Raw genomic sequence first — 143207 nt, 5'->3', positions numbered from 1 at the left:
GTACACATATAAGGGTCAGATCATCTTCTGGTGTAATCTGGTTTATTTCCATTGACTTCAATGGGCCTATACTGATTTACACCAACTGAGGGCTAAAGTATTACTGACAGCTGAAATTTTAGGTCAGTGCAGAAAAACTACATAAAAGGAATGAACAAATATGTAAATAAAACTACTGGGGACTGGATTTTTTTTGTTCATGTTGCTTTGGGAAAGCAAGCCACCCATTCCTAATAATGATACTTTGCCCTTCTGATCTCTGAGCACTCAGCAAACATGACCAAATTAAGCTTCCAAACACCCCTGGGAGCTGGGAATTCCTACACTCCTGATGCAAATGGAGAAACTGAGGCACAGTGGGCTGAAATTACTTACCCACAGTTGAAGTGTAGGATTAGGAACCAGACGTCCTGTGTCCAGATTTCTGACTAGGCCACATTGCCCCCCCAGTTCATGACTGATGAAAACGGCATTTCCCCTATTTATATTCTGACAGTCTCACAAACAATCTAACACAACAGAGAAATTCTCCCATTCCATAGTACCCCTATAGACACTGGGGTGAGGTGTCCTGTATGTAACCTTCACTGCTGGGCACCTAAGTCTCACCCAGCTCTGCCCTTTCTCCATTCCAGGAGAGACTTATTAATCCACGAGGAACCAGCTTTTGGCTGCTGTTTAACCCTTTGAAAGCTCAGTGGCTACTTTGCTAACATGTTGTTAGCATGGGACCAAACTTACTGCTCGATTAGACACATGGGTTAGGATGCCAATAGAACTGCAGAAATTAGAGACAGAGGCCTTAGGTCACCACAATGGGTCTGATTCCCACCCTCCAAAGCAAGTTACTGCTGCTGTACCTGTGTCTTCTCCTTACCTCATGGAGAGCTAAGGCAGCGGGGGTTTCAGAAGGCTGGGTGACTTTGGTGGGCCAAATTCCGCTCTCTGTTACACTGAGTGCAATCCCAGGAGTGCTGCAATACCCTGGGCACAACCAGGGAAAGACTTGGGTTGGCAGCTGTCCTGATTTTAATCCATGCTCTGGGGGTCATCTAGATTGTTGTTGGGGAAATCCTGTGTCCAGGGCCGTCCTTAGGATTTATGGTGCCCTAGGCAGGATTATTAAACTGGTGCCCTGTGCCTATCTTGCTCTTAGCAACACAAACATAAGCTTACGCTATTGGAAAACTTGCCACATGCATGTTATTAAAACTAGTTTAACTTAATGTTACAAAACATTGTAATGCTGATGGACTAGCACTAAAGAAGTAGCACTATAGAAAAAATTCTGATTTGACAGAATGATGCAACTAATACAATTTTTTTAATTTGTCAACATTTTATTGGAAACTTCTATGAAGAGGTATTGAAACAAGGATTTGTTTTTAATTAAAAGCAATATTTCTGGCTTTATTGGCTGCAAAAAACAGTCATAATGTCATTGATGACAAAGACAAAGTGATGTCTTGTTTTGATTGCAAGAACAGCAGACCAGTCAAGTTGTTCCTGGGACTCTTGTAGTAGCGGAGATAGTTTTTAATAGCTTTTTAGTTTGAGAAAACTCCGTTCTCCTTGATGCTACTGTTACAGGATTGTCAGGAGAATACGAGTGGCAATGTACACATTAGGATAGTATGTCAACAAGTTTTGCTGATATGAGCTAACTGTACCAATGTCCATCAATTTTGCATGTGGCAACACCGGTGACAGTGTACTCAATTCTTATACACAGTTTCATAGTTCATTTAATCAAAATGTCGCCATTGCTTCCGGAGGCTTTTCTAAGGTGAGGGATCCCAACATTGGTGCCCGCAGGTGCCCATGGGCGCCTGCAGGGACCTCTCAGTGCACCCGGTTACTGGGCTGGCGGACCAAGCATCCCCCAAAATGCTGCCAAAATTCGGTGGCATTTCGGCGGGCGGACACCTCTGGATGACACCACTCCACCAATAGCCGCGTCATCCAGAGGCTTTTGCTGCTGAATCTGCCGAATTTCGGCGGCATTTTGGCAGATGCTCATCCACTACCACAGTTCCTTATCTGGCACCCGCCAGACGCAAAGTTTGGACCACTGCTCATCGGTCTTGCACTTTGTCAATTAGTTGCCTTGTTTTCCTATTTCATTGAATTTATTCCTGCTCAGCCCGCTACCAGCTGAGTGAATGGCCGGCGACAGCAGGTTGAGTGGCTCAGCCGGGGTCTCAGCTGCCACTTCTCAGCCCGCTACCAGCCTGAGTCCTTGGGGGTCCCCAGTCAAAGCAGTGCTGGGGGGCTGGCACCCGGGACCCCATCATGGCAATGGGCAGCAGCCAGAACCCAGAGCATTGCAGCAGGCTGAGCCACTCAGCTCACCGCCACATGCCATCAAAAATTAGCTCGCATCCACCTTTGGCACATGTGCCGTAGGGTTGCACCCCCTTGCTCTATACACTAGTAAGGAGATAAGATATTTACAGTTGTTGGAGGGCTCTAGCAGCTAACAGGGCTATAGGGAGTCAGCCAACATTTTTTGTTTCTCTGATGAAAACTGGCACAACTCCCTTCCCATACCAAACTTGTTCACAATATAATTGTCAACAATTTCATTTTCTGTTTTTTCTGTTCTGTTTTTTTTTTTGTAAATATTGAAATTGAATTCAGGATTGTTAGCAAGCATTTTTTAGCCAACAAATTTGTTAAAATGCAATCTTAAATGGCAATGCAGTTACTGGCTTCCATGCTTGGCTTCACCCCGCCAGCCTGCTTGGTTCCAACAGCTGCAGAGAGGAGGAGATAGTGTGGGACAATTGCAGGACCCCAAAATCACCTCTTGGGGTGCAGGGTGGCAACAGCAGCAAGCAAACCTCAGTCCCGATCACACGCCAATTAGGCACCACCGCCAGCCCAACAGGACCATGGTGATAGTTAGCACAGTATCTGATCTCAGGACGGGCACCCATGGGAGCCACAGCAGCTCATTCTGCCCTGCTGCAGCTCCCCCGCGATGGATGGATCACTGCCAGCCCAGGGGAGAGACGCGCTTCCCCAGGCTAGGGGTGACCAGATCCAGATGTTCCTGTATTTTATGGGCCAGTCCCGATATTTTGGGCTTTGTCTTATATAGGTACCAATTACCCCCACCTAACGCGGCACCAGGAGACAGCAAATGTGAAAAATCGGGACGGGGGGTGGGGGGAATAAGAGCCTATATAAAACGAAAAAGAACCAAAAATCAGGACTGTCCCTATTAAAATCACCGGACATCTGGTCACCCTCTGGTGAGTTCCTTCCCCCACCCCTTCCAGAGACCCCCCGCAGCCAATCCCACCCCCTCAGACTGTGTTGCATTCATCTCTCTCTAGGATCCAGCAGCCCTGCTCTTACATGCTCCACTGCTTCCCATCTGTCCAGGCTCCCGGCAGAGCGGTGCCCAGACCTAGTGATGCCCTAGGCAGCTGCCTATTCTGCCTATGGCTAAGGACGGCCCTGCCTGTGTCCTCCATACCTTGGGTTCAATCAAACCCCCACTGACATCAGTTGGAGATGGACTGGCCAGGCCTCTAGCAGGCAGCACATGCACATCCCATTTCAAAGGTGGCTACTGGTTTTGGGGTGGGGATAGGCACAAGGCTGATCCTAGCCCCAAAATAACCTTTGCAGCTTGCAACACATCATCACAATTGTGCTGTGTCGGACGACAATCTGCAGAAACAACATCCCAGTGTGCATTTTGCAATGCAATGGCTGTTTCCACCTCTGAAAAGGGATGGATTTATATGTACCTCCAGGTGTTATATTAGTTTATGTCTGTGCTCCCTGAGTCATGCCTGAGGGCACAGTGCAGTAAATAAAGATCAATTGCACAGGTTTGTCTGTCATGGGGTTACCTTGCAGACATGTGGCCGGGAAATCCCCAACGTCCTGCCTTTGGTGGTAGCTTTTAAGATTATTTGTCTGGACTATTTTTAATGGCTGTGTATTAATATCAGGCACTGCTTGGCTGGCAACAACTGTTTAGCAGCAGCCAAAGAGGCTTAGCTACAAAACAGAAAACGGTTAATCAACACCAAAGATTTCATTCACCCAGCAAATGCAGAGAGAACAGGGAGGAGCCCCAGGCCCCATTTCTTCTTCCACTCTATTTCCCCTCGTTCAGTGAGCAGAATCCAGGGCGCCTTAGGTGTTTTGCAGTTGGATAATGAAGCAGAGGCGCCACCTGCCCCTTTAAGAGGCTTGGGGGGCGTGTTGCATACATGCTGCTGTCTCTCACGGCCTCCCTCTGCCTGTTAAAGGGGAATCGCTGTCTGTCCCAAGCTCTGCGCAGCGAAGTTAAAGTCAAAGGCATCTTGGAAGAGTTTTGCAACAGGCAGCTCTGGCTAGACCCGTCTTCTGTTAGCGGCCCGCTCCGGGAGCCGGGAAAACATTTCCCCACCGCAACAGTAAAGCTGGGCTCCCTCCAGCCCTGCCACACGATCAGCTGGAGCTGCGGGGCACATGATGTACACGATTACCAGGGGACCTAGCAAGCTAGCCACCCAGAGAAGGACAGGTAAGGGGGGAGCCAAATGGGAAGCTGCTTCTCTTTGGTGGGAGCAGGCTGGGCGGGGGGGGTGCACCCCTGTTTCTGTCCAGCGGGGCCAGGAGGATCTGCTTCCCCTCCCCCGGTGCTGCTCCTCTGAGCTCTCCCCCGCCCCGCTTGGCTGCGCGCCCTCCTCAAGCACCACGTTGCCTGTGGCAGGGAGTCCCCCGTGCCCCGTTGCCTGCCCCTCTGACCTGGGAGATGTGCCGCCGGGGGGCTGTGGGTCATGCCCAGGCGCGCCTGGGGTCGTGCCCGCCCTGACCCCGCTGTCTCCCCGCAGGTCCCACGCAGCAGGTGGAGAGCAAGGCGGCGGAGCTGAAAGGCCGGCAGCCACCGCAAAGCGCCTGGCCTCTGGCAAGGTGAGCTCCGGGCCGGGCTGCATTTGGCACGTGCCGCTCCCGGGTCCCAGCTCGCCCGCAGCCCGGCTCCAGCCTCCCGCGGAGGGTGCCCAGGTGCGGGACGCGGCAGCCCGGGGGGAGGGGTGACCTTGTGCAGAGGTTACCCGGCTTGTCCTTGCCACATGGCTCCGGAATAGGAGGGGCTGGCGGGTGAGGAGCAGGGGGTGGAGGCGAGCAGCGGACTCGGGAACTGGCCCCGGTCGCTGCTTCCCCAGGCCGGCAAAGGCCTGCGGAGGGCCGGGGAGAGGGATCCAGGCTGGGGCCGGGCCCGCTGCACGCGGGGGCTGGAGTTGAGGACTGGGGGTGAGTGGTGCAGGGGGCAGTGGTGTGGGGGGCATTGCGAGTGCAGAGGTTGGGGGGCGGGGCAGGGAACGTGGGGGGTGGGTGGAGGCGTGGAGCTGCGGGCCCCCGGGGGAGGGGGACAGAGCGTGGGGAGTGGAGGTGTAGCGCTGGTAGCCCAAGGGATGCCAGCCAAATCAGAAGCACTGGCAGCCCCCCCCCCTCTTGCTGCTGCCCAGAGTTAGCCTTTGCCCCAGTGTGCAGGCACACAGGCTCCCCGCAGGGTGAGGGGCAGGAGGAGGGTGTACCGAAGTACAGGCATGGGATGCCCTGAAGCTGAACTCCCAGGGCTTCTGCTAAATTAAGTGCCTATCTTTCTCCTGCTGCCCCCCATCCACGGGAAGGAGCCATGCTAGCCCATGGCCTGGAATTGCCAGCCCCCCGGGGCTCCAAAACTGCTGTAGGGATAGTGGGGCTGCAAGATTTGGGACCTAGTAGGATACACAGGGCCTAAAACTGTGCATTTCTCTTTCTCTCTCTCTGTGAGGCATGAAATCCTGGCCCCAGTTAAATCGATGACAAAACCAGTGCTTAAAGTGGTCTGAAAAAAGAGTATGTTTGGTGTCTATCATCATCTGGGAGCAGCAGTTCTGGCAAGACAAGACACTAAAGTGCACACCTCAGGGATCCCAGGGAATTTAAAAAAAAAAAAATTCTGTGTCTGTGACCTTGCAAACCTCATTCTCTCTTTAAGCACTGAGCATAACTCCCATTGACTTAATTGGGGCCAGGATGTCACCCAGGGGCTCAGTCCCAAGCAGGGGAGCCTCTTCAGAAACTTTTATGCTTGAGCAGGGGGGGAACCGCCAAATATGGAGGTCATTTTGGAAGTTCATGGCCTGGTGCAAATGAGCAATTACAGGATCAGGTGCAACCCATGGGTATTTTCCCGCCCTGCCCTTGCAGCCTGTCTGTTCCTTCATTGCTACCCCCAGCTCCCTGCTGCTTGACACAACTCAGCAAGGAGAGCTTTCACTGCGGATCCAAGCCCTTTACAGCCTGGCTCATAGAGGATCCTCCCATGTTGGAGAAGCAGAGACCCTCCCCAGTCTCTGATCTCCCCCCCCACCCTTTCCCAGATAGTGTAGCCCGAAGATAAGGAATTAAATTCTCTTTGTGGGTCTGAAGATAAGAAGGGGTCCAACCCTCAGGCACTCTGTGGCCTAGGCAAGGGTAATGAAGGTGTATTGGGACGGCCCATCCAGCCGCCTGCCTGCAGTAGGAAATATTTCCTAGTTTCCCAGCCCACGTGAGGGAACAGAAAGGTCAGAGCAGCATGTGACACTATGATGACATAGCCAGAAATCCAGGCTGGAGGTGGTGCAGGGGCCAGAAGCAGTTAGCCACTGCAATCCACTGTCTCAAGTCACAGTCACTGCCATGTCCAAGCCTCTCTGTTGTCCACACAAGGGAAAAATAGCCAAGTGCAGAGTGGTATTCCACCTTTGCTATATGCATGGCCCTCAATTGTGCTGTCAGATCCACCTGGCTGGACCTTGGCCCCCACATGGAGCCCCATGGATGTCAGCAGGGCTCTGTGAGGGCTGCTTTGGCATCCCCTGCTGGATCACGCACATGTACAGTTTGGGGTACATGAATGCAATGAACCCTTCCATCTGGAAAATTACCATCTGTGAAAGGTGCATAGAATTGGGATGAAAGTAAACTTACTTTACTCTAATCGTATTGCACCTAGAAGATCTTCCCAGCACCTGCTTGTTATGTGGCGTCCCTCTCACTCATCAGACCTGTCTGCCTGGCCCTTTTCTTCCCAATCTCTCTCCAGAATGAACTCCCTCACCAGATCATTCAAAATTCCACACAGCAAAAATGCAATAAGAAAACCTTAGGGTTGCACAGCTAAGCCCTCGAAAGTCAGGATACTGCAACATAGCCTTAACGCTGCCCTATTGCGAGTAAGCATTTACTGTACTGGTTTTTAATTACATGCTCACATGCTATTTGTCAAATTAATGAACAAATGAAATCAGACAGTATTCCCATTTACAAACAGCAGAACTAAATTCACGCAACCAACCATAGCATATACTGTAAAAGTTCTTCAGAAATAACCCCTTGTTGGAATGATTAAACACAGATTTCTGGTGATGACAGCCATCAGATCTGACTTTTATTCTGTAGCTGCCAATGAAACAGAACTAAGAGTGGGGGAAGAAGTTTCACTTAAAGGCCAAAGAAACTGCAGTTCTATTCAGATTGATCTGAGATGGGGGAGGTGTGTGTACACACCTCCAAACAGTAACAGGTGGATTAGTCTATAGATGATATCCTCAGTTCTTCCCTTATCAATTCTCTGGTGTGGGGACAATCTTCATTTTCATGATGGGATGTATACAGTGGGGCTCTGATTGTTCCCTGGCAGATAGCGTCTACTTTGGGAAGCTCTCAAAACTTTTCGTAGATCAGGCCATACCTTCTTAGAGAGATTGTCTAGTGAGTACTTTCCCTCCCATTCAGGATCACATAACACCACCATGGTAATTGCCTGCATAAAAAATGAACATGAGGAAAGGTGATTGTTCTGTTAGTGCAGCGTAGCCGCTGGAGACAGGGAAAAGATAGCACCATGGGATGAATTAACTTTCCACAAGCCACCAGTAAGTGCTCTGTAGACTACAGGTTGGTCTGTTTGTTTCTGTTCTTCCACCATTTGGGTAATAGATATAATTATATCTAGGGGATTATGCTTTAGGGGAAACATAATATATTTAATAAAAAAAGATCCAGCTTTGGAACACTTTAGACATTGCACTGCTACGATAACATCAGAAGACTATATAATATAGTTACTGTAAAAGCATTGCAACCAATGGAATTTCAATATGCAAAAGAGCCATGTGATGATTGGGCTGAAGTCAAACCCACTGATTACAATGAAAGGCCTCCTGCCATGCTCCTCTTTCCAGGTGGAGAGTGCCCCTGATTTCCCACTGAAATCAATGGGTTGATTTCACCTGAGCACCTTGCTGGACTGGCACTTTATCCCTATACTGTCTCTAATCCAAACCCCATTGGAATCAGTGGAATGGTCTGTAATACTCCTTTGCACTTCCCAGTCAAGGACCTCAGCTGCGTCTGGACCTGGTGAATTCAGCTCCCCAACACCTTCTTAAAATACATATTTTGGCAATGACAAATAAGCAGCCTGTATTATCACTGAATGGCAGTAGAGACAGATGCAAACCTTTGATCAGCTCTGTATGATGCGTCTTATCAAATATTTATTATTTCTACATTGTGGTAGATGAAACTGCATTGGGTTTTGCTCATCTGGCTTCAGTGGAGGTAGATTATTCTTGGTTTTCACCACTTAATATATTATTTCCCTTAAAGCCTATTGAACAAACCACAGTCTTCATTAACCATGAAAGGCTGTTTCTCATTTTGACCAGACTTCAGTTTAACTCATAGCCACAAGATTCTCCTATCAAGATGACCTGTGTTTGTGTCCATTTGGTTTGCTTCTTTATGGTATACAGTGGTGGTCTGGAAGGGTCTGATATTTGTTGTTGTCAGGAACATCAATCTTCCTGTTTTTGCTGGAGAACTCCTTGGATGACACAGTGCTACAGTTGGGAACTTTCTCTGCTCTTAACTGAAAGGGCTGGCGGTGCTGAATAGGAGTTAAAACAAGAAACAGAGGTTTATATAATCTTTCCCTCTCTATTAATCAGTTTTCATTTCTTTGCTATTTTCAGTGTCACAATCCTAGTAGAGCTCTAGTCATCTATAGAATCTCCCAGGGCAGACCTTGGTGTCTAATGTGAAAATTATGCAGATTGGGGGTAGGGAGAACCCTAAAAATCTCAAAACATATTTCTGGCTGTTTTTCTCCATCCTCAAGAACCAAACAAGAAAAGACGCATAAGCTCCATTTCTCCCCCCCCGCCCTTTGTCAATTGTCTTTCACACATTAAACAATATGATTGTTAAACATTTACTGTCTTGAAAATTGCAAGTCACTTATTTACCATCCTGGCTGTAACAGTCACACTGTGTTGAATGTTATGCAGAATGCAATTTTCCTTTGGCATTCTGAGCACCTTCCTCACTGGCTCATATGGCATCGCTTAGGTTGTGTTATGGCACTGCAGATTCATCAAGGCAGGGGACTGGCTCCCAGGGGCAGACAATGGAGCCAAGAATAGACTAGCAGTATTTTGTGAGACTTGTTCAGACAGGGTCTCAAGCACTTTTCAGGACTGACCGTCTCAAATGGTGATAGGGCAAGTCCTGGCCTTCAGGTCACTAACTGAGGCCTTGAGTATGGTGGAATTTCTAGACTCAGGGAACTATGAGAGCTGGTGAAATTGGAATTTCTGCCCGATCAGAAATTATGATATTTCAAAATTTGTTTTTGGCCCAAATCAGGAGGAAAAATTGAAATATGGAGATTTTTCCCAGAATGGCAAATTTTGACGTTTCACTTCAAAACCTTTAATTTAAACGTTTCTGTTTTCATATTTCCAAATTCAAATGGTTTTGTTTGTTTGAATGTCTTGTGATCTATTATCTTCTATGGGACTGGGATCCCCAGCTAGATTACATCTCCCATGATGCATTGCCATCAGGTAACTCACAAGGCCCTCCCACAATGGTTCAGTTACAGGGTCCACCACAGTGCATCATGGGAGATGTAGTCCAGTCAGAGATGCCATTCAATAAAGAAGAATGGTGGCATTAGGTATCCAAACTACAGTTCCCATGAGACACTATGGCAGCTCAAGCAGACAAGAGATTAATACTATACTGACCTGAAAAACTTTGATTCTATTCAACAAACTGAAATGTTTCAATCTGGGTTGACCTGGCCTGAAACACAGAATTTCATTTCTATTTTCCTGACAGAAAATTGAAAAGTTTTGCAAAATCAGGTTTTTTGTTGTTGTTGTTGTAAAACTGCATTTTCCATCAAATTCCCAGTCAATTCTAGTAGCTATGCTGTTTTAGACCCTTCTTGCACAGTTGGTGCATTTGTGAAAAGTGTGGTCTGATGCAGCTACTCCAGTTTCAAACACATTACCTCAATCTCTTTCCTTCATTGAGCCCTCCACCTTCTAGGATCTATGGGGAAAAATAGCATGTGATCATGTAACTCATGACTGTACCATAATGCATATGCAGAAGGGGCCAAATTAAGGTTGCGTGGGCAACCTTAGTTCTGGCATGTCTTATCTTCTGAATGCATGACTTAGCAACCTTTGTGTTCTTGTAAAATAACATGTTTGTGTGTAATTTCCTAGGTTTTAAAAAAAAATTAAACTGAACTGCCCCCAGAAATATCATCAAGTGGTATCATATTTAGTCCTACATGGTTTATCAGCAGGATTGGACCCTTTAGATGTACTGCACAAACCCCTGCCACTGAGCTAATGAGGTAACTGATAGCAGTTGGTAGGTTGTTATCCTCTACATGGGTCCAGCACTAAAAAGGTATGGGACACTTTGCCAATGGGTTTCATAGCATAGGAATTGAGAGACTCAGGAATTGTGGGTTCCATTCCATGCTTTGGAGGGGACTGTGCTTTAGGGGGCATAGGCTCTTCTGCCCATTGCCCCCAACCTGCTTCCTTTTCCAGGTCCCACTCCTCAGGCTTTTCCTCCCACTCTCCTTGCCCAGCATGTCCTAGTCTCCCCCTCTGGGCTCCCCAGTTCCAGTCTCCTTGTCCGACCAGTCTCACTTTCCCACCTCTCGGTTCCTCATCCAGTCTGTGTCTCACCCCAACCCCAGCTTCTGGTCTCCTGTCCCCATTGGATCCTAGTCCCAGTCTTCCTTCCTGGGCTTCTCATCCAATCTGTGATCTCCCCACAACCCTGGTTCCTTGTCCCAGTCTCTGCCTGGCCAGTCCCAGTTCTCCCCTTTCACTCCAGCCCCTTGTAAGATCTGCGTTCCCGCTCCCTCCACTCCTTCCCCCTACCCCACCCCATTGGTATGCAATCCCAGTCTCCCCCCCAGCCCACCTCTCAATTCGAGTTTCCCTTTCCCATCCATTCCCGCCATCTCTAGCCCCAGTCTCTCTCCACCAGCCCAGGCTCTTGATCCCAATCTACTCCCTAGCCACCCCTCCCTACCCTTTCTCACTTTTGCATTCAAATCAAGGAGTTTCCTTTATCTGCTTGGGCCTGGCAGGGGATCATGGCTCTGAAGGAGATAGGGGCCCTGCTAAATCTTTTCAAATAAAAGGTCACTAGTGTTTTTTTTTTTTTTTTTTTTAAACATTTTTCCCAAGCCTCATTACTGGAAACATTGGAGCCATTTTGGCTAAAATCTTCCCCCTCAAAATCAGCCTAAAGCAGACACTCAGTATGGGAAATTTCTGCTTAACAGCTTGAAATTTGGCAAAGTTATAAGTAACTAAAAGCAGGAGCTTACACTGGGAAGCATCAGGCAACCTTTACTCTAGGTGGTGCTCCCAGCTCCACCTATAGTAAAATATTCAGCTCCTTTGAGATAACATGTGGAGTGTTATTTGAAATTTGATTTATTTGAGTGCTTCACTGTGGCCGCTACCTACGCTGATGGCAGGGGTTCCCCTACCACTTCCTTGAGAGGCCGCAGCTAGGTCAACAGAAGAATTTTTCCATCAACCTAGCACTGCGCACCGGGAGCTAGGTTGGGTCTGGGGTGAGGATTGTTCATGCCCCTGAGCAATGCGGCTGGGTTTAACTTTTTAGTGCAGACCTGGCCTCAAGGTACAAAGCCCATATTCTCCTAGGGCGTGTTCGGCCTGTGACCATCTCTGCAGCTGTGGCACTAGAGACAAGCAGGCTGGGTCTCTGGGCTCACTTGAGCTTTTCTAATCCAACCAGTTAGGAGCAGTCTGTTTTAGTGGCACCTACAGACTTGACGTATTTTGCCCTCAGGCTCCTTCTACTGGCTTGAATGGGTAGTGACACACACCGTGCCCACACTTCATGCTGGTGCTTGGACAAGGTTAATGTCTAGGTCTATTAGATCAAGTAGGGGTTGGGGGTGAGCCACTGCACAGGGAAGCCGGAAGCTAGCAATCGCAGGATTTCACTTCCTGGCCAAGGAAGGCCAGGGAAAGATGAGACACCAGCTGAAATGCCTCTGGCTCGGTTTCTTTTGCCAACTCTGCTGCTCCTACCACGATGGCAACATTTTCCTTCCCAGTGAAAACTCATAGTGCAGTGACTCTGCCATAGTAGTGGTCCGCACACTGAGGTTCTGGAAAATGTACTGGCAGAAAAAGTGGCCCCGACTGTAAATGATTGAAGTCCCATGTGCTGAATTTGATTATTTATAGCAGTAGGCTTTTAGTTAAAGAAAGCAGACTGCAAATGTTAATCACGGTCTTATCACCTCACTGTGTTTATATTTCACTAATGCCTAGAGCTTCCACCTGAGCTCAAGGCACCACTGTGCTGGGTGCTGGACAGATAAAGGGACAGGTGCTGCCCCAGGGAGCTAATCTAGACAGAGCAGACAGCTAAAAGAAGGGGAAATTGAGAGATGAAGAAGCAAAGTGACTTGGCTCAGGCCGTAACAAATAGAACCCAGGAGTCCAGACTCCCAATCCCAGTCTCCGGCCACAGAAACCACTTCCTCTCATTACACCATGCCCCCTGCCCCCTATCCTACAGCTTGCTGGCTCTGGATGCAGAGAGATCTCTTTTCAGCCTCTGATTTTGTCTCTTTGCCTCAGTAGCCCAACTCCCAAACTCGTGTTCAACAGAGTGAATGGCAAGAGGCCCCTGGTGACGACACAGCCCTCGGCAGCCACGGAAGAGAGCTACACGTTGGCCCATGAGGAGAACGTCCGCTTTGTCTATGAAAGTAAGAGGCCCCCATAGCGGGGTCTGGCTAGTTCAGAGAGAGAAGGGAAGCCTCTCTAAACCCCAGTCTCACAGGGGTGTGTCAGTGCCAGAGGTATCCAGGAACTGTAATGTAGCAAAGGGAACTCAGAGGTGTCTCAGTGCTGGGGGTCCCCGGGGCTGTAACGTAACAGAGGGGACGCAGGGGTGTCTCGGTGCTGGGGGTTCCCAGTGGGTATAATGTAGCAGAGGGGATGCAGGGGTGTCTCAGTGCTGGGGCTTCCCGGGGACTGTGACAGAGCAGAGGAGACACAGGGGTGTCTCAGTGCTTGGGGTTCCCAGGGACTGTAACATAGCAGAGGGGATGCAGGAGTGTCCCATTGCTAGGGGTCACCATGGGCTCTAACAGACCAGAGGACACACAGGGGTGTCTCCGTGCTGGGGATTCTCGGGGACTGTAACAGACAGGTGGCTCGGAGCTGGGTGTTACCCCGGGGCTGTAACAGAGCCAAGGATTCCCAGGGGTGTCTCGGTGCCGAGGGTTCAGTAGAGCAGATGGGATTCAGGGTTGTCTTGGTGCTGAGGATTCTCAGGGGTCATAACATAGCAGAGGGGATGCAGGGTTGTCTTGGTGCTGGGGGTTCCTGGGGACTGTGACAGAGCAGAGGGGACACAAGGGTGTCTCAGTGCTTGGGGTTCCCAGGGACTGTAACATAGCAGAGGGGATGCAGGAGTATCCCGGTGCCAGGGGTCACTGTGGGCTCTAACAGACCAGAGGAGATGCAGGGGTGTCTCCGTGCTGGGGATTCTCGAGGGCTGTAATGTAGTAGAGAGGATGCAGGGGTGTCTCAGTGCCAGAGGGTCCCGGGGGCTTTAAGGTGGTAGAGGGGACACAGGGGTGTCTCAGTGCTGGGGGTTCCTTGTGCTTACCCATGGTAAGGATCCTGTTGTGTGACTTGGCCCTTCTCTTACTCTCCCAGCAAACTGCCACCTCCATGACATCCCTTGTCTCTGCTCACCTGAGGATGTTGATTGGAGGTTTCTTGTGATCCAAACATCCTGCAGCTGACTTCTCCTTTGCTTGCCCAGACTCTGGGTGGAGATTTGGGGGTCCTAGTAGATAATCAGCTGAACACGAGCTCCCAGTGTGATGCTGTGGCTCAAAGGCTAATGCCATTCTGAGAGGCATGAACTCTAGAGTAGGAGCAGAGACGATTTTACCTTTGTGTCAGTGGCGTAGCCAGGTGGAGTGAACCGGGGGGTGGACATAAAAAAAGGCATCACTCGCTGCGGTGCTTGTACTCATTGGGCGGCGTTCCGGGTCTTTGGCGGCACTGAAGGACATGGCGCCGAAGTGCCGCTGAAGACCCTGAGCGAGTGAAGGACCTGCCGCCGAAGACTCGGAGTGCTGCCCGGTGAGTACAAGCGCCACAGCGGGTGGTGTCTTTTTTTTTTTTTTTTTTTTAATGTCCATCCCCCTGTTCAGAGTAAAAATTAAAAAGGCGCCAAAAAATTAAAATGGTGCCACTTGTGATCAGTGGGTGAGCAGCCACTCCCCCTGCTTCCCCCCCTAGCTATGCTACTGCTTTGTGTCTGGCACTGGGGAGGCTACTGCTGGAATCCTGTGTCCAGTTCTGGTGCTGCAGCTGAAGCAGGATGTTGATAAATTGGAGAGGGGTCAGAGAAGAGCCATGGGACTGATCAGAGGTTTAGAAAACCTGCTTGATAGTGACAGATGGAGCTCCATGAGTCCAGTTAGTTTAACAAAGCGAAGGTCAAGGGGTGACTTGATCACAGTCTGTAAGTGCCTACATGGGGAACAAATACTTGATAATGGGCTCTTCAGTCTAGCAAAGATCCAGAAAGGGTCCACTGACTGGAAGCTGAAGCCAGACCAATTCAGACTGGAAATCAGGTGCAGATTATTACCAGTGAGGGAATTAACCATTGGAAGAAGTAACCAGGGCAGGCATGGGAGGGTTCTCCAGAACTGACAGTTGTTCAGCTCAGAGTGGGGGTGTTTCTGACAGATCTGCTCTAGGGCGTGTCTGGGTGCCATTCTCTGGCCTGCATTACACAGGAGTTCAGCCCCCATGATCCCAGTGGTTCCTTCTGGCCTCCGATGCTGGGAATGTGTGTGTGGGGTGGTGGCTGTTAGCGGTGGGGGAGGAGTCTGCCTGCCCTGTCACATATGGGCATTTGGCAATTCCCTTGTTAAGGCTGTCACCAGCTCCAGGGTGCATTTCCACAGTGTGGTGGCCAGAGCAGCCCAGTGATGTCTCCTCTCCTGGGTCTGAGTCTGGGGGCTCTACGGGCAGCAGCGCTCTCCAGGGCAGGCAGGGAAAGCTTAGCTCTGGGGCGCAGGGGGAGACACAGCTGTGGGAGGTGCCACCCTTCACTCAGCAGCAACCTGCCTGCCCCCAGCCAGGCACTGGGGCAGCATCTTGTAGCCCTGGGCAGAGGTGTGGGAGGAGGAGGGAGCTGGGGAAAACTGGGGGGTGGGGGAGCACAGAGGGATCCAACATATAGCAGAGCTGGCAGTGCTTGTACTGGACCAATCAGATCGCAGGCTCCCTTGTGTGATAGTGGCTCCTCCCAAGGACCTGTGGTTCACACCTTCGCTCTCCCTTCCAGCCTGGCAGCAGGTAGAACAGCAGCTGGACCGCAGCCAGCCAGGGGAGAGTGGGCGTGGACCGGTGCAGTACACAGAGAAAACTCCTAATCCTTTGTTGACAAGTAAGTGTCCAGGAGCCACCTGCAGGGGGCGGCACATACCGCGGCACAGGATGCATGCAGGAGAGGAAGCGCTATGTGCTGGCTGATGGACAAGGCTGGCTTCCTAGAGACCAGTGCAGCCCCAGCTCTTTACTAGGCGGCTCACCAACTGCATTTAGACTTTTGGGGGCAGGGGATGTGTCTACCATTATCCCCGCTCCTCCCTCCCTTCCTCTCCCCAGCTCCCCCCCACCTTCCTGCCCTCTGCTCTCACCTCAAATGCCTGCTGCCCCCTTTCCCCTTCGGGTGCTGACTGTCTGGTCGCTGGCTCCAGTTGCTTGCTCCCAGCCCGGGGTGGCAGGCATGTGCCAGCCAGACTCCAGCGAGCGTGCTGACAGTGGTAGAGTGAATATTGCAGTGTGGGCTGGAGCTCAGGCTCTGAAGCCCAGCCAGCCCCCCTCAGTGAGAGTCTGAGTGCCAGTCTCAGCCAGAACAGGCACTTGGTGAGCATGAGTGGGTCTGGCCAGGTGGCTCGCTCCCAGCTGCAGTGCAGACGTCCTCAGGAGGGCAGCATGTTGTTACCCAGGAGCCGAGGGCTCGTCCGCTGCTCTGGAGAAAAGGGCCTTGGGACCTTGAATCAGCCCAAGTCAGCAGGAGCTCCCTTCTCTGGTTCTTTTGTAAAATGGCCCCTCTTCCAGCAACCAGATTGGATCAGTGGCACCTGGGAGAAGGGATCCCTCACCAGTACAATGCCGGTGGATTGGATGAGATCTGGCTCAGGAGACGAGCACCCTCTTCTGAGTCACCAGCAATGTGTAACTCTGCTGTTGGCCAGATCACTCATGAGCACCATTCACTTGGTCACCGCTCAGTCACTAGGGAAGCCTTTTGCCAGGAAGCCCAGGGCTCTCCTGGGAGCAGCAGGCAAGGTTAGAGTCCCATTGGGAGCACGCTCATCTTCTCCAAAACTGACTGCACTAAGGTTTTCACGCCTGGCAGCCCAGTCACATGGCTCCAGGGAGCAAAGGCTGCTGCTTTCATGGCAGGTGCAAGGAGACCTTTGATCAAACGTGCTAAGAAGGGAACAGGCAGGGAGCTGCTTCATACTCCCAGCAGCCCAAAGAAAGAACTGGGGGAGCCATGATGCAGGCAGCTGCAGCAGCCAGCGGGGACAGCAGATCTGCTGTGGTTGAAAGAAGGGGAGGTGCTCCAGGGCATGGGAATTATTCCCTTCTCAGCTCAAAGGGGCAGTGGTGAGAGGCCAGAAGAAAAGATTTGCCTGCTGTCCAGTGTTTCCCCCCGGGTGGTAGCTGGGGGAATTGCCATACGCCAATATGAGTGCTGTTAAGCTGTGCTTCCTATCTTCATGCCTTCTGTTCTAGTCTCTTTCTCTCTTTCAGATTTTGTGCCGATTGACCTGGAGGAGTGGTGGGCGCAGCAGTTTCTAGCCAAAATTGAAAATGGATCATAAAAAAACCCAACCAAAAATACAGTGTAAAAATACTAAGTTAAAAGAAATACACTTGTTAAAATAATCCCAGCCCAAGTGACGCCACTGGAAATGGACCACGGCTCTGCCACACCACCCCCAGCCCTCTGCCCGGACAGGGGAGAAGAGCAGCCCACTGTCTCGGCTGGGATTCCTTAAGTGCCAGTGTTCAGACACTTGAAACTCCTGCAGACTCTGGGGCCTGGTGACACAGCTGCAGCGTGGGTGAGGGGAGAGAGGATTGTGCTTCCCCCTCATCATCTCTCTCCTTTCTGCCCCTTGAGCTTTTCCCCATGGGAAGACAATGGTTATGTGTAGCCAGGACCTTGATACAATAAAGAGCTGAAACTGCCAGTGGATGGAAGCTTTCTCCACCTGTGTGGCTTTGCTTGCAGGCTCCCTGCTGGCCAAGGAGGGGCAAGAGACAGCAAGGCCCTGTGCAGCTACCCACTGCCACTCCAGCTCTGGCAGGCTGGTGGCACCAGACAAGGTCCCGTGTGACTCTGCCAGTTCCTCCATAGAGGGTGGGGAGCATGCAAAGGAGCCAGTGTGTGAATGATGGGGAGGGGCTGCTGGGTCAGAAGAACAGTTGGGTGCCTTTGCAGCTGGGCTGGTCATGGGCAACAGGGAGTTTACCTGCAGCTGGTGCCCCTGACTGAGGAGGAGCAGAAGGTGTCTATGTCTAACTGGGGTAGCGTTTGGCACACACTGTACAGGGAAACGGCTGCCCCATTGTACACTCGCTGCAGGGCTGGTGTAGCCCCTTCAAAAAACTTGGTTCATCCAGGCCAGCATGCCATTTCGGGGTCTCCCAGGCCCCATCCTCACAGAGGCACCTCCTCCTTCCCTAAGCTAAGCACCCCAGTGACATGCCTCTCACTTCCCTTCCCACCCCATACACCACACAGGCATTGCCCCTCCTTTCCCCAAACCTGCACACTCACCCCACCCACTAACTGAGGGTTTAGACTCCTCCCATAGGCGCTGCTCCTCTTGCTAGTCACCTGGGCCTTGCCGTAGGCGCTGCTTCTCTTGCTAGCCACCTGGGCTGCCTGCCCTCCCCCATCGCTCTGCCAGCCAGGCCTGGCACCTGTGTGATGATGGGTAGTATCTGTCTCGGCCAAGTCCAGCTGGGCCTTGTGCCCACCCTGTAGCAGCTAGGGAAGCTGAGCACAGGAGGAGCTGAGCTAGATCCCCAACTAAAAGCCAGAGACTAGGCAGGATAGCACTGTGGGGGCATGGGCACCACTTTCCTTTAAATGGGTGGGACCCACAGGGATCCTGCTGCTGGTCTGAGCCTGCTGCCACAGCAGCAGCCCATCAGCGCCCCAGCCAGTGAGCAGCACTGACCCCACCATGCCTGCCAGCGCCCCAGGCAGAGAGCAGCAGCACCCACCAACTAGGGCTGAGTTCCAGGCAGCTGCTGGAGGCGTGCTCACAGCGAGTGCCTACAGCCCTGCATGAGGAGACCTCATTAGCAGCTGTCCCTTCTCCAGTGCCTTGTGCATTTGGCCATGCAATGCTCCATTCCCAACCTGGGCCTGAGCCTTGCTGTAGGCCTGAGAATAGGCTGGTGCCTGCACAACCCAAGGGTACATAGCCCGATGGCAGAACGTACCCCTTGGGAGGCTGCAGCCATCACACGTGTACATACCCTCTGTGCCCAGGGACAGTGCTGACTAGTGATTAGTGCAGGGGTGGGTGGGTAGGCAGTCAGGACCCTTCCCCATGGCTCAGGCTCCCCTGCTGGGCAGCGCACTCAGCAACCCTGGGCTGACTGGCCCCAGCCATGCAAAGCACTAGATGGGCTGGCTTGGCCTGGGGCGCTAGCTGAGTGACTGGAAAATGCCAGTGTCCCAAGAGCTGCCTGAGGTGCTGGCTCCCCCCAAGCTGCTCTGCAGCGGTGGCTGGCAGCCATGAGGCCCCTTTCTGGACTCTCCCAGAGCCACCAGCACGTTGGCGAGTGCTCTGAGCAGCACGAGTGAGGCTGTATACGATGGCACGCAATAAAGGACACCACAGGAAATCTCCAATGCCTCCCCCACCCGCCACACTGTGGGCAGGCGCACAAGGAGCTCCGAGATGGGGAGGAATCATGCCTCGAAGAGTCCCCTGCAGCCATGAGCCAGAGTGGTTTGTGGAGGCAAAGCCACGTAGCTGCGGTCCCTGGGGCAGGGGAACCCCATGGTTCAGCTTAGCTGATGTTTGGCTTTGGAAGAGACCTCACACCATCAGCTACAGCCTCAAGAGCTGGCCTCTAGACCCTGCTCTGCCCATGACCTGGTGTAAGGCCCTGGCCTGATGGCATCACTTCGCTGCACCTCCAGTTCCCCTCCCACTGTGTGGGGCTCGTCCACTGAGCCTGTTGGCTCTGGGGGAAGGGACTAGGTCTCTCTGTGCAGTTACAGGACAAGGAGACTGAGTACAGGCAGGGGCTCTGGCTACAGCTCTAACATAAATAATAGGCCAACAGGAGAGGCAAGTGGGTGTGTTTTGCTTCCTTATTTCCTCACACCCAAATCTGATCCAGTGGATGAAACCATTCCTTGATACAAATCCAGTGTCAGTCATCCCACTCCCTGCTAATTATCCTGTGCGGCCCCCATGGCCCAAGTCCTCTCCAGGGCACCTTGGGCTGGGGAGGGGATTGTACCTGGTGTCACAGAGTGCTCACTCTACCCCCATCAACACATACCGACACTGAGGACACATCTACGCTACAGACTTAAGTTGAGTTACAGTCACTGCAGCAAGTACTGTGGGTTTTCACATCCACACTGCCCTCCTTCTGGGGCTGGTGCATGTCCTCGCCAGGAACACTTCTATCAACTTGAAAGGGGCAGCATGGTGGGCTGCCAGCTTCTGGGCTCTCAGCTCTATGTGCAGGTCCTCGCCAGGAGCCTGGCAGCTGCTTGACTCTTGGCAGGGAGCTCTGTGCCTGGAGTCCGGGTAGCAGCCAGGCTCCCAGAGGGAGTCTGGGGGCAGCAGGGTTCTAGCTGGAGCCTCCTACCCACCCTGGGGTGAAAGCCTGAGTTGTTAGCCGGGTGGAGGTTAACAGGGAACTTACCAGCCTTTCTTGTCAATTTCACAACTCCAGCAGGCACCCAGGAAATTGACAAGAATGACAGATTGATCTTTCTTTGAGCAGGGTTGGACTAGATGACCTCCTGGGGTCCCTTCCAATGATGATATTCTATGATTCCATGATTCTATGACAGTGCCTATTAGTAAAAGCAGGATCTAGTGGCATTAGCGACACCGACGTAAGCCCTACACCTCTCGTGGAGTGATGTCAGTGTAGTAGGGCTCTTACATAATTAGGTTGACGTAAGCTGCCTTATGTCAATCTACCTGTGTAGGGTTGACCAGGTCTGAGTCACTAAAACTCTCCCCTTCCACACTTTCTGGAGGACAAAAAGCAACACTGCCCAGCTGTTCATCCTGGGAGTTGCTCTTTACAAGCAAATAATGGGAGGAGGCACTGGTAGGAAAATCCAGTTGATTTCTGAGATGGGACAAACTTAGTGCTGCAGCCTGGTGCGCACATGGACATGGCCATTCAAGAGCAACAAGCCCTAGCACATGACATGGTCTCACACCGCCGCCTCCTTCCCACCACTGCTGCTAGGCTGCTCTTTACAGTAGATTATTTTGATCTGGGCTTGTGTGAAACCAAACAAATGCAGAGAACCCCACGAGCTGGAAACAGACACATGGAAACTGCGGGTGATATCAAGACATATGGCAGAGAGAGGCGCCAGCGCCACCTCTGGGGCTAACTCAAACTGCCGTAGGCTTAGTTCCTGGCGTGGGATCCTGTTGTTATAAATAGGCTAAAAGGCTCCAGAGACCGATGCTGGGCTTAACCCTACGCATTGTGAGCAGATCCAGTGCCCTCTGTGGGGCTGCACACCTTGCCTTAAATTAAGCCCAGTCATAAGTGTCTGCAGAATCAGGGCGTGTTTAGTAAATAAACAGGAGAAAGCATGATGACATCAGAGGCTGATCATTCCAAGCACTGACTCGAAGGCAAAGTTCTGCTGAGAACAGATCCTCAGCACCCACATGCCTGAGGGTTGTTTTGTAATGAAAATAAGATCAATTTAAATATTGAGCTTAAAAAAAGGCTGAACCTTTATTTTAATTAACTCAAATTTTTTTTCCAGATCAGTTCCAGTTCAGCAGGTAGGACAAAATTAGGGTTTAGGTTCAGTTCCGGTTCCACTCCTGGGCTGGAGGGAGATGAGCTGACATGCTTGGGAAAATTCCCTTCCAGAAACACCACTAACATGCACGCTCCTGCACATAGGTAACAGCTACAGCCTGCAGGTCATGAAGCAGGTGCTCAGGCTCCAGGCCTGTGTTTTGCAAAAGGTGGGAGGAGGGGGTATTTAGTACAATGGGCAAACATCACTCAAAGGGTTTGAAAAAGGAAGACTCCATTTCCTTGAACTATGAAGGCCAGAATTGCTGGGTGGAGGTTTCTTGCTGCAGATAGGGAGGGGGTTAAAACTCAAAGCGCATCAGAAGCACTTCCAAGAGCAAGCAAGGCAGTTTTGATGCAAAGCACAAACCAATAGCAAATTGAAATGGAAAGGAGAACACGGGGGTACACAGACCCCAATCTGCTGAAGTCAGGCCTTGCACATACTTTTCTCTTTGGTTGAAATCTCACCCCATTGAAGTTTTGCCATCGATTGCAGTCGGGGCAGAATTCCACTCTCAGATCCAGCTGGTGCTTATGCTATGGAGACTTTGATAACGTAGGCGTTAGAATCTGATCATGTGGGGCTGCCTTGCCACAAAAAGCCAATGAATCCTGTATTAGCAACAAATGCAAGGGGTAGCCAGGACCCTGGCAATTACTTAGCCAACAGGTGCCGACAGGTCAGAGAAAATGCCCCTGCCATACATTATTCCACATTTAACTCCACCTCTAAAAGTGGCTCTTCCAAGCCAGGCCAGAGACTTCCCCTACACGGTTGTGGTGACAAGTTGCTGTCACTGTAGACAGCAGCCACTTCAGAGCCCTCCCTCAGCCACATCACAGCATTTGGGGCTTAGCGACAGTGACAAGGCAAAAAGCAAAATCTTCAGCCTGAAACCTGCAAAGCTATGCACCAATGCACGGAACGCTGCCTCTCACACACACACTGCAATGCCAGACACCACACTGTAATCACCTCTCTTTGCCCCCTGCTGTTCCACAGAATTTGGGACAGCTCCAGTGATTTTTGGGGGTGGGGTGGGAGAATAAAGCAAGCAGCTTACTCCAGCAGGGCAAAGGTTAATCACAAAAACACACATGGATTCTTCCCCCCAGCAGTAACCAGCCAGCCACTGGGAAAAACAAGGTTACTCACCTTTGTAACTGTTGTTCTTCGAGATGTGTTGCTCATATCCATTCCAGTTAGGTGTGCACGCCGTGTGCACAGCCATCGGAGAAACTTTTACCCTAGCAACACTCAGCGGGTCGGCTGGGCGCCCCCTGGAGTGGCGCCACCATGGTGCCGCATAAATACCCCAGCCGACCCGGCCACCCTTCAGTTCCTTCTTGCCGGCTACTCCAACAGTGGGGAAGGAGGGTGGGTGTGGAATGGATATGAGCAACACATCTCGAAGAACAACAGTTACAAAGGTGAGTAACCTTGTTTTCTTCTTCGAGTGATTGCTCATATCCATTCCAGTTAGGTGATTCCCAAGCCTTACCTAGGCGGAGGGGTCGGAGTGAGACGTGGCAGCCTGGGTACCGCCACTCCAAAGGCTGCGTCGTCTCGAGACTGTTGTACCAACGCATAGTGCGAGGCGAAAGTATGGACCGATGACCAGGTCGCAGCACGGCAAATCTCTTGGATGGCACGTGCGCCAGGAAGGCCGCTGAGGAAGCTTGAGCCTGGTGGAATGCGCTGTAAGGCGTCCGAGGGGAACATGAGCTAGCGCGTAGCACGTGCGAATACAGGCCGTGACCCAAGAGGAAATCCTCTGGGAGGAGACTGGCAGACCTTTCATCCGCTCCGCAACGGCCACAAAGCTGCGGAGACTTCCGGAAGGGCTTGGTCCTTTCACATAGAAAGCTAGCGCTCTGCGCACATCCAAGGTGTGAAGCTGCTGTTCCCGCCGAGAAGCATGAGGCTTCGGAAGAAAACGGGAGAAAGATGTCCTGGCTAGTATGGAAGGCAGACACCACCTTAGGGAGGAATGCCGGATGAGGTCGCAGTTGTACCTTGTCTTTATGGAAGACAGTGTACGGAGGGTCCACAGTGAGGGCTCTGATCTCCGAGACCCTGCGTGCTGAGGTGATCGCCACCAAGAACACCGTCTTCCACGAAAGGTAGAGAAGCGAACAAGTCGCAAGCGGCTCAAAGGGCGGTAAACATAAGTCTGTTTAGGACCAAGTTCAGGTCCCAGGAGGGGGCTGGGTGACGAGCGGGGGGATAAGTACGCTCCAGGCCCTTCATGAAGCGAGAGACTACTGGGTGAGAAAACACCGAGTAACCACCCTCTCCCGGATGGAAGGTGGATATCGCTGCCAGGTGCACCTTAATGGAGGAAGTCGCCAGGCCCTCCTGCTTAAGGTGCCAGAGGTAGTCGAGGATTGTCGGGATTGACGCCTGTAAGGAGAAGCATCGTGCGATGCGCACCAGGCCGTGAAGCGCGTCCATTTGGCCACATACGTCCGGCGGGTGGAAGGCTTCCTGCTACTAAGGAGGATGCGCTGCACCGAATTGGAACAGCGCAACTCGTCAGCGTTCAGCCATGCAGGAGCCACGCCGTGAGGTGGAGGGATCGCAGGTCTGGGTGACGAAGTCTCCCGTGGTCCTGTGTGATCAGGTCTGGGACACAGGGGGGGAATCGGAGCGGCTACCGACAGATCCAGGAGCGTGGTGTACCAGGGTTGCCTGGGCCACGCAGCGCGATCAAGATAAGATGCGCACTGTCCCTGCGGAGCTTGAGCAGGACCCTGTGCACCAAGGGAAACGGAGGGAAGGCATAAAGCAGGCGGTGGTTCCAGGGCAGGAGGAACGCGTCCGTCAGCGATCCGGGGAGAGGCCTGGAATGAGCAGAACTCCTGGCACTTCCTGTTCGAGTGGGAGGCGAAGAGGTCTACGAGGGGAAACCCCACCTCTGGAAGATGGAGTAAATGATGTCCGGCCGGATCGACCACTCGTGGCAGAGGAAGGACCTGCTCAGCCGATCCGCCAGGGTGTTCCGGACTCCTGGAGGAAGGATGCCACCAGGTCCACCTGGAGGGCTATGCAGAAGTCCCACAGTTGAATAGCCTCCAGACACAGGGGAGACGAGCGGGTCCCTCCCTGCTTGTTGATGTAGTACATGGCCGTTGTGTTGTCCGTAAAGACGGAGACACAACGGCCACGAAGGTGCTGTTGGAATGTCTGGCAGGCTAGACGAACGGCTCTCAGCTCTCGGACGTTGATATGGAGGTTGAGCTCGTCGGCTGACCAACGGCCCTGGGTCTGCAAGCGACCTAGATGGGCTCCCCAGCCGAGGGATGACGCGTCCGTCGTAAGGGTTAGTGACGGTTGCTGCGGATGAAATGGCATCCCCGCACAAACCAGAGACGGGTCCAACCACCAGTCGAGGGAGCGTAGGGGACCTGGAGGGATCGTGAGCAGCACGTCCATGGAGTCCCTGCGCGGCGGAAGACCGAGTGGAGCCACGTTGAAAGGGCCGCATGCGGAGCCTGGCGTACTTGGTGACATAAGTGCATGCAGCCATATGTCCCAGAAGAGCGAGGCAGGTGCGAGCTGAGGTTAGATGAGCGGCTTGCAAGCGCCGTATGAGTGAAGTGATCGCCAGGAAGCGGGCTTGCGGTAAGTAGGCTCTGGCGAGGGAGGAGTCCAGGGTCGCTCCTATGAAGTCCAGTCTCTGTGTTGGAATGAGAGTGGACTTTTCTGCATTGAGGAGGAGGCCCAAGCGGCCGAAGAGGTCCGTGATCACGGAAACGTGATGACTGACTTGGGCTTGCGAGGCGCCTTTGATGAGCCAGTCGTCCAGATACGGGTAGACATGTATCTGTTGCCTGCGAAGGTGGGCGGCGACGACTGCCATGCATTTTGTAAAGACCCTTGGGGCCGTAGACAGGCCAAAGGGGAGGACAGCGAATTGAAAGTGGTGTTGGTTGATTGTGAACCGAAGGTACTTCCTGTGCGGGGGGGAAGATCGCTATGTGGAAGTACGCGTCCTTCATGTCGAGGGCGGCGTACCAGTCTCCAGGATCCAAGGACGGGATAATAGTTCCCAGGGAGACCATGCGGAACTTCAACTTGCGTAGCCACTTGTTGAGTCCCCGCAAGTCGAGAATCGGTCGGAGGCCTCCTTGGACTTGGGGATGAGGAAATAGCGGGAGTAAAATCCCTTCCCCCTCTCGGGTAGCGGAACTTCCTCTATGGCTCCTGCGGTGAGGAGAGATTGCACCTCGTGCCAGAGGATTTGCTCGTGAGAGGGGTCCCTGAAGAGGGACCGGAAGGGGGGTGGGAAGGCGGGGATGAAGCAAACTGGAGGTGGTATCCTTGCTTCACCGTGCGTAGCACCCACTGGTCGGAAGTAAGATGTGACCACGCCGGAAGGAAGTAGGAGAGGCGGTTGGAAAAGGGGGAAAAGGATCCTGAACTGAGTCTGGTAGACCGTCCCCGGGCGTACCTTCAAAAATTGCCCTTGGGCCCGGGTGGGGCCTTAGAGGGACCTTGAGACTGCCCCGCATGGGGCCAGACTGGCGCCTTCGCCCACCCCGGCCTCGCCTTCTGTTGAAGTCCTGCCGTTTTCGAGGCGGAAAGTACGGGCGGCGGGGTTGGGGCCTAAAGGGCCTACGTTGGGTCACGGGGCGTGTGCATCCGAGGGACCTCATGATCACCCTGTGTTGTCTTTTTAGGCTTTGCAGCCGAGGGTCCGTTTTGTCGAGAACAAACCCCGGCCCTCAAAGGGTAAGTCCTTGTAGGGTGTACTGCAGTTCCGGTGGCAGGTTGGAGGCCTGGAGCCAGGAGATTCGCCTCATTGTGATACCTGAGGCTACAGTCCTGGCAGCCGAATCGGCCGCGTCAAGGGAAGCTTGAGGGAGGTCCTGCCAACCTTTTGCCTTCCTCCACAAAAGCTGCGAACTCCTGGCGCGAGTCCGGGGGTAGCAACTCAGTAAAAAGCGGCCAACCTCCGTCCAGGTGTTAAAGTTGTAGCGGCTCAACAGAGCCTGCTGGTTGGCCACTCGGAGCTGTAAGGCACCTGCCGAGTACACCTTACGGCCTAGCAGGTCCATCCGCCTAGCCTCTTTGGATTTCGGAGCAGGCGCCTGTTGGCCGTGGCGCTCCCTGTCATTGACAGATTGTACGACTAAAGAGGAGGGGGAGGGTGGACGTACAAGTGTTCGTACCCCGGGAGGTACCATGTACCTCCTCTCCACCCCTTTAGCCGTTGGCGGAATCGAGGCTGGAGTCTGCCACAGGGTATCAGTAGCAGCCTGGATGGTCCTGATAAATGGCAGGGCCACACGCGTCGGGGTGTCAGCGGCCAGGATGCTGACCACCGGGTCGTCCACCTCCGGCACTTCCTCTACCGGGAGGTTTATGTTGAGAGCTACCCGGCGAAGAAGGTCCTGGTGGGCTCTCAGATCTATTGGCGGCGGCCCCGAAGAAGAGGACCCTGCCACGGCCTCATCCGGGGAGAGGAGGAGGATATCCCGGGAACGAGTGGGTCCTGAATGGCACTGTGCTCCTGTGGCCGTTCCTGCTCGAGATGCTCCGGGGAGTCTGGAGGATGGATGACATGGTCCTCTGACTCTGCGGAGAGGGGGTGGACACGGTGGCTTCCGGCGCCCTGCGCTCCGAAGGAAGAGTAGGGCCGGGACCAGGGGAGCACCCTGGGCTGATGGTATGCCCAGGGTGTCCAAAAGGGCCATTGCTGCTGTCCTGCATCCGGGGGACGTGCATCTTGAAACAGTCCCGCGGCCATGTCAGTATCTCGGTCCCGGCTATAGTAGTAACTACCGGCCTGCGAGGAGGCCGACTCCTGACCGGCCGGCCACGGAGGAGCCGCAAACGTGGGCACCGAAGTGCCAATAGATCGAGCAGCTCTGGGTCTTGGGGACCGGTGCCGGTACGGGTATCGGTACCGCGAGCCCGACCCGGGACCTGCGACCAGCTCTGTGCCGGGAGGTCGACCGGACCTCGAGCCCCTTATGGCGAGATCGGCTCCGTGAACGACGGTCCCTGTAGCGGTGCCGGAGCTCGACCGGTGCCGCGAATAGATGGGACGTGGGAGCGAGAGATGGACCGGTGCCGGTGCGATGAAGGTGACGGTGAAGCGGTGCCGCGAGGTGAGCGTGCCGTGGTGGTGAGCGATCGTGCGAGGTGAGCCAGTGCCGCGAAGGCGAGCTGTGCCGGGAGCAGGAGCGACGCCGAGATGTGGAGCGGCGATGGGAGCGGGACCTTGAGCGGCGGTCATCCGGAGCGGTGACAGAGGGCGGCTGTGGTACGAGCGGCTTGCCTCTGGAGAGAGTCGCACGGACCGGCGGTGCCGAGGGCACGGGCAGTGCCGGGTCCGTCAGGGCAATGAGGTCTCTTGCCGCTGAAAAAGTCTCCGGCGTCGAAGGCAAGGTTTAGCTCGACCACGGCCGGTGCCGGGGAGCTTCCAGGCGCCGGACTCGACGGCCCTCGTGGGGCTGGAGTCAACGGGGCCGGTTTAGGCGGCGCCGCAACCGGGGCCGGTGCCGGGCGGTCTGCCTTGGTTACAGTCTCTGCCTGCGGTGCAGACGTAGAGGAGCCCGTCCGAGGCTTAGCCGACTTCGACCTCGGAGAGAGGGAGCGGCGTGGGGTTTCTTTCGGCGTCGCTGCGCCCGGTGCCGAGGAGCCTTCGCGTGCTGACGTGCGCTCGGTGCCGAGGGGGCGGCGTCACTCACTTGCTGGCTAGTACTCGGTGCCGGCGAGGGAGCTAATGCCGCTTCCATAAGGAGCTGCCGGAGTCTAGCGTCCCGCTCCTTCTTCGTGCGCGGCTTAAATGCCTTGCAAATGGGGCACTTAGAAGATAAGTGCGATTCCCCAAGGCACTTAAGACAGGAGTCGTGGGATCTCCTGTCGGCATTGGCCTATTGCAGGCCGAACACTGCTTAAAGCCCGGCGAGCCAGGCATGGCTACGGTACCGGGCGCGGGGTAGGGGAAGAGCCCCAGACCCCACGAAAACTATTACTAACAAATACACTAACAACTATAACTTTAACTGTCAATAAACTAATTAACTATGTAAAACAAGAACAAAAAACGAGCAATTAGCTAGGGAAAATGCGGAGGTCAGGTAAACTGCACTCCACTGTTCCAATGACCAACACGGGCGGTAAGAAGGAACTAAAGGGTGGCCGGGTCGGCTGGGGTATTTATGCGGCGCCATGGTGGCGCCACTCCAGGGGGCGCCCAGCCGACCCGCTGAATGTTGCTAGGGTAAAAGTTTCTCCCACGGCTGTGCACGCGGCGCGCACACCTAACTGGAATGGATATGAGCAATCACTCGAAGAAGAACATTCATTCCTGTGCTGATCCAGTTTCCACTCAAGTTTTCCCATGAACTTCAAGGAGAGCAGGACGGGGCGCTTCCTGCTTAGTGGTTGTACAACTGCAGGACAGCTGGATCACACAGCACCTGGCTGAGCAGGTGCCCACCCTTTGCTGCATCAACATATGGACTTTGGGGGATCCAGGTCTCCCAGCCCACGGATCCCTTAGCACCAGCTCCCATTGATACTGCCATTGCAGTCAGGTTCAAGCAGGAGCAGGACTGGCCTTTGGTAGTGAGAGCTGCCAACATCCACTGAATCTACTACGTGGTCAACACCTCCAGGGTTTGATGGGTCCAAAGCTTCCCCACTTTCCAGGCAGCCGAGCCCTGGTGCCCACGCTCGGCGAGTGAATAATAAAACTGACACATGCCACAGTGAAGAACCAGAGCCATTCTTAGTACAGTAACATGATGCACCATTATAGTAACATTTGGGGGAATGGAATGGAACAGAAAAGGGGCTGGTTACAGGAACAAAACACAAATTAAAAACCCCAATGACATGACCACTCAAACGGAATCTGTGCCCCGCCCATAAATATTAGTTCCTTATGTGCAATTGTGTGTGTAGCTACAGGGCAATATCTCAGCTCTGCCCTGATCACGAAGCAGTCAGATGGACGGAGCGAGTCATGAGCATGGGAATCAGACCTGGTTATAGGGAAACGAGAAGAACCGAGACACCCCTAATATACCACCAGCAGCTCCTGCAGCCTCTTCAGCTGGCCCTTCCGTACAGGGACGGCTCTGCAAGCCAGAGAGCTCAACCCTGCCCACAATCACTGATCACTTCCACTGCACGCTACAAGATTGGGCCCATGGCAGGGTGAGGGACATGCAAGCCCTGCAGAGAGCACACTGGTGCCCCCTGTGGGGGCAGTTTGGCCATTGCCAGGGAGGTACCCAGGCCAGGCTGAGCAGAGAGGTGTCCCAGGCATGACATATTTGGATCCAGAGGTTGCCCACCTCCTTAGAGTGCCTTCAGGAGAGAGCAGGGAGAGGGCCCCACAGCTATGCCTCCACTAGCAGCACGGGTGTCAGACCAAGCTGGGCTCCTGTTGGGCACCAATTGGAAGCCCCATAGCCTGGGTGTTCGGATCCACTATGCCAGGGCAGCCCATTGTAATTAAAACATTTAAGGAACTAACAAAGGGCTACGTCTTGCACAGCAACCCCCGAACCTCCTCCTCCCAGCCCACGGTTTGCCTCCGTCCCCTCTGCCATGTAGACTGTAAACTCTTCAGGGCAGGGATGTGGCTATTCCTTGACCACCCACCGCCGTGCCCTGTCTGGGCGCTATGTAGAGGCCAGACTCACACCAGTTACAATCTGCATCTGAATGAGCCAGAACCTGGACTGGGGACTTGGCTCCCAGTGCCTCAGCTCGGGGTTGAGAACCAGAACATGTGTCCCAAATTATTTGTGCCCAGGCTGCAGTTAGGGTTAGACTGACCCATCTCTCACAGCAGAGCAATGTAAGCAGTAACAGCTTCCCTCGGAGGGAGTGGGACAGAGATCAGCCCTGCCCCGTACCCCACAGGGTGTTCTGCATGGTTTCACTGAAGATCACACCGTGCTGCAGGTTGGGGACCACGGCAAGGGGCCTTCCACCAACAGGCAGCCTTGCAGGGGTGGAGGATCTTTTCCCTTTTCAGTGGCATGTCTCTGACCTCCCAGGGTGGTTTTTGGTGAGCTAGCTGGCAGCATATGCAGGGCTCAGTGCTGAGCTGATGCTTGTTGCAGCAGGTGCTGTGCAAGTCCGACAGCAAATGCCATGCCCGTTGGCACAGACAGGCCCATGCTGACCTCAAGGTGGGATCTGGGGTGGCCTGCAGTACCCCGACCTTATTGAATAGGATCAACAGGGTTCCCTTGTTCCACACTAAGTCCTTACTGGGATAGTCTACCCGCACCCCTAGAATTTACTCTGTGGGGCATGTGCACTGGGGGAGGGCACACAGACAGATGGGAATGTAATTTCACTGCCCTGGTCTGGACCATGCACCAGGGAAGGCTCTCCCCAACCACGCCCACAAGCATCTCACAGGGTCTATACTACAGATCCAGACCCTTCCCGGACAGCTCTGCAGCACGCCAACCATGGGTTGTCCCCATGGACTGTTCTCTAGGGCACCCCTTTAGAACACAAGCGCCTGCTCTATGTGGATTGCAGCCCCAGTGCTGGGCATGGTGGGCATTTACCCCTGGAAGCCCAGAACTGTTAAACGCTGGCTGTGAAGGATGTAAGTGCAGGCCATGCAGTGAACTCAGAGCACCTGTGAGTGCATGCCGGCACGGCTCCTTCACTTGTTAGCAGGCAGGATGGTCTCTGAAGAGGCCGACTGTTGTATCCGATAGCTGCTTCCTGGGTGGTGGGGTCTTGCATCCGCCCAACACAGAGCATGCCTCATGCTGATGGCTGTGTGCCAGGACGGCGTGCGATCGCTGCAGCCCAGCTCGGTACGGAACGCGGCTTTCCCCAGTGTCAATTCAGAACAGGACAGGCTGATAGGAGGCTTAAAGAGAGAAAGTGAACAGCTCTGTCCTTCTTAGCAGCTGCTACCCCTGGCCCCGTGGAATGAATGGAAGGTTCATTGGCAGGGCCTGTCGCATGAACAGTGGCTATTTGCTTCTTTCCATCTAAACACCAAAGGCTCCTGGAGGATAATCCCCAACAGATCCCAGTGACTCAAGTGAAGTGCTGGCTCTAAGCTATGTGACAGTGTCCCCTTAGATCCCAGCAAGCCCCAATGGAATACAATTCAACATGGGTGAGTCCCAAAGCCAGGTCCTTACGCCAGTGCATTTCTGGGAAGATGAGGCACGTGCAGGGATGTGGCATGTTAGCGAGGGGACCCTCTGGAACGGTGCTGGAAGAGTTCCTCCCATGCTCAGCTACAATGCAAACCTGTCTCACGCTGCTGCCAGCGCGGAACAAAGCAGCCCTCCCGAAGGACGTACGGGGCCCGATCCTGCTCCCTGCAAAGCCACAGAGACTCTGCCCGCAACTGCAAAGAGCAGGATCAGGTGCCCACCTCTGTGCTGGTGCCCCTTTCCCCTGCATTTTGATGCCGTGCCTACGGATGGGAGTGCATGTTGAAGAATGACGGTCTCTTGCACACTCAGGCATGTGCTGCCAGCGCCCCACACAGATGCGTGCAAGGATCGGTGATAAGGACACTGATCCAGAGGGGAGCTCTGTACCAACCCCCGCCCCCTCAAATCATTCAATACATGGATTCTCCCCTTCGAGCAGAGCAGCCATGGTGTAGAGATGAGCACTGGACTCCAGCGGCTCTGTAGTTCCATTGGCTGCTTCCCCGTCTTTGAGCACCGTCCTCTCCTCAGCTGGTTTGAAGATGGGAAGGGGGGAGTAAAATTCAGAGATTTCCCCAAAAGGCAGCAGTTGGTGAGCTTCTTCACCGTCTGTGCTTCGCACACCCCCATCCACATGCTCCTTGTGACCCTTGCACTGAGGAGCAGACAGGATGCCCCTCCACCCTAAACACACCCTGGTCAAAACTTTCTGACATTTATACATTATTTAAGACACACGCTGATAATATAAATTACTGTCTCTATATATACTATGTATAGGCAGTAGGTCTGTCCAGGAGGAGGGCAGGTGGGTCTCTGTTCATTTCCCTCGCTCCTCTGTGCAGTGCTGGAAGCGGGTGAAGCTCATGAAGACTTGCTCCAGGGAGATCTGGCTGACGGAATAATCCTCCACGTGGAACTTCTCTTTGGCTCTCTCCAGCTCCCCAAAAACCTGAGGGGAGAGCACAAGAGGCTGGGTGACTCCACGTGGTTGGGCTTGGGGGGGTAACTGGGTGGGACTCTCTGAACTGCGTTACACGTGGGAGGTCAGATCAGGCATCTCTATCTACACAAGCCTCGCCTAAGTAATGGTCCACAGGGCTTGGAGTTCACTTTGCAGGCTTGGTTCCTTACCTACGGGGATGCCCCAGAGCCCCAGTGAGGGTGGCATGTATCCTATGACACAGCTCTAGCTACAGGCCCCAGGCAACGCTGCACTCTGACAGAGGTCACAGGAAGAGAACCTTACTTGCGGTGCCACCTGCTGGTCAAACGGCAGATGTGGATGAGTTTCCACAGGAGCTGGGTCTGACCGTCCTGACCTGGCGCGGGGGTGCTGGGGCTCAGGTTGGAGGGTGTTTAGTGAAGGGTCTGCCCCTGTTTAAAGAATACGTCCCTGGGATGGAGGCAACTGGGTTGCACAGTTCACCAAAACCCAAGGCAAGCGGCTTAGGCCAGGACAATCTGCACGGCGCAGCTCATGCAAACTGCATCCCACAGTGCTTTCGAGCTCAGCAAGCGGCTCAGGCAGCCAGGAGTGAGTCAGAGCGATGGGGAAGGGGGAACAGGGGCTCTCAGACAAGATCTGATATAAGACAGAGAATGAGCATGTCTGAGAGACTGAGTCTGTTCCAGATGCAGAGAGCTGCAGAGGAGAAGGCTCTCACACCAGAAGCAGACACATGGCCTGAAGGGTTATGCTGGCAAGTCCAAGGCAAACAGGAGAAAAGGGAAGAGAAATGAAGGGGTGATGGGGTGGGCGCTATGGGTGTACATGACAGGATCATCTTCCAGGAGCCTTGGACATGCCTGATCTGACCTCCCATGTAATGCAACAGGCCAGGTGAGAAGAGATGAAGGGAGAGGCCGCCAGGGCTGCAGTGGAAATGGAGAGGAACAGATTTGCAGACATGGGAGAGGGGGATATAGAGCTCAGTGATGAGGGTTAGGGGAAGGGGAGACAAGCAGCAGGTGAGAGCTGAGAGAGGGATGGGGGAAGCACCTCTCACTCAAGATGGTCAGCTACACTGAAGCAGAAGTTTCCATGTGCAGGACCAGCAGGGGGTGTGGACAGCAGATGCCTTGGAGAGACTCGCCCTGAGGATGTCCCGCCCACAGCGCTGCTCCCTCTGAGCTGCACAGCAGAGCTTGGCAACTCCCAGCCCAGGCATGCTGGCTTGGCCATTTCTGGGGCAACTGTTTTTGTCCAAAGAAATTCAAAAGCCCCCAGAAAGGGAAGAATTTTGCCCAAGCCAAAGCCAGAGGCCAAAGGCTGTGATCACCCACAACCTCCCAGCACTGCTCAAGGGGGAGTGCTACAGTCCCTGCGGCACCCAGAGTCCAGCCACTAACGCACAGCCCAGTACTAGCAGAGCCTTTGGCCGCACCCACATACCCTGGTGTCATAAACAGATAGTAGAAGTTAATAGAACAGAAGTACTTCATGTCTCTTTTGACTGTAAAGGGTTAACAAGTTCAGTGAGCCTGGCTGTCACCTGACCAGAGAACCAATCAGGGGACAGGATACTTTCAAATCTTGAGGGAGGGAAGCTTCTGTGTGTGCTGTTAGTTTTTGGTTGTTGTTCTCTCCAGGTTCTGAGAGTGACCAGACGTGCAACCATGTTTCTCTCCAATCTCCTTGACGCAGGTTCTTATAGATTCCAAATAGTGAGTACTAGATAGATAAAGCGAGTTAGGCTTATGTTTGTTTTCTTTATTTGCAAATGTGCATTTGGCTGGAAGGAGTTCAAATTTGTATTTTGCTGAAAGGATTTTAATTTGTACTTGTATACTTAGGCTGGGAGGGTAATTCCAGGTGCCTATGTTAAAAAACCCTGTACCTAATCTATCTTAAATTTACGAAGATAATTTTTTACTGTTTTCTTCTTTATTAAAAGTTTCTTGTTAAGACCTGATTCGTTTTTTTATTCTGGTGTGAGACCCCAGGGGACGGGTCGGATGTTCACCATAGTGTGGGAAAAAAGGAGGGAAGGGGGAAGAGAGGTATATTCTCTCTCTGTTGTTAGCTGTCTCTCTCAGGAGAGTTGGTGAGAGGAGAGAGAGGAGGGGAAGGGGCATTTTCCTCTCTGTTTAAGATTCAAGGATTTGATCACAGTGTCTTCCAGGGCTAACCCAGGGAGCGGAAGCCTGGGAAGGCAACGTGGGGAAAGGGGTTTACTTTCCTTTGTGTTAAGATCAGAGGGGTCTGGTTTTGGGGGGTCCCCAGGCCAGGTTTTGGTGGGACCAGAGGTACCAGGCACTGGATTCCTGGTTGGTGCAGCGCTACAGTGTCTAAGCTGTAATAAGCTTAGAGAGATTCATTGCTGACCAATTCTTTTGGACGCTAAGGTTCAGAGTGGGGAATTATACCATGACACCTGGTATTTCTTTATTGTAGCAGCTTTGGGTACCACGTGCCAGTCACAGCACTGAGTTGAGTGGGGGACACCACTGACTCATTCCTAACTATTCTAGATAGATTTAAAGACCTCCTGAAATAGTGCCCCCTCCAATTACCCATCTGCTCTGGGACAAAAATCAGTTTAAAAAGCAACTTGCGAGAGGAAAAGGCAGAAATATTAGCATGGGGAGTTGGGGTGGGGAGAGGAGCTGAAGCTATTTTTAAATCCATTACTTCCGATGCCCTGTATTTCAAATGGACACCGTCCCTTTAAACAGACACCAGTAAATGGAACGTCAGTGGCCGGGGGATGTCCGTGTTGAAGCAAAGCCCAGCTGCAATGAATGGATAAGCCCAGCTGGAATGGCACGTAGGTCTCTCCATTCACTCCCTGCTTTGCTCCAGCACCTCCTGTGTCTGCTATGGAAAGGGAGAAGACCGGCTTGGCCTGGGTCAGAAGCTAGCAGCCTCTGGCCTGCCCTCACCTGTGCCCAGCTGAGGTTCTTGTTGGTCAAGTGATAATGGACCATGCCTTGATGCTCGTGCTTCAGGACTCTCCCTGTGGGAGACAAGCAGAGGTTAGCGCTGAGTTAGGAGACTGCAGGCGACATGTGCATGCCTGGGTGCAAACGGGGCCCGCTGCCCATGACATGAACGGGGGCCATGTCCCAGTGAGGGGCTGTACCTGGAAACATCTTCTCCACAAAGGCCTTGAACACCTGCATGTCGCCCTCCTCTTCGGCCCTGGTTTTTGCCAGCAGGGTGTATCCGCTGCCGAACTTGCTCTTCAGGTGCTGGGGGCTGCCCAGGCATTTGAACTGCCCATTCACCATGATGGCCAGCCTGGTGCACAAGGCCTCACACTCTTCCATGCTGCAGGGAGAAGAACAGAGCCATGGAAAGGAGGCAGCACCCAGAAGTGACCATGCTGGAACATCAGGGGGTGTTGCTGCCTGGGACTGAGGCCAGGCACAGGAACTTGCTCTTTACCCCTCCCTGTCCCTGCTTTGCAGGCCAGATGCCATGGACACAGCTGAGTGCGTTACACTGCAAAGGACTGTGCACTGCTACCATTGCAATAGTCATTCAGCAGGTGTCACAAACACTTGCCCGTGCAATACAGCTGGGTGCTCTGGGAGACAGGGAGCAAGGGCTAGTCCATTGCAGGGAACCTCCCAACCAGCCTACCCCACTCCTTCCTGTCCCCACTGGATCCCAGCAAGGAAAGGGGTGCCAGTCACCTGTGGGAGGTGATGATGATGGATTTTCCACATTCCCGTGTCCTGGTCACAGCATCCCAGAGCAGGCGCCGGGCTACAGGGTCCATGCCGGTGGAGGGCTCATCCATGAAGATCACAGGAGGCCCGCCGATCAGGGCAATACCGGCACTCAGCTTCCGCTTGTTGCCGCCGCTGCAAGGGAGGGGCCAAAAAGATAGGCAACCTTGAAACCAGCTCTGGGAGAGCATCGTGCATGGCTCTAGGGGACGCCGAGCTGTTTGGGCTACGGCGAGTGGTGGGGACAAGCCTGGGGCTTGGGGCATCTCGAACCATTCCCATGCACCTGGGCCGCACCCCCGCTCTCCCAGCTATAACAGGTAATAGTTTGTACAACCCTGTGTCTCAGTGCCCTGTGGTGCATTTACTTGCACAGCCCCTTCAGGGAGGGCAACTTTCTTCATTTGACAGATGGGGAAGCCTAGGCAGAGACAGGGAGGCTGGTTGAAACCTCTCAACAAGCCTGTGACAGAGTTGGGACTAGATCTTCAATCTTCTGAGTCTCAGCCCTTGAACTTTAATCACTAGGCCAGGCTCCCACAGGCACTCAGGTTTCCAATCCCGCCCACAGAGACGTGTCTGGGCAGAGAATGCCTCTGGGTCTCCATCTCACCTGTAGGACCTCACTAGCTTGTCCGCGTGGGGCTCCAAGAGCAGCCCTCGCAACATGTTCTCCACGCAGCTGCCGATGTAGCGCTCGGGAATCCCTCGAAGCCGGGCATACAGGCTCAGTGTCTCCCGCCCAGTCATGTGATCCAACAGGGCATCAAACTGAGGGCAGTAGCCGATTCGCTGCTGGACCTTGGAGCAAAGGAAGGCCAAGAAAATAAACCAAGAGCGAGGGGCTCATTTCACTGAGATCACCAGCAGGGGGAGCTTTGTTCTTGCCATAAGGACTCCCTCCGCTACTAATTGTTTTACATTAATTACATCAGTGGGTAGATTCAAACCACAACAGCCCTGAACATACTGGGTCTCCAGACAGACAGATACCCCCCTATGAAAGGGCCTTATGACTAAAGGGTCTTCTAACCAGCTGGTAGGATAAGCCATGAGAAGCCACAATGCTGCTAGCTATGTAGGGATGGCTAGCTAACCACGGCATGGATGGCTGCTGCTTGCCGATTCCTACACAAGCTTCCTGAGCTGCTAGCCTGACAACCCCATACTACCCTATTCAGATCCCCTTTGGGTTGCTCAATTCAGCTGTGGCTCAATGGCTGTGGCTACCAGGAAAGAAAGCTACACTCTACGTACTTCCTGGCAATAAGCAAGAGGAGAAATTGGTCACTCATAGAGCTCAAGTGGGCACCGCACAAAGTGTTCTCTGTACAGAACATCTGGTATCTTGCTCTCCAAATCCTCGCTAGCAAGAGTGATATTTGCGCCAGACTTCTATGGTCTGATCCCCTGCGTTAGTTTCTGGTGGGTAGCTTTCCAGGTCTTAACTCTGTGTTCCCTCTCCCAAATCAACACCCTCTGCAGACCGGAGCCCAGGGACATGAACACCTAGCTACAGCACCGCTTCAGCATGACAAGAACAAGATCACAAGTTCCTAGCCAGTTTTATTCTGCAGCCGGCCCTGCAGATTCAGTGTCTGTGCAGAGGGCGCTGCGCTTCCTTGTGTCTGTCGCTTCCCAAAGAGGGGCTGCCAGGGGTTAGAGAGACAGGGAGAAGAACAAACTAATGCGAGGAAAGGGACAGGCACAGAAAAACTCATTGGAACTTTGTCAGCATTCAAGGACAGCCTTCAAAACCGATCCTCGATGTCAAGGCGGATTGTCTCGGGGAAGGAATTGCTAACAGGCCTGGAGCAGCAGTACCATGTATTGGCATCCACCCACCGATGTGTCAGAACCTAAATGATCATGGCCCGTTCTCAGGATTCTCTGCACGGCTACCAGATGCTTAGTGAACAAGGGAAACGCTGCTGCTTTGGCTGATGACATTAGTTTCCTGAAAGCCAACCAAGATGGACAGACAAAGGCCAGCTCATCTCATGTAGGGACTACAGGTCCATTATCAGTCTCATAGTGGTCAGCACCCACTACTTCAGAGGAAGGTAAAGAAACATGATGGAACAGCCTATCCATAGGGGTATTTCTCACCAATTCCCCATCAGTTAGCAGCTACTTTATTCCATAAAGTATCAGGGCTTCAATCCCTTCTGAATAATTTTAACCCTCTCGGATCTAACTGCAGATGTTCTCATTAGCCATAAAAGGTCTAATCCTTGTTTGAATCCCATTGTGTGGCAATGAGTTTCACCAGCTAGTCATGCATTACGTGAAACATTTCCTATAACCAGGTTTATTAAATGTGTTGCCTTACAACTCCATTGAGTACCCACCATTCTTTTAATCAGAAATTGTGACAGATATGGCAATTTCCTGCAGCATCCTTGAAAAACCTCACTGAATTAAGTTTAAGTAACCTTGGCATTGACTGCACTAAATGCACAGTTTATTGATTACTGTGGGTTGGGATTGTCTGTACCCTTGAGTGGGAGATGAGATGTAAGGAGGATTGGAGGATATAAGGACTACACTTAACATGCCAGAGGAGAACAGACTTTTGATGTGGATTTCCTGGGAAATGTCTAGGGGGAGGGGAATGCAAACTCCTCACCTCTGGTTATGCCAGAACACAGCCTTTGGGAGCTCCGCCCTAAGGGCCTTTGCCTGCTGATCCCCTGTTCCCACAGACTGGACATCAAAGGCCAGAAATGTGTAAAGAAATAGATGACCTGACCAGGTGACTGTTCTGCGTCAGAGCTAAGGGCTGTTATGAACTTGTACCCCCAGAAAACCCTCTGGAGGGGTGCGAAAAGCTGACTCCTGCCAGAGCCCTTCTGGAGATGGGGTAATCCCTGGTGAGATCATTAGCAGGTGTGTAAGTTTTTATTGTTTGACTCTCACCTTAAGAATAAATGAGCTGTGTGAGAACTTGTAACTGCTGGCAATTCACACCATTACAGATCCCACATCAGATCTGTCATGGTGCAGGCCAACAGCACAGGCATTCCCACCATGGTCCACAAAGGGCACCTGCTCTAGGCTTCTGGCTTCTCAGCCATCACCTCTCTTGGGCAGTGACCTGCATCTCTCTCCTGCCGGACTGGGGTTTTCCTAGGCTGCACAGTTCCAACCTCTATAGAGCTATCCCCAGCAAGCAGGACTGCCTAGGCAGGCCAGCATCTGCCCTTTGCTCCTCTCCAAAGGCTGGGAACACCTGTGATTGCCAGCAAGGGTAAGCTATTGTAGTCAGAGTGCACCACAGAACTTTTGTCCATCTGGCCAGTTAGTGTGCTGTTGATTTACACCTTGGCTTGCCACGCACTGAGTCTCCATGACAAGCCCTAATTTGCATGCTTGCTTTTAGCAGCCCTTCTCATGCTGGGTAGCTTAACGCACTTTGAGTACTGTGCCTGGCATGCTTCAAAGAGTGATTGAAGTTATCCACATGTTAAACTTGTTTGATCTCTGCTGTTACAGCAGAGGGGGCGCCAGCATGCCAAGTAACCAGATTTCACTCAGTGGAGCAGGCTGGCTGGACATGAAAGCAGCACCTTGGGATCATTATTACATCAGCCTACAGTGCAGCACCCCCAAGTCCTGCTTTGGCCCTTCCATGTACCAGGCAGACAGCTGCTAAGCACATGCACACGCCAGAAGCAGCATCAAGCACTTTGAGAATCAAACACAGGGCGCTGAAGCAATACTTCTCTCCATCCTGCTCCTCCAGCAGCGCCCGCCACGGGTGGCAGCAGAACCCCAGCCTTGCCCCTTCACTCGCTGGGGTTTGGTACCTTTTTGATGTTGGCCAGAATGCTGTGGCCGTCCACATAGGCATCCCCCGAGGTGATGCTCTCGTCACCCGTCAGCATTTTGAAGGTGGTGGTTTTGCCAGCTCCATTGAAGCCCAGCAGGCCGAAGCACTCCCCTTTGTTGACCGCCAGGGAGATTCTGTCCACAGCTAGCAGGGACTCACTGCTGTTATACACCTGGGAGAATGCAGAGAGCAAGCACTCATCACAGTGAGGCTGGGCTGCCTCTGTCTGTCACAGATGCACTACCACTGCTTCCTGACTGGGCGCTGGACTCCACAGGGGATGCTCAGGGACAGGGCTCACAAGGGGACCCCAAAAGCCTTGAGACAAATGAAATCCAAGCCCTTGACCTGATGCAGGGCCGGGAACACAGAATTAGATCCCCACCTCCTACCCACGGCAGCAGGGGGTCCCTGCCCACCACGGCTGTGCCCAGTGTGAGGAGGGAAGCTGACCATAACGTGGGCATTTGGCATCTTGTGTGTGAGCGGCAATGGGGCTCAGACCCCTGTCTCATAACAGCCAGCGCGCAGGGCCCTAGTGTGCAGTGCTCAGTAGCATAGAATCATAGGACTGGAAGGGACCTCAAGAGGTTTTCTAATCCAGGCCCCTGCACTCGTGGCAGGACTACGTATTATTTAGACCATTCCTGACAACTGTTCATCCAAGCACCCAGGGAAATGGCAAGCATGAGCGCATCCCTTCACATTCATGGAAGCCCAGGGCTTTCCTTGGGCACTGTGCTGTCAATTCCTCCCCATGGACATGCCAACAGGATGCTCCAAGGACTAACAGCTCCACTCTTCACCCCAGTCAGCACAGCCACTCACCAGGGTGAAGACGGCCTTGTGGAACTTGGCATTTGTGCCAAGTTGCTGAGGGTGCTTGCAGAGGAAAGGGCAGATTTTGCTGCTGTGCAAACAAACGCACAGGCCAGAGACTGTGCAAATGTTCCCTTGCATGGCTTTCCTAGAGCACCTTGAAATCCAGACCCACAATTCCCCTACTAAGCTGAAGTGGCACAAACCATCCATGTCCAACCCCTTTAACCCAGAACCCTTGTAGGAATCAGATCTGTGAGGTGCCTGGGCTCCAGCTCACCTTAGTGAGCTCTTTGATGACCAGCGGGCTGCTCAGCGATGACAGCAGCTCTGGCGGGGACTCCAAAACTTTCTTCCTCTCATCTGCCACATCCCGATCTTCCGGCAGCACGGGCATCCTGTTCAGAAGCATTGCCTATGTCGGTAGAACCAGAGGGAGCTATAGGCAGGGGCAGGTGGGCGGACTGAGGGAAAGCCCCCAACATGGAGAAATGCAATGTTCCGATACATCCTGGATGTATCTTCCCACCGAGCCAACCTGAGGATTGATCCCTGGAGTCTCCTCCCCAACCCCGCCCCCAGTTGACCCTTCTGCCCAGTTGACTCTAGGAACAATTCTCTGCCCCCGCCTGACACAGCCCTGATTGAGGTGGGGCGGGATGGGGAGGAGAAACCCCCATGCTCAGTGGACAGATGGACCAGTGCTGTGAGCACTTTAGCGCCCGATTACTCCTGCTCTTAGTCAGCAAGAAGATGGGATTTAGAGCAAAGAGCAGGTATTTTGGGGCTCCAACATAATGACTACACTTCTCACAGGCCTCGTGCTCTGTTGAGATTTGGACTTGCTAACTCACGCTCTAGGGGGCTTTCCTTACACCAGCCTGATGCAAACGCCCCTGAACTGAACACACGTCCCCCAATCCCAATGGTCCCAAACGCTCGGGGACAATCGGGACCAGATCTGAACTGAGCGCTTTGGGCCCGTCTCCAGTTTGTATCATCACCCCAAGAGCCAATGAGCCCAATTCCCACTTACATCAGCGTCACCTCCCTGACATCAGCAGAGCCAATCCTGACCACACGGAGAGTCTCTACAGGACCCCATGCACACAGACACCCCCTGCAATGCTGGGCCTGGCAGACTTCCTGCTGCACATGCTTGTGCCCAGGGGCACATGCCAAACCTGGCAGAGGGGACCATGAACAGGGCAGTTGCTGGTACGAGCCAAGAAAAGGGCACAGACCATGGAGAAAGAAGATGGGGGTTAGAGGAGGCCTGGAACTACAATGCGCAGTCAGCAGCTCACCCATTTCCGCCTCCTACAGATGCCGCAGACTAAGGTCCTCAGTCTCCAGAGGAGGTTAGTTTCAATGAGGAAGAGAAGGAGGAGGAAAGCAGCGCCCTGGACACTCAGGGAGGTCAGATATTGCCCAATCCCTGGAGTCTCCCATGAGAAGTAATTCATCTGGTAACTGATATCTGGAAGGGGGATGGGGGGGAAGAGAGAGAGAAAAAAAAATCATTCGGCCCTTTGGTGGGATGGGAAGATTCACCCTTTTATGTTTTCAGAGGGAATGCAGCTACTTCCCTGCCCAGTAGCCCCCTCCTCCCAACCTGCTGCACCCCAGGGGGGATTCCCCCCCACAGTTGGGCCAGTGCCCCTCCTCTGTGTCACACCCTGTCAGAGAATGCAAACTGGCAAGGATCCGGTGATGCAGAAAGATGCCCATAAGGACCCACACAAAGACCACTGGATTCTTCATCCTTTGTCCAGACTTTAACCTAGTTCCTCTGAGGTAAAAGGCGAATGCCCCATCCCCACTGTGCCCCTCCCCCTCCCCATTAGCCTTTAACCGTCTCCTCGTTTCTTGCTTTCCAAACAGACTTCTCAGCTCCACCGTCCAAGGGCAGGAGTGGAACCCCAAGCTGCTGGAACCACTGTGTAGCGGGGCAGCTGCCCCACTGGTGGAGAACAGGAGTTAAAAGCAGCCAAGTTAGGCTGATTGGGGAAGCTGGCCCTGATAAGAGGGCTGGGGGCCAGTAGCTGGAGGAGTCTCACTCTAGCCCTGGAGTAGGAAGGGCCAGCTGCCTGGGAGCAAGGTAACTGAAGCAGAGCAGTGCTGGGGAAAAGGGCAAGAGGAGCTGGGGAGCTGCATCCTGGTAAACCCCCAGGCTGCAAGCTTTGGTGAAGGCCTACAGAGGTAGTGGGGCTGCAGAGGTGTAGCCCGGGGATAGGAAGAGGCAGCTGGTCCTACCTCATTGCCAATGATGAGTGGCCATTATAGACCGCAGTCTTCCCCAGTGAGCCGGGGCTAGATGATGACTGGCAGTAGCCACTGAGGCAAGGTGGGTGTAGTGGGTTGGGGGTTCCCCTGGTAGGGGAGGGCCAGAGAGTGGGGATACTGCTAGGGCAGAACCCCAGGGTAAGGGGCACTGGGAGGGACACAGGGGCCTGAGGCAGGTGAGCCACCGGCCAGCAGAGGGCGCTCCAAGCTGGAATCAAGCTAATTGCCAGGACAACCAGCAGGAAGTGCCGCACCAGCGAGTCTCGCTTTGCTACACACAGATTTCCCACGCTAAGGTGTCCTGAAGGAACACTAACTGTAGAAGCCAGGCCCAGAGAAACAAAGTTTCGCCCTTGCTGTGCATTCACACATCAGGGATCAAAGACACCAGTAAGCTTTCAAGTATTTTTCACCTCTCTCCAAGCTCCTCCCCTGAACTCTTCTGTCCCCCTTGAGCCTGGCCCATCAACACCATGGCTCTGGATGACTATGAAGGTTCTAATCTGCTCTCCAGCTCCCCAGGAGCCCAAATGCCAAGTCAATAAATATAATTCCACCACCCAATTTGCACTGGTTTCCCCAGGGGGAGCCGAGCCTCTCCAAATGATACAGAGGGATGAGCAGCATTTGTAACTCAAGTTCCCTTGAATGTCAGCAATGTTCCTTTCTCTCCCCTTAACTCCCAACACCTCTCAGAAAAGTCTCTTATGGACATCAGCTTGTGCCATCTTACTGCAGGGTGTGTAGGGATGCTGGACAGTTGTGGGCTGGCGAGCTGAGCAGGGAGTGACTGGGACACTCACTGAATGCTTTGCAGATGATGATGGCTTCGACGGAAGAGGTGCAAAACTGAATGAACTCATAGTTCTGGTAGAAGTCACTGATGCACTGACCCAAGCAGTAGTTGGGCAAAATCAAGAAGATTTTATCCAGGGTTCTGGACAGGTCCACGAGGCCCAGCTCTGAAAGAGAAACAAGATCAGCTGGGCAGACTTCAATGATGGAACCTGCTGTCTTGCCAAGAAAACACAGCGCCAAGACTTCAGAGTTTACAAAGCTAGGAGGGAAAATGAATTGGCACCGCAGTGCATGGCAGGAGGAACGAATCTGCAGAGATCTCATCTCCCTGCTAGCAATTAGTACTGTAGGATCCCCCAGCAAAGGAACTGAGGAAAACCTCTTTCCACTGGAGGACAAATCATGCCAGCATCCTTACGAGACACAGGGGGTGGGGGATGGGGATTCTGTCAGGAGGGCAGAGGGCAGCCCCTTTACCTGGAATGCTCATGATCGTGACTGCGAGGAAGGTGGCTGTGCCCGAGAAGATGTTGAAGATGGTGAGGCGCGTGTAGGCCGTAGATGCCACTGAAAAGAAGAAACTGAGCAGGTACATGAGGGGGATGATGGCCCAGCCGTAGAGCAGGAAAATCAGCATCACATCAACGAGGTGGCTGTCCTGGGTGAAAGCTTTCACGTCGAAGGCTTGGAATATCACCTTAGAGACGACATCGAGAGGAAAACCAACACGAGAAGTGAGCTGTTCTAGATCACGGCCCATAGAGCCTCCATCTGAACAGGCCAGACAGCAACATTGTTAAGCTGTTAGCTAACTCTTCACACACACTGCCAGCTCCCTCCAGGGCCTGGGCAGAGTCAGCTGTCTGATGGAGCCCCCAGCTCTGCACAACCTCACCAGCTCCCACCAGGGTACGACAACATTCTCCTTTTAGAAGAAGCCATAGATCAAGACATTGGGAGTAAAGCAACACTGTTTACACTTCACCACCACCACCACCAGTCTTTCCAGCAGGATTACTGTAGGCCAGAGATGCAGTTTTCCCTTTTGGTCTTGTAGAGTAATCGAGACAATAACGGATCCAGCTGGGACGGTCCCATTCTATCTATCTCCAGACTACAACACTGGGCACCATGTAGACATTTGAGCATCTCAAAATCATCAGTGAATTTATCCTCAACCCCTGGAGAGACAGGGAAATATTATCCCCATTTTACAGATGGGGAACTGAGTGACAGGGCAGATCAGTAACTTGCCCAAGGTCACAAAGGCAGGCTGAGGCACATCAGACCAGTAGATCCAGGTCTCATCACCAGTTCATGCAATCCACCAGTTCGCATCACTTATGAAGAGGCTCAAGGAGTTTATGGCAAATGAAGGGCTGCCCAGGCCATGCCACTGAGCTAAATGACATGGTACAGCCCAACTGGATTGGCCACATCAGCACCTCCTACAGCTTCTGGCCATTCGGGAGCCATCTTCAGCCCTGCTCTGCCTAGAGACAGTTACTAGAATAAGATGGGCCCTGATGATAGGAGATGGATGGAAGTTGACAAAGTTACTGGCCCAGTGGAAAGGAGCGGGGAAGGAGAAGCAGTAGACATGATATATCTTGATTTTAGTTAGGCTTTAGACACACTACCACATGACATTCTCATAAGCAAATTAGGGAAATGTGGCATACATTAAATTGATATAAGATAGGTGCCCAAGGAGTTGAAAGACTGTACTCAAAGGTATCAGAGGGGTAGCCGTGTTAGTCTGGATCTGTAAAAGCAGCAGAGAATCCTGTGGCACCTTATAGACTAACAGACGTTTTGGAGCCTGAGCTTTCGTGGGTGAATACCCACTTCGTCAGATGCAGGTAGTGGAAATTTCCAGGGGCAGGTATACATATGCTAGCAAGCAAGCTAGAGATAACGAGGTTAGTTCAATCAGGGAGGTTGAGGCCCTGTTCTAGCAGTAGAGGTGTGAAAACCAAGGGAGGAGAAACTGGTTCTGTAATTGGCAAGCCATTCACAGTCTCAGTCTCAAAGGAATAGTTATCAATGGTTCACTGTCAAACTGGGAGTGTGTTGCTGGTGGGATATCACAGGGATCAATCGAGGGTCTGGTACTATTCAATATTTTTATTAATGGTTTGGATAATGGAGTGGAGAGGATGCTAGCCCTTTGGAGGCCAGGATTAGAATTCAAAATGACTTTCACAGCTGCAGAATTAGTCTAAAATCAACAAGATGACATTCAATAAAGACAAGTGCAAAGTACTTCACTTATGAAGGAAAAATCAAACGCACAACTACAAAATTGGGAATAATTGGCTACACAGCAGCACTTCTGGAAAGAATGTGGGGGTCAGAGTGGATCACAAATTGAATGCAAGTCAACAACGTGATGTAGGGGTGAAAAAGGTTAATATTCTGGGGAGCCTTAACAGGAGTGTTGTATGTACGACACAGGAGGTAATGGTCCCGCTCTGTGTGGCGCTGGTGAGGCCTCAGCTGGAGTTCTGTGTCCAGTTCTGGGCACCAAACTTTAGAAAAGATGGGGACAACCTGGAGAGAGTCCAGAAGAGAGCAATGATAACAGGTTAACAAACCCTGACCTGTGAGGAAAAGTTAACCTGGGCACATTTAGTCTCAAGAGGAAAAAAAGACGGGGGGGGAGGAGCAGGGGACCTGATAACCATCTTCAAATCTATTAAGGAGTGTTATAAAGAGGAAGGTGATCAATTGTTCTCCACTCCTCTGAGGGTAGAAGAACCAGTGGTTTAATCTGCAGCCGGGAGATTTAGGTTAGCTATTAGGAAAAACTTTCTGACTACAGGGGGAGTTAAGCTCTGGAATAAGCTTCTAAGGGAGGTTGTGGGATTCCCATCATGGGAGGTTTTTAAGAGCAGCTGGACGAACACCTGCCAGGGCAGGTCTAGGTTTACTTGGGCCTGTCACAGTGCAGAGGGATGGACTAGATGATCTCTCAAGGTCCCTGCCAGCTCTACATTACTATGATTCTAATCCAAGGACATGTCAGTGGTGACTCACCAGCATCAACGCACAGGGAATGAGGAAGTTGATGAGGTCCCAAAGCAGGGCTGAGAGCCAAAAATTGGCCACGTAGACTCCGCTGACAAACTGCACATGCTTGGCCTTGATGGCTCTCTCGCTGACCAGCAGGAGTGCGAAGGTGCTGGACAAGGAAGCCATCCCATAGAGCAAGTTTATAGCAATGGCAAACCCAGTCTGGCCTCTGAGGGAACATTAAAACAACTGGTTAGCAGGGGGAAAATCCCACCAGAGCAATACTGAGCATTTTAACTTATGCTGCAGACTACGCCTAGGCTGCACACAGACCAACTTGAACTACTGCGGCTGTATGGCCTATTGCTATTCTCTCCCCCAGCATGGATTCTCCTAATGCCAGATGGGATCCTGACCATCTTCCAGACCCACCCCTAGGCTCCCTCCTAGTCACTCTAGGCAGCAATGAGCCCAATGCTCCAGCCTGGAGAGCAGATGGACAGTTCAGGGAGACGTTCTTGGTGCAACATCTGCTCTGCAATGTGTTCAGCATTTGCTGCACCAAAGGGCAAATCCTGAGCGGTGCTGCAACTCCCATAGACTTCAGTAAAAACTGCAGGCACTCTGCACTACTCAGGATTGGGCTGCAGCAGTTCACCCCTGGCTGGACCTTTACCCATCACATAATTCAGCACCAATGGCAGGCTGCTTTGCCTGTGGAGAGGAGCCATGGGCTGGAAGAGCATGGTGTGCCAAGGTGCCAGCAGAGCTTGAGCAGCCCCTATCCACCCCAGGCTCAGCTCAAGGGAGCCAAAACCACGCCCAAGATGTAAGTGAAATAAAAACGAATGAGCACTACAGTAGTAACCCAGTGCCTCCAGCCACAACTCTCAGAGCACCTGGCAACCATCAACTAACCCTAACACTCCCTTGTGACATCAGCAGCATGATCCCCTGGGAAGAGAGGGGAGTCAAGGCACAGACAAGCACGGTACAACATGGCTGAAAGTAGGCATCTCCACTGACAAGTACCTGCCTTTAGACACCTACAGCCTGACTTCCCGAGGTGCTCGTTAGCTCCATCGACCATAGCTGGAATCCTGGGCCCTCAGCGCCTCCGAAAACCAGGCTCTAGGTGTCTAGAGACAGACTCAGCCACTGAGACACCCACTTTTGACTATTTGGGTTTACATGACCTTGGGTGAGGTCACGCAGCAAGTCTGTAGCACAACTGGAAACAGTGCCCTGATCCCCTGACTCCCAGGCCTGTGCTCTTGCCTGAGATAATACTCCCAGTTTTGTCCAGTTTTGGGAAATTCTGCACGGGACCCTCAGCTGGTGCAAGTTAGCGTGGCTGGATGGAACTAGGCCTATTCACTCCAGCTGCCGATCTGGGCCCCTAACCCCTGGCATGAAAGCAAGTAGTAAGGAAGCTGGATGTACTCCATGAGCTGGTCCTTCGCTGTCTCTGTGATGTTCCGGGGCTGGGGATAGTTGGTGACAGTGATGGAAGCATTGGGTCCAGCCAGCAGCCGGAACAGGGCATTGTCTGCCAGCATCAGTGCAGTGGCGGAGGCATGATACGCCTGGTTGTTGAACAGCGCTGTGACCACCGTGCGGTTTTTGACCTCTTTGAAGGAAGCAGCTGCTATGTAACGTTCGTTGAAAGTTCCGCCCTCCTCCGCCGCTCGGGAGATCAGGTACTCCTCCAGGTCACCTGTGCCAAGCACACCCACTTCGCTATTACAAACAGACTCCAGCTCATACCCATGCAATGCACAAGAGCAACCACACTCCATCAGAAGTCCATGGGAGCAGGGGAGGCTCCACACCTCAGAGTCCTGCTCTAATACAGCCTGACAGGCTTGGCACGCTCCACACTGAAAGAAATCACATGCTACATAGGCGGGTGAGTCTTAGATTTGTGTTGGTGGTTTTTTAATTCAGGCAAAACTCAGAACATACCGCATGGCTCTGCAAATCTCCAGGGTTTGGATATGATACACATGACAGGCAACTGATAGATCTAATCAGTGACAGGCTGGCTTGCTTAATATAAAACTAAAATGCCCTTTGAAGGGAGCATAGATACCGCTAGTACTTCTATGCTGAGCTAAGTCAAAAGAGGATCACGCCATCCAGAGTTCTTGCTAAGGGATGAACCTACAGGTTGTTATTTAATGTAACAGAAGAAATAGAATAGCAAGTCTACCAACAGTGCAAGCATGTCAGAGAGATACGGACAGGCCCCCGGGGGCCAAACCTAACAAAGTTGGGGAAAGGTTATTCAAAGGGAGCTGTTTATGGGACAGCCTGTACAGCAATTCCAAGCCTCCCTATAAAGCTAGATTTCCTCGTTTAGAAGCGTGATGCACTTGTGTTTAACACAGCATTTGGAAAGCGAACACATTTTTAAATTAAGTAAACACGCACGCAGAGTCTGGGAAAGCTGAACTAAGTTTAACCCCCTGTTCTCATCTACACGAGGAAACATTTATGCATCTGCAAATGAACATCTACTTGCTTGACAGACTGCAGAGGCTAGCTAAGAGCCTACATAGCCTACCTTGAGAAATAATATGGAGAAAATAAGCAGACTATATGCAGACCTGAATACATTTAATGAGCATTAATATGCACATCTTATATTAAGAACATAAAACCAGTGAATACTGAGGCCAAAACTGAGTTCTGAGCTAATGGAGAAATCTTTTGTCACCCTCCAAAAAAAGAATTAGCTACCAGAAGTGCCCAGGTTGAAAGGCAGGTGGAAACTGGGAGGTTAAGGTAGAGCTCTGTCTTTAGCATGCCTGCTTAGTGAAATGGTCTAACACAGGGGTCGGCAACATTTCAGAAGCGATGTGCTGACTTTTCATTTATTCACTCTAATTTAAGGTTCCGCGTGCCAGTAATACATTTTAAGATGTTTAGAAGGTTTCTTTCTATAAGTCCATAATATATAACTAAACTATTGTTGTATGTAAAGTAAATAAGTTTTTTAACATGTTTAAGAAGCTTCATTTAAAATTAAATTAAAATGCGTAGCCCCCTGGACTGGTGGTCAGGACCTGGGCAGTGTGAGTGCCACTGAAAATCAGCTCGTGTGCCGCCTTCGGCACCCATGCCATAGCTTGCCTACCCCTGGTCTAACAGGACGAGATCAGAAATAACCTATGTACTGCATTACCCAGGCTGTTCAGGATACAGTGAGGCTGGAATCTGACTTCCCTGGTGTCTGTTGGCTGCATCACATTGATTCTGCTCAGTTGTTCTAGCTGCTCACAAACTTTGGAGCAGGCAACCAGCAGCTCTTATACATATGGCCTGACACTGTATGACCCCTCCACAGTAGCAGCCCCGTCCCTGGCCTGACCTACCTAGCACCTCCAGGGGCACTTGGCCCTGAGCATCCAGCAGCGCTGCATACTGTTCCGCCAGCCTTGGGGAGATCCTGGATGCCTCAGAGACAGAGAAAGGCACGACAGTCTTGCCATACGGGTCCAGCGTCAGCCTGAGGAGCGCGGAATCTCTCGGCCCGGGGAAGGTCTTGGCAACAACCAGAGCAAGGGTTGTGAAAATCAGAGGCACCAGGAACTGCGCTGCCACCATCTTCCAGTTGCGCCAGCTGTACACTGCCCTCTTCATGAACATAGCATAGAACTGCTGGCAGCACAGGTAGAACTGAGATGGGAGAGAGGGAAGGGGAGGTTTTAATTTGACACCAGCAGACAGCCCAGTAGGACAAGCATGCTAAAACCCATCCCTGCTGGGCCCTTCCTGACCCACACCATGCTAACTGGACTCACATCAGAGCTCCCATTAGCGATGCTGGCTTCCACCAAAGCCTGTAAGAAGATTATGGGGGGCTAACTACTTGACTTCTGATGGCAAGGTCAACAATCTGCAGCTAACGAACAGGACACTGTCAGCTTGAGATTCGATCCATTTTCAGAAGAGTAGCTCCAGACCCCTACCCCCAAGGCCCCAGCCAGTTTTTGTGGTTTCACAACCACCTTGTCTTATTTTTTTCTCTCCTCTCCTGTGGCTTAGTGAAATACACACAGAAAGAAATAAGAGAATGTGGACACACACAGGCTGCATACACGGTGCTGCTGCAGCTGCACAAAGCGAGAGAAAGATTGTGTCCACTAATCGCCTTCAGTGCTAGGCACAGGCGCGCTACTTGGAACAACAGCAGGGAAAACATTAGATAATTTGCATCTCTTTCAATTGAAAGTGACCCTTTAAACATAACACTTGCAGGGCTGTTGTAGCCGTGTTGGGGGGCCCGAGAGAGCTTGTCCCTTCTACCAAACACCAGCTGGTCCAACAACAGACATTGCCTCTCCTCTAGATCTAATGCACTTTTAAAAGGGCTGCAGTAGCTATTCCTTCATTTAATGCACAAAATCCACCTAGCAAAGGAAAGACACCAGAGAGAGGAAATCCGCCTTTAGAATGCTGGAAATATTCAGTGTTAAACATTGAGAAGAGTAAGAACAGGACATCTCAAAAGGAGACAGGAATTCTTGTACTTCCCAGTTAAAGGCAGATGCACACAAGCCAGTGATATCGCTATGGAGGAATTCTGCCTCTTCTCCTATACACCTCAACCCTGACACAGCAACTAGTGCCAGTCAAATCAGAGAGGTTTCAGAAGGAGAGCAACTGAGACACAGTTCAGATTGCAATTCTGTGCATTTGAAGTCAGAAGCAGTGGGAATCCAGAGTCAGAGGAGGGGACTAGAATCAGGACTTCTGGTTTTAATTCCTGACTCCATTACTGACACACTGTGTAACCTTAGGCAAGTCACTTCACCGCTCTGTGCCTCAGTTTTCCCACATGTAAAATAGGGATCTGACACTGATCTGCCTCACAGCTGCACAGGTGAAACCAGCCAGTCACTGTGTTCTCAAATGAACTCACACAGAAAAATGATAAAAGACAAAAACTCTCCACCACCCATGGGAGAACACTTCACAAAGCAATCGCTCCACATCTGGCCTCTCAGTCCTCATCCTCCAAGAAAACCTGCACCACACCTTTGACAGACATACTTGGGAGCCTAAATTCATAACTTTGGTAAATACTGAAAATCATGGACTCAGTAGAGACACTGGTTGTATGTCTCATTATAACAACCTGTTACCCATTAACCCTGCTTTGCCTTATGATTGCAGTGTTTGTAAAATGCCCACTTCATCTTGAATGGTCTCCTTACTACGCTTAACAATCTGTTCCCCCTTGCATTTAGCTGTGACACAGATTACCTTTCCCAGACCTGAGGAGCAGCCCGGTGTAGCTGGAAAGCACGCCTCTTTCACCAACAGAAGTTGGTCCAATAAAAGATATTACTTGCCCAACCTTGTGTCTTTGTCTCAATACGACAATTCCCTCCAGAACCCAACCACGCCAGTGGAGACACACACTAGCTTTCCCCATGCCCTGACATTCCTGACAGAGCACTCACCCCCGTGTTCAGTTTGATACTGGAGCAATCCTCCGTGATCAGAGCCCCACTATCATCAGTCATGTCAGTCATTCCACTCAGGCTGCTGGAGTCATCCATGGCCCAGTCGTTGGACCGCCTCTCATGCTGGTACTGCAAGGCAGGGAGTTGGATGGCTTGGATATCCATGCTGGAGTCCACCAGCTTGCCAACCCTGAAACACAATGAAAAGCAGCCAAGGGAAGTCACGCAGGGGACTGAATTTCATGCTGGTACATTAAAACAAAGGAGACTCATGGGTCAGTGCTAACAACTTGCACTACAGATTGGCCTGAGCCCACACAACCATGCAGGGTTCTAAATGGACAAGCTGAACTCCCATCCACATGCCCTTTCCCAGTCTAGGTTCATTCAGATTTTTGCCTGATCGACTCATCTCCCCACATATTCCTCTCTCAGCTATTCATCCTAGTTCAGCCATGAGGAAGAGGGTTCATGGAAAGGCTTTATACTGTGGAAATGTTGGTCCAGGAGCTTTCAGGGCTCCAAGGAGCTCTTGCGAATGCTGCTTGGATTTTTTTTTCTTTACATCTAAGAAAACTGAAGGCAGCTTTGGCCAATCATGTGCTGACTCAAGTGGCATTTCCAGAGAGCCTCCCAATCCAACTTCACAGTACCCTAAACAGCAGCTTGACTCGGGTCTACCACCACTGACACCTACAGCTGAAGTGGAAGAGGTCTGTGCTGTGGATCTGAGGGCTGTGGGGGTTCAAACACTGTTGATGACTCACACAGAGGTGAAAAATGTAAAAAATTGAGTGCCAGGATGCTGGAGTAATTGCCGGGATGACTGGCGATCAGCCGAGTCCCTTCTGGACTTCCGTGACTGACTGCGAATGACAGGAGTTAGGGCTACATTAAATCTCAGTGATTAGTCATGTAAGAGACGCATGAACTCCAGGAGGGTTCAGTTGTTTCCTTAGAGGTTCCTAGAGTGCCCCTGTTCTCAGTACAGGTTTTACATGTCCACCTCCCACAAGCTATTCTGATCTCAGAGCCTCGCTGTAAGGTTCAGATCTGGAAACTTTCCTGAGAGGACAATGAAGGGGATTGGGTTCACTCATCATGTCACTGCACTGAAACAGATATTGCTGACAGGGGCTCGTATTCAGAGACCCCACCCTTATGAGTGGGGTGCAAGCCTTCCCCGCTGGCTATCCGAACAGTTCATCGCATCATACTCACCTGAGGAAGACCTCCTCCATAGTGGTGACAGAGGCACCATAGCTAGCAATCCCCAGCTCCTCCCGTTTCTGCTCCAGCTCCGTGAACAGCGCCTCAAACCTGCCAGAACAGAGATGGAGTTAGAAGCTGCATTCTGGCCCTTGCTAGAAGCCGGCTCTCCAGTTTCCCTGTGCAGAGGCCAGGCAATAGCCAGCCACACTCGTGCATTAGGATGCCAGGCAGACAGCTCCCTCTGCGTGCCTTGACATCAAGCAAGATGGAGCAGAACAGCAGTTCACCAGAAGGTGTTGCCCTAGACACCCAGCGTCAGGATTTCAGGCAGACAGGGATGTACGAGAATCAAGTCAGCTGAGAGCAAAGAGACTGTTCAGACACTGTCCAAGAGCTGGCATGAGCCAAGGAGCCTGGGTTCCATCGTGCAGCTCCTGCATTCAGTTATGCTTTGGCTCTGGAGCAGCTTTTCAGCTCTTTACCCACTCGCCTTGCAATGGAAGGGGGGTTTGCCAAGCGCATGGTCATCTCACTGCAGCTTCACTAAGCCCCTGTGGAAATGCTAATCAGCAGTATTAACTATTAGTTTTAACTGTTTATATCCCTGTAGCGCCCATGGTGACTAGCCCTACTGTGCAACGACACGGTCCCTGCCCCGAGGAGCTTACAATCCAAGCAGCCCTCCAGCAACTGAGCCCTGCTGCCCGTTAGCAACAGCACGTCTGGGAACAGCAGGGATCTCCCCCCCCAGCAGTAGGAGCACTCTGGCTCTGCCCTGCCCTGCCTAAACGGAGGCCGAGGGCTCCTGCACTGAGCACAGAGCTACGCAGCAAAGCTGCTTCCTCAGTCTCTCTTCTGTGCACCTGAGGAGTGATCTGTATGCCCCACATCAGGCAGTCTGGTCTATCTTCTCTAGATACAATAGCTGAGGTGTACCAGAGACCCTCCATCCTAGGAACGCCATTGGACAATCCAGGGAGAAGCCCTGTTTGGCACTTGGGAATGCTGTAGCAGAGCAACTGAGGAACTTGTCCAGGGTCCCAAAGGGAGTCAGCATCAGCATTACCATTATAACCCAGGTCTCCTGGGTCATAATCCTGCACTTTAACCACCGGGCAACTCTGCTCCTCTAAGCAGCCCTTCGCTTGATAGTGTTGCTTTCGCTACTGACAGTTTGCCTAGTTAGTCTGGATTTCTGTCCATGTTAGGTACCTCTTTGGCGCCCATCACCATAGTGTGTGGGGAACTCACAGCCTTTAATGCATCTACCCTCAGCACCCCTGGGAGGCAGGGCAGAGCTACTGTCCCCATTGTACAGATAGGAACTGTGGCCCGGCCAGGCTAAGGGACTTGCCCAACGTCACACAAGAAGTCTGGGACAGAGCAAAGATTTGGACCCAGGCTCCCATGTTGTAGGCTAGTGCCCTAACCACTGGTCCATCTTTCCTTCTACACCTTGCTGGATAACCGAGCAGTGCAGCATAGTTTAGGTCTCTAACTGCTGGCAGGCCTTGTGTGTGGCAGTACTGCCAGAAACCTGGGCACTGCAGCTTGGCACCAGATTCGGCACATAGCCATGTAAACAGCAGTGAAGGCAGCTATGACAATTGCCTAGAGAAGCTGTTACCTGTGTGTGCTCTCTGTGGGCAGAATGAACGACAGCTCGGCTCCGGCGTTGCTCTCCAGGCTGGCATTGGGCACGTACTGACAAATGAGGCGGGAGATCTCTCCGAGGTTACAGTACGGCTCCTTCACCATCACCATGTGGTAGCCGGCACCTGGAGACCAGGTACAGAAGGGCACCAGTCACAAAGAAAATTTCTTCCATGGCATACCTAGCCTCTCACTGCTGGGGAGAAGACAGGGCCCAGCCTAATGCCACATTACATGGACCTCTACAACCTAATGCCAGGTGGCACCTCGACAGGACCTGAAGGAAGTCTCACCTGCCCTACTCAGCTGGGAGCTGGCGGACGTGACCCCAGGGACTAGCGGATAGTGTTGATCTAAAAGGGAACCCTCAGGAATCCCAGCACCACAAGGTGTGAAAAATCCTTCCAGCCTCACGGTGCCTGCAGTCTCTCCAAGAACATATGAGCATAAGAACAGCCAGACTGGGTCGGACCAATGGGCCATCTAGCTCAGATTCTTCCGACAGTGGTTGGTGCCCGGTGCTTCAGAGGGAATGAACAGAGCTGGGCAATTATCGAGTGATCCAGCCCATCATCCAGTCCCAGCACCTGGCACTCAGAGACATGTGGAGCATGAGTCGTGTCCCTGACCATCCTGACTAATGGACACTTATGGACCTATCCTGCATGAACTTACCTATGAGGAGGAATATGGGCAGATGACATCTCGAAGAGAGAGAATGGCAACAGGCAGGGAGAGTGAGTGAACAGGAATACAAAATGACCACGGGATTCCTCGTTAGTCCCACCATCCCTTCGCCCTTGGAGTCTCTCCTTCCCCAAGATGCCTGACAGCAGTGCTCCAAGGGTGGATGTAGCTCGTGAGCCCATGGGTGTGCTACACTAGACCGCCAAGGGGGCGCCTGTCACCTGCAGCAGCACCCCTGCCTCCAGCCCAGTGCTGCAACTCTAAGTCTGGCCTGAGGAGGACGGGAGAGAGAGCCCACCCTGCACTCACCCTGCTGGGGTGGGTCCTGTCCCCTGGCGCTGGGCCCAGCTTCTTCCCTCAGTCCCCCTCTGTCAAGACGATAGGGCAGCTGGGCCAAATCTGAGCGAGTAGTCACAGTGCCACTCAGGTTTGGGCCGGGATCCCGTCTGTCACAATGGAGGAGCAGGCAGCTGTGCCAAACCTGTCACGTGGAGGGGAAGCTGGGCCAAACCTGAGCTGGGGGCCCTGTGCAAGTGCACATTGGTTGATCCAGGCCTGTGTCCTGTGGATGCACGGGCATCCACGGACCCTGGCTAAAGCCAACCCCACAATGTTCCCCTTTCCAGCAGAAAGGCCCTGCAGCACCCCCATGAGGCCTGGAACTCCCTCCTCCTCTGGGAAGATGGAGTGAGGGAGAAGGTGGCCTCCTCATACCATATTTGTGCTTGAGGAAGAGCGAGGACCCGCAGCATTGCAGCTCGCCCTGGGCCATGATGGCAATGCGGTCTCCAAGCAGGTCTGCCTCGTCCATGAAGTGGGTGGTCAGCAGGATGGTACGGCTGCTCCTCTGGTGCTGGAGGAGGTCCCAGGTGGCCCTGCGGGAGGCTGGGTCCATTCCTGATGTCGGCTCGTCCAGCATCACCACCTGGGCACCAGAGAAGGTCGTCTGTTGGATGGGCCCAAGACAGACCTGGCACTGTGCAGGGGCCTGAACTGAACACAGCCCTGGCCTGGCAGGTCCGCAAAGACACGGGGAGGGGGGACACAGGTAGTTACAACAGGGTCACAGGAGCAACAAGTGGGAAATCAGGGGTGGAATCAGCTCAGCATCTTAAAATGTCTGTACACAACTGCAGGGCATATGGGGAGCAAACAGGAAGAACTGGCAATATTAGCATATGAGCTAAATTCTGACAACTGGCAGCAGAGACGTGATGGGATAAGTCTCATGACTGGACTATTGGTAAAGAGGGGCTGTAGCTCATTCAGAAAGGACAGGCAGGGTAAAAAAAGGGAAGAGGTTTGCATTATATACCTAGAACATGGACACTTGTTCTGAGGTCCAGGAGGAGGTGACAGGAAGATCATTTGAAAGTCTCTGGGTAAAGAAAACAAGGGTAAAAAGTAGGGGTGACATCATGGTAAGGGTCTACTATAGAGCATCAAATCAGGAAGAGGAAGTGGATGAGGCATTCCTAGGCAAATAACAGAACTATTCGAAGCCCAAGAGCTGGTAGTAATGTGGGACTGGAACTACCCGGACATCTGTTGGGAAAGTAATGTGGCAAAAGACAAACTTTTCAGTAAGTACTTGGAGGGTACTGGGGACAAGTTGTTTCTGAATGTGGAGGAAAGAGCCAGGCAGACAGCCAGTTTAGACTTGATTCTAAGCAACAGGGAGGAACCAGTATTGAATCTGAAGGTGGAAGACAATTTGGGTGAAAGTGATTAACAATTCTAAGGAAAGGAAAGAGTGAAACGGCAGAATAAGGACAATGGACTTCAAAAAGTTGACTTTAACAAACTCCTGGAACTGGTAGGTCAGGTCCCATGCGAAGAAAATCTAAGGGATAAAGGAGTTCAGGGCAGCTGGCAGTTTCTCACGGAGACAACTGCAAACTATCCTGATGCAAGGAGGGAAAATAGGAAGAGGCCAATATGGCTGCGTCAGGAGCTCTTTGATATTTAGATCGTTAAAAAGGAATCCTAAAGGAAGTGGAAAGATGACGACTTGCTAAGGAGGAGTACGAAAGAACAGCACAAGCACATAGGAACAAAATCAGAACAGTAAGCCACAAAATGAGTTACACCTAGCAAGGGACATAAAAGGCATTAAATACATTATTGGAAGGAAAAAGAGGAAGGAAAGTGTAGGACCTCTGCATAGTAGGGAAGGAAAGCTAATAACTGATGACATCAAGAAGGCCCAGGTATTTAATGCCTGCTTTGCTTAGTCTTCACTACAAAGGTTAATGATGACCAGGTATTCAACATAATTAATATTAACAACAAGGGGGGAGGAATACAGGCCAAAACAGAGAAAGAACAGGTTAAGAAATCTTTAGTTAAGTCAGATGTATTCATGTCAGCACAGCCTGATGAAATTCATCCTAGGGCACTTATGCAACTAGCTGAAGCAATCTCGGAGCCATTAGCAATTATCTTTGAGAATACATGGACAACAGGAGAAGTCCCAGAGGATGGGAGGAGAGCAAACATAGTACCTGTAGTTAAAACGGGGGACAAAGAAGAGGACCTGAGGAATACACACCAGTCAGCCGTACTTCAATCCCTGGAAAGATACTGGAACATATTACTCAACAATCAATTTGTAAGCCCCTAGGGGATAATGGAGTTATAAGGAATAGCCAACATGGAGTTGTTAAGAACAAATCATACCAAACCAACCTAATTGCCTTCTTAGACTGGCTAGTGGAAGGGGGAAGCAGTAGATGTGATATATCTTCACTTTTAGTTAGGTTTTTGACCCAGTCCCACAGCACAGTCTCATAAGCAAACTAGGGAAACATGGTCCAGATGAAATTGCTATAAGGTGGGTGCACAACTGGTTGAAAGACTGTACTCCAAGAGTCTTTATCAATGGTACATTGTCAAAATGGGAGGACATATCTAATGGAGTCATGTAGGAGTCAGTCCTGGGTTGAATACTATTCAATATTCTCATTAATGACTTGGATAATGAAGTGGAGAGGATGCTTACAACATTTGCAGATGACACCAAGCTAGGAGGGGTTGCAAGCCCTCTGGAGGACAGGATTGGAATTTGAGATGACCTTGACAAATTGGAGAATTGGTCTGAAATCAACAAGATGAAATTAAATAAAGACAAGTGCAAATTATTGCACTTAGAAAGGAAAAATCAAATGCCCAGCTCCAAAGTGGGGAATCGGCAGTAAGGGAAGGATCTGGGAGTTATAGAGGATCACAAGTTGAATATAAATCAACAGTGTGATGCAGGTGTGAACAAGGTTAATAGCAGTCTGGGATGTATTAACAGGAATGTTGCATGTAAGACATGGGAGGTAACTGTCCCGCTCTACTCAGCACTGGTGAGGCCTCAGCTGGCGTCCTGTGTCCTGTTCTGGGCTCCACACTTCAGGAAAGATTGGGACAAATTGGAGAATCCACAGGAGAACAACAGAATTAGAAAAGGTTTAGAAAACGTGTCCTAAGAGGAAAGGTTAAAACCTGGGCATGTTTAGTCTTGAAAAAAGACAACTGAGGGGGGACCTAAGAACAGTGTTACCAAGAGGACTGTAATCAATTGTTCTCCTGTCCATTCAAGACAGGACAAGAAGTAATGGGCTTAGTCTGCAGCGTGGGAGCTTTAGGTTAGACATTAGGGAAAAATTTCTAGCTACGAGGGCAGTTAGGCTCTGGAACAGGTTTCCACGGGAGGTTGTGGAATCCCCGTCATTGGAGACTTTAAGAACCAGTAGGACAAACACCTGCCAGGGATGGTCTATGAGATTTGTGTGGCCCTTCCTCAGTGCAAGGGGCTGGAATTCATGATTACTTAAGGTCCCATCCATCCCAACATTTCCATGATTCTGTGCCCAGCAGGGATCTGCAAGGCCTGGGCTGAACACATCCCCGAGCTAGCAGCTCTGAACAGACACAGCACAGCACAGCGGGATGTCCCGAGCCTGGGCTGAACACAGCTCTGCACAAATCTGTAATGGGCACAGTGGAGGGACCAACTGCCACATACTCGGCTACCCCACCAGTTTAGATGCTGTCGGTACCAACCTTGGCGCTAGTCTGGAAAAGGCAGCCTGGCCTCCTGCCTTCCATTCTGGGGGCATCGGACCTTCCTGCCCGCCACCAACACCTGCTGTTCCAACAAACCCTCCTGACTCACAAGGGAAGGGGCAGCCTTTGGCGAGCTCAGCGCCCATCCTGCTCCAGCAGGCTGGGGCCAGGCACAGGTGGCAGCAGCAGTTTGCCACAGCCCTGTCCCCAGAGAGCCCTCTGCTATAGCCACTGAATGACACAGCCTCCTTGTGCCCCTGAGATCACCAGTGCACCTCCTGGTGGCAGAGTGGGAGGGGCTCGAGACCAGCCACTCTGCCAGGGAGCTCTCTCACTAGCACTCCAGCTGCTGGGCTCCATGGGGCCACCTGAGCAAAGGGAGCCACTTGCCTTGGAGTCCCCGATGAGCGCGATGCCGATGGACAGCTTGCGTTTCATGCCCCCGGACAGTGACTTCGACAGAGAACAGCGCTTCTCCTCCAGGTTCAGCAGCCTCACAATGCGGTCAATCTCCTCCGGGCATTTCAGCGAGGGGTAGCCCTTCAGCTGGCAGACAAGGTGAAGTAAGGGTTAACAGTTAAGAAAGCAAACCCAGGAGGGAGGAACCTGACACAAGCAGGCAGGAAAGCCCCTATGCAAGGGGCCTTTTTCACTCAGCTCCTGGGTGTAAGGACATGCCTCATACTCCCTCTCTACCCAAGCTTCTGCACTAACCAGGAATGCAAAGTCAGGAGAAGGGGAAGAAGTTAACCGCTCATCTCCTGACACAGAGTGAATCCTTTCCCGCAGGACTCCCCGGATCAGACCCTTCCTGTCCTTTGGGAGGGGCCATGCTGCTCTGGCACAGCCAGTCCCAGTGGCTGCCCCAACGCAACAGCCTTAATGGGATTCCTAGGGGCTAAATCCCAGCTGGGTTTGCAGAGACCCAGCCAAGAGGGAAGCCCTGAGCTGAGCTACTGAAGGCTTTGTTTAGCTTGGCTGAACCAGAAGCTTACGACGAAGGCCAAAGACAGGAGAAAAAGGGGGCGGGGGGTGGTTCTGCTTGGACTGCGCTGCTTGCAACTCTCCTTCCAGCCACCCAATCTCCAGTCCAGTAACCCTCCACCCCCGGCAGGCTGGGAAATCAGACAGCAAGATGTCTCAGTGAGAGAGCATCCTTGGAGTCGCTCCGCCACTCAAGGGGCTCTGCTGCTCTCTCAAACCTTCTAGAGCTGCAGCACTACATGGGAAAAGGCCCCCAAATGCAAATGAGCATGTGGGGGAAGCCCCGCTCCCTTTAGAATTTAACAAGGACCATGGTCTGCCCTGGATGGTGAGTTCAGCTCATCCTGCCCCATTGCCACAGAGCTACAAGGAGAGAAGGGAATTTGGACTCAACAGAATAGCCGGCAGGCATCCAAGAGTAGTTAGATGCTACGCTCCCATCCACGGTCTCTCATATCGATGACCAAGGAAGCAAACTTCCCAATTGCTCTCTCATACACTCTACAACATTTCACAGGCCATAGGCTTGTCTACTTGCTGAGTTGCAGCAGCATAACTTGGTGTCATTATAATCTGGTGCGAGCCCCAATTTAAACCCAACTCTTTTGGATTAGCTGAAATGGATCAGCTACAGGTTTAAGATAAACTGGATGGAATAAGCAACTAAAACCAAAGACAGTGTTTTTGCAGGGTTTGCACCTTTTCAACCAAACCAGCTGCAAGCTGGCATGTAGATAGCCCCAGTATGGATAGAAAATTAAAGGATAAACATTATTTTCTATTATTTGTATGAAAAGTATAAACATCAGTGTTCAGTGCAGGGGGCACGCAGGAGTAACATGGCGCTACTTTACTGACTGTAACTGCTGTGCCCAGCCCAGAACTACAGGCCACCATTATGCTACTGAGACATCAGTGCTTCTGCCTCTTCCCTCCCAGGACGCCTCATGTCCTCTGCTCACCCCAGAGTAGAAGTACAGGTGCTCTGCCACTGTCATGTTGTCAAACAGAACGTCATGCTGGGGACACAGACCCAGACTCCTTCGGATCAGAACCATGTCCCGGGAGATCTCGTAGCCGCTGATGTAAGCCTGGCCACTCGTGGGAGGATACAGACCTAGGAGGTGACAATAACCACATGTAGGTAAGAGCAGTGAGGTGCCAGGGCCCTGTCTCCTCCCAGCCCGCACTGAAGCCCTCAGCTCCCAAGCCCTGTGGGTTTCCCACACCCCTCGCCCTAGACTGACTAACCTTCACTTTAGCCACTGTGCTTCAAAGAACTGAATGGGGCTCCCCTTAGAGTCACTTTGTACTTAATTAGCTTCTTCCCTCTATCCTGACGGAGCTGATTTCACAGAGCTCCCAGAATGGCCTGAGCAGGGAGAGAGACAGATGGGTGGGAATGTGAACCAGTGTCTGCCATGCAGCAGTGCACAGCACCTGCCACTACACCCCTGGCCCCCACCTCCTGAAATCCCCTTCAAAGGCAAAGGAAGTCTCAGCCCTGGCTTGGCTGCATAGCCTTGATCAGCCAGCAAAGGGCGCTGCTGCAGGGAGAGGGACAACTCACTGCAGGGGCCAGGAATTCACTCCTCCCTTTGCATAACTGGCAGGGGTTGTGCTATCTTCGGATACATCAGCTATTGCCTGCTACAGGAGGCAGGATACCAGACTGGCTGAACCAATGGTCTGACCTGGCCTGGCAAGTCCTGTGCCCCACACACTGCTGAGAGTCACATGAAGGGTGGGCCAACCTGGGGAATTCAGCCATCAAGCAAGAGAGCCTGGCTAAGATTCCCACATTTCATCTTCTGGTTCTTGCGCCAGCAAAGGCAGGCCCCATGAGGAGGAGAAAGGGGCCACATGTCACCCCACAGCTCCCTGAATTGTCAAGAGCCTCTCATTTCCAGATAGCCATTTGCTGGCATTCACCAAGGCGTCGCACAGGAAAACAAGGAGGTATGTGGAAGCAGGGTGTGCAAAGGAACAGGCCAGGGCAAAGTACAACAGCTCACCTATTTGTAATAGGACAGACACTGGACAAGTGCATAGAACAACTTTTAGACTTCAAACAGGCTTTTGATAGCACTTACCAGCAAGGGGCATGGTGGGTTAGGAGAACGTTTAGCACCCCAGAGAAACTGATCAAGCTGAGAGAAAAAAAACATCTACAGCAAGTTGCTGAGTGCGGTGAGAGCTGACAAGAAGCTGATGGAGTGGGTCAGGATGACCATAGGAATGAGAGAAGAGTGCACGCTAATTGGCAGGTTTGTTCCACTCGATACTGGAAGCAGTATAAGCTGTAGCCCTGAGAGAAGTCACGTTGTATGGGAGGACTGAGAATAACGCACAGACAATATTGCTCCCCTCCCCCACCAGCACTGACCAAGGAAGATTTACAAAGAATAGCTGACAAGGCCGACTTGGAAAGTAGAAAATTTGAATGTAAGATCAGCATAGAGAAGACAAAAAAAAAATATGGCAATTGAAAGACAGGAGGAAAAGCTAAAGATCAAAGTCAGAGACAAAGAACTAGAACATCTGGGAAATCTTGTATGCCTTGGAGACTACCAGTGGAGATTGGGAATTGTTACAATGACACAAAAAGACTTGGACTAACAGCTACTGCATTCAGAAAACTGCAAGATCTGGAAGGCTAAAGACATTTTGATGAACAGGGCTGGAATGCTGGAGTCTGAGGAAAGCTAACAAACAAGATTTTGACTGCAGAAATGAACTGGCTGAGGGGAATGCTGAGAGCTTTGAGGCGGCAGAAAATTAAAAATGCAGTGATAAGAAAATGTAGAGGACAAGAAATAATGCTGTTGCAGAGGGTTCAAGAAAGACAACTGCGATGGTTCAGATATGTCACAGATGGGCTTGGAATAGATACTGCGCAGGGTGATACATACCACAGCATAAAGGACTCGGAACAGAGGGAGACTGAGGATGCATTGGACAGACACAGTCAAGAAAGGTTTAAAGATGAATGAAGCTTTAGAATGAGGTAGAAAGCTGTGAAAATATTTCATTCGGCTGGCGTATGGGAACCAAAGAAGAAGAGTTGATTGTGCTGCTGCAGTCACAGGTGCTGCTTTGTGGATGAATCAGACATCAGGAGAGTATCCAGGCACTTCAGCAGATGCTTATGGCTTCAGACACTCCAAAGCAAGATACCATCCTGCACCAGGAAATGCGCTGTCACCTAGGCACTCTCAGCCATATCCCCCGTGCTGCAGTGCGCCTGCCCCTGGATGGCCTGGGGGCTGTACCTGTGAGCATGGACAGGGTGGTCGTCTTCCCAGCACCGTTGTGTCCCAGAAGGACAGTGATCTGCCCCTCATACATGTTCAGGGTCAAGTCCCTTACTGCCTCCTTGGTCTTGCTCCCCACTTTGAACACCTGCAGAAGCAGAGAAGCCGAGTATTAGAAGGAAACACACATTCATCTTGCCCATCCTTTGCACTCTTCATCCCCAGCACGTACAAGAGACCACCTCCTGATGAGGCCACCTCACGTCTTAGGAGACTACCCCTAAGTGTGTCTAAGCAGAGCAATTTCAAATCTACAACATTATGCAGCCAGTGTATGCAGATCCCTTGAGTGGGTATGTTAAAATATTGGGTTTCTCCATATGCACGGACAGATTGTTTTATCCCATTGCAAAAATCCTACCACCCATGATGTGAGCCTTGGCTACTGTTTAACAACTTCCAGCCATACTCTACTGAGGACGATGGCAGCCTACTGAAATGGGAGCTATGGTTAGGCAGTTTTTAAAAATGTAAGAGGGCAATTCAGTCCCCTGGGGAAGGACAGGTGTGCCCCAAATCCCCCAAGTCCGTGTCATGGCCACCAGCCTGTAGGCAGATGTCTTTTCAGCATCCATCAATACCATGCCATCAGCTACAGGGATCTGGTGTAGATCAACACTTCCTGTCCCTCCTCAGCATGTGTAGCCAGACAATCAGCAAGAGCCTGGGAAACCAACCTTGTCCGTTGTTTAGAAACCCAAAGCCCATGTAATGAGGGGGTTTACGCAGCAGCTTGCGCGTCACGCACGGAGCTGGACGATGGGTGATCCAGGCCAAACACACAGTACACACAGACAGTACAGAACGGGGTGCGGTCCCTATGGTGGGGGTGGTTTAACAGGAGGTGATTGCAGAAGGGAGGAAAGGAAGGAGCTAGCTCAATATTTGTTAATTGATGCATCAGGCATAGAGGCAGAAAGACGTCAGGAGAGGCCAAAAGGAAGGACTGCTCAGTGCAGCCGGGATGCATGCCCACTGGGAGCTCAGTGCCTATAGCTAGCTTGGCAGTAGCCCATCCCCATAGCAGCACAGGACCCACTGAATGCCAGGTGGAGTTTTTTGCATGCACTCTTTTTTTTGACAGAGGAGTTGTATGCAGCCCTGTGCTCTGGTGCCACTGCTCCAGGTAGGGGAAGGGAATGGGTCTGAAGCACGAGGAGCCCCACTGACATCTTCTAGGGACTCCGAAGTGAGGACTTTGCTCTCCAGAGCGTTGTAACAAAACCTTTTAGTCATTTCCTGCAATCCCCATGGTTCATGAAAGTGACAGACTCCAAACCGTTAGCCTTGATCTACACTTAAAATGTAGATGGAGCTAGGTATATCGCTCAGGGTGTGAATTAAGTGGTGTACTTAAACTGAACTAACTCCCAATCTAGCTGCAGCCAGGTTGGTGAAAGAATTCTTCCACCAACCAAGCTACCATTGCCTGAGGAGGTGGATTACAGACACTGATGGAAAACCCCTTCCATTGGTGCAGGAAGCGTCTACACTACAGTGCTACAGCAGCATAGCTACAGCACTTTCACCCGTAGTGTAGACATGCCCCCAGACGCTGTTGCAGGGGATGGGGGAGAAGGGAGAGAAAGAGCTGAGTAATCCCACCCTTAGCATTGCTACTAGCTATTCCTGTCTGAAATTGTATGACCTATGCCAGCACGGATCTATCTGGTGCCAGACTCTTTCTGCTGCGGGGGTGGATCTCTACTGCTTGCTCCAAAGACCTGCAATGTGTTGCTGTCAGATTGTCCCTGCTTGCTGGGCAGGGGCTGGTCTGGGGGATTTTACCTTGGAGAGGTGCTTTATTTTGATCCCTGACACCAGATCAGAAGGCTCTTCCTCAATGTACTGGCTTTTCAGGGCCTTCTCTGGGTCCTCTTCTTCCTCCTTCTCTTTCCCCAGGACGGTTCTGGGAGTCCCACACCAGTATGAGGGCTAAGAGGAAAGAGACAGAGAGAGCGAAAGTAATGCAGCTGCTGTGCACAGCAACCTTCCCTCCGCCCACCAGCATAACCCAGATGGGATTCGTTCTGCCACAGCTCACACCGATACGTCCTGTACATAGAGCCATACAGAGCACTGGCACAGAGAGAGACACGTCATACAGAGATGCCCATTAGACACATCTCAGACAGGCTTTAGAAATACTCCCCCTTTCAAATCAGCACTTCGCAGGATCCAGCTAGGAATGGAGTGTCTCCAACACAACAGAAGCCCTGGGCCACGAAACCTCCTCTCCCCCCACGCCAAAGGGGAGCCCCCTGATTTTCTCAAGACTCTCAGGGGAGGCTCTGACTCTACTGACAGCCGTTTCCAAAAGAAAAGGCATCAAAAGAATTAATTCACTTCTCCACTGATGCACTCTAGCTTCCAAGAAGGCAGTTTTAGTGCACCTGTAATCAAAGGTAGAGCACTGACAGGTAGATCAACTACTGGCTGAAAGCTCTTGGCCTTACGTGCTGGTCCTTCTGGTTCTAGAAATCCCTCATGTGCGCTAATATTAGCGCACATCATCATGAGGGTAGTCATTCTTATAGCGGTCATCATCATGTAGATGATAGCAGCACAAGGACCCCAGGCTCCACCCACCTAGCATGATATTGGCCAAGGAATGTACCAAGTGAAGCACCAGCTCCCCAAGCCAGGGGATTGGGCCAATGAGAGTGGTGGGGGGGGGCAATCAGGGCTGCTCAGAGGGTTGTCACCTATTCTTCAAATCTCCCACTGCCCATCATCCTCCCCACCCATGCAACAATTTCAAACACACTAAGTGAAAGGAGCCATGAACTTCCACTAGTCAGAGGCTGCAATCACTCTAGTCACTGGAGTAGCCATGCTCTCAGGACTGAGAGGGCCACTCAGGGTCTTAGCTGGAGGGAGAGGCCTGACTTCATTCCCGTATTTGGCTACAGCAATCCTCTGCCTGCCACATGAGTGGGCCTGACTCATTCCATGCTGCAGGGGAAAGTGTCAAAAGTCATCACACCAGGTTACTGTTTCCTGATCCAAAGGGTTCGGCACTCCCTGTGCTTTCCAGCAGTCCGCAGCACAACCTGCCAAGCAGATAGCTGGCTCCTGAGCCCCACACTGGTATCTTAGAGGAACGCGCTTGGCTCTGTGTGCTCCCACCTGCCCTACAGAGCCAGGCACTAAAACGAAAGCATGCTGGGATGTGGATTTGGGGGCAAAAGAAAACACCACCATGCCTGGTGGCCCTGTACCACCTGCTCTTGTATGGAGCCTGCCAGGTTTCAAACTCTAAGATCTAGTCACTCATGTGGCTGCTCTCTAAGCCTTAACAAAGGTGTTTAAGGTGTAGTGACATGTCTCGCAGCATCACATGTGCCAATAAACCCCAGCCTGAAGATCTAAAGCCAAGACCTGGAGAGCACATTTCACTCTCAGTGCAAGGCTCCTCAGATATAAGGCATCACAGGGCTTTAGCTGGCACAGATGCTGAGACTAAGCCCAGAAGAAACCATTGCAATCATTTGTCTGACCTCCTGCATAACAGGGCAGAGAATTCCTATTTAAGCCCCGTTATAATAAACACTCTGGGTGTGAGAGCAGAATCCCTGCATTTCATCTCAGACGTTGCCAGCGACGGAGCGCGCAGCAGCGGTGCTCACCGTCAAGAAGAAGTACCACGGCTGCGGCACACCATACTCCCCTGGGAAGACGGTCTCCACATACCAGGCCACCAGGCCATAGAGGACAGAGTCCAACAGCAGCATCCCCAGCACCTGTGCAAAGGTGAAGTTATCATCCACGCTGACTGGCTTCATGAGGTCCTGCCACTGAATGCCGGTCCCTGAAAGCACACAAGATGGTGTCTGCATCTGCCAATGTGCAGCCACAGTATGTAACACATCGGAACTCCTCACCCGCAGGCTGGGAAAATATATACAGTGGTACACGTTCTCTGGGACTGTGAAATAAGGGATCACAATACAAATTCGCTGCTAGCACACTGTGTGCACATGTGTGGGAGGGGGATAGAAAATACATCGGAAAGCAAGACACGATAAATATGTTTAGCACATGCCTGTAACTTATTGTGTGATTTAATTTACGAAGATCTGCAAAAATGTGTTGGCTAAATACCTAAGTTACTGCATGACCTTGTTCTCAGCAGCTTGTTCTATTTCCCCCCCTGCCCCCGCATCCCGAGTATGGCTTCAAAAACTCCACCTGTGCTAGGAATCAAATAATTGCTAAAAATGTTGTTCCAGTACAGGACACCCAAGCTGGCAAAGAAAATATTCAGTGCTGGTATAGATCAGTCCACCCAGCCTCAGTGCCGTGTCCATACTTAAGACATGTACCATTTGGCCCTCCTAACACACTTGTAAAACCCCCTGTATCCGCTTTGGAGTGCTTTGAATAGAGTCCCTACCACATACCGCTTATATTAGTGTAACCTTCACGTCAGTCTGCACCATTTCCCATCTGGGCTCCCACATGGCCTCCACCACTGTAGCGTCTGAGCATCTCTCATACGTTAGAAATTATAGCCCATGGCACCCTTGCCAGGTACGAATGTACAGTCAATCCCCATGTCACAGATGGGGAACCGAGGCACAGACAGGATAAGTGACAGGAGTGGAACTCGGATCTCCTGATTCCCAAATGGGGCCCTTGGTCACAAACCATCCACCCTCTTCTGCACTTTCTGACACTGTACCAAGGAGACAGATGTGTGTCTTCTCCCCTAAAAATACTACCCATGTCTCAATCTCCTGCTAAGTTTCATCAATTCGCAAAGACAACGTCCTTTTTGGAAAAAGAGACAGATGGCTCATTGATATGGAAATTAGCAGGGGAAAGATGATTTGGATTCAATTAACGTCAGAAATTACATCCTTCAGAGTAGTATTAACTTTGTAATTAACAAAAGCAAAACCACCGGAGAATCCTAGCTTTGCCAGCCAAATCCAATTTGGAGATGAGGTGCTCCCAACAAAGTGAGGGCAGCTCCTCCAGAGAGGTATAAGTTATCCAGAACCTCGAAGCTGGCAAGTGTGTGCATTGACAGATCCCCTCCTTTGGATTAGCTGTCCAAGGACTGACTCCTGCTCTCACTTATGCCAATGACAAGACTCCTTCTATGGTACAGGATCAGTATCAAGTCTCAAGGTTCAAAAAAAGAGGCCAGATTAGAGCTTGATTTTTCAGACTGGCATCAAAGCGCTTAACGTCCCCAATCCTGGAACTCTAGAGCTCAGTGTAAGTCTCCAGGCTGACTTCCCGTGCTTGGCTTCCCCAGCTGGGCCTGCATATTACAACAGCAGAGAGAGAGAGAGAAAAAAAAATCACTCACCTTTTCCTTCAAACATGCCTATCAGCTGTGCCCCCATGGCCATGGCAACATTGGAGAGGAGGCAGGATGACAGCTTCTGACCGTGGGACATCAGGTCGTAGCGAGGCGAGATAAAAAAGTAGGGGATGTAGGAGAAAAAGTAAAGGAAACCCCCAGCGGCAGCTGCCACATTTGCTGCAAGTGCAGAGAAGGGGAAAAAAAAAAAGGAAAAGAAATTTCCAACAGGGTGGTGACAAACACAAATGGATACAAGACACACTGCAAACTTCTCCAGAGTTTCCATGCAAGGAGATCTAAGTACTTGGCAAAGGCGGGTGTTATGTCCATGACGCCGATGGGGAAACAGGCACAGAGCGATTAACTGATTGGCCCAGGTGACACAGTAGGTCAGTGGCCGAGTTGGGACTAGAGGAGAGTCTCCCAACCTCCCTGCACTATTGGACTGCACCATGTCGTTTCAAGCCCCAGAATGCTCCAAGCAGCGCAGTGAAGAGTCCAGCGGGTTCAGTGAGGTCTTAAAGCAGACACTGGCCCGTTTTGGAAAGGTCCGGTATATAAGCTTCTCATGCACCGCAGCTTTTAATAATAATGCTGAATGGGGATGTGTATTGACAGCCCTTACTGGGCATCAAACCAGACAGCTCCCAAGTGACTGCACGCCCCACGCACAGCCTACCAGTAACGGGAACATGCTTTGGAGCCTTTCCCAGCATCCTACCATACAGAGTGCGGCAGCCAAGGACACCTGCGGCCTCCCAAACTGAAGCCACTGCTCAGTGCACATCTGCAGAGGAGAGCAGGCTTGGTTTTGTAAGTCACACCAGGATGACGGAAAAGACCAAACCCTTCCTCCACCAGATGAGTCCTGCCCTTACCAGGTGGGAAGGGCATCAGCAATTCAACATACAGACCTTTCCCATTAGAAAGAGGGATGTTTACAAGCCACGACGCTGACCCCATACGAAAGAGCTTCCCCTACTGGTGTGTTTCAGAACAAACTGCTCCCTGAGTCTCCTGTGGAAAACTGCTGGAGGGGCTGATGGAATATTTGGCTGCATTCCTCACCCAGCACAAAAATCCAGAGTTAACAGCTTCTCCAGCCTGGCTAGAGGTCACCCTCCCCCTTGGATTGTCCCCTGTACAACAGGAATAAGAGCCATTAGGAGACCAAACAATGGACAAGTGAGACCAGCAGGTATTTCCATTGCAGTTATTGACATGGAGGAATGTACCTGCTCTGCTGGGTTTGCGGCACCCTGCTCATCCTTCTGTCCCCAGCACACTCGCACTTAATGCCCAGTGCCAAATGAACAACTGGACAAAGGTCCCACAACAATCAAACCTTCAGGTGGCTCCGCTGGCAGAGCATCAAACTCTAGATCAGGGTTTCTCAAACAGGGGTCGCTGCTTGTGTAGGGAAAGCCCCTGGTGAGCCAGGCCGGTGTGTTTATCTGCCCCATCCACAGGTCCGGCCTGATTGCAGCTCCCACTGGCCGTGGTTTGCTGCTCAGGGCCAACGGGAGCTTCTGGAAGCGGCGCAGGCCGAGGGACTTACTGTCCGCCGCTTCCAGCAGCTCCTACACAAGCGGCGACCCCTGTTTGAGAAACTCTGCTCTAGATACGAGGGTCCAGGCATCACGACTCTCCTCTGGCTTCTTGTCTGCCTTCCCCGCTTGCCCTCTTTAAAGCACGGGCCACAACAATCCTACACAAATACAGCTTGCTGCCCTCTGAAGCTGGAGGCACTAGGTTGGAGGCGGGATTTCATTCCTTTGGTCACTAGTTCTATTTGGAAGGATACCAGGAAGAAGCCGGGAATTCTAGCCAAAATGCCTGGTCACTCACAAGCAACCAACAGCCCTTTGGTTGTCACCCCTTGTTTCCCCACAAAGCGCCCACATAGCGAGGGGCATTCAGAGGAGCTAGCCCAACGCTGTGATATTTAGCCCCAAAGAACAATCAGTGCTCATGAGTGCTGTCGAAACTACTCCAGCCCCTGCCCCTTCCACCACGTGGTGAAGAGAAATTGCGAAGATGGAGCTGTGGGGCTCTGTATTTATTGGCTCTCAGTGGCTCCTACAGCATATCTGCTCTGTTTGTAAGTAACAAGTTGGCTCTGCAAGGTCCAAGGGATCTGAGAGTCAAGCTGGGGTCTCTCCTTCTCACACATCCCCACTGGAAATAAAGGTTCTGCAGGACAAAATCCCTTAGTGAGACCTATGCAGCTCCCCGTGTCTTCCAAGGTTTAACTGATTGCTATTTGGTATATCATTCTGTTGATCACTCTCAAGGCAGATCAGACTCTAGGTGACTCTCCCAGGGTTGGGCTGGCTCTGCCAAGCTAATGGGAAGATCTTAGTAAAGTCAGCAGGTAGGAACCACACGGGAAGAGGATACGGTGCCATTTCTATATGGGTGTCCATGTTCCATAGCCAAAGCACCCTCTCTGACAAACAGCATGAAAGGTTAACAGGATGGGCTCACCTCTGGAGAAGAAGGTGCTGACCATGAAGCTGAAGGAGATGGAGGAAATGGAAAAGACGGCCAGGAAGGTGAATACCAGGGTTGGGTCACTGTTGGTGAGTACCGCCCCCTGCTGGCTAACCTACAAACAAAATCCAGGCCATGAGTACCGTTACCCACACGGACACAGCATCTAGCCTGGGAACTGAGATCTGCAATCCTCATGGTGCAGATGGTGGCACAGAACGGGCTCGGTGATCAAAAGAGATAAAGAAACTGTGTTAAAGATACCCAAGAGCTTTCTACCCTACAGTCTGTACCACTGCACTGAGCATCACAGGCGGTGATTATCCTAGAGTAGACCAGGATCTAACGAAGAGTGGCTTTTATGCCCCTGACACTCCAAGGACTCCTGTAGGCTCACCACCAGAATGGCTAGACTGGATCAGACCCGTGGTCCTGCCAGTCCAACACCCTGTTTCTGACTGGCCAGCACCAGCTGCTCCAGTGGAAGGCACAGGAAACCCTTCAGCATCAGTTCTGGGATAGCCTGCCCACAAGGGAAGTTTCCTCCCATTGGTTAAGGCTGCATGCAACCTGAAGCGGGAGGGTTTAAATCCCTTCGAAAACCCTGGGTGATTTTATCCTTTAATAACCAGATGTTCCTGTTAACCATATGAATGTTCCATCCCTTTCTGAATCCTGCTAAGCTCTTGGCCTCAATGATGCCTGTGGAACTTCTTGCCACAAGGCTGTGTGAAAAGCAAGCTATGGTGTCTGCAGAGGGGGATTCAAACACTTACAAAACTGAGTGCAGCAAAGGCCTAGCCTGAAATAGCAAAGTGAACTTTCACGCTGAGAAGGGGCAGGCACCGCCCTGACCCCCAATATTGACTTTGAAGTCTTACCCTCCAACTTCCACTTTCCCCCTGGTTTGGGACAGTGAAGAGAAAAGCTGTCTGGATTGAAGAAGTGGAAAGTGGTGGGGAAATATAATTCAGCAGCATTTTTGAGTCTAAGGGCCTAGGACATCCCCCTCCCCCTGCAATCTAAAGCCGCCTGCAGATGCCTGTCCACATGAGAAAGCCATCAGCTCCCCCACCGCCATCCCCAGGGTGGTTCTAACGTATACCTTGGGAGCCGGAGCCAGGACACTCACCTTGACACAGAAGAGCACCGTGACAAAGAAGATGGACACCAGGAGGAAGAGGAAGAACATGAGGAACCAGGCACTCCAGTGCAGCCAGTTACTGAGGCCCATCATGCGCATGTACTCCTGTGGGAGGTCAACACAAGTGCGTATTACCCTGTGCCGTGACAGCTGCCTGCCGAGAGCACCCTGATTGTATTTGCCATTGTGGGACAGAAAGAGGCAGCTGATGAGAACCGGGCACCATGTGCTAGAACCAGGCCCAATGTGGCAAAGCACGGAGCAGCTGTCACCCATGCGTTCTATTTTAAATCCTAGCCTGTTTCTGAACAACTGCCAGTGACTCTGGATGACGTGGGGGTCAGGCTAGGGTGGCAGGAAGAGCAAGGTTCCCCTGGAGCACTGGGTGGAAACCCAAATCCACTTTCATAGAGGATAAGGCCAGAAGGGACCATTACAATAATCTGGTCTGACCTTCTGCATAACCTAGGAAAAATTTAACCGACCAAAGAAGAACTGAACCTGGAACCATCAGATTAACAATCTGATGTTCTAGTGACCGAGTTACCTGAGCTCATGGTTGCCTAGACACCAGTCTCTTGATATAAAACAATGCATTGTGCCCCAACACCTAAAGAAAACCCCCCACCCCAACAAACCTCCCTGTGCACCTAAGCCACCAGAACCCACAACAGTTTCCGTCTTCCCCAGAGCCACCCTTTAGGCATCAGAATCAGACTCACGACAGCGACCCGCCTGCCACTGCCACCAGATCTAAGAGCATTGCCAAGCAGACAAAGCTGCATGGTAAGGCGGCAGAGCTGAATTCCTGCAGCAGGATCAGCTTCCTTCCTCCCTGGAATTCACTAACCCTCCACAAACCCCCTTTCCTGCCCTCTGCTTGCCTGGCAAGAGTGGGGTTTTGTTTACAACTCAGCAGCTTAAAAGCTTTAGAACGCATTTGGCATGGGTAAGCAAAGCAGTTAATGCAGAGTTATCTGTGCCTGTGTTTAGAGACTGAGCCCATACTGATCGCAGGCGTTTTACTCCTTCCAAGGAGATTGTGCTGCAGGAAGCTAAGCAAGGCTCTTGCCATTAGTTGTTTTTCTTCCAGGGCTATTTTTTCACATGCTCCTTTTGCACAGGGTTTTCCACCCACTCCCTCACTTCCCTATTGCTATCCTCTCCCTTGTTCCACCTGACTCCAGCCCACGTGGAGTGCTCAGGTTTCCCTCCGCAGCCCAGGACAGCATCATTTCTCCTTACATTCTTCTCACAGCTGGCTACCAGGGGCACAGACACCAGCAGCCTCCTTCAAGGTGCAGAGCCAGGCTGCTGGGGCAAGCTGGCCAGCAGAGCAGAGCAACATTGCCGGCTCACCTTCCCAATACACTCCCCTCCCACTGCATGGGAACAGCAGGTGACCACTCAAGTGCCATCCTGTCTTGGAAGCCATGGTCCTGATCTTCCCTAGATTAGAGCGCTCTGGCAATAGCACATGGTGTCACTGCCACAGCGGCAGCTCAGCCTGCAGGAAGCCACCGGTGCCCTGGCCATCTGCCTAGCATTTACCTTCAACTTTTTCTCCTTCTCGTGCACAACAGCACGGATGATGTTGAGCGAGGTGTAGGTGAAGCTCAGCATGAGCAGCAGGGGCAGCTGGTTCTGGATGGCCAGGAGGAAGAGGTCATTGACGTATGGTGGGTAGGGGAACCGCTGGACAACCACGGTGAACCCCTCCAGCAGGTGAGTGGCAGATGTGTTGGCATGGTATTGCATGATGGCTCTGTCAACGGCATGCTGCACGGCCAGGAACCCTTCCCGGATGTAACCTGTGAGAAAACACAGAGTGACAAGTGTGAGGCACTGCAGGAACGGGGCAGCCAGCTACCCTGAGAGGTGAATGCTTCCTGCTGGCAAATGGATGCCCACTGTATTATTTGTATTAGCATAACGACTGGGCGCCCAGACAGGGAACAGGACCTGATGGTGCTAGGCGCTGTACAAACACACACAGAACCTGCCCCAAGGAGCTTACACTCTAAACCAGGAGCGGGAAAACTATGGCCCACGGGCCGAACCCGGCCTGCCAACCATTTTAAGCTGGCCCTTGAGCTCCCGCTGGGGAGCAGGGCTTGCCTCGCTCCAGTACTCCAGCTGGGGAGCAGGGTCAGGGGCTGCTCCAATCGGGTTGTGGAAGCAGCTTCATGGCCCCTCTCCAGCGCTTCAGCCAGGAAGCAGGGTTGGGTGCAGCTCCCAGAAGGCACAGCATGGCCCTCCTGCAGCGCTTCAGCCAGGAAGCAGGGTCAGGGGCTGCGCCATATGGCTCCCAGAAGCCGCGGCATGGCCCCCCTCTGAGACCTATGCGCTCCAATGGCCCCGCTCTAATGGCCCCCTCTGGTGCTCCAATAGGAGCTGCAGGGGTGCTGCCTGTGGACGGGAAAGTGTGCAGAGCCACCTGGCCATGCTGGAGCCAGAGAAGGAACAAGCCGCTGCTTCTGGGACCTGCTTGAGGTAAGCGGCGCCTGGAGTCTGCACCCCTGAGCCTTCCCCCGCATCCCAACCCTTTGCCGCAGCTCTGATCCCCTCGGTCTCATCCCAGGTCACTCTCCTATACTCTAAATTCCTCATCCCCAGCCCCATCCCATAGCCCGCACCCCCAGCCAGACCCCTCACCCCTCCCGCACCCCAACTCCAATTTTCTGAGAATTCATGGCCCACCATAAATTTCTATTCCCAGATGTGGTCCTCAGGCCAAAAAGTTTGCCCACTCCTGCTCTAAACAGACGTACAGAATGTGGCAACTAGGGGTAATGGTGCATATGCTCGGAAAGGATGTGGCCTTCAGAGGCTGTTTGGTGGAGCAGGAGAAGCAGCAGCATAATTAGCCCTGGGACTGATCATCCTCATTGTTCTGTGTATAACACAATGCATACGGCACCATACAGTAGGGCCCGTGTTTTCTTTGGACTGTTCCTTGGATAGATTTCAGCTACTGCAGTGCACGGCGGCATCCCTGCCCCAAAGTTTTAACCGAGCGCCAGTGATGCCAGCACTCTCACCTGCACAGGCTGCCAGCAGGTGTACTCCACGGATTTACTACAAGAGGAAGGAGAATAGTTGGACTAAGGCACTGGGTTAGGAACCAGCAGACCCGAGAGCAACCACGGCTGGAATCCTGTGTCCAGTTCTGGGGCCCACAGTTCCAGAAGGATGTTAATAAATTGGAGAGGGGTCAGCGAAGAGCCATGAGAATGATTAAAGGATTAGAAAACCTGCCTTACAGTGATAGATGGAGCTCCTTGAGCCTAATTAGCTTAATAAAGAGAAGGTTAAGGGGTGACTTGATCACAGTCTCTAAGTGCCTACATGAGGAACAAATATTTGATGATAGTGCTTCAGTCCAGCAGAAAAAACTCTAGCATGATTCAATGGCTGGAAGTTGAAGCTAGACAAACTCAGAGAGGAAATAAGCTGTAAATTGTTAACAATGAGGGTAATTAAACCACTGGAGCAATTTACCAAGGTTTGTGGTGGATTCTCCAGCACTGACACTTTTTAAATGAACACAGGATGTTCTTCTAAAAGCTCAGCTCTGGGAATTGTTTTGGGGCAGGTCTCTGGCCTGTGCTGTGCAGTTCAGCCTAGATGATCACAACGGTCCCTTCTGGCTTTGGAATCTATGAACCCCAGAGACATCCTGCTCACCTGGCGTCCCTCCATCTGGGAACTTGGCTTCTCTGGGGCCCGGTAACTGGAAAAGTGGGAACAGGTAGCTGGTGTGCCAGTCACGGTCGAGGTTGGGGTTCAGGCCTGTCTGCTCGCTCCGAGGGGCATTCCTAGGGCTGTATTTGAAGCGCAGCTGATAATTAACCTACAAGGCAACAGAACAAGAGGGGCGTTGGAGTCAGAAAAAAATTAGGGGATTGTGGAGAAGGCAACGGAGAATCAGAGCCTGAGAGACAGCACCAGTCTGAGAGGAGAAAAGGGAGGTGCATCTTGGAGCACCCCAAGGGACCATTAGGAGGTCTTCCCTCAAAAGCTTCACAACAGGGCTGCTGTCTCTGGCCTGGACAGGTGAAGGGATACCAGTCCTCCCACCCTGTGTTTAGCATTGGGGATGCTGTGTCAGGGAAGTGCTGTCTCTCATATAGGTATCTGGATACTTTGATGGCCCCCATCACTATAGCAACCTCGGTACTCTCCTCTACCACCGTGGCACTAGGAAATGATCATGGCGTTCTCTGTTCTTATAGCTTCTGGAGCTAGCCCCACATTGAAGCGAGAGCCGCTTGGTTCACAGTAACATCGTAACCGGGATGTCCTCTCTCTCATGTCACGTTGGGGCAGCATGGGGGTCATCACACAGCTCCTCAGAGCGCTGGCCTTTGTGACGGGGGAGGACACCCACTTCTGAAAGGGACTGGCCTGCAGATTCACTTACCTGCAGCGGCAAGGGGTCCTTGCTCTGATTGAAGCAGTGTTTGAAAACAAGGGCGGCCAGCACATTACCCGAGCGGTTATCAAACTTCACGTAGTCCTCAAACTCCCTCTCCGAGGGGAACCCTTGAGCTGCAGAGGAGGGAAATCAATGCAGTGAGCCGCCTGTGATGGGGTGGACTTCACGGCCATGAAGGGGTGCACTGGGACGTTTCCAAGACAACAGTTTTTGGGTTTCAGTCCTGACAGGCTGCTGGGGAGCATGGCAGGTGGCGGGATGATTTCATCAGAGTTCTGCTTTGATCAGCGACATTGGCTCTGTCTCCCATTTGAAGGCAACTCCCAGTATAATGCCCCGTCCCCACCCATGCCAGGAGTGCCAGCTCCTGGTACCAAGGAGTTATGTTCTTCACCTTTCACAAGAGAGAAAGCTCACCCCGCCCCAAATCCTTAAAGGAAAAACAATGGGAGAGTTTGATTCATGCATGTGAAAGCCCAGCCAGACTCAGACTCTTCTTAGGCAAGGCCTGTACAAGCCCCCCACAAACAGTTCTCCCAACTCAGCCCCCGTTTTTGTGGCCAGCAATGTCAGGACCCTCCCCAGAGCCGGCTCACCAAACCCGTCACATGACAATGCAATTCTGGTCTGGGACAGCTCTTCTAGAGCTAGAAGGGCTCCCCTCCAACAAGGCTCAGTCAGGGTAGGGCGTGGGGAACCTTGCACTGCTGCTGCCAAGCTGTAGCTAATGTGCAGCTACCCAGAGAACTTCACTCGCCTAGGTGGAATCTGGCACCTTTTACTGGCATTAAACTAACTCAAAAACAGAACAAATCAAACATTGGCTAAGGTGGAAGGTCTGGTACCAATCCCACCGAGTTTATGCTGTTAAAGGGATCCTGCCAACTTGGAAGCCTAAGCAATATGAAAAGCGAGTTAAAAAGCAATTTTGGGGCTCCAGCCTCGAATCCCCCTGACAATTCCTATGGTTGCAAAACCCCATTTCCCTATTTGTAAACCTTTCTCTCTCCAGTGCTGGGTGAAAGACTCATGCAAACTACAGGGAGATACAGATCATTAGAGCTGATGGAAAAGGGAATTTCCATTCCATGGGAAATGCCAATGTTCGCTTATTTTTCAAACTGGAATGAAAAAAAAAATGTTCCACAAAATGAAACTTCCAAAATATTTCAGAAACATTCAAAATGACAACAAAAAAAATATTCCGATAAGGTCAGAACATTTCACAACAGAACACAGGAGTGAAAATGAAGCAGTTCCATAATTTCCCTTTCAAAATTTTGACAAAAGTGAAATGTTCCCGCAAAACATTTCCGTTTAGCTGAATCAGCATTTTCCAACAGAAATTTTTTTCACCTGGCTCTTCCTAACATAGAGGGAAACCAGCAAAACTGACTATACAAAGAGCTGTCAAATCACAAAACAAAAAAACAGCATAAAGGACACTGCTAGTTTTTCTAATCTCGTTCTGTTAGCCCAGGGGTGGGCAACATCAGGTTTCTGAAAATGTATGGAGGGACGTTTAGGGGAGGCTGTGCCTCCCCATCCAGCCAGATGTGGCCCGGCCCCCACTCCCATTTGACCCCCCCCCCCACGTCTCTTCCAAGGAGATTGTGCTGCAGTCTCTCCCCCGACGGCCCCCTTGGGACTCCTACCCAATCCAATCCCCCACTGTTCCCTGACAGCCCCCCTGGGATCCCTGCCCCATCCATCCCTCCCTCCCTGTCCCTGACTGCCCCTTGAACCCCGCACCTGACTGCTCCCCGCCGCCCCATCCAACCCCTCCTCTTATTCCTGACTGCCCACTCGGGACCCCTGCCTCCATTCAGTCTACTCCAGGTCCTGGCTCCCCCCCGTTTCCCACCCCGGCCAAGGCCTGACCCCTATCCACACCCCCGCCCCCTGACCACCATCCTGAAGTCCCCTGCCCTCTATCCAACCCCCCCCCGTCCCTGCCCCCTTACTGCGCTGCCTAGAGTGCCAGTGACTGGCGGCGCTACAGCCACGCCGCACAGAGCGCTAGGACAGGCAGCTGTGCCGTCTGGCTGGAGCCAGCCCTGCCACTGCACAGCACAGAGCACTGGGTCAGGCCCGGCAAGAGCTCGCAGCCCTGCCGGCAGCGCAGTGAGCTGAGGCTGCGGGGAGGGGGATCAGCAGGGGAGGGGCCAGGGGCTAGCCTCCCGGGCCAGGAGCTCAGAGACTGGGCAGGAGGGTCCCGCAGGCTGTAGTTTGCCCACCTCTGTGTTAGTCTCTCTCAGATACTACTTTGACAGGAGGTGAAAATTTCCAGACAGAAGTCTGATTTTTAAGTGACTACTTTAATTGCAATAGCAGAAGGCTCACCTCAAGATGAAGGCAGCCACATCACTGTCACCTGGTGCCTACATCAGATTTTGAACCCTGGTCCCTAGACATGATTAACTTAGAGAAATAACTAATCCCTTCTGAAGCTGAATCCAGGCCACTTAAAGCAGCCTCCCCACAGATCCCAATTTAGCAGGTGCTTAGCTTTAAAAGCACTTAACACAATCCCATCTCTCTTCAGCGAAGCAAAACGTGCTTAAGTGCTTTTCTGAATAAGGCCATATGAAACGCGTGCCCACATACATGTACACACTGGTTTTTACACTTAAAAGACCTCCCTCCCCTCCAGGAACCCCCAGCCCAGTCTAACCTTTGATATTGATGCGCAACGCCTTTTCCACCACCTCCGCAATGCTCTTCACAGCAGTGATGTTGGAGGGGACATAAACCAGCTCCCAGGGGTTAAGTTTCTGGTGATGGAAAAACCATGGCAGCTCATCTACTGACTTGCTGGGGTAGATGGTGGCATTGGGGTGACTGATCGAATGCACTCGGTGGCGGAGCACAATGAGGATTGCAGCAAATAGCAATGGCAAGCAGATTTCTATGACCGTTACCAAAATCTGTCGCTTCTGCAGGAGAAATAAGGGAGAACCAGTTAGACTAGCAGGCAGGGGATCCATTTAGCACTGGGAAGGAAATCACAGCTCACACACGCCAGTACCACACATAGTGAGTCAACTGCATTTCGCTGTAGTCATAGCCAAAGGCAAAAGTGATGACCATTATTTGCATTGCATTGGCAAAGGGACCCCAATCAAGCCAAGACCCAATTGTGCTAGATGTTGTACAGGCAAAGGGAAGAGATGCTCCCAGCCTCCTTGTCATCTGGGTTTTGTAACACGTAGCACAGGGTGAACAAGCCAAAAAGGCCTCAGGAGTTAATAGTGAATCAAGCCAGTTTGCAGCCTAGCCATTGTCAGCTAGCAAGGTTTTGATGTAAAGTCCTGATGGATGCAGGAGCACTCAACTCATGACATGTCATTCTCCACCCTCTTCACCTCTTGCTGTGCACAGAGAAGCTTCCTAGAGGCAAGGGCAATTGCATGCAAGAAACAGACAGGAAATATAGGGCTCTGCTGGGTATCTCTGGGCACTTCACAGACATCAAATTACACCACAGCATTCTTGCAAGGATGGAAAGGGATGCTTGGTGATTGATCACCACTGGGGTGAAGGAGGGCAGCTGATTAATAGCACATAGCAGCATTACCCAATACCTCAGGGCTGGGAGTGAAGAACTATCATGCATTCAAATGGAAAAGGAAAAGAATGGGGCAAGCGGAGCTGGAGTTAAGTCAGAGCATAGTACAGTTAATTTTCCTCCTCCAGTGAAACGAGGTCTTTATAAGCAAGTCAGCTCTGACTCCACGGGAAGGAGCACCTCCAAGGAAGTCACCAATACCACTTCTTGCAGCTCCTCAGCAATTCCGTGGAGGCCACCCATCAAAGCACCCAGTCTGATTAGCTGATGAGATCTGATAAGTTCACAGCACAAAGTTGAATAGCTGCAGATTAGAGCAGGGCATCAAGGATAGCGGGAATCTGACCAGCACTGAGCATGCCCAGCTGTGGGGCTATTCGGCAGCACTGGACTCTGACAGTACGTCTGCAAAGTCACCTCTTGTTTGGTTTTATATGTAAATACTGGACAGGTTATAGTATAACCCTACAGCAGCTTCAAGCATGACAGCCAATCCCACATCTACAACGGTTAAAGCTATTTAGCTGCCAACCACTCAAACCCTAGCTGCAACAACATTGTTACATAGAACTAGAAGTGCTGCATGCACCCCATACAGTAGGGAGAATGCGTCTGAGTCCAAAGCCTCTGCCTCAGAAGTTTGGTCTACACTGGAGTTTTAATATCAAGTTAACTGAGCTGACATTTAACATGAGTTAACACATGTGAATGTGCTAGTCTAGACACTCCATGTCCCTGGCCACAAAGGTTTGTGATATACCTAGGGCTCTGTCCTGGAACAGAAGCATGTAGAATGTTCAGACATAGTAACTAACAAGTGCATTGGCATTAAAACCTTAAGTGCAGTCATACCCAAAGAGTTTATAATCTGGAGGCACAAGGCAGTAAAGCACAACAAGCTAAGTAGGATGTGATTCCAGCCACAAAGTTTCCCTGAGTACAAGGAATGCCCCACTGACAAGTGTCAATACTTGTACTTACCGTGTGTATCGCTTTATGATTCCCAAGACCATACAAATATTACCCTCTACAGCCATCCCAGGAGGCAGCAAAGTATCATCATCCTCATTTTATAGACAGGGAAACTGAGGCACAGAACAATGAAGTGACTTGCCCAAGGTCACTCAGTGAATCAGTGACAGAGCTGGATTAAGTGAGAGTTTTTGGCCCATAGTTCCAGTTCCATGCTCAATCCACCAGACCACATCACCTCATTAAGGCCTTCATCCCAGGCCAATTGAAGTCAGTAAAAAGAACGAGGAGTACTTGTGGCACCTTAGAGACTAACAAATGTATTTGAGCATAAGCTTTCGTGGGCTAAAACCCACTTCATCAGATATATGCAGTGGAAAATACAGTAAGAAGATACACATACACAGAGAACATGAAAAAATGGGTGTTGCCATACCAACTGTAATGAGAGTAATCAATTAAGGTGGGCTATTAGCAGCAGACGAAAAAAAAACTTTTGTAGTGATAATCAGGATGCATTTCCAACAGTTGACAAGAAGGTGTGAGTAACAGTGGTGGTGGTGGTGGTGGTGGGGAACAAGCATGAGAAAATAGTTTTTACTTTGTGTAATGACCCATACACTCCCAGTTTGTATTCAAGCCTAATTTAATGGTGTCCAATTTGCAAATTAATTCCAATTCTGCAGTTTCTTGTTGGAGTCTGGTTTTGAAGTTTTTTTGTTGAAGTATTGCAACTTTGAGGTCTGTAATTGAGTGACCAGGGAGGTTGAAGTGTTCTCCGACTGGTTTCTGAATGTTATAATTCTTGATGTCTGATTTGTGTCCATTTATTCCTTTGCGTAGAGACTGTCCGGTTTGGCCAATGTACATGGCAGAGGGACATTTCTGGCACATGATGGCATATATCACATTGGTAGATGTTAAGGTGAACAAGCCTCTGATAGCGTGGCTGATGTGATTAGGTCCTATGATGGTGTCCTCTGAATAGATATGTGGACAGAGCTGGCAGAGTTTTCCACTGCATGCATCTGATGATGTGGGTTTTAGCCCACGAAAGCTCATGCTCAAATAAATGTGTTAGTCTCTAAGGTGCCCAAGTATTCCTCTTTCTTTTTGCGGATACAGACTAACACGGCTACCACTCTGAAGTCGGTAAGAATCATTTAATGGGCTTTAGATCAGGCCCCCAACAGAGATGCTGCTTTAAGCATGAGGAGCAGCGGGAAAGGAGAAGTGAAGTTGGGACTGGGTAAGGAACAGCAAGACTGAGGAGGAGGAAAGGAGAGTTGATGTATAGATAGGAACAAGAGGGAATAGTTGTGCTGAGCTTTGAACATGAAGGAGAATGGAAGCCAGTAAAAGTATCTGAGGCTACATTTACAGTTAAAACACTACCACCATTGTAGTGCTTCAGCAACAGGAGGGGCTCACCGGCTACTATAGTAAACCCATCTCACGGGGACTTAATTCGGCTTAACTGCAGTGCTCATGGATGTGGATTTTTCACATCCCAAGCGATGCAGCTGGGTCAATCTAATTTTCTAGTGTAGACAAGACCTGAGAAAGGGATGTAGGAATGAGATGACTGGGGGAGGGGGACAAGAATCTTGGAAGCAGCATTTAGAATATAGTGAAGGGGAGGGGGAGGAAGGACACAAAGTGGGTGACGATGCACAGTTTCATTACATGGTGTCATGTCTTACAGTGCTAAGACGACAGGGAATCAGGACTTTGAGGTTCTATTCCCTGCCGTGCCGCTATATTGCTATAAACGTCACGCAAGTGACCTTGCCTCCATCTTCACATTGATAAAATTAGCAGAACATCTCAGAGGAGTATGGCCTCAGGGATAGAGCACTGGGACTCAGGAGACCTGGGTTCTAGTCCCATATCTGTCACCTGGCTGCTGGGTGACCCTGAGCAAATTACTTCACTTCCCCGTGCCTCAGTTTCCCCCTTTATATAGCACTTTGAGATCTACTGATGAAAAGTGCTAAAGAAGAGCTCAGTATTATTTACGTACTTCAGTGGGGTAAGGGGAGGCTTAATAAAGGCTTGTGAAGTGCTTTGAGATCCAGTGATAAAGGGAAGGTGTTATTACTCAATTTGTTGTCCAGGCAACTGCCTGTTCAGGTGCCCCAGCCCCACCTCGAACACCATCTGGAGCAGCCTCCAAGCTGTTAAATCATCTCCAACGTGGTGCGCAGTTTATGTAGCTGCTTCCAACAATCAGTTAATTTGGCCCACAAGTGTATTGATTCACTTTAGGATGGATCGCAATTTAAACCCAAGGACAGAATAGGGTTTAGTTTTCCTGTCATAAGATTCATACTGATGCATTTCACTATCCCCGTTGAAAGGATCGATGGACCGGAGTTGAACCCTGATACTTTCTTCATGAGTGTGTGTTTGTACTCCCCTCCCTCCACTTTTCATAGATTGTTTTTCTTCCTACAATGGCTGATTCCTCCTGGGCCTATAAGAAGCAGGAGTGAATGCAACAAGGCAGCCCCCACAGGAGATTATCCCCCCTACCTCCCATCCCCTCACAAACATTAAAGGATTTTATCCTCACAGTGAGGAAGGATCAACCCATTCTTCAGATGGAGAGACAAGAGATTAAGTGACTTGTCCAAGGTCACACAGCCGATCTGTGGCAGAGCCAGGAATTGAGCCCAGGTGTCCCACTCCAGAGTCAAAAAAGACCATGCTTCCTTCCCACACTGTGATGCACACTCCTGAGGAGGGGAAGAAGGTTATTGGGAAGGAGGGAGGGAGTGGGGTGCAAGGACCTGACTGGCTATGAATTATTTGTTGTTTCTTCATAATACTGTTGATGAAGTAAGAATTCCTCTCCCTAGCCAAGTTCCCTATTCAGCTCCAGCCACTGCTGCCTGGCTGGAGGAGCATCGCTGCCCTGAGCAGGAGGGGTGGGGAGCCTATTCCAGCTTACCTGTCCCACCAGAGGCTGATGAGCTCCATGGGAGGTAGAACCTCCCTGCCCACGCAGGTTCTAGGACATGCATGCTGGGACAGCGCCAAGGCCAGAAGAGGCTGAGGCCTGTGAGCAATTTGAGGGCCTCCAGGGTGGCATAAATGAGGAGAGGGGCACAGCCTGGCTCTCTGGGATCTGCTGCCCGGAGCATATCCCAAGAGCAGTAGGACACCCCACCAGGATGGGCTTCCAGATCCCAGGTATCTATGGAAATACTGTATTTAGAAAGGAGGGGGGCTCACCTGGGACATGAATCCCTGAAAGGGGGTAGCATTTGGGGAACTGGCAGCTAATCCTGCCCCCCTCACTGCTGCCAATGCACCTGGCCCACGTTTGGATTCCCCACACACATCTGCCTGGGGCAGGATCAATCAGAGGGGTGGCTGCCTCACTTTGGCATTTTCCAGGCATCAGCCTGTTTTCTGTCCTCCTGGGGTTTGGGAATCAATGAAATAACTGACATGTCACAGGCCAAATTCAAACCTGAGGTAAATGTACTGCCGTTCCTGGAGTTACACCCAGTATGACCTGGCCCTGCATGATGGAGAAGTGTTTCAGAGGCCATGCTCAGAGTCAGCATTATGAATGTCGGATGGTTTTACATTCCCCTGGCAGACAGACTGCCTCCCAGGGCATCATCATTGCATTAACCGTCTAATTGCCTCCTGGACCTTGTCCAAAATCATCTGGCTCCATAAACGGAAGCCAACATACACTGCCCACTGCAGGACTGCACTATTACAGAGCTCGCTAGCTCAGGAGGCTACGGGGATGCAGCCATCTCTCAGTAGCAACAAGGGTCTCAGCTGCTGCTGTCTAGTTAAACCAGTCACGTGGACTGAGCTCCATACACAGAACTAACCCTCACACAACAGCCATTTTAACTGGCCTGCTAATTACTTGCAAGTTTCATTTCTTCAATCAGAGTGACTTTCCCTGAGTAGGAAACCAGGGAGAAACAAGCCCCTTTGGCTGATCCAGGCCTGCCAGTTTCCTATTAGAGGGAACTAAGTCCAGATAGATATATCCCGAGTCTCCCAAGACACACATACAAACCCAGGAACAGGAGTGACCCAGCCCCCAAGGATGCTTGCTTTGAGTACAGTGTCCCCCATTCTGCAGGAACCTCCGAAGTACAAAGCTATGTAAAGAGGCCTGTGCTCTACCCACTAGACAATGCTGCCTCCCAGCACTAAGAGCATCAGACAACAGACGAGGGAAGTGAAGCAAGTTCAAAATGAAGTCTCCTCGTTCAGGCCGCTGGCTCCAGCCCTCCATGATGTGGTAGCTGCATCCACATAGTGCAGTGGTGTCCAACTGTTTTATGCCCAAGATCACTTTTTGAATCTAATGGCAACCCAGGATTTACCCTGCCTCCTCCCCAAAGTCCCGCCCTGCTCACTCCATCCCCCTTCCCCATCGCTCGCTCTCCCTCACCCTCATCACTTTCACCGGGCTGAGGTCGAGCGGTTCGCAGTGTCGGAGGGGCTCTGGACTGAACCTGGGGCAGGGAGTGAGGGGTGCAGGAAGGGGTAAGGGTGCAAGCTCAAGGAGGGAGTTTAGGTACAGGAGGAGGCTCCGGGCTGTGGCAGAGTGTTGGAAGGTGCAGGAGGGGGCGCAGAGTGTTGCGTGCAGAAGGGGGTACAAGGTGTTGGCTCTGGAAGGGAGGTCAGGGCTGGGACAGGGGGTTGGGGTGCAGGAGTGGGTACAGGGTGCTAGCTCTGGAAGGAGGGTCAGGGCTGGGGCAGGGAGTTGGGGTACAGGAGGAGGTTCAGGATGCTAACTCTGAGAGGGGGCTCAAGGATGGGGATTGGAGTGTGGTTTCCTGCTGGACAGCGCTTACCTCTGGCAGCTCCCAGAAGGGGCCAACATGCCTCTGTGACCCCTGGGGTGGGGGGCCTCTTGGCTCCGTGCACTGCTCCTCTCTGCAAGCACCGTCCTCACAGCTCTCCCAACCAATGGAAGCTGCTGGGCCGGTGCCTGCGGGCAGGAGCAGCGTGCAGAGGAAGACCCCTGCCCCCGGGCTGCAGGAGTGGCATGGGGCCAGGGTAGGCAGGGAGTCTGCCTTAGCTGTAGCCACACTGCGCTGCTGGAGATTATGGCAGACTGGGAGATCCCCTAGGACTGATCAGTCAATTCCAATCGACTGGTTGGTGACCACTGCCATAGTGCCTAGGAGCCCGTGTCACGGATTAGGACCGCACTGTGGGTTTGTGATTATTTCAAACATGTAGTGTTGATCTGCAACTTTTTCATGGTTTTTAATTGTGAAAACAAACTACAGATTCCGCCCCCACGGCAAGGGCAGGCTCCGTGCCTCTGCATGTCTGGGTGGTGAGTCACGGGAGAACAGGAAAGCTGGCCCCAAATCAGCAAGAGGCCAAAGGAGCTAAGCACTGTTTGAGCTGCTGTCTGATGGATGGCCCATTAACCCTTCGCTCACCGGTCAGCCTGAAGGAGCTTACGCTTCTCATTGCTGCCCAGTTTGTAGAAACAGTTGGGCTGACGGGGTGCTCCATCAAGGAAGAGACAGGCTCTGTGCTGCTGAATCAGGCTGCCTGAGTGGAGCCAGATCTAACCCAACTTGCCTTCCCTTCCCGCTGGTCCAGTGCCTCACCGCAATCCTAAGAGGCAGACAGCTTTGGCAGTGAGGGGCAGAGCTGAACCGGCAGCGAGCCGTTTGTACTCAAGACGCAGGCAGTAGTCAAGCCCAGGTGGGTGGAAAGCCAGAGGTCCTCTCCCTCTTTCAACAGGCACCGCAGGGTCTATCTGGATAGTGGCGAGACGGAGCTGGGCCCCGCGTTCACTCCTCTCCCAACATGAGCTCAAACGGTTACAGTGCCAAGAACCAGTCTTGAGTTACCAGCATGGCTGGACGTAGACAGACTAATGCTCCCCCTCTATTGCCTTTCCATGGGCAAGTGGACCAGCTCTATCAGAACGTTCCGTTTGAAGAGGTGATGCAGGGGCAACGACAAGGAGACATTTAGTGAAATGAATCTTTCTACAGGATCATTGGATTACCCACTTCCCCCAGCCAGTGCCCTTTCAATCAGGATAGAGACACTGAAGGAAACATCCCTTCACCTAACCAATCTCAGTGTTCTCCACCTAGCACTGCTTCCACAATGCCCACACGCAGCAGGGTTGTGGGAGAGAATTGCAATGAGAGGGTGGAGAACAAGGATTGGGAGTGTGGGCCATGCACAAGGGGCAGCACCAAAATAAATAAAATAAATAAATACACATACACCTGTCAAAAGCATATAGCGAAGGGTAGCATAAAATCCCTCTTTACCCTGTAAAGGGCTAATTCCTCTTTTACCTCTAAAGAGTTAAGAAGCTCAGATAACCTGGGTGGCACCTGACCTAAAGGACCAATAAGAGGAGAAGATACTTTCAAATCTGTGGGGAAAGGTTTTTTGTCTGTGTCTCCCGGAGTCAACAATGAACCAGGGCAGGGAAAATACATCTCCCTAAGTCATATCTAAGCTAAGCATCTAATATTGCAGAAAAAAAGTAAGTAATAGCAAAGAAATGCGTTAGGTTATCTTTTGTTTTAGCTTGTGAATTTTCCCTGTGCTAAGAGGGAGGTTTACCCCTGTTTTTGAAACTTTAAAGTTTTGTCTAGAGAAGAAATCCTCTGTGTTTTTGAATCTTTTGTTATTCTGTTAAGTACTTACCATCTTGATTTTACAGAGGTGATTCTTTTACCTTTTCTTTAATTAAAATTCTTCTTTTAAGAACCCAATTGATTTTTCATTGTTCTTAAGATCCAAGGGTTTGGGTCTGTTTTCACCTGTGCTAACTGGTGAGGATATTATTCTCAAGCCTTCCCCAGGAAAGGGGGTGCAGGGCTTGGGGGAATAGGACACCAAGTGGTCTTTTCCCTGATTCTTTGTCTAAATCACTTGGTGGGGGCAGCATACTGTTCAAGGCAAGGTGGAATTTGTGCCTTGGGAAAGTTTTTAACCTAAGCTGGTAAAAATAAACTTAGGGGTCTTTCATGCAGGTCCCCACATCTGTACCCCAGAGTTCAGAGTGGGGAAGGAACCCTGACAACTCCCCTGGTGAGTTTGGTCAGCAGCTTCCAATCAGTGCTCTGCTCTGCCCGGAGCACGCGCAGCATTTGGGAGCAAAGCAGGATGGAACATGGATCAGATGCCCTGAGCAACATGCCAGCTGGGTGTGGGCTGTATGCCAGATGGATAGAGTCCCCACCCTAAAATAAAAGCAACTGAGAGATCAGGCTTTAAAACAGTGTTCCCTGATCAGTATTTCAGCATCTGGAAACTAACTAATGTCAAATCTGAAGTGTCTGAAAGAAACAAGCCAGTGTCCAGCTGCCCTAGTCTCACAGCTTAGACTTGCAGAGCTAACAAATTCAATGACTAGCTCACACCTAGACTGTGTACCCCAGACTGTATTCGAAGCAGATTGCAAAGAACCAAAACAATCAACAGGCTGCCTGATTTTACTGACAAGGATTGGTAAATGGGGAAGGGGAGGGGGCGGGGGGCAGGGAAGGGATGTGACAAAAAACTAAAACCACTCTGCCTTCCTCATGCATACACTCAGACAAATCCAGAAGAAAATGAACCCAGAGACGTTCTCCTCTTGATGATGACCTGCCCTAATGGCTAAGGTTCACTGGAGCTTGAAGACATACCAGGAGGGTCTTGAGAAGTGACTTAATTTGAAGCATTGTACATTAGACAGCTAAAGCGATGCTTCTCTTAGCCTCATCTCCACAATCATCTATTCTCCTCCTCACAGAAAGCCCAGCGTGAAAGTACCTGCAAAATGTAGTTCTTCCAGAGAAGCAACCCAAACTGCCTTAACACGACCATTCTTCAATCAGAAGAGGAGCGTCACCCCGTTCCTGGACTCTAGAAAAAAAGAGCAGTCAGCAGTGAGTGAAATGTACAAAAGAAACCCAGGATCATCTATCATGGGGATGGCCATTGGAAGAGCCCACGCACAGCTTTCTCTTGCTGATTCTGTTTGATCTGCCTGTATCTAGTTCTTAGGATGACCCCATCTTGCCCATTCTTCTGTCTGATGTAGAATCTGTACAGCACAAGTAGCAGCAGGGCAAGCTTCCCCGACTCTACCCTGTCATTGTGCTTCAAACCTGGCCCAAAGGAACTACCTCTTGGAAAGAGGGAGGGAGGTATTCATGCTTTATAGCCCATTTGGTTTTTGGCCAGTTGTGAGATTCCCAGTAAGGTGCTCAGTTATGGTGGGCTTCTCAGGCAAAAACAACTTATCTACAAGGAACTTACCTGGGGCCACCAGCTCTTGTCACATCACGTAGCTCCCTAAACAGCCAGCACATGGGAACAGCTTTGAGTCTAGCCCGGTTTCTTTTAACAATGGATCCAACCCTTTGGGGAGTGGGGAAGTCTTATTTTTACAGCCTGGGATTTTCAAATGTGTTTAAGTGAATTATCCACAGAAGTCCCATTTACTTTCAATGCAGGATCTTGGGTCCCTAAGTCACTTAGGTGACTTTGTAAACTCCCACTCATAGGTGCACGAAGACCTTTCCAGAGGCAAAGCTACATCAGATGAGTTGATAAATTACTAGGTCCTTGCCTCAAAGAGCTTACAGTCTCCAGCCACCACACCAGAGACAGCACTACCACCACTAGGAGCAGTCAAGAGACACATTCTGAGGTTAGCCTCACTAGACCTCCCAGAGCAGAAGGCCTGGAGAACTTGGACCGGGGGACAAGTCTGTTCCATGTGTAGTGGAGATATGTCTGAAGAGGGCAAAAGACCATTAGGAGAAGCCTGGATGCAGCCTAAGGTAAAATTATCAGTAACAATGCAGGAGCGTTCAATAAGGAGGGGGATGAGGTGTAAGAAGAAATGAGGCCAGGTGCAGAGCTGGGTGCTTTAAAGGTCAGTATTTGTGCAATGCTTTGAATGCTTAAAGCTCTAGGTAAGTTATATTACAACGGTCTCACCAGCAGCAACTGCCACATAGGAGGTTGGAATGAAAACTGTTACCTATTGTTTCCACATGTACAGGCAGCTTTCCAAAGCAGTCAGCTTTCGGGCTGACATTTTCCAGGCTCAGTCTCATACAAATTCACTTCAGGCAAAATCTGAGAAAAACCCCTTTGGCTGTGGAATAACAGGAGGACAAGTTCACACACTCCTCCCTCCCACCCCTCTACCCCACTGTAAAAAGCAGCCTCTCTTTCCCTCACCTTAGGGCTAAGTTCAAAAACAGCTGTTTTGTTCCAATCACTGCACCCACACAGAGCCCCAGTGAAGTCAACTGGGTTCTGCCTGTGCAAGATCAGGGTTCTCGTGTCTCAACAGGTCTTAATGAGCAGCACATGCTTAGCTAAGTTTGGGGAGGGAGACATGAAGGTGTGTCGTGTGCATGCGAATGTGTGGTGGGGAGAATGGTTTTGAACAGTCATGAATGTCTGAAAATGCAGCACTGAGCATACATATGCACAGCAAAAAGTTGTGCTAAGCTGTTAGCCGCCCACGGAGCCAGCTCACTTGCTAATGGAGACAATGGCAGTGCATTTGTTGATGACTTTAGTGAGAGCAGCATCAGGCTCACCCAGGCGGATACAATATATGGCCCTGACCCCACAGTCGGATCCAAATGGAAAGAGCCTCATGGAGCCCTAGTATCACCACTTAAATGGGGAAAATTGACTAGAAAAGAGAGGAGAAAGTGAAACTGACCTGACACAGAACTGTCCAATGCACAAACAACCAGAAAAAAGTAGAGAAATCCTCTTCCTCCCCTATTCTCTTTCACTTACAAAGACTAGAACAGTAGGAAAAACATGCAATGTTCACTCTGCCATACACCACAAACAAATATGTGTAGCATAACGTTAAGTAGAGCCCTGCAAATCTGCAGATATGTCCATGTTTACGGATCACAGATGGATGCAGATATAAAATTTGTATCTAGAGCCCTGCAAATCTGCAGGTAACTGCTTTATATCCATAGACCATGTTTTCGGTTTGCAGATCAGATGCAGATACACATTTTGTATCTGCGCAGGGCTCTAATGTTGAGTTTTGATAAGCCTGATTTTTAGCTTAGCCTTAACTGGACCTCCCTCTTGGGACACAATTTGCATAAGAAAATCATTAGAGAAAAGATACTTACTGGGATTTATAAAACTAACAAAGGCATCTGTTGTAAACTCTAGTGGCCTGTTTGTAGTGTTAAGCAACTCCTGCTCTGGCTGAAGTTACTAGAGCTACAGGTGCTCCACCCCTTTAAAACAAGAAATCTGGCCATTGTTGTTTATAATAACAAATAACAATAAAGGGTCCAAAGGGAAGAAGTCAAGCCATAGTACAATTTAGATCATTAAGACATTTCAGCACCCAATTAGCAGGTACTATCAGAGACTTAGACATCTGAGTGGCCTAAATTACACTTAATATAGTAATTGCATGCACAAAAAGGGAGGTCACCATTTAAAAGTCTGGCCCTATAACTCCAAAACAAGATATAATTGTGTATAATTATATAACACACTGAGTACACCCTGTACCACACTGCAAATCCTAGGAATGCTGAGCATGTCCTTATAGGCTAGGCATTGAAAAACAAACAATACTAGGGGAAAGATTACCTTTCGCAAGGCAGCGAAATATACCAGGTGACAGACTCTGTGAGAGAGACTGAATTAAAAATGTGAAAAAACTTTAAAGAGACAGCATCTTAAAAAACATACCTCTGTTCATGTGTTTTACCTACCATTGTTTCAGATAAACCCTATGATTCCTAGAACTGAAATAAATGAGGGGGGACGGGAAGAATCTTTATGTTGCGTATTTGGCAATTTGCGCCCAGTCAGTTTTACCACTTCCCTATTCCTAGGAGTCTTTCACATAGCAAAGCTATTTTTTATATAATGGGAATGAGAGATTGTACAACCTCAAAAATTGGAAGACACAAAGCTACTTTTTACCCATTATGTTAAAACTGATTAGATCTCAAGTTGGTAACTTCTGGAATTTCCAGGTTTTGCAACCTTAGCACTGGATCAACAATAAATCATCTTATTTCACTATTACAGGTGAGGACAAGAACAATGTGGGGAGCTCTGTAGAGACCCAAAGGGAGGTGTGTGGGAGAAAGATCAGCACTTGGATTGCACCTCAGACCTTCAACTAGCCTTGCAAGATTCTCTCTCTACTTTTCATTCCAACCACTTCCCCATTATTTTGGCCACTGCACTAAGAAATTTCCTTATGGGAAAAAAAGAAAATCTCCACCCCAGTGAGAGATAAGCTGTGATTTTACCCTTGTGGTGATTTTACCCTCCTGTATTGCCAATTGACATTGTTCCTCTCGGGTAAGAAAAACCTGCCTGTAAGGGGAAATTTTTCCACACTTCTTTTTGTACTTTGAGCTGAAACATCAGACTTTTCTAAACGCTTCAGGGCAAACAATGGACTTATCCATCTCCCGCTCCCAGTGCCCAAGCACCAGGTGCTGGCACACTGCACGCTAAGGGCTTGATTAGTGTTTACCCAAAAAAAAATGTCAAGGCCTCTTGCGCAAATATGGCTTAAGTATGTTACGAACAGTAGGAGTCCCAGGACTTTGATGTCTGGCTATTCAGCCTAACGCTAGGTCAGTAGCCCCTGCCACTGGGCTTAAGAACAAGGCTGCCTTTGTCCCTGGCTCCCTTAGAGGGGATGGGAGTACTGAGGGAAGGAAGGAGTCAAGTGGAAGCAGATCGTGGGTAAGATCTGGGCAGACACATCTGCCTCAATGTTCTGGGATGGAACTGGGACAACTGCTTCGCTCCCATCCACTCCTGTAATTCCTCTGAAGCCACAAGGGAGGTTCAATGTAACTATGGTCATGGCCCTCAGACGCCCAGGTTGCTAGTACATCATGGCTCCCAAGGCTTACTTCTGAACTATAACATGCCCTTGGATTGCTGAATAGGAATGCTTGATTTGCCACAACCCCCCCCCCCCCCAATGTTCTGTCCAAAGCAGCAGACAGTACCCTGATGCTTCAAAAGAAGGCAAGAAGCTACTGTGACACCCCCAGCTAAGCATGAAATGCAATACATAGATACTGGGGGAGAACACAGAGAGGCATGTCCTTTCTGACCCCTTCCGGCAGTCACTTCATGCCTGGAAACACAAGATTTAATCACCCTTTTCTTAGCAAGCCCAACCAGTGGTAATAAGTTTTACAGAGCTGAGACAGACTGTACCCCTGTATTCACCCCTCACATACCATTGTAATGATCTGTGTACAAAGTATGCCTTGGGAGGTATCACTTGAAAATTCATAATTTGCTGATTATTATTGTCCTGGTAAAACGTGTAGCAACATTACATGTCGAGTTCTAAGATTCCTCAGTCTGGAGTTACTAACACATATTCCAAGCCTGGGGAGTGGCCAAGCCAGTTCTTCCATGACAAAGGGCAAGCTGCTGCCTAAGCCAGAGGTACATAAGGTCAACGGACAATCACCTACTAAGTGGTCATTCTTTGGCAGGGAAGGGGATGTGGGTGACAAATCTACATTTTAGCAAAGAAACAGCCCGGGGTTCCTGCCCACATAGATCTTCTGTCTCCTGACTCCTGGCTGGAGATGCTGCCCAAAAGGCAGGTGAGAACTATAAAAAGAAAGGGGAAACACCCCAAAGCACCCCTCCTTCTTGCTCGCCATCGATTCACTGCACCAGAAGGAACAAACGAAGCAGTCATTACACAGAAGAAGGGGTCCTGGCCTACAAAGCTGGTCCAGTAATACTGCTGAGAACATGTGGCAAGAGAATCTTTGCTTAGAATCTAACCGTTTGTTAAGTGAGGCACTAGCTGCTTTTTATCTTTATTTTTCTTGTACTTCATTACTTATATTCACACAAAATCTCTCTCGTTGTAGTTAATAAACTCGTTTTATTCTTTTATCTAGACCAGTGTGTTTTGACTGAAGTACTTGGGAGAACTGGATTTGTGCGTATCATTTCTATTACTAAAATGATGGACTTATATGAGCTTATATTGCCCAGGAGAGGGCTGGGCAGTACAAGACATACAATTCTGGTGAAATATCTGGGGCTGGGAGTATGCTGGGGTCACCCTGAAGTATAATCCAAGCTCGTAAAAGTCTGGGTGTGACTGACAGGTTGCAAGTGCACACAGATATATAGCTGGGAGTGACTTACACACTAGCGGTGGATGGCAAGCAGTCCAGGAATGGAGGCGAACAACAACAAAGCAGTGTAAAGAGACCCCAGGTTAGAGGGCAGAGATGACCCAGCTAGTGTAGACTATACCCTAGGTATGTCACAGGGGCTCTTTTTAAAATCCTGCCACAGTGGTTGGGCCTCTGCCCTCCCGCAGCTGGTACTCTGCAGGCTGTCTGCACACTGGAATCAATCAAAGGAAGCAACTTTGTGCAGTAAGACTGCTCAGCTGCCGCAGACTGACACAAACATAACAATTACTTTCCTCATCTCACAAGACAGAATTTCCTCATCAAAGAGATGGATTTCCAGAGATGAAACCATCATAATACCACACCTAGCCTCAAGCCTCCATGGAGAGCTCAAGGCATCAAAGAGAAACACACAAATCCCGATGAGAAATTTCAGGTTAATAAATCACCTTGTCTGATCTACGTTGCAAGATAGGAACTGCCTTGTAGCATGCGCTATCACTACAGTATTTACTGCTGAAATAATTGCATTATAGCGATTATCCCAAGGTCTGGCAGAGAGTCAGGTCGATACAGATCCATAGAGTTCACAAGTATAGATACGCATCTGCGTACATCTCACACAGTGTCAAAATCCCAGGCGCAAACCGGCCTCTAATATGCATGACTGACCAACAACCCATAATCGGATGAAGTGTTGAACCCGTCTGTGAAGGATCTTGTTACCCAGAACCCAGCACAAGGCTGACCACCCTCTGGGCAAACAGAAGTGTTGGGTTTCCTGCCACTGAAGATGCAGATGTCACATTCACCAAACTACAGCAAGCACCAGTCCATGGTTTTGGCACCTTGATCCCACATGGTGGCCCAGCAATGAAGAATTGGCCCATTCTGGCAACGTACAAACTGAGACTCAGGAGTGCTTTCCCTGGGACAGAACAGGAGAGGCTGCGCCCTCCCCCACACTGGCTGCCTCTAAACTGACATTTAGACACCATTAAATGGGAAGCAAATGATAGCACACAGGCCTTTTGAACAAGGCTTATACGTTCACCAGCCACCTGCCTGTGTCACCCCTGGTGGAAATACCACTAACTTACAATACCGCTGTGGCAGAAACCCCACCCATATGCAGGCAATGAAGAATGCTCCGGGATCTGATGAAGATACAAATGAGTGGTCCAAGAGTAGAAACTCTCCAGTTCCAACAGGCTACTCGCTACCAGCGTGAAAATTGGGAACACGGTCACAGTGAGCACCCAGCAGCAACACCAGGCAGGCTACTCTTCATGATCAGATCTAGACTGCAAACCAGATGGACATCAGACATCTAGAATTGAACTTGAAGTCAGTTGCACAGCCTCAGCGTCTGATTTGTAGGGGCATTTTAAAGTGAAGACAAAGCTCAACACATCAGATTAAATGAGGTTTGGACATGCTAAACCAAGAGGATAAAAACTGAGCAATCTTGGCCCAATAGCCCAGAGCAGAACAAGAAGAGTGCAGAGAAAGACCCTTAGTTGCAGAAGCAATAATATTTCATTTCAATTTGCCTGAGGGACTGAGACCTTAGCATGCAGACTGGGCAGCCACATTTTTGCAACAGACATCAAATTTGAAATCTAAAGCTGCCCAGGCGAAGTGATCAGAAGATTTTGTTTCCCAGCCTCAACTGTGCAGACAATTTTAATTTAGAGTTTAAAACAAAAGAGCAACAGAGAGGACTGTAGGAAGAAAGAGACACTCCTGGCAGGAATTCCTCTCCCCGTCCTGACAGTTCTCCTGGCCCGTACTTTCTTCTCCAATCAGGGTGCTCAGACTGTTGATGATACTATGCCATTAGTTTTATAAGGAAACCAACAAGCAACTGTTGAGTAAAACCAAGATCACATAAAGCCAGAAGACTATATTTATGCCAGTCAAAACCCAGCAAGCCCTCAATAAATCAAAAAAGAGAAGTACAGAATTCCCACCCTATGGGAGATAAAGAAGTTTCACTTCAACACTGATGTCTGACTTGTCTGACCCACTGGAGACAGAATAAAGTGGAAATTAGGGGTTAAACTGAATAGTCAGCATATGGCTTAGACCATACGAGATTTTTCAGGGTCTGTAGCCCAGAGAGCACAACCCGTCAACACGGACATATGGCAGCAAAGGGAAACTCCTTTCAGAAGCTGTCTGAAACAGCCTGAGACAGTCTGAAGAGTGAATGCATTGGATCTAGCTTTGCAGCCCTGCATACATAAGTACATGTTGGGGTTCTATTGAGACCATGACACTTGATGCTTTAATTAACTGAAGAAGGTTTGATGAGCTGAACATCAGCTCCTGAAGGACTTCTCAATCAGCGTCTTCTTCCCCGACATCGATGCCAGGAGCAACTTTCTTGCAAAGCAACCACACGCAACCTACGCAATGTTCAGGCACAAGAGCAAGGAGGTTTCAGAGTAGCAGCCATGTTAGTCTGTATCCGCAAAAAGAAAAGGAGTACTTGTGGCACCTTAAAGACTAACAAATTTATTTCAGCATGAGCTTTCGTGAGCCACAGCTCACTTCTTCGGATGCCTAGAATGGAACACACAGACAGGAGATATTTATACATACAGAGAACATGAAAAGGGGAAAATATGCATAACAACAGGAAGAGTCTAATCAATTGAGATGAGCTATCATACAGTAGGAGAAAAAAAACAAAATACACTTTTGAAGCGATAATTAAATGACCCATAGAAGGTGGAGAAACTTTACACTAATTGAATCTATTTCCCTGTGTTATGACACAACTATTCCCAGTCTCGTGTTTAGACCTGAGTAATTGTATTAATTGCATATTAATTCAAGTTCAGCACTCTCTTTGGAGGTTTTGAAGGTTTTTTTGTTGCAAAATTGCACCTTCAAAGTCTGTCACTGAGTGGTGAGAGGATGAATGGTTCTCCTCCAGCTGGTTTGAATGTTATGTTAACTGATGCAGATTTGTGTCATTTATTCTTTTGCGTAGAGACTGTCCGGTTTGGCCAATGTACATGGCAGAGGGGCACTGCTGGCACATGATGGCATATATCACATTAATAGATGTGCAGGTGAACGAGCCTCTGATGGCGTGACCGATGTGATTAGGTCCTATGATGGTGTCACTTGAATAGATAAGTTGATAGAGCTGGCATCGGGCTTTGTTGCAAGGATAGGTTCCTGGGTTAGTGTTTATGTTGTATGGTGTGCGGTTGCTGGTGAGTATTTGCTTCAGGTTGGGAGGCTGTCTATAAGCGAGGACTGGCCTGTCTCCCAAGACCTGTGAGAGTGAGGGATCATCTTTAAGGATAGGTTGTAGATCTTTGATGATGCGCTGGAGAGGTTTTAGTTTTCCTACAGCCCCCAACTAAAACCTCTCCAGCCCCAGCTCACCTCCATTCCACCTCCTTGCCTGAGGAGACTTTTAGGCTCCCCCAACCACTAGGCGCCCTAGGCGGCCACCGAGTTTGCCTCAATAGTTGCACCGGCCCTGTGGCCAGGAACACTGTTCGCTCTGACTTCAGCACTAAGCTCTGCAAGATGAGACTGATTTCCTAACCGCTGTAAATAAAAAAGCCAGAGGAAGCTTCAGCAAGGACAGCTGGACAATAACATTGTATCACAGAGATAACCCTCAACCTACAGTGCTGATACCCTTGTCTTTTGGGTGAGAAAATCTAAGTCATGGGGCCAAATCCATCCTCAGCGTAACTCCACCAAGTTCAGGGGAATAGAGATGAAATTGAGAGACATTCTCCAACACACACTCCTGACAAGGCCAGCCCTAGCCATTTGGGTGCCCGATGCAGCTCCCGCCCCAGGGTTTGGGAGGCAGAAGTTGCTGCGGGGCACTGTTGGGGGCCCCACAGGCTCAGAGTGGCCTGGGGGATTAGCAGGTGGGCCGGGAGCAGCCTGCTCGGCTTCCCTCGCCCCGGCTGGGCCGTGTCACTCGGGGAAGGGATTCCCTCCCCTCCCCCCACTTACCATCCCTCCCCCCACTTACCGGCAGCGGCAGGAAGTGGAGCAGCCCGGCCCCAGCCCACTCTACTCTGCCAGCTCCCAGCCATGGTGCTCCGCTTCCTGCCTCAAGTGAGTGCGGGGAGGTTGGGGAAAGGATGCCCCCCACACTCACCAGTGGTGGGAAGTGGAGTGACACGGCCCCAGCCCATGCAGTGGGCTGGGGCCGCATCGTTACACTTCCCGCTGCCGGTAAGTTGTGGTGGTGGTGGGGGTTTCGAAACCTTTCCCTAACCCTCCCCCGACATGGCCGGGGCTGGGGTCACATTGCTCTGCTTCCCGCTGCCAGCAAGTGCGGGAGGCGTCCTTTCCCCAACCTCCTTGCACTCACCGGTGACGGGAAGCGGAGCACCACGGCCTCAGCCCACTCCGCTTCCCTTGCCTTGGCCCCAGCCATGTCACTCGGGGGGCATTAGGGAAAGGTCCCCCCCCGACCTCCCAACTCGCCAGCAGCAGGAAGTGGAGCACTGCAGCTGGTGGGGTAGAGCTGGTTGGGGCCTGGCTGCTCCGCTTTCCACCACCGCGGGTGAGTGCGAGGTCGCTGGGGGAAGAGGTGGAATGGGGACTGGCTGAGGGTGGAGCAAGGGGGAGGATAAGAGGTAGGGCAGAGGGAGCTGTCTGGGGTGCCACGCTCTCCTAGAGACGGCCCTGCCCTTTGCAGTGGGCACAGCTCGTGGGGGAGCCGGCCAGGGGATAGGGCTGGTTGCGGGGCTGGTGCTGCCGTGTATGCAGCACACCGCTCCCTAAGGCACCATGAAAACTGGGGCTATTTGATGCCCTGAATTTCATGGTGCCCTAGGCAGCTGCGTATATTGCGCATGCCTAAGGATGGCCCTGACTCCCGAACTACCAGAGCCGAGCCTCTGGTACCCGAAAGTGTGTAGATATTGCTTGAGGAACCCGTAATGTCAACACTCAAAACACTGAGATAGAAAGTCTATCACAGAAGCTGCAACTGCACTGCCCATTTTCTTCGCATTTCCCACCATTTCACTAGTGCAGGCAATGTTGGGAGAGGTAGCCTGGATTGATCCCAGTTTATTAGCGGCCGTGTTGTCTAATCTAGTTCAGAAGAGATCTAAATCAGTGGTTCTCAGGCCTCCTGGGGGGCCATGAGCAGATTTCAGGGGGTCCGCAAAGCATGGCTGGCATCAGACTCGCTAGGGCCCAGGGCAGAAAGCCAAAGCCCACTGCATGAGACTGCGATCTGGGGCCCTGAGCCCTACCACCAGGGGCGGAAGCTGAAGCCTGAGCAACTTAGCTTTGTGCTGCCCCCTGTGGCATGGGACCCTGGGCAATTGCCCTCCTTGCTACCTTCTAACACCGACACTGGTTTTTATATGCAGAAAAACAGTTGTGGCATGGCTCGGCGGAGCAGTTTTTACAGCATACTGGGGCACAGGGGCGGGAACGGGTGTGTGCTCAGAAAGAAAAAGGTTAAGAACCCCTGATTTAGACGACTCAGTGGTTAAAACACAGGCAGCTTGGATATACTAGTGCTCTTCTGCTGAAGCATCTTGTTATGGGGGCTGGCCACTTCCAGCTGCCATTGCAACAGAGGTGGGTGAGTGAGCTGAGAACAGACCATGTGCTCTGAGAACTGACAATTATTTTAAAGCACTTACTGCATTTCTGCTCTTTTGATGTCCTGTTTCCATAGAAACCAGAACTGGAAAAGGCAGTTTCCCTTATCAGCACTTCTCATTCCCACACTTGGATAAGCATTAGAATCCTGTAATGTAGGAACTAGCCCAACCTGCAGGACTACATCAGACAGCTGCACGCCAGAACCCGCCTTGTGCCCATATTGGCAGGGTGGGGCTGCAATAAGACATCACATGCTAGCCTTACTGGCAGCATACCCCGGCATAGAGACAAGGAGGGGCAGGGGTGGAAGGACACACTTGAATCAAACATTAATATTAACACCCCCGGTGCCCCCTCTTCCTCCCCTCCTCCCACCCAACACAGCCAGAAGGGGATGTCTTCTCTATTCATTCCCATACCGAGATATTCCAAGAAACATACCGATGGCGGCAAGCCCTTTGGCCAAGACTTTCAAAACTGACTAGTGAACTCATGGGCCCACACTGAGCCACCTGAAAGACGCTGGGCTTTCAGAGAGGTCTGGCCTCCTCCCTTCTGAATGTCAGGCCCCTTTAAGGTGGCTCACTTTGGGCATCCAGAGCTTGAAGCCCCCAGAATCACTAGCCACTTGCCAACACGCTGAATCACGACTAGACAACCCAGAACCACTAATCATTTGCCAAAATTTTCACCTTCACTTGTTTTGAAAGCACACTACCATTCTGATGGCTCTGTACTAACACAGTAATAAAACAGAACCAGCGTAGAATTCTTTGTTTGCATCGCTACCTCTGTACAGGAGGATTTAAGGCAATTAAATTATTAGAAGAATAAAACTTTCAATAGAGGCTGCAAGATGCAAAAAACAGAGGACAGCTGATCTTTGTACCCAACACGTGGTACATCAATAACATGTTAACATACCAAAGCAGGTTGCTAACAGTTTTACAACCTTTGCCGAATCTCAGATTTTATAGACACTCCAGGTGGATTTATTTTTATGCACAAAGACATAATCAGTTCTCAAAGGTTTAAATAAATACACATAGCGGATGTAGTAGTTTCTCGGTTTAGAATGCTTTGGCTTTACAGGATTCAGAACAGTACTATATACAATGCACTGCTTAATACAGTACCAGTAAACTGCAGGATCTCTTGTCAGATCTTAACAAGCACAAATAACTCACCTCTCCCACAGATGAAATGAGGCAACAGGGCAAGTCATAAGACAAAGGAGTTTGGTTTGGGATTTCTGTAGGTGCTGAGAGGATGAATGACTAAGAGGCAAGTTAAGAACAATCCATCAGGAAGATAACTTGGGTGCACAAGAAATGGGGAGAAACCAAGAAGGGGCCCTGTACTGTAGTCTCTATTTTAAAGTGGTGCTGTCATTTATAAACATCTCTGAACAACGTTCCTGGTTGTTACAAACAACATCTGGGATTCCATCCTGGAGCAATTACCAATATTTTCTGTTTTGTATATTGGATGGATCTGCGGTTAAGGCACCAGAATGGGACTCTGGAGGCTCGACCTAATTCCCTTAATCTCTCTGTCACAGCTGGAGAACTGAGACATGGATACAACAATCCGACCTTTGGCAGTCTTGTCTCTTTAGACTGTAAGCACTCCAGGGCCGGGTCTGCAGGTGTCTACAGCACCTAGTATAACAGCACCTCAATCTACAATCTAAGATACAAACATATTTGTCCCAATCCCTCAGACAGAGACAAACACCTACAGAATCTCTATCAAGCATTCTTAAAATTACAACACCCACCTGCTGAAGTGAAGAAACAGATTGACAGAACCAGAAGGGTACCGAGACGTCATCTACTACAAGACAGGCCCAACAAAGAAAGTAACAGAACGCCACTAGGTCGTCACTCTCCTTTGATCTCTCATTCCTTTTCCTCTCAGATATAGTGCCTTCAACAGTGCGTCACTTCAGGGCTGGCCTGTGTAGAACGGCCTGAAATGTTCAGAAAGTCTCAAATAGCAGCCTGGTGGTGCAGTCTCCATGGATTGTCTTGGAGTGAGATAAGGTTCTCTCTAGGTGTTGCTCCAAACACTCTCACTCTTGTCTACTCGGGACAGTGCCAGTCTTGCACTTAATGCACACTACCTTTTGGTTACATGCCAGCAAGAGAATATACTAGAGCTTCCTGAATTATTCCTGGACAATAAATTATTCAACAAATTTAGATCTTGTTCCCATACCATTCCAGATTACTACGAATGTACTAGTTATTCATAGGTATTTACCAAATAGCTTACCCAAACTGATTGCTGCCTGTGGACAGTTGAATTATTCATTTCAGCTCTTCAGCTGAACATTTTCAGCTTTGTTATTCTTATAACATTCAAAAACCAGTGGGAGAACACTTCATCCTCTCTAACCACTCAGTGACAGACTTGAAGGTGGCAATTTTGCAACAAAAAACCTTCAAAAACAGACTCCAACGTGAAGCTGCAGAACTGGAATTAATTTGCAAACTGGATACCATCAGATTAGACCTGAATAAAGACTGGGAGTGGTTGGGTCATTACAAAACCTTAACCTAATTTCCCCAATACTAATTTCTGCCTATTGTTACTCACACCTTCTCGTCAACTGTCTGTAATGGGTCACTCGTTACCATTTCAAAAGTTATCTTGCTGTTAATTGATTTATCTGATTAGACTGACCTCATACTTGGTAAGGCAACCCCCATCCTTTCATGTATTTATACCCGCTCCTGTATTTGCCATTTGATGACACAGGTTCTAGCCCATGAAAGATTATGCCCAAATAAATTTGTTAGTCTCTAAGGTGTCACAAGGACTCCGTGCTGTTTTCTCAATTTACACTGGAGCCACTAGAGATGACCATAATACAAGATTAAGTCCTCTCACGCTTTCCACTGTAGGGCCAATTACCCCATTTGTGACAGTCTCTCACACCAAAAGGGGAGAATGACTATTAAGAAAAATGGGAAAACGAGATTGCAAAGCCACAAAAATTGACAGTAGGACTCAGAACCTGGACCTAGTTGTTTAACAAGCTGCCCAAATCAACAGTGTGCTGTGAAGGAGCAGGCGGATGAGGAAGAGCTACTGACAAGCGGAGCGTTGGCTCATTGGGGACGCATCCAGGAATCTGTGTGTAGACTCTCCCGAACAGATTCTTCTGTTTCTCAGTCATGTTCCCACGTTAATTTCAGTGAAGTAACCCAGGAGTTATACCAGCATGAGCAAAACAAAACTTGGGTGCCTGATGGCAAATGAAGTGCTGGAGAGGAGATAGGCACAGAAGTTTAGAGTGGGGAACGAAAGGCACAGAAATGTCTGCAAGGTGCCACACATGACCAGTCCCTTTCCTAGGACAAAACCTTTCCCATGTCATGTAATGAAGCCCCGTGAACTCCAGAGATGCAGGTTTATTTCTTTTCAGTTTCACCTTAACTTTTCAAGAGCCCTTCTGACTCCTGCAGGAGTGACCCCTTCTCTTGGGGCGCACTTTGGCCAGGCTAACATATATCTCCCAGCCGGGCCATTGTCTTCTTGACCCTGAAGTGTCAGCTGGAGACCATTCTCTTTTCAGTCCCAGCCTTAACTGCAAAGTGATTAGCATGTTCCAGCTCTCAGTAAATTCAGTCTCTCTCAGATAGGACTGACTGATCCAACCCATCAATCTGAAGAGTGCTTTGAAGACATCACAGCTGATAACCAGTAACTCTTCAGTATTATTATGCGAGAAGATACATAAGAGCAATAATATTTAGTGATCCCGAGCTGAGAGTGTCCCTTGGGTCACCTCGGGGTATCTTATTATTCCAACAGCACCCAGTGACACTACCGTACTAACTCAGATCAGTGACACTACTCAAGCGTAAACTGGAGAAACTGAGGCTACATCTTCACTACCCACTGTATCGGCGGGTAGCAATCGATTGCTCAGGGATCGATATATCACGTCTAGATGAGACGTGATATATCGATCCCCGAACGCGTTTATATCGATTCCGGAACTCCATCAACACGAATGGAGTTGTGGAATCGACAGGGGGAGCCACGGACATCGATCCTGCGCCATGAGGACGGTGAGTAATTCGATCTTAGATACTTCGACTTCAGCTACGTTATTCACGTAGCTGAAGTTGCGTATCTAAGATCGATTTTCCCCCGTAGTGTAGACCAGCCCTAAGGCACAGAAGAGCTACAGCAAAAAAAATGGCCACTGATTTTAGGAGCCCAAATGGAGACATGCAGAGCCCTGATATTTAGAAACACTGAGCAACCCTCATTCCAACTGAAATCGAAGCGTTTGTGAGCTCAGCACCTCTGAAAATCAGGTCCTACGCATCTTAAGTTAGGTGCCCAAAACCAGCAGCCACTTTTGAAAAGACAGGCCTATTGCAAGAGACGAGCGTAAAGTCACACAAGTCTGCGGTAAAGCTGGGCCTAGAACCTGGGCCTCCCATCTCCCAGTTCTCTCCTTCTAACCACTAAACAACGCTGCCTATCATGCATGTTGCGTAAGAACACTGTCAACCAACCCTAGCGCAGACAGGAAGGAATTCTTCCCAGACAAGCTAAGTTACATACACTGCACCCTAGTCCTCCCATCACATGCCTTTCCTCACATACACTGATCTTTGGAACAGTTGGTGAAGGACAAATTCACTCTGCAGCTCAAGGACCTCTGCCAGAGCCTGGAGGATTTCACTAGGAGACAGGAATCCTTCGCCAGGCACCGAATAATGCTCTCTGTGGACACAACATCAGCCTAATGGCTGAAGGAGACTCCAGTGCCTATAGCACAAGGCGAAAGGAGGAGTCCACACAATGGTGCATCTTTCATCCTTACTCCCCATGCAGCAGACTGGGACCCCTGTATCATACCGTGGACATGCTTCTCCCTGCCCTCCTTTGCACTGTGAGACCACATGGGTTCCTGTGCAGGGGGATCCTACACAGACCAGAAGAAAGGGCACGTACACTGTACCATTGCCAGGTCACCCTCAAAAGTATCTGCAACCCCCTTTGCAGACACATCTTTCACCAGCTTCTAGCTCATGTCATCCCTGCCCTTACACTCTGCCTGGCCAGCACTGGTATTGCTGGGAAATCCTGCTGGGCCAGCACTGGCAGCACGGACTGGCTCCCAAACCAATGGCAGATATGCTAGCACCAGCATCTTTTACTCTCTTGAAAACGTTTCTTTCGTGTATGAAACTAACACGTTTATTGCAGTCAGAGGCAAAGACAGCCCTTGCAGCAGAAGGAAATCCCAAAGTGAAGTTACAAGCTCGTTGTGCCCTGTAGCAGTGCGACCGCTCACCAGGTCGGAACCTGCAGCAGCATGGTGAAGTGAGTCAAGGGTGGCACAACTGAGTCATGCCAAAAGGGTAGCAAGAGCAGCCCAAGCCGGGACACTGGGGACGGGAAGCACATCTGAGAACACTTTATCAGACATTACAAAATGAAATCCACGCAAAGGGATAAGACTGAGTGTAGATCCCGTCAGCCACTTGACATTTCAGAGAGGACTTGCAGTCCCCACAACCAGAGATGGCCCCAATCCAAGGCGGTCTCAACTCTCCTGAATTGCAGCAATAATAGGCCCAAGCCAAATTAACCCTGCCCTAATCAAACACTTTGGCTCCCATTCACTCTCTTCTCTCTGCTGTTAAGACAAAAAGCCCACTTCATTTCCTTTAGAGGCACTTCCCGCTAAAATGCACATTCTCTTGCTGTTAAAATATTGGTCATTTCATCAGGACACTCTTCAGGGGAGGCTCTAATGTTTGCTCTTTTAAGCAAGGAACTGAACCCTTTGATCTTACAGTGGTGAGGGAATTCATGCCCAAAGGGATGGGCCCTCTGAACTCACAGATATTTTGTATGGCTCCAGCTGTGCCCTCTGTTCTAAGCCTGGAGTTAGCGTGGATGCAGGTGAGTAACTGGATGTAGAATCTGGGCTTTGTCACTTACACAGCACTCTGTGTCTTCAGAGCAATCATCAACTAGTTACCATAAGCTTCCTGACAGGCAAGTATAATCCCCGTTTTGTACACAGGGAAAACAGAGGCACAAAGAAGCCAAATGACAGCCTAGCCTGAAATTCAGACAAAGGAGTCCCCTAATTCCCAGTCACATAGTCATTCACCCAGACCATGCTGTCTCATTGATCTGCTGCACGAGCCCATCTTAATGACTGCGTCTTGGAACAGTTAGTCCTAGAACCCACAAGAGAAGCCGCAATTCTTGATTTCAGCCCTAAGTGGTGCACAGAATATAGTCCAAGAGGTAAATATAGCTAAACTACTCAGTAATAGCAACCATAATGTAATTAAATTTAACATCTTTGGTGTGAGGGTGGAAAACACCAAAAAAGCTCACTGCAGGAGCATTTACCTTCAGAAAGGGGAACTACACAAAAATGAAGAAGCTAGTTAAACAGTGAAAGGAACAGTCACAAGAGTGAAATGCCTGCAAGCTGTATGGAAACTTTTTAAAAACACCATAATAGAGGCTCAAATTAAACATATACCCTAAATTAAAAATAATAGGAAGAGGACCAAAAAACCATCACCATGGTTATACAGACTAAGAGAGACAGTTAGAGGCAAAAAGGCATCCTTTAAAAATTGGAAGTCAAATCTTACTGAGGAAAATACAAAGGAGCATAAACTCTGGCAAGCCAAGTGTAAAAGTCTAATTAGGCAGGCCAAACAAGAAACTGAAACGCACCGAGCAAAAGACACAAAACTAAGAGCAAAAAGTTGTAAGTGCTCAGAAGCAGGAAGCCTGCCAAACAATCAGTGGGGCCACTGGATGATCGACATGCTAATGGAGAATTCAAGAAAGACAAGGCCACTGTGGAGAAGTTAAATAAATTCTTCACATCCATCTTCACTGCAGAGAATGTGAGAGAGATTCTCACACCTGAGCCATTCTTTCTCCGTGACAAATCTGAGGAACTGTCCCAAATTGAGATGTCAGCAGAGGAGGTTTTAGAACAAATTGATATTACTGTTCAACAGGGCTGTCAATTGCACTTAATGCCTGCAATTAACTGAAAACAAAATTAATGCATTAATTTAACACATTAATTGCATGAAGCCCCAGCCCTGAGCCCTGTGCTCCCAGCCTATACCTGAAAATATAGAAAACGTCAAAAATATTTGACTAAATCGTATTTTATTATTAACAGAGCAATTAAAACTGTGATTAATCACAACTGATTCTTTTAATCGCTTGACAGTCCTACTGTTTAATGTACATCAGCAGGACCAGATGATGATATTCACCCAAGCGTCCTGAAGGACCTCAGATGTGAAATTGCAAACTACTAACTGTGGTATGTAAAACCTATTGCTTAAATCAGTTTCTGTACCAGATGACTGGAGGATTGCTAATGTGACACCAATTTTTAAAAGAAGGCCCCACAGGCAATCCTGGCAATTACAGGCCTACCTTGAGTACCAGGCAAATTGGTTGAAACTATAGTGAAGAACAGAATTATCAGACACACAGAAGAACACGATTTGTTGGGGAAGAATCAGCACGGCTTTTGTAAAGCGAAATCATGTCTCACCAGTCTATTAGAAGTCTCTGAGTGGGTCAACAAACATGTTGACAAGGGTGATCTACTGGATATAGTGTACTTGGATTTTCAGAAAACCTTTGACAAGGTCCCTCACCAAAGCTCTTAAGCAAAGTAAGCAGTCATGGGATAAAAGGGACAGTCCTCTCATGGAACAGTAACTGGTTAAAAGACAGGAAACAAAGGGGAGGAATAAATGGTCTGTTTTCATAATAGAGGGAGGTAAATAGTAGAGTCCCCAAAGGATCAGTACTGGGACCTGTTCTGTTCAACATATTCATAAATGATCTAGAAAAATGGGTAAACAGTGAGGTGGCAAAGTTTGCAATTGATACAAAATTACTCAAGATAGTTAAGTCCAAAGCAGATTGCCAAGAGTTACAAAGGGATCTCACAAAAGTGGGTGACTGAGCAACGAAATGGCAGATGATATTCAATGACAATAAATGCAAAGTAATGCACATTGGAAAACATAATCCCAACTATACATACAACATGATGGTGTCTCAATTAGCTGTTCCCACTCAAAGATCTTGGAATCACTCTGGACAGTGCTTTGAAAATATCCACTCAATGTGCGGCGGCAGTCAAAAAAGCTAACAGAATGGAAGGAAACATTTGGGAAGGGATAGCTTATCAGCCAAAAAATCCATGTTACGCCCACGTCTTGAATACTGCATGCAATTCTGTTCACCCCTTCTCAAAAAAGATAAATTAGAAAAGGTGCAGAGAAGGGCAACAAAAATTATTAGGGGTATAGAACAGTTTCCATATGAGGAAAGATTAATAAGACTGGGGCTTTACAGTCTGGAAAAGAGACGACTAAGGGCAGATACGATAGAGATCTATAAAATCACAAGTGGTGTGGAGAAAGTAAATAAGTGTTATTTACCCCTTCACACAACACAAGAACCAGAGGTCACCCCATGAAATTAACAGGCAGTAAGTATACAACAAACACACAGTCAGCCTTTTGGAACTCATTGCCAAGCCAAAAGTAGGACTGGGTTCAAAAAAGAGCTAGGTAAGTTCATGGAGAACAGGTCCAGCAATGGCTATTAGTCAAGATGGTCAGGAGTGCAAAACCATGCTCTGGGTGTCCCTCGCCTCTGACTGTCAGAAGCCTGGAGTGGACAACAGGGGATGGATCATTTGCTAAGTGTTCCATTTTGTTCATTCCCTTTGTAGCATCTAGCATTGGCCACTATTCACAGACAGGATATTGGGCTAGATGGACCATTGGTCTGGCCCAATCTGGCCATTCTTATGACAGCATCATGAGAAGCAGGTACCCGAGAATGTTATTTCAGTCAACTCCCAACATTCCTGGAAATGCAGCTTCCAGGTCAAGCATTTCTTTGTACTGACTTAGTTCAGGTCAAGACAGCTGTTCCAGATATCAGCCATGTTTATTTCATATTTCTCTCCTTGCTACCCATCCATAATTATTATAAGAGACCTTTCCCAACTGTGAACAAGCAAAGAAACATAACCCCCAAAATTTCTCTACATATATTAGTCACCAAAGGAATATAATCACTAAGTAGTGCTGGAAAAGCTGCACATTGACTCTCGTTTGGAAATCACCTGTGTCATCATCACAACCTCCTTTACACACACATGCACAGGACAGGAGTTTCACCAGCACACTTAAGCCATCCATGCTGTAGGGCTACAATAAAACAAATCTTTCCCCAGCTTTTACAGCCCCAGTGTTCAGCAGCAGCAAGCTTCCCATGCTGGGAAACAAAGATATACACTGGAAATAGAGGCCAGGTGATTGCTAATAGGGTCCAGTCATTCTCCAAGGTGGAGCACAGAGACTGTCATGTGGTACCAGAAAGACGCTCTCCCCTCCTATAAAACACTAGGAAACCCCAACTCCAGCTCAGTCTTCTGCTGCCCCATCTATTATACTTTGCTCACTGCAACATGTTTTAAAGAGACTGAAAAGCAGCAGCAACCAAATCCCTTGGGTAATTTTCTGGCCTCTCATCACTTCCTGTTCCCAAGTAAGAACCCCAGGCAGGGCCCAAAGCTGAAAATTCATAGACGTGGGAAGACTCTCTATTAGAATTTACTACTAGGCAGCTATCCTGTCAGTCACAAAACCTTGTACCCACTCCGAACATTAACACTTGTGTGTGTAGAAGGACAACAATTATGAAGACTGGCAAAGGGTCAAGAAAGGTACAAAGAACGCATGCCATTTGGATTTAGAGCAGGGGTATGCAACCTGCGGCACGCGAGCTGATTTTCAGTGGCACTCACTCTGCTCGGGTCCTGGCCACTGGTCCTGGGGGCTTTGCATTTTAATATAAATTTTAAATGAAGTAAGTGTCTTAAACATTTTAAAAAATCTTATTTACTTTACATACAATAGTTTAGTTATATATTATAGATTTATAGAAAGAGACTTTCTAAAAACGTGAAAATGTATGACTGGCACACAAAACCTTACACTGGAGTGAATAAATGAAAACTCGGCACACCACTTCTGAAAGGTTGCTGACCCCTGACTTAGAGACATCCTCACTCACACACAGTCATACACTCAGATTATTCTCTCTGCCACCTGTGCCCTACCTAACATAGGCAGATAGATGGTGAACAACCATGAAGTTAGCTTCCTGCAGCAAGAGGGTAGATACAGGGCACAGAGGTTTTCTAATTCAACAGGAGATGATCCATGGTCAAATTACACACAATCAATGGCAGCTCTGGAGGCCAGTCTAAGGGTACCAGTCCGGATTCCAACATACAAGAGACCTCCAGAGAACAAAGGAATGGATGGGCCACAAAGAGAAGATTACCCTTTAGCTTCTAGAGGTGATCTCTACCAAACAAGCCTTAAGCACCGCAGCAGGATGACATCTGGGACTTGCTCTGCCACTACTGTGCCTGGTATGGAAAGAGAAGACTCAGCCTCCAGGACTGGAAAGCTAATATCTTCCACCTTCACTAAACCCACCTCAAAATTAAAAATATTAACTCCAGGAGACTCCCTTCAATGAGTGCCCCCTGGGGCCAAGTATTGCCCCTCTTCTGATCCCTCTCCAGGCACTACTTTCACATAAAACATTCAGAACGAAGATTCAAACCTTACAATGAGCACAGGTTTCTCTCCAAGCACCCATTCAGCTGCCAAGGGCTCAGGTCGCAGCTGCCACAGGGGCTTCTTACACCTCTGCACACGCCAGTAGCTAAGGAGGCCTCTGCTCCAGGTGGCTGCAGCCACCGAATGGGCTGCGCACTTGCCCAGAAAGCAGATACACCTGCAAGTGTGAGTCCCACCCATCTGCCCTCCTGCAGGGTCCTGACTGGATTCCATGCTACACGGCTGCTCTACAACAGTGGGCCCATCCTCTCCATCATGTGGTGCCAACCACAGTGAAGGATTAGAGCTGGAAAAGCCCTGCCATGCTTTGGATTCCCCACAGGGCAATGGGCCTGCTGCTGAGGGAGGAGTAGAAGAACAGGAACAGAAGAGGAAGACATGAGTGGAGAGTGAAGAGATTGGTGGGGGGGACCCTGAATATCCCCCCAGCTCTGCTGCCAGTTCAGAGTCAGAGCTGCTCCCCTAAGGAGCAGGGGTGGGGGATAGACATGTGGGACAATTAGACCTGGACTGGGGAATTGGGAGTAGCTTGTGGGGAACATGTGGGGGGGGGGTGAGACTCAGGGTCTAGGAGGAAGGGGGGGGTGAGGCTCCCAGGGAAAAGGTTAAGGGAGGGGAAGGAGTGTTAGGTTAGGGGGAAGGAAGAAGAGGGGTGAGGCCAGAGATCTTGGGGCCTGAGGAGCAGGCTCTTCCTGGGGTGAAACTGGGGCGGAGGGAGATGGAGGCCAGGGGTCCCTCTGCAGGACGCTGGGGGGGATAGATAGGGGGTCCCGGGGATGGGATTCCCACCGGAGAGAAGGGAGGGGCCAGGGATCCCCCGGGGGAAGCTGGGGGGGATGGAAGGGGGCGGGGATCCCCGGGGAGGCTGGGGGAGATGGAAGGGGGACCCCCAGGGGAGAAGAGGGGTCTCTTACCGGGCAGCGCTCCGGGCCAGGGTGTCAGTGCTGCCCCGCTCCAGCCGCTGGCCCCGCTGCCATCCCGGCTCGGCCCAGGCCCTGCGCCGCCTACGGGGAAGGCAGCTCGGCAGCCAGCTGATCCCGGCGCCGCCTCACGTGACCGGATCTCGTCACGTGACCCGGAGGTGGCACTGCCGCCGGGCTTGTCCGTGTGTCCGTCGGGAAGCGGGTGGGCAGTGGCCAACCCCCATCCCAGGCATCGCAGACCAGCCCCCCTGCTGGGCTGGCCCTGTCAGCTCCCCTCCCTGCCCAGGTTTCGGTTCCTGCCCAGCCGCCAGGGTTGGAAATTTCATATTTAAAAACAAAAACAGCGGAGAGTCTCCCCGGATCCCGCGACTCCAGGCGCCAGGGATTTCCTGAGCACAGCGTCACGAGGGTCTCAATGAGATCGCCGGAGTTAGTCACACTGCCGCGGCCTCTCTTGGACCGCTTCCTGTATCTGGGGAAACTCGCATGTGCCCCTCCCTTGGCGCCTCCGGTCCGGTGGGGTGGGGGGACTCAGCTTCCTTTATTTCCATCCCTGTGCGCCTTTGGCTTTCTGTTCTCACAGAGCTGCGCTTGGCTCAAGCTCTGCTCCTGATGGGAGCTCAGATCAGCTAGCAAACAAAACCCCCTCGGTGACTTCGAGCAGTTTTATCTACCTGCTTTAAGCGTTGTTCATGGAGAGAAATAAGGTAAATATGTTTTTCCTCTCCCCAGCCTACAGCGCTATCAGCTTCAGTCCCCTAACTGTCCCATTGTTGTGGGGTAGCGTTAGAATAGCTCAGCTGCTCTCTCTGTAGTCTAGGTGGCTCAGTGCTGTTTTATTCCTTAGATCCTCACTTTAGTCCCTTGTCTGCCCCCTTATTCCCTTTTTCCCTCCCACACACACCAGCACCTCTATATCTCCCCCTCTTTCAGGAATTTGCTTCAGTGCCTCTTCACATCCTCATTCAGACCCCTCTTCCCCAAGAGCATAACACTACTTTCTGCCTGCCCTTTCCTCCGTTCTCTTAGAGAGACGGACCTTTAGCCCTCCTTAGTTTTCTCCTGGAAGAGGTGTCATCCTCCTTGCTTAAGGACATCCCCATTCCCTCTCTTTTCATCCAAAGCCCAAATGGAGCAGCTGAGGCTCTCTGCACTCAAAGAGAACCTTATGCATTTTCTTTTCCCCAGGACAGTATTTGGAAAGTTGGGTTTTGGGAGGGTTGAATTGCAGAAGCTAAAATCTCCTCCTGGTCAATGTGAACTGCACACTGCATTGCATGCAGCCAGCACAGCCCTTAGCCCAGAGAGAGACAACTCCATAAAGCAGATACTTGGTGCTCTCTGCAGACCTTTGGCAAGCACTGCAGGCTGCATAGCTGCTCTCCAGTTGGTGCAGCAATCAGGTGCCTGCCATAAGAGCTATGGGGCCCTGACTTCATTTTCTGATCAGCTTTGCCTTTCTGTCCAGGTTGATTAGTGAGGGGGAATCTCACTCTTTACCTGCACAAGTCCAATTGTCTTGATGGATCTATCTTCTGACCTGCCTCATGCAGACATGCCACCCTCTGAACCAGTCAGCTCTGCCAGCAGCACTTGCTGGCCCTATGTTTGTACACCAGGACAGTGCCGGCCGAATCATGGCTGTTCCTGTGCACTAGTGTGTGGGGGCGTTCTCTACCTCCCCTCTCCAAATTTAGCATATCAGGGTAGGGACAGCCATAATTAGCTCTGAGACTCTGTCAGTGGTGGAGTTGTATCACTTACTCTTTAGTGAGCCCACAAGAGTGATGAGGAGTAAACAGGGCCAGCGCTTCCATTTAGGCGGCCTAGGCAATTGCCTCGGGTGCCAGGATTATTGGGGGGCGGCATTTTGCCGGGGGGGAGCAGCAGGCGGCTCCGGTGGACCTGCCGCAGGCGTGCCTGCGGAGGGTCCCCTGGTCCCGCGGCTCCAGTGGACCTGCCGCAGGCATTCCTGCGGACGGTCCGCTGCTCCCACCGCTCCGGACCCTCTGCAGGAATGCCTGCGGCAGGTCCACCGGAGCCACGGGACCAGCTCGCGGGGCGGCGAAATGGCCGTGTGCCTAGGGCGCTAAAAACACTAGCGCCGGTCCTGGGAGTAAAGCAATTTGTGGGTCAAGTGACATCTCCTTAAAGTAGATGAAAGGCCAAATTATGAGGATTCTATGTGCATCTAAAATCCAGGGTTCTCCAAGACAATTACTCCAGATCCCTCATGGAATGAATCATACTTGACTGTGCAGTGAGTAAGTGCTGCCCATTCCTCCATGCTGTCCATCCCATTTACACCTGGCATCCCGCCTCCACCGGCCAACATGGGGGAAGGAGATGAGTACAGGAGAGGAAAGGAACTACAGGAGAAAACGAAGATGAAAAGCAGGGCTGAAATCTCAATGAAGAAGAGTGTTTTAAAGATCAGGGGAAAACATATTACCTGGCTACTTTAAAAGACAATGAGACAGGGACGGAGAGACGGAGGTGCAGGGACACAAGAACTCAAGGGAGAGCGAGTAAGCTGTGTTTATTTGATAGAAGATGGGTGTTTTTACTGTACTTTGGAAATTGTTTTATATAGATGCAGCAATAAGGGCCAAGACTGAGTCCATGGGTTGCCCAGAGTGTAAATTAGGTCCCAATTTGTCCATGAGTCAAAAGATACAATAAACACTTGATAAACTACTGGGGACCCAGGGTCTGATTGACCACTGTGTTACACTTGATGGTGGTGTAATGCTGTTGGAGTCATTTATTGGAGTCATTCAGTTGCACAATCCAAGCAGCTACTGGCCAAAAGTGCTCACTCATGTAGCTGTGAGCAGCTTACATGCCAGAGGCTTTGCGTGAGCAGTCCAGGAGTGGGGGTTCTCACAGCAGAGCAAGGTAAGGCTGGCTCCCAAAGTCAAGGATTGGAGTGACCTAGCAGATCACTGGTCCGGATAACATCAGGGGAATGTCACAGAGGGAGCCTTCTAAATAACCGCAGCTGACAAGACTCAATTTGTTCTTGAATATGAATTGACTCATCATCTTGTCATCAGTCTAACCAATCCCACCTCCATCCCCATGATCTCTGTGCTAAATAAAAACCTAGGCCCTGATCCTGCACTTCAGTCTGTGCCATTAGACCCATGCGCCCATACTGAGCCCCTTCAACTTTATGGGCATGAGTCTTCCACCTAGATCTGCGTGTAGGTCTTGGCCCCACACTTCCCTCAGCCACCCAGTCATAGGATGGCTCACATAACTGAGATTTGCCTCTACTAGAAACGACAGCTTATTACTTGAACAGAGGACCTCAGAGCTTCTATTGGCTGCTTCACTTGGGTGACTAATACAATACATGTGGGCCACGATCTGCTTCACATACACTAACTGACTTCGGGGTGATCGATTTCGTGAGCATGGATCATTCCTATGAGTAAGGGTTACAAGAATATATCTACTTCTACTCTCTAATGTGTGAGATGGGAAGCATTGCTGCCCTTAGCCCAGCTTTCAGATTTATTTTAGAAAGATGTTTTGGTCGTCCCCGCGTTAGAAGTTTTTTCCATTAAGAGGTTTTAGTTTAAAATGCTTATTTACATCTTAAAATGAATCCACACTCAGCTGCCTGAACCCACAAATAAATTCCCACAGCATCTTTCCAAAAAGAAGAGAAAACATAATGGAGACAGGAGTGACGCTTTCTCAATAAAAGACTAAAGACGATGCTGAGATCCTGCTTGAAAACCACGGATGCAAAGAAAAGAGTTTTCCATTTTTCTCAGCATTGCTAACACACATGGCCTGTAATAGCCGTGCAATGGAAGATGCGCTCTTACACAGAGGTTGAAAGCCAGAGGGAGCATTGTATTGGTCCCAATCAAAGGAGTTGTTATCATTCAATAAAAAAAGAACCAGGGGCAGAGTTTTAGGATGTATTTTTTTATTTGACACAGGCAACGTTCAAAGAGTGTCCATTGTAACAGTTGTACTGACCCTATGTTAGGTGATTCTCTCTTCTGCTGTCTGAAGTTATAGCAACAACCTCTTAAGATAAGAAGTCTTTCTCTTTTTTGGTCACTACCTCCCGAATGGTGTTTTCTAGAAGGTAATTCTGTGTCTCCTGCAGTAACAATAATGTCAATAATTATTCCAATGTAACGTGAACCTTTTGGTTTTTATATGCTGTTGAGTACGGGAGATGAGTGGTGTAATATCTGTTTAGCACTAAAGAAAAGCTTTAAATGAAGATGGTAACAGTATAGTAAATGGAGAAGGGAGGGAAGAGGGAATAACAGCTCCTTTTTACTAAGAAAACTGTTCCCACTTTCCTTCTTGGATTCATTTTCCAGTTTATAAAAGCACCCTGTGCTCTAGGTACTGTACAAAATACACAGAACCCATCTTGTCCGCAATGCCCATTAAAGCATTTTAATCCTCTACAAAACTATAGCTTACAAAGGTCTCACAGCATTTCAGAGACCCTGAGACTCAGCCTTTCCTATTGAAAGTCAGTAGTCTATAAGGGCTTGACTACATGGGAAAGTTTTACCAGTATCAACCAGGGTGGATTTGATTTAAATCACTAGTCAGGAAGACTCGATTTAATCATGGCTTTCTACATAAAAGTGCATTCTTGTTGGTTGTTATAACCTTAATCCATAGTCTTCACAATTCAGAGATAGATGTAGGTTTCATTTTTAGAAGGTACACACTGAACATTTTTAAGTGATTTATTTTGAAAACTTTTCAGATTAGTTTTACAGCTATATCAGAAAATGAATGATTGTTTGGTTATTTCATTTACCAAAGGTAATTGAAGCAGATATTTATGAAGTCATTGGGAGAGAACTATCTCCAGTTCAACAGGTTAATCATTAATACCTGGAGGATTTTCTTGCCATGTTGTTAATGAGGAGAACATCACCAGGCAGACATTTAAATTGTTTTATTTAACTAAAACAACGTTATATATTCTGGATTTTTTTCTTCAACGGCAAACATATAATATTTTAACAAAACAAGCATATGAATTTTTGAATTTAGTTAAACATTCAAGTTTTTAAAATCAGGTTTATTTTGTTAAAATTGTTTTTAAAACTAAATAGTTAAATGAAATATTTAAAAAAAATGAAATTGACTATGTCAGCCAAGTCAACATGAGAAACTTAAAATATTGGTTTCTGCAGCTAAAAGTCATCTTCACCTTCATTTTCATGTTTCTTCATAATCTGGAAAAGAAAAACAAGCTTTCCTGCTTTTTCAGGTCCCAAACGATTTCTCAGTTTGCGAACGAATTAGTCCAAAGGAAGAAAATATTCTTTCTAAACCGACAGAAGAAGCTACTGCTATAAAAAGTGAGATTATCACTTCAACAGTCTCTGAATCCAAGTGCTTAAGTGACTTCCACCAGTTCACTGGTGTGACTTTCTTTAAAACAGCAGCAGCAAACATATATTTCTTCAATGGTTCACCCTTACTCTGAAGTTTATTATAGCTGGCATTATGGAGAGATGATTGCTGGGTGTCCATGTCATAGCCAACTCCTCTTCTTCAGCAGTTAAGGTTTGACCCTTGTATGGAGTATTGAAAATATTTGCAAGAAGATGAGCTGGAGATAGTGCTTGTCCCATTCATTTTTTTAATGCTTGTAATTTAACTCTGTCATTGGATATTTCTCTTTCTAAGATCTCAGTTCCTTCCAAATTTCAACAGCATCAGCAATAAAACAGCTATTTTCCTGCATTTTGTTCAAGGGTACGGAAATAGGCTTCAGGGTACTCAGCATGCGTTCAACATTTCTCTTAAACCCAATGTTGAGAACTTTGGCTGTGATGGTGGCATCTATTTGTTCACAATTTTGTTCACAAACTGTCATCAGAATAGGCCAGTTCTTGATACAGTGCTCAAAACAGTCCACCACTGAGTTCCAGTGCACGTCTTGTGGGAGAATTAGCTTGGTTCCTCCCACTTTTTTTCAGAGCAGCTGCTGCAAAGTGGTTGTTATGGAAGTATTTTGCAATTTCAACAACATTAGCCTTTATTTCTGGAACACTGAAGTCTTTGGCTAGGAGGTGAATCAAATGAGCACTGCAACCGTATGTTATTAGCTTGTGACTCTCTTCAAAATTTCTTCTCATCTTGGATACATTTGCAGCATTGTCTGTGACCAAGGTGCCTGCTAGACATTTGAATTTTTTTTCACAGTTTGTTATAGCTTTTACTGCTACTTCTTGTAAGTATTCTGCTGCGTGTGCATTTCCTGATGTATCAACTCAGAAGCTACGAAGTCATGCCCCAAAGGCCACTCTCTCAGGTTGTGATTCTGCTCCCATTGATGCCAATGTGATTGATCTCAGTGGCACACAAATGGGCTCGTATTGGCCACCATGGTAGCTCTGGCTGAGAAGGTGGGTTTGTGGAAGACAATAGGCAGTCACATGAAAACTGCTGTAGATCCAGGCACTTGCTGCACTCCCGCCTTATTCAGAGGCTTGTGAGAAGTGAGGTTTTTTTCCCAAGTAATTTGTACCCAGATTGTTTGGAGGGGTGGGGGTGGGGAAGGGGCTGGGCACAAATAGAGTTTCCCTCAGGTCATTCTCTTGTGGGGAGGGGCAGATTACTCCCCTCAAAGAACAAATCCCACATGGAGCTCAGCAGTAGCCTGGGGAGGCCAGGGTTGTAATGCAGAAGCATGTGTCTTTGTACGGCCTTCACGGCACTGGGGCTACTCCAGTGGAGCCATGCACCTCTCTTGGCTGTGATACTGGAAGGAATGGGGTGGGGGTACAGCCAGACCTTGATCATCCACAGAATCTGGCCCACAAAATTATTTCCCATAGAAACTCCTTTGAAATAATGCTCCTGTTTCTGGGAAGCCCCAGACCGAGTTCCTCTATGTTATGGTCAGGGGCTAGCTGCACCTTTGACCCCTCTCTAGTCTCTGAGTGCACCTTGCTCAGGTGAGAGGCCTTGTGTCTTCACCCATCGTGGGGTGGAATCCCACAATCCTCTCACTCCTAGACCATGTTTCTGGGGTCCTAGCTGTGAGTTCTCAACAGGGCTGGCTCAGTTTGGCACCTGCAAGTACCTCCCTTCATCAGGAGCTGTAGCACACAGCAATCAGCCAGCCTTCTGAAACCAAAGCACTCTTTAATTGGAGGAGCACATCATGTCTTCTTACCTAAAGCTTACCACCCTGCAGGGCCTGCCTGTGTCTCCCCTGAACAGCTTACTGACAGCTCACCCTCTCCACTCTAGAGTCACTTTGTAACTATTCTAGCTTCTGGGTCAGTCTGTTCCCAGCATAGGCAGACAAGTCAGCTACTTTGGCTGGAACCTGGACTTATCTTTACAACTACTAGATCAAGTCTTGTTTCTTAAACTCCTGACATTTGTAGCAGATGATGTTCTCTGAAGCGATTGTGTTGCCTGCCTGTTAGGCTTCTGTGCACGCACACCCCGTGGGGCTAAAGCCCAGAGCCCCGAATGCAGGGGTGGCCCTCCAGAAAACAATCTTTGAGAATTTAAACCTTGCATACAGTAAATATTTCCCATGATTTGTTCATATAGTTGCATGCCTGGACTCACCATAGTGCTGGGAAGCCTTTGCCTGTGGTTTCAGTGAGTAGGAAGGAAAAGGGACATTGTTTGAGAGCATCAGACATAGAAAATTTACAACACAACAAGGTAGCAGGTGACACTTGCCATGATCCACTGGAATATTCTGAACCTTTTTTGAGTAATTGGGGAGACTTTCTAGAAGCAAGCCAAAGGTCCTGGCCTTCTATTGCTAATAAACTCCCAATGGCAAAGGGTGAACTCTTGGCTGCTGGGAGCCATATGGTTAGTTTAGACCATCTTCAACAGATGGTCCTGGGAGCAACCTGCTCATATGCTGCCACTGAACAAGGTCAATGAGCTGAAAGGACCTTTATCTGTCAACTGTTAAGGCAACAATATCCATCTAGATTCTGGCTAGATGCTAGCTATCTGGGTCCTCTCTGCTGATCTAGGCGTGGGAAGTGAGACCTGGAGAGCAGCCAAGAACTGGGATTACTGCACCTCCTGGCCTGAATGCTCGTTCTTAGCTACTTAGAACAAGATTCTCCACGGCTCTCAAATATTCTTTCCAAAGAGTCTCCTGGTAACAAATCAGTGACACTCCTCCACCCCTTACATGCAGAGAGAGCAGGGCTGGCCTTACCATGAGGCGAACTGAGGCGGACACCTCAGGTGCCAAACTCGGGGGGGGGGGGGGGGGGGGGGGGGGGTGGGGGAGGGTGCGTGGGAGGCACCACTAATGACCCCCAGAGTGTAGAAAATGTGTCTGCTGCTGTGCATATGTAGGTTTTCTGCTCTAGATGCAGCCAGAGATGGGTGAGTGCTGGCTGGAAAGGAGGCTCAAAGAGACATAATAGGCGGCCAGAGAAAAGTGAGAGGGGATAAACAGAAAGGCAGCAGGAGCTGCACAGAGAGAAAGGAGGAGGAGGAGCCTCTAATATATCTCTCTCGCACCCACAGAAGCCGTGGACTGATAACACCAAGCTTCTCAGGGAGCTTAACTGTTTCCTGCTGCTCCACTGAACCCCACTTGAGGAGAACAGGCTGTCCAACTGAAGTAGTAGAGCCAGTTAGGCCTTAAGATGCTGATATCTTCGCCTCACTCGGCCCTACTACCCAGCTTGCTTATTTGTCCCCTTCAACTGAGTGTTGAGAGCGCACTATAGCGGCACAGAACAGGCCCATGAAGTGAAAGAAGAAAATGCCCTTTGGGGCAGCATTCAGAAAAAGTAAGAAAAGAAAAGGAGCTTTTCTATCTAGCCGGAAAGGAGCTTTCTGAGATACATAGACTGCCAAATACGAACGAGGAGTACTTGTGGCACCTAAGAGATTAACATTTATTTGAGATAAAGCTTTTGTGAGATTAAAACCCATTTCCATTCAGATGCAAATGCAGTGGGAAAAATAAGTAGGAAGATATACTTTACACAAAGGACATAATAAATGGGTGTTGCCATACTAACTATAAGAGTAATTAGTTAAGGTGGACTATTAATCAGCAGAGAAAAAACTTTTGTAGTGATATCAGGATGGCCCATTTCCAACAGCTGACAAGAAGGTTGTGAAGTAACAATAGGGGAAAAATTAGTATGGGGAAATAGGTTTACTTTGTGTGTAATGTCCCATCCACTCCCAGTCTTATTCAAGCCTAATTTAATGGTGTCCAGTTTGCAATTAAATTCCAAATTCTGCAGTTTCTCATTGGAGTCTGTTTTTGACTTTTTTTTGTGGAGTATGGACTTTGAGGTCTGTAAGTGATTTAGTGACCAAGGGAAGATGAACTGGTTTTTGAATGTTATAATTCTTGATGTCTGATTTGTGTCCATTTATTCTTTTGTGTAGAGACTGTCCGGTTTGGCCAATGTACATGGCAGAGGGCCATTGCTGGCACATGATGGCATATATCACATTGGTAGATATGCAGGTGAACGAGCCCCTGATGGTGTGGCTGATGTGATTAGGACCTATGGTGGTGTCCCCTGAATACATGTGTGGACAGAGTTGGCACCAGGGTTTGTAGCAGGGTTTGGTTCCTGGGTTAGTGTTTTTGTTGTATGGTGTGTGGTTGCTGCTGAGTATTTGCTTCAGGTTGGGAGGCTGTCTGTAAGCGAGGACTGGCCTGTTTCCCAAGATCTATGAGAGTGAGGGATCGTTCTTCAGGATAGGTTGTAGATCCTTGATGATGCTCTGGAGAGGTATTAGTTGGGGGCTGAAGGTGACAGCTAGTGGTGTTCTGATACTTTCTTTCTTGGGCTGTCCTGTAGTAGGTGACTTTTGGGTACTGTTCTGGCTCCGTCAATCTGTTTTTTCACTTCAGCAGGTGGGTATTGTAGTTGTAAGAACACTTGATAGAGATCTTGTAGGTGTTTGTCTCTGTCTAAGGGGTTGGAGCAAATGCGGTTGTATCTTAGAGCTTGGCTGTAGACCAGGGGTCGGCAACCTTTCAGAAGTGATGTGCCAAGTCTTCATTTATTCACTCTAATTTAAGGTTTCGCATGCCGGTAATACATTTTAACCTTTTTAGAAGGTCTCTTTCTATAAGTCTATAATACATAACTAAACTATTGTTGTATGTAAAGTAAACAAGGTTTGCAAAGTGTTTAAGAAGTGTCATTTAAAATTAAATTAAAATGCTGATCTTATGCCACCAGCCTGCTCAGCTCGCTGCCAGCCTGGGGTTCTGTTCACCTAGGCCGGCTGCGGGCTGAGCAGGGCCTGCGGCCGGGACCCCAGACCTGGCAGGGGGGTGGTTTCAGGGGTCAGGGCAGAGGGTTGGAGGAGGGGGTTCAGGGCAGAAGGCTAGGGTGGTGGTGGTTCAGGGATCAGGGCAGAGGGCTGGGGTGTGTGGGGGGTGTAGGGCAGAAGGCTGGGTGTGGGGGGGTCAAAGGTCAGGGTAGAGAGCTGGGTGTGTGGGGGGGTTCAGGGCAGAGGGATAGGGCTGTGGGAATGCAGGACAGAAGGCTGGGTGTATGTTGAGGTGGGGAGGGTTCAGGGCAGAGGGCCTGGGGGTGTAAGGGGTGAAGGGCAGAAGGCTGAGTGTGTGGGGGAGGGGTCAGGGCAGAGGGATGGGGCTTTGGGGGTGCAGGGCAGAACCAAGCTTCTGTCTCCTGCCCCTGCAGGGGAGAGCGGTGGGCGGGGGGGCTGAGTGGGGCTGGGGGCCGGGAGCGTGGCAGGCAGCTGCATGCCACTCAAAATCGGCTCGCGTGCCATAGGTTGCTGACCCCTGCTGTAGACAATGGATGTGTGGTGTGGTCTGGATGAAAGCTGGAGGCAAACCAGCCAGGTTTGACCAGCTGGAGAACTAAAGGGTATGGAGGAGGCCAGGGGGACAATGTTTGCCTGGGAACAAGGACTGAGGAGAGGCCTTGGAGTGGTTACCTGTGGGCTCCTGGAAGCAAGCTCTCGACTTCTGGATTGGGACTCAAGGGGGGGGTCAGAGGGAGCTCTGGGCTCTGAACTGACCCAGACGGACTTTGCTGTAACTTTTTTCTGTTCTTTGTGCTAACTTAAGGACTTTCTATACTGTGTTCCAGACATCTAATAAATTCTTCAGTTTTTATAATGCTGAATGAGAGTCACTGCAGATTAAGTTTGGAGGTGCATTGCTCCCTTTGGGGGTGTAAGACTTCCCCCCATGTCCAAGCCAAGTAGACTTGCTGAGGAGAGTTCACAGTGTGAAGCAGGGGTGCTGAAGGCTCCGAGGGTCAATGCCAGGAGACAGTGAAGCCAAAGGGCTTATGCAGTGAGAGACTGTGACCCTTTGGGGGCTGACATACTGAAGAAGTCCCCCCAGGGACTGTTCCAGAACTGTTCGAGAGCACTGATGCGGTGGAGCCATGACAACAACATCCCGTGACAAGGAGTTCCACAGGGTGACTGTGCTTTGTGTGAAGAAATACTTCCTGTTTGTTTCTAAACCCGCTGCCTTTTAATTTCATTGGATGACCCCTAGTTCCTGTGTTACATGAAGGAGTAAATAACACTTCCTTATTTACTTTCTCCACATCAGTCATGATTTTTTAGACCTCTATCATACTCCCCCCTTAGTCAGCTCTTTTCCAAGCTGAAAAGTCCCACTCTTTTTAATCTCTCCTCACATAGAAGCTGTTTCATACCCTGCACCATTTTGTTGTCCTTCTCTGTACCTTTTCCAATTAATGTATCTTTTCTGAGATGGGGTGACCAGAACTGCACACAGTATTCAAGGTGTGGGCATACTATGGGTTTATATAGTGGCATTATGATACTTTCTGTCTTATTATCTATCCCTTTTCTAATTGTTCCTAACATTCTGGTCCCTTTTTTGACTGCCACTGCATATTGAGTGGATGTTTTCAGAAAACTATCCACAGTGACTCCAAGATCTTTCTTGAGTAGTAATAGCTAATTTAAACCCCATCATTTTGTATGTTGAGTTGGGATTATGTTTTCCAATGTGCATTACTTTGCATTTATCAACACTGAATTTCATCTGGCATTTTGTTGCCCAGTCACTCACTTTTGAGATTCTCTTTGTAACTTTTCGCAGTCTGCTTTGAGTAATTTTATACCAATCTGCAAATTTTGCCACCTCACTGTTTAACCCTTTTTCCAGATCATTATGAATATGTTGAACAGTACAGATCCCTAGGGAATTTACCTTTCTCCAGTCTGAAAGTTGGCCATTTATTCCTACCCTTTGTCTTTTAACTGGCTACTGATCCGTGAAAGGACTTTCTCTCTTATCCCATGACAGTTTACTTTGCTTAAGAGCCTATGGTGAGGGCTCTTGTCAAAGGCTGTCTGAATGTCCAAGTACACTATATCCACTGGATCACCCTGGTCCACATGCCTGTTGACCCCCTCAAAGAATTCTAGTAAATTGCTGAAGCATGATTTCCCTTTACAAAAGCTGTGTTGACTCTTCCCCCAACAAATTGTGTTCATCTCTGTCTGACAATTCTGTTCTTTACTAAGGAGGAGGAGTGGGGAAGATGATCCTGATAGGAAGTTTCGTGAGCAGAGAGCTCACTAAAGCTGCAGACTTGGGGATCAGAGCAAAGAAACTACCTGCTGTTCTCTGTTCCTACTGTGTTCAGGGAAACAGGACTTTGGGGACAGTTCCTATAAACAAGGTTACACCAAAGAATAGACCTGACTTATTTCATCCATTTCTCCTGCTAATGGAAACAGCCCTGCAAAGCCTCAAACATTGGCTAGCTGAAGGGGCAACACTATTAACAAACTTAACGTTGTCTGAAGTTTTCCATTTGGAACTACATTGGGCCAGATTCTGCTCAGTTATATATCAGAGTAACTCCATTGCTTTAGATTTACACTAGTGAAAATGAAAGCGGAGTAAGGCGCCTCCCAAAGAATGACATTGAACTCAATGGAGAGACTCCCACTGACTTCAGTGGAGTTTGGATCATTTACTGTGGGGCAGGGAAAGGGGTTGGAAATGACGGCGTCCCCTCTTATTGGGATCTCCTTACACTGAGATTTCATAGTAAGGTACATAACTAGGAGCTTCACTGATATAGCTATCCAGTGTGGAGATCCATCCATCAAACTCCCAAAGTCCAGTCCCTGACACCCAGCATGCACCAAGCTCCATGTAAAACCTAGGAAGGCTTAGAAGGATGGGAGAGGGAACTTTTCTTTGGTTGTTCCAGAGTCCTGGTCAGGAATCTGGAAGAGGAATCTGGCATTAGAAGTATAACACCTGATTTCATAAGCAAAGATACTTTAAAGATTCTAGAGCATGTCAGTTAATAGGAAATAATCTTACTCATCAAAGTCAGGGAGCTCCTCCCCTCTGACTCATTTCCCTTCCTGATTAGCATCTGAAATGGAGAGAAGATCAAATGGAGGAGTTAGGTTATACTCTCATCACAGGAGATGGGGGTGGTGGGATGGGAGTATTTCGAAGTAGGTTTTACATCTGGACTTCTCGTACTGATTCCCCTGCTTTCATACTAACACTCCCCCTTCCTCCCTCCCAATGCTGCAGTGCATCACTGGGAATTGCTTTGTTAGAGGAGGATGCTACTGTGAGGTCAGGCACCCCTCTTTCATTATGACCATCATTTTAATAAGCTTCCATCCACCTTTTTTCTTAAGAGCACAGACATACAAACACACACACAACATACTAGCTATTCTACACTTCTCTTCCCTCCTACAACACCCACTGCTGCCTCTCTTTCTGAAAGAGGAATAGAGGAAACAAGACATTACTTGGGACTGAGGGATTAGCACAAAGCCATTTAGCTGTGTGACTTCCCAGGGAACAAGGGATTCAGAGATATACAAACCCGGTGAGGATCAGCACAGGGCATTGCTTTTTGAGAGTCACCACCCAGAAACTAGGGATCAGAGATATACAGAGCCAGCTGGGGATTTGCAAGGGACAGCCCCATTCCCCTTGGAGTGTCACCACCCAAGAACAAAGTGATCAGATTGAACAAAGCCAGCAAGGAATCTGCAGGACACGTTCTAAGTTTTGTACTATCTTCTATCAACTGGTGCTGGTGTACTGCTATAGCACTTATAATAATTGGAGATATACCAATCTCCTAGAACTGGAAGGGACCTTGAAAGGTCATTGAATCCAGCCCCCTGCCTTCACTAGCAGGACTAGGTACTGATTTTTGCCCCAGATCCATGGGTGGCCCCCTCAACGATTGAACTCACAACCCTGGGTTTAGCAGGCCAATGCTCAAACCACTGAACTATTCCTCCCCCCGTCTTAGTGAAGATGCTCCTGTCGCCATAGGTACTCTACTTCCCCGGGAGGCGGTAGCTATATCAATGGGAGAAGCCCCAGGGGTTAGGTCAGTATAACTACGTTGCACGGAGGTGTGGATTTATGTAGTTATACCGACATAAGTTGGTAGTTCCACCCAAGCCTTGGACCTGCTCTATACTACAGAGTTAGGTCAATGCAAGGCAGCGCATATCGGCCTTTGTAATTGTCTACACAAAAATTTCACTCCCCGCTGCTGTAACTGCCTTGCTACACCAACTTAATAACTCCACCTCCATGAGAGTCAATGTTGATGTAGTTAGGTTGATGCAGTGTCAGTGTAGACACTGCGTGGTTTATGTCAACTGTTACTGGCTTTCAGAAGATGTCCCACAATACCACACACTGACAGTACAATCTGTACAAGCGTTCCTGGCAAGGATGTGCACTGCTGACACAAGGAGCAAAGTGTAGACATGCACAAGCTATATAATTACTGCAGCGACTGTATGCTAACATAAGTTAGGTTGACTTAATTTTGTAGTGTAGATATGCCCTTAGTTAGATAGGAGCATTATCTCCCAGGACACAAGATCCAGAGATACACAGAGTCAGCAGAGATCTGCAAAGGACATTTCTGTTGCCTTAGAACATGGGTGCAAGTAAAAAGTAGTAGGGAGTAACTATCTCTTTGGATTCACCTTAAGGAGGATGGGTCTCCAATTTCCATCTCTGCTCTGGAACCACTTCTGGAAACTATTATAAAGTCATGGCTTCTACCTCACAACAACCTCTCTACTAATTACTAGACAAATGCTGGTATTACTTGCTTCTAGTTTAAAAAAGGGAAAATGGCATCTGTGTGTGCCTTAAAATGGGAAAGAAGTTATACTGTTGGAGATGTGTGATTGCAAGAGTGTCATACTCACAAGTGACTGCCAGCTGAATTGCTGAGTCTTAGGAGAAAGCAGCACATATTAGAATATGCCACCTGTGCTTTGAGTATTACAGACATGACTTCACACTCTGAGGTGCAAGTGAAGGAGGGAATATTTTTCATGCACCTTTTGGCTTGTGGATGGAGGAATTAGCTTTTTTTAAGGTAGGAGTGCAGGAGAGACTCTAGCTTACTCATATCTCTGTACAGCCTGCTCTCACGTGCACTGTCTCCTGCAAAGTGGCATATCTTCTGACCTTCCTGCTTTCAGCAGGATTGTCCTGCATGAGGAAACCTCTCGCCTACTCTTTTTAATTCCCATATGGCTGATCCTTCAGCACCTGTCCCCATGCACTTGCTGTTCTCTCTTCCTCAGTCTATAGCAGAGCACTAACCATAGGGATGGGCTAGGTAATGTGACAGATCAGTTCCACCTTCAGCTTCTATGATTCCATGACTACAGAATGAAATGTATTTGACTTTTGTAAGTTTCACCCTGCAGCTGTGTGCAGCATAGCCCGCAGCCCTTGAGAAGATGCAAACCCCAGAGGAGGGCTCTCCAGAGCACCCATAATGAACCTGCTCCAGGAGCAGATGATGGTTAGCAGAGCACTCACTATGTGTGTGAAAGTGATATCCTCTCTGGGCAGTGAACATGGTAAGCAGCTTCTCTTCTTAGTGGGAGGGGGTGAGGTCTGTTCCTCTCTCATATTGGGAAGTTTCTAGGGCTTGGGCACTCCAAGGACCTGGGAAACCCCTAATACTGCCCTGCAGTGCCCACGCTGCATGTGAGCCCAGCTCCTGGGGTGGACGTTTCCAGCCCAGAATTAAACATGCTAACAAGTCAGCTACACAACAGTGCAACATTTAAAGGGATCACTAATATACGGGGCAAACTAATATAGTTCAGTCACCCCTGGCTGCAGGCAAAGGGGCTTGCTTTGCACAGCTCTGAGCTCTGACCTCTACCTTAGCGGAGTGGAGCCTGCTGTCCAGTGAATGCTTGCTGCAAGTGTGGAAAAGGGATTGGGTGATCCCATTTGATTTCATCCTAAGGAGAGAAGCGCCTTGCTGAGCAAGAAATTTACATTACCTCCTGGATGAAGGGGGCAGCTCCCAGTTCCTCCGTCTTCTCTTCTCCATTATCATCTGAAATGGAGAGCAGATACAACGGTTAAGAGCAGGCATTACTATGCATTGTCATCATAAGAAATAATTGCACTAGGGTTGGGAGGTGTTTTTGGAAGTGCTCCATTCCTCATTTCTTTTCAGCATTCCCTGCTTACATCCTAGTTCTCTACTCTTCTGAGCTTGTAGGGACAGCCTGGATTTTGCATCTTCAGTGACTGGGTGGGATTGAGCACTGGGCACTGATTTTAAATGCCTTTAACTATAATGATCATTGCAGTAATTGTTAATTTGCTTAATTTATATTCCAACTATTCTGCTCAGGTTCTCTCTCCTCCTGCTCTCCTCTTGAAGCTCCCATTGCAGCTTGTCAGCCTCATGCTGCATTGCTGTCTAAGAAACAAACACAAATTCATCCAAATATAAGAAAATATAACTGAAGTCAGCCATGATCACACAGATCATCTTGCTTCCCCCAGGTGATCAGAGAGGTACAATCCCAGCAGGCGATATTTGTCTTCCATAAGAACTCCCCCTTGATCCCAGAGCAGCAGCGGTTAACATCTCTCTGGCGACTCTAATCCTGTTTCACTAGGGAATCTCACCTTGCATCAGAGGATCTCCTGGAAAATTTACTGAAAGTATTTGTGGGAAGGGACTAAAGGGGCCTGACCTGTGACTTCCAGTTCCACTGCCATTTCTAGAAGCTGGCACTTCTTACAACAAAGACCTGGGGAAATACCAGGAGGTGAGGTGCAGAAACTCCTGCAGTGGCCCCCCTTGTGGAGAATCATCCCATTGGGGTGGAGAAATAGGGTTTCCAGCAGTTCAGCCTCCAAAGCCCAGGGTCCCTTAAGATCTCAGCAGTTCCTGAAGCATCTGCAGAATGCCAGGGTCCCCACCAGCTCTCCCTGACCAGCCACCAGGGCTTCCCCATATGCGGCTCCCCCTGAGAACCTCTTTAAAGCAGAATTTCCCCAGCATGGGGCTATATAAGAAGTAATGGAGCCTCAGGTCATATTAACCTTCTGCTGGGTTTTCCATGAGGCTTGGGGGTGGGGAGGGTGTAATGTTACATTCCATATTCTTCATAGAAATGTTATGATATGAATATGGTATAACTAATATGTGTTTTATGCAAGATGGGTCTTGTGAGATATCATCATTGCAAAGGTTATGATTTGCTGAATATGAATATCCTATTTGTAGGCATGTATCATTTCTGTTTCTGTGTACATGGAAACTTTGGCAAACCAGTAAACTGCCTGAAACCACTATGGCTTATTGTTAAAGGCAGTCTAGTCAGTAAGCTGTAAATTGGCCATTCAGCAGTCTGGAGGAGCTAAGAGAGGCAGAGAGGTATATTGATGAGGCTTTCCGGGACACTGTAGAATTGTCCCACATCCGCTCAGACAGCCCCCGTGCTGTTGAGGAGGAAGAAGGGTCCAGGGAAGCAGAGCAGTCAGTGGGAGCAGAGGGAAACCTTCCCATAGTTGGGACCCTCCTTCCAGATGGTGCTAGGGTTGCCTCTCGCACTGAGGTTACTTCTCCAGGGGAGGGAACTCCAGTTTCTAGAAAAAGGCAGGTGTTAGTAATGGGAGATTCGATCATTAGAAACGTAGATAGCTGGGTTTGTGATGACCGGGAGAACAGTATGGTGACTTGCCTGTCTAGTGCGAAGGTTGCGGATCTCTCGAGGCATCTAGACAGACTTATGTGTAGTGCTGGGGAAGAGCTGTCGGACTATGTAAAGTACGAATAACATAGGAATGTAGATAATGTCCTGGAGCCAAATTTGGCTAGAAAGATGATTCAACCTCTATGTGGCATTCTCGAAATGTCCAGTTCACGCGCAAGGCCGTAGCAGGCAGACTCAAGTCTCAATGCGTGGATAAGCATGTGTAGGAGGGTTTACGTTCCTTAGGAACTGGGAAATTGGTATTGGGGGAGCCTATACATGAGAGATTGGGCTGCACCTGAAACTCTAATTTATCTATTTTTTCATATATTATTTTTTCAGTTTTAATAGAGATGGGGAAAGCGACTGCTGCGAAGGAGCATGTTTTTTTAGGGGAATTAGAAAAATCTCAGTTCTTAGCAGGATAGAGCATGAGAGCATAACGTTAAGCCCGGATCATTTATATCACATAAAAAGATTGCACATCAGAAAGGGCAGACATATAACAGGGACAACGTTTAATGCTCGTACATATTTGTTTATTGTATAGTTTCTAGAATTAATAAGAGTTGTTGTGGTGAACACGGTGCCTTTGATAAGAGATAGTTAATATAAAGATCACAGAAATACCTGGGAATGAGAGAATCAATGAGACGACAATCATCAGTGTACAAAACAATATTCGGAAAGACGAAACAGTTCATGCAGGGAGGTGGCACTAATCGTGAAGAAAATATAGATTCAAGAGAGTAAAATCCTTTAGCAATCCTGTCATGATCTCTATGGAAAAAGTTGCTCTAATGAATATAACGTTAGGATTATTAACTTCGCAACCGACCAGGACTAGTAATATATGATGAATCTAAGGGGAAATTAGAAGCTATTCAAATGTAAACCCATAATAATGGGATCATCAGTTATTCCCCATAGGACTGAAACATTTCACTTCAGACAAATGCAGATAAAATTTTCTCGATACTTTAAATGAATCTTCATGGACACCTGTAGGGAACCCAATGAGAGAACTCTAGATATTAATCCCTGCAGTGGAGGCAGAGCTGAAGAGAACTGTAGCAGAACCTGGAAATATGACATAATACAATATCATTCAACATCCCGTGTGAAACCCTCAACAGCCCAACACTATACATTTAATTTCAAAGAGGGAACTTATACAAATATGACGGTATTAGTTAAACAAAGTTAAAGGTATACATGATAAAGCTAAATCCTGCAAGCTGCATGGAAGCTTTTAAAGACACACATAATAGAGGCCCAACTCATGTATACCCCAAGTAAAGGACACAAGTAAAGAACAAAAGGCCCCGGGTAACAACCCATTAAGAAGCTGTGAGAAGATTATAAAAGACTTCTTTAAAAAAGTTAAGTCAATATCCAAGTGAGACAAATAGTAGACAACCAACTGCCAACTTAGTGCAAAGAGTGTAATAAGAAAGACAAAGAGAGATTGAAAAGGTCAGCCAAAAAACTTCCAAAGAATACAAAAATTTTTAATATCGAACAGAAAGCCTGGACTAAACAACCATGGGGCCCTGCATGATCGATACACAAGCAAACATTAAAACCCATAAAGTCTCACAGAATAAACACTAAATGGATTCTTATGTCAGTCTCACGCGGAGGATGTTAGGAATTCCAAACCTGAAGCTGTGCATTTGTAGTACAATAGAGGACTGTCCCAATAAGTGTCACTAGTAGGTTTTGGAATTATTTGTAAGCTCACATTACAGTCACGGACCAGAGATTATTCACCAAGAGTTATGAAAACTCAGATGTGTAAGTTTCGGAACTATTTTATAAGTTTGTAAACCGTCCTTTAAAATGGTGCGGGTACGCAATGACTGGAAGTTAGCATAATTAACGCAATATTTAAAAGTGATTAGAGTGATCCGGCAATTACAGAAAAGTTACTCCGTGACCGGCAAATTAGTCGAAACCCAATAGTTAAAAATAAAATTGTCAGACAATAGAAACATAAAATGTGAGCAATAATCACATGTGTTCTTAAAGGAAATCGTGTCTTACTAATCTATTAGTTCTTTCGAAGGTCACAAAAATGTGAAAGTGGGTCATTGACATGATACTTAGTTTCACAAAAGCCTTGCAAGGTCCTACACCAAATCTCTACGTAAATTAAAGATTCATGAAAGATAAAGGAAGTGCCTTTCATCGTTGAAACTGGTAAAATAGGAACAAATAGAATAATGGCATTTCTCAGAATGGAGAGGGTAATTAGTGGTGTTCCCTAAGATAGTTGCTAGGAGCCAATCCATGTAATTTATTCATAATAATATCTGAGATAAGGGCTAAAAGGATAGGCAAAGTTTGCAATGATTACTAAAACTACAGAATTATAGACCAAAGCGATATGAAGACATTCAAAAAGATTCAATTACTTAATTGGAATTGGCAACAACAATGGAAAATGAAATTATATGTGATAATGTATATTGTATGACATTGGAATAATTACACCATGATACATACAATATGATGGGCTAATTTAGCTACAACAGTCAGGAAACAGATCTGGACGTACGTGGATGTGTCTGAAGATCTCACGCAGCTGGCAGAGGCGGTCAAAAAAGCAACAGGATGTTAGGAATCATTAAAAAAGGGATAGAATAAGACTGAGAATATATATTGCCCTTATAAATCCATGGTACACCCACACTCGAAATACTGTGTACAGATGTGGTTCCTCACCTCAAAAGATATTCTAGCATAGAAAAGATTCAGAAAGGCAACTAAAATGATTAGGTTTGGAGAGAGGTCCCCGTACGAGGAAAGATTAAGAGCTAGGCTCTTAGCTTGGAAAAGAGAAGCTAAGGGATATGATAGAGGTATATAAATATGAGTGATGTTGAGAAATGGATAAGAAAAATATTTACTTATTCACATAACAAGAACTAGGTCACTAAATGAAATTAAAGGCAGCAGTTTAAAACAAAATAAAGGAAGTTCTTCTTTATGCACAACGGTACTTGAACTCCTTTACCTGAGAAGTTGTGAAGGCTGGGACTATATAACAGTGTTTAAAAGGGAACTGGATAAATTCATGGTGGCTAAGTCCATAAAATGGCTATTAGCCAGGATGGGTAAGAAATGGTGTCCCTAGCCTCTGTTTGTCAGAGGATGACGATGATGCAGTGAACAATCACTTGATCATTGCCTGTTAGGTTCACTCCCTCTGGGGCACCTGGCATTGGCCACTGTCAGTAGACAGATACTGGGCTAGACGGACCTTTGGTCTGACCCGGTACGGCCGTTCTTATGTTCTTGTGTTCAGTTTGACCAAGGTGGGGGTGGGGGAGTTTTGGGGTGCCACAGAAAGGGCAGCTTGACCCCGCATCTGTCCTGATAAGAATTGTGTTGAAGTCGCTGATACATGCATTTTAAAAGAGCAGGATATGCCCCAAGAATGTCTATTGGGGTCTTAAGGTTGCAAACTCTGGTTAATCAATAATCAGAAGGAGCCTCTTGCTTGCCCATTGGAACTGCTTACTTAACAAGGTTTCTTTAAGTAAAGTGTAACTTTAAGTGAAAGCACTCTTGTGTTGTCCTGTTTGTGCCAGCCATCTATCGGTCGGATGGCCGTGTCTCCCCTGATTTATTTCCTGACACCACCTCACACAAAGTAAAAGTTACCAAGAGCTTTGGGTTGAAAGAACCCTGGGTAACATCTGAAGTTAGGAATATTGACAATGCGTTTGCCAAAAACAAAAGCGTTTGCACCTGGGAAATGCCAACCAGACAGAATGCCATCAATCTGGATGAGCCATTAGGGAGAACAATAGGACTTTTGAAGATGCTAATCTCCCACCTTCCTGAGAAGCTTCCTGGGATGCTATAGACAACCTTTGACTCATGGCTGCTTTGACAGTTCATGTGATTTTCAGGGTCATGTCATTAAGTCACCAGGTGCTGGATTCCATGATAGAATACCAGTATTTTTCCACAGGGGGGTGGGGGAGGGAACCACACTGGCAAATGAAGGGCTGGAAAAGGTGTCTGGCCTGTGAAAAAAATGCCTGAAACAACATTTAGGGTGAAAAATTACTACTTGTAGCCAGTTTCTTTAGTGCATTAAGCTTACTTTGCATGTTTATTTGTTCAGTAATCTGCTTTGATCTGTTTGCTATCCCTTATAATCACTTAAAATCTATCCTTTGTAGTTAATGAGCTTGTTTTTGTGTTCTCTAAAACCAGTTGGTGGAATTCAAAACTAGGGGGCAAAAAGCTGTCCAGATCTTCCTCCACGTCGAGGGAGGAAGCAAATTTCAGTGAGCGTACACTGTATCTCTGTGCAGCACAAGACGATATAATTTTGGGTTTACACTCCAGAAGGGGTGTGCACTTGAGTGCTGGGCAATTCCCTAGCTGAGTCTTCCCAGGCAGAGCTGATCTCAGTGTCTGTCTGTCTCTGCAGCTGGGTGTGTCCCTACCTGTGTGTACTAGAGGAGGCTTGAGGGCCCAGCTCAGCAAGGCAGTATAAGGGAGCCCAGACTGATGGAACAGGTGGGCTCAGTGGTACCCACTACATCAGGTGGCACCCTTGGGGGGGGCAACCCATCGGAGAAGGAAATTATGGGCAGCCCCACATGCAGCCCCTAGCCTGTCCTCCATAACTGCATAACCCCAGCCTCCCAGAGGGGCTGTGTGCAGCCTGGAGCAGGGAGGGTGGTGCTGATCACACGGGTAATAATCCACTATCAGACAGTCTGCACCCACAGTAATTCCGATCATCTTACTCTGAGACCCCACACAACTCATTTCACACAGGCCATCAAAGCAGCTATGAGTTGGTAATGATGTCCAGTCACTACCAGCCTGGGCTGGATTTGAATTGGCAACCCAGTGATAAAAGGCTCCTGAGCCCATTGCTAGTTCCATGATGCTTCCAGCACCTGTGCCAGTTAGTACCTTAAAAGAAATACTCTTCAAGACCAAAGATTTGTGTAAGGGCACAGATTTATTTCATTCATTGCAATTAACATTCTAGCGGCATTAGGAGTTCTTTGGAGATCTGCACTTTCAGATCTTAACCAGCATCCGAAACTGACAAGTGAGTGTTCATACACTTGGAGGATTGCTGTCATTCTGCAAGGGTAGATGAGACTGAGGGAGTCGTAACTGTTTGCTAGAAGCTGGGAATGGGCCACAGGGAATGGATCAGTTGATGATTACCTGTTCTATTCATTACCTCTGGGGCATCTGGCATTGGCCACTGTCAGAACAGGAGACAGGATACTGGGCTAGATGGACCTTTGGTCTGACCCCATATGGCCATTCTTATGTTCTCTTATGACACTGAAGAGATCCCTGGAGGGCACAGATGAGTCCAATATAACTGATCTTTCCATCTGCACTGCCTCTGATTGTGTCTAACAGGCTGGGCCCCAAAACATGATCCCTTGTAAATGACTAAGGCCCAATGCTGCACGCATTGAGGTCAGTGACAAATTCCCCTTTATTTCAACTGGAGCTGGCCCCAGCCCTAAATAAATACTCAGCCAAGTAAGTTCCCCAAGACTTGTTCTGAGATGGTGAAGCAAACCGCCTCTTAAAGAGGTCTCTCCACGGAAAACACCGATCACAGGCAAACTCCCACAGCTAACCTCAGCAGCAGAGACACAACCTTCTTGAGTTTCCACTTTACCTGCCTGTGCAAAGGAATATTCTCTCTCAGCGGCAAATTGAAACCTTTAAAATCATATACAGTGCCACAGTCCTCAGATCCCTCAGGGTGAAACAAGTTCCTCCCCAAAGTGAAACAAGGTTACAACACAGCAGCTTGTCAATTCCATTCCAAGGTCGCCATTCCCAAGTCATCCACCCAGGAGTGGTGAACCCCTCAGTCATTGTTCCTTTAGCCCCTGTTCCAGGGCCCCCTCTCCAGGCCCATCCACCTGAATCTTCTCCTGCTGCCCTAAGTCAACTCTCTCCATACCTTCTCACCCTACCTCTGCTCAGGGGAACCTTCCTCCAGAAACAACCCCTGGCTTCTGGGACAAGCTTACACTGACCAGGAAGAACCAGCAGTTCTTCCCCTCATTCCGCAGGGGCCACTGCAGAAGCCTGTCTGCAATTCAGCAGGGTTCCCCAGCTCTAGCCAGTCCTCCCTATAGCCTTCTTCAGAACTCAGCATCCACAGCTCACAGTAACTACCTCCTTCAGATCTTCCCTTCAGGCAACTCTCTGCTGCTCCCTCTGCCTCTCCCATTCTCAGACAGCTCTACTCTGCCCCATTCTGCCTCTCACACCTTTAGGTCTTCCTCTTTATACAGCCTAATGGCCTTCTCTTAAGTGCTAGTGGGTGGCAGATGACCAGTCACACATGCACTGGACCCCACTCCCTCTTAAAGGGGCCAGTCACCCTGTGACAGAGCTGTAACAGGAAAGATTAAAAGGGAAAATAGTTTTACTCACCTGCCACATCTGTCTTCTGTGCATCCTGAACAAACACAGGGCCCTGATAAGCACCACAGAAAGAATTCACAAAAAATAGCCTCTTAGTTTCATTTTATCAATTTGAAAAAATGTGATGTAAGCTGACAGCTGCTGGGTTGACACCCTGCAGAGGAAACCCTCTGTTCAGCCACAGAACAAGGACAACTGCACTGTGCAAGTTTCCTCAATGCTGCCTCACCAACGGGCTTCAATCCTGACTGGAAAGATCCCCTCCAAGAGTCCTTCAGAGTCCTGCACTTAGGACAGAATAATCCCCTGGACTGCTATAAACTGGGGACCGACTGGCTAAGCAGCAGTTCTGCAGAAAAGAACCTGGGGAATTACAGTGGATGAGGAACTGGATATGAGTCCGCAGTGTGCCCTTGTTGCCAAGAAGGCGAACGGCATATTGGGCTGCATTAGTAGGAGCATTGCCAGCAGATCGAGGGAAGTGATTATTCCCTTCTATTCAGCACTGGTAAGGCCAGATCCGGAGTATTGCGTCCAGTTTTGGGCTCCCCCCCCACTACAGAAAGGATATGGACAAATTGGAGAGAGTCCAGCAAAGGGCAATGAAAATGATCAGGGGGCTGGGGCACATGACTTATGAGGAGAGGCTGAGGGAACTGGGCTTGTTTAGTCTGCAGAAGAGAAGAGTGAGTGGGGATTTGATAGCAGCCTTCAACTACCTGAAGTGGGGTTCCAATGAGGATGGAGCTCGGCTGTTCTCAGTGGTGGCAGATGACAGAACAAGGAACAATGGTCTCAAGTTGCAGTGGGGGGGATCTAGGTTGGATATTAGGAAACACTATTTCACTAGGAGGGTGGTGAAGCACTGGAATGGGTTACCTAGGGAGATGATGGAATCTCCATCCTTAGAGGTTTTTAAGGCCCAGCTTGACAAAGCCCTGGCTGGGATGATTTAGTTGGGGCTGGTCCTGCTTTGAGCAGGGGTTTGAACTAGATACCTCGTGAGATCTCTTCCAACCTCGATATTCTATGATTCAGTTTCCATGGCCCAGTCAGGCCTTGACCTCACTGTTGAGCTGGCCAACAAGGGGGCTGTTTATTGCTCACCTGACAATGGGAAGAGCTATGCAGAGGGAGACATTTATGAACCTCAGGGCTGTGGCAGGCAGGTTGAGGACTTTACCTGGGGCGGTTGAACACTCTCGCAGTGATCTCCTTCGCCTTTTTCCTAACTTGCATAATAGTAGTAATGTGCATGGTTAGCTTTTGGCACCAGTGTCCGAAGGGCAAAAAAAGAGAAATTGCTATGAAACAGGGCAATTCATCCCGGTTAGTCCAATAGCAGGCACCTCGCAGAAACCAAGCATCGCCCTTCAACATACTACAGGCAATTGGCAAAGTGAGATGCTATGGCTGTCTCTATGCTGTACTCACAGACACCAAGAACTTCACAGTGACAGCTGGGAGAGAATCTAGGTTTTCCTGCTCTGAAAGCACTGGCCTCTTCCACATGTGCTAAAGCAGCCAGGGGTCAGCAATGGGTGCCACTGGCTTTGCTGCAAGTGAGGCAAGGCCAAACCAGGATCAGGACCGGGTCAGCTGCACTTTTTGGAGTGCAGACAAGCTTTGTGAGGCAGTCAGTATCTGGTGGACCTGGTTACAGGTGATGCATCCCATTGATCAATGTGTTTCCATCTCCTGTAAACACCTGTTAGTCTGGATTTCTGTTTGAGAGCTGGGGTGGGGTTAGGCTCTGACAGATACCATCTATTTCACTGAGGGTCATGTCTGTGGTGCATTTCCTTCCTTTGTACAGCTGTCTCAGCTCCTTTGCAAAGTGAGAAGCAGCACACATAGACCCTCTGGGCAGGAGCCCAGGACCAACAGCATCCAATGAAGGGCAGCAGGGCCTAAGTGTCCCATCCACCCTTGCAACATAGTCAAGAGAAATAGAGGTGTTTCCCAAAGCCAAAATCGGGTCTGAATCCTAGGCCTGGCAAACCCAAAGTTGGAGAGTAACGAAGATGATGGCCCTGATCTAGTGAGGTTCTTAAGCACGACTATTCCCGTCAATGTTCAAGTTAGGCACATGCTTAACACTCACATATTCTGGAGTGAGGAAATGCCTCTATTTCTGGTGGACATGTCCCAGGAAGTGGGGGCAGGCACCAGGACCCTGGTTCTCTTCATTTGGGGATTGTTGATCCTGGGCTCCTACCCACAGAATTCTTGGGTTTGACTTTCAAGGGGTAAATGATTTTCCATCTAGGTTTTCAAATAGCTCCCTGGCATCAGTGCTGCATTTTTCTCCTTCCAGCTACCACTGTGGATGAGGCTTGTGCTTCTCTTCCCATAATGTACACCTGAAAGCTGTTCCTGCTGGTCCTCCTCACTTACCCACTTGTAATGGGGCTAGTAGTGAAAGTTCGGACAATAAGTTGAAGGTTAAAATCTCGCTCAGGTACCATAGTCATGAGTGCAGTATATGTGCTTAGGTAAACAGATGTTCGTTATTATTTAGTCAGGACCTTCTGCATTTGTCCCCTTCAATGCCAAGTCCAACAGCTTCTTTAACCTGAAACCTGGTGCTCATTGGACCTTGTCTTTGAATCTCTGGCTGAATGTTCTTTACTCTTCTTACCCTTTGTGATCCCATCCCCTCTGCCACGCGTGCTGGGAACCTCACGCCCTGGTGATTCTTCCCCTCTTACAGTATTGTGTAAAGACCAAGTGATGCTTTGGCCAACAGCGACTGTGATCGTCCCCTGAACAGGTCCATGACCTTGCTGATTCCCCCGCTTCAGCCCACAAGAATCACCTGTGGTGGTTTTGCTGCACAGGCTCATGGTGCATTGAGTGCTCTGGCTAGGATCAGGTCATTCCAGGAATCACTCCTGGGGTCTGAGTGTGTGATACCCACATATGGGTTACTTTGGAAAAGCTAGTTCTGAGATGTTGCGAGGGAACTGTTTCCTGCCCGATCAGTGACAGTTTTTATCAACTGGCATGGATGAAAGCTGAGATCTGATTGGCAGAGACTGAGCTACCGTGTGATTATTTTACAAGGAAAGCACATGGGCATTATAAAGCCACTTCACCCACTAGATCCCTACGCTGCAGCCCAATTGGCTGCTAGTGTGCGGTTTTAAATATCCATGTTAAGAACATCCCAGTGACTCACCAAGAGGAGTGAAGCATTTGTTTCAGACATTCCGGTAATGGAGGGAGGGGTAATACCGATCACAGAAACAAGCCCAGAACCCAGGCTGTGTTGCGGACCCTTTACATTGCCAGAAACCAGCCAGATTTTCTCCCAGGGAAATAGCCCTGGTGTTAGAGCCTTTGGGACTAACAGGTGGGCCAATGCTACCTGCCAACATGCCACCTCTCTAGGCACATCCCTGCACTGGAGGTCATGTGTCAAGGAAGGAGTGAGGTGTGGCCAGTTTGCTCTGCAGGCTGCTGTTTAAGGCTGTTGGATGGTCCCACAAGGCCCATTGTAGCTGGAGAGTGAGTGATGAGAATCTATCTGTGGTAGTGCTGAATGGCACAAGGGTAGAGATCAGGCAGGAAAGAGCCACTTTCACAGCAGTGTCTGTTATTGCACAAAACTAATCCAAGAGTCATTTTTGAAAACTGACAGTGCAGCCCAGCCATGTGGTTCTGAAAAGAGATCCCCAGCTCCTGGAGAAAATACCAGTCAAAGCTAAGTGCCAGGACTAGGTAGGAAATCTAACACTGTTGGTATCAAGAGGCAAAGAGGACAAATTGAGAAGTTCAGTTTAGACTTATCAAGGATTAACTGGGCCACTGACTCAGTAGAGCAGGAGTAGTCATTTATTTTTTGTCAGGGTCCAAATTTCTTGGTCACAGTATAGTCAAGATCCAGATTGCAGAGAAAATAATAATGATGGTAAGTAAATAAAAAGATTTCAGGGTCTGTTCAAAAGCATCTGGTAGTCCGGATTTGGCCAGTAGTCCACCTATTGACTACGCCTGTATACTGAGGAATGCAAATATGCCACTGTTCAAATCAGGGTGGAGTTTGGTTAAAGGGATTGATTAAAACCATGTGGCCGATTCTTCATTGCCATGCATCTTGTGGACTCATTTTTACCTGTCAAATTATTAATTGTAATTAATTAATGTTAATATATTTATTTGTATTATCATAGCACCTCCGAGTCCTAATCATGGACCAGGCCCCCATTATGCTAAGGGCTGTACAAACACAAAACAAAAAGCTGGTCCTTGCTCCAATGAGCTTTCAATCTAAGGCATAAGACAAAAGACAACAGCTGGATACAGACTGGCCCATTGTTCCTTGTGACTTGGGTTGGTCTATGATCAGCTGTGGTCTATGCACAACAGCAGCCTGTTGTCAAGTTTTTTGCAGGTTTCAGGGCAAAGGAGAGTTCTAAGGAGGGTTTTGATGGAGGATAATGAGTTAGTTTTGCAGATGTTTAGGGGAGTTTTTCCCAAGTGTGAGGCGCAATCTGGGAAAAAGCACAAAGGTGTTTGTCTGCAAATTTAACAAGTAGTAGATGAGATTAACCAGAGATAAGGTGCAGAGGGAGGAGAAGGAAAAGGGACCAACAAAGCCCTGTGGAACCCACATAGAAAGCTGGAGAGGGGATGAGACAGAGCCTCCAAAGAACATGCTGAAGGAACAAGGAGGGGACAGAGCCGTGGAAGATACAGGAGGACAAAATTTCAAGAAGGAAAGAATGGCCATCTGTGTTGAAGGCAGCTGGCAGGTCAAGGAGGACGAGGATGGAATGCTGGTTCTGAGCTTCCACTAGGAAGAGGTGTCAGTGGAACACTGGGGGCAGAGCCAGACTGGAGAAGATCTAGAACAGAACTGGAGGAAAAGGACTTCAGAGAGCGGTTATAAAGAGTGCATTCAATAAGCTTAGAGATGAAAGGGAGAAGCGGTGGTAGTTAGAGAGGCAAGTGGAGTTAGAGTTGCCAATTTTGGTTGGCTGTATTCCTGGAGGTTTCATCACGACATAATCTTTCATTAAGGATTAATCTTTAATTCCCGGAGACTCCAGGACTGCCCTGGAAGGTTGGCAAACCTAAGTGGAGTCCAGGATTTTGTTTGGTTATTTTTAAGATGGGCAAGACTTAAGTAAGCATGCTTGTACTGCAAGAAGAGAGACAGAGGAGAGTGAGAGGTTAAGGAGAAAAGTAGAAGGAATGAGTGGGTATGGGAGATCAAGAGATGAGATGAGATGAGGTCATTGAGGTAAGTGGAGGGTCTAGTGCAGGAAAGCAGATGAGAAACTTCTGTTTATGACAAGGGAGAAGGAGGAGAGAGTTGAAGGAAGGGAAAAGGAAGGCAAGCTAAGTGGTAGGAGAAGGTCATGTAAATGTATCAAGTGTTGTGGGAAGAAATTAATGAGCTTCTGTGCAGAGAGCAGCACAGGCAGGAGGAGGGGAGGGATTGTGTGAGCCAAAGTGGAAGTAAGATAGTCCCACTGGTGTAAGTGGAGACTTCTGATTTGGTAGCACTTTACACAGGTGTAAGTGACAACACAAGATGCACGACAGTGGAGAGTCAGGGTGAAGCAAGCCAGTAACTTATGCAGAGGGAGATTGTGTGAATCAGCAACTCAAAGAACCATTATATAAACAGGTGTCTTCCCTTAGTTCACAAAGAGTGACCCTCACCTACTGTGCATATACTTAAAATGGAGAATGAATTTGTGTCTAAGGTGGCAATTAATCTTTGCTTAGACACAGATCAATGCTCCAGTCTAAAACACAGGATTTATTTTCAATAAACAGGCAGGAGAAAAGAAGGTCACCAAATTAGCACTGAGACAGCTAACCAGCAGGCAATGCTAGAGAGTAAATCTTTGTCACTAACAGATTATCCTGTGGTGTTGCTTGTTCACC

At 49.5% G+C, this 143207-nt stretch overlaps 2 protein-coding genes across 4 annotated transcripts; one reads left to right on the top strand and one right to left on the bottom strand.

Moving 5' to 3' along the window:
• The first annotated feature begins 4262 nt into the window (after nt 1-4262).
• Nucleotides 4263-17655, top strand: MCRIP2 (MAPK regulated corepressor interacting protein 2). 3 transcript variants are annotated; one of them, XM_032799397.2, is made up of 5 exons: nt 4263-4528; nt 4839-4917; nt 12987-13114; nt 15727-15828; nt 17208-17655. In XM_032799397.2, exons 1-5 carry the CDS (start codon nt 4474-4476, stop codon nt 17276-17278), a joined length of 435 nt encoding a protein of 144 aa, XP_032655288.1. In that variant the 5' UTR covers nt 4263-4473; the 3' UTR covers nt 17279-17655. The 3 variants fall into 3 exon arrangements, with proteins under 3 accessions (XP_032655288.1, XP_032655287.1, XP_032655289.1); XM_032799396.2 differs by having other exon boundaries at nt 12984-13114; XM_032799398.2 differs by lacking the exon at nt 15727-15828 and having other exon boundaries at nt 12984-13114.
• Nucleotides 17656-29228: 11573 nt separating this feature from the next.
• On the bottom strand, nt 29229-112948 carry ABCA3 (ATP binding cassette subfamily A member 3). Its single transcript, XM_032799336.2, has 31 exons — nt 112824-112948; nt 90198-90290; nt 80541-80802; nt 77852-77979; nt 77116-77281; nt 74980-75239; nt 73417-73533; nt 72279-72399; nt 69795-69968; nt 68104-68285; nt 66263-66409; nt 64433-64562; nt 62123-62277; nt 60567-60722; nt 56838-57048; nt 55411-55561; nt 53793-53891; nt 52569-52761; nt 50475-50778; nt 48541-48814; nt 47122-47326; nt 44560-44779; nt 44088-44246; nt 42306-42478; nt 41279-41413; nt 40157-40351; nt 36961-37148; nt 36312-36482; nt 35756-35943; nt 35556-35629; nt 29229-32622 (listed from the first exon to the last, which is right to left on the bottom strand). Exons 2-31 carry the CDS (start codon nt 90249-90251, stop codon nt 32491-32493), a joined length of 5124 nt encoding a protein of 1707 aa, XP_032655227.1. The 5' UTR covers nt 90252-90290; nt 112824-112948; the 3' UTR covers nt 29229-32490.
• Nucleotides 112949-143207: the final 30259 nt, after the last annotated feature.

This window comes from Chelonoidis abingdonii, chromosome 9 (assembly GCF_003597395.2).
Source record: "Chelonoidis abingdonii isolate Lonesome George chromosome 9, CheloAbing_2.0, whole genome shotgun sequence".
In the NCBI taxonomy this organism is placed as follows: Eukaryota; Metazoa; Chordata; order Testudines; family Testudinidae; genus Chelonoidis; species Chelonoidis abingdonii.
This window is presented reverse-complemented; position numbering and strand designations above follow the sequence as displayed.

Excerpts from the sequence above, each read along its gene's own strand:
- MCRIP2 (XM_032799396.2), top strand. The coding sequence starts at position 4,474 with ATGATGTACACGATTACCAGGGGACCTAGCAAGCTAGCCACCCAGAGA. Across the intron at positions 4,918-12,983 it reads AGCGCCTGGCCTCTGGCAAG|TAGCCCAACTCCCAAACTCG; the intron begins GTGAGCTCCGGG and ends TCTTTGCCTCAG. Across the intron at positions 13,115-15,726 it reads CGTCCGCTTTGTCTATGAAA|CCTGGCAGCAGGTAGAACAG; the intron begins GTAAGAGGCCCC and ends TCTCCCTTCCAG.
- ABCA3 (XM_032799336.2), bottom strand. The coding sequence starts at position 90,251 with ATGGTCGTGTTAAGGCAGTTTGGGTTGCTTCTCTGGAAGAACTACATT. Across the intron at positions 50,779-52,568 it reads GTATCAAACTGAACACGGGG|TTCTACCTGTGCTGCCAGCA; the intron begins GTGAGTGCTCTG and ends CTCCCATCTCAG. Across the intron at positions 36,483-36,960 it reads AAGCTAGTGAGGTCCTACAG|CGGCGGCAACAAGCGGAAGC; the intron begins GTGAGATGGAGA and ends CCTCCCTTGCAG.